A 144,179-nucleotide genomic window follows, 5' to 3' on the forward strand; every position below is an offset into this window, starting at 1 on the left:
CTGTTTGCCCAATGCCCCTTTGTCGTTATACTGCTCTGTGAATGATTGGGGCGGAGAAGATAGAGCCAGCTACGGAGGGTTCCGCAAGGCTAGATGATCAACCTGCTAGCTGGCCGGTGGCCTGTGATCTTCGGATCGCTCCTTGGTGGCCCCCTCAGTCAAGGCGAAGGCTATCTGCCTCCCGAGGTACTCTTCTCGGAAGGTGGTAAGGGTCCGACAGTTGTCGGTGTTATGTCCTCGTCCTGCGCCTTGTAGAGTGCACCAGGATTCCTCCTCGGAACACCGGTTCGGAGCGCAGCTTCGCTCCGGGAGGCCCCCGGGCCGTCCCTAGCCACTTCCCCTGGGGTGGTTTTGGTTTGGAGTCCCATGGCCTAGGCTGATGTTGTTGATGTATCGGCGTTGTCGCTGCTGCCCCCTTTGGGACCTAGAGGTATGAGCCTCCTCGAAGCCCCTCTTCGCTGGGGGAGAGGGGGCATGTGACGATCCCGCCTGTGAGAGTGACTCCTCGGGGTTGATACGGGAAGTCTAGGTAGCTCGCGAGCGCCTTCGGCGAAGTTTTTCCTCCTTTGCCCACGCATATTCCTCGAACTTGCTCATGACGACTTCCACCGTACGTATTGGACGCCAGTTCTGCTGGTCGTATAGGGGGCATTCGGCTAGGCCCTGGGTTGCGGCATCAATGACCGAAGAGTTCAAGATGCCCCTAATCTGGGCCTTGGTTCGGCAGAACCTTCGGAAGTAATCCCGGAGGGTTTCGTCCGGCTCCTGCCTGATAGTGAATAGGCTTTCGAAGGTTACTGGCTGGATGAAGGTGCCCTGGAAATTGCTGCAGAAGAGGTCATGGAGTTGGGACTAGGCGTGAATGGTGCGAAGGTCCAGTGCCCAGAACCAGTGTATGGCCACCCCTTCCAAGGCAAGAGTGAAGCACTTAGCCATGGTGGCTGGTGTGCCCCCGCTAGCCTCTATGGCGAGGGCGTAGGAACAGACGAACTCATCAGGGTCCGAATCACCCTTGAACTTAGGTAGCTTCGGGGTCCGAAAGCCCTCCAGGAAGGGCGTAGCCTATAGGTCGACCTGCAAGGAAGAGTTGTAGTCTTGCAGGGGATCCTTGCGACACCGGCTCCAAGGTTCCAGAGGCTGAACGTGCAGGTTCCTGGTGTCGACGAGTTCATCGGCCCGTAGAGCTCGGGTTGGAACAGCGCCGATCATCACGGGGGCGGCGATGGTCATGCGGGTAGCTTGCTGCTTGACCCGCAGGGTTGTTTGCAGTTCCTCCATATGGGCCAGGAGTGCCGCCAAGCGTGATTGACGCTTGGGTGGAATGATGTTTTCGGCGGTGGCGCCGGTCGCAGCCCCTAGGGGCGCAGCAGGGGCCTCTCCTTGCTGCTGCTGTTGCTACTGGGTCTCTGAGGTAGAGAACCCTTTAATATCGGCCACATCTACAGTCATGGCTGGGTCAGCAGTGGTCGTAAGGCCCTCGTCCCCCTTGGTTGGGGGCCATCGTCGGCGCAGTCTGTGTTTAGTCGCCTACACTGTCGCACATGCATGACCGGGGGGTCGGTCGTCGTCTCTGCGGCCTTGGTGGTCTTCTTCTTGGGTGGCATATTACCTCTCTTAGCACTTCTGTGCAGCAACTCCCTACAGACGGTGCGCTGTTGGAGCAAGAGATCGTCTTGCTCCAGCAAGTACGGCGATAGTTTCTTTTAAGGAGGAAACTCAAGTTTGGAGACGAAGTTTGAGATGAAGGAACACAATAAATGTATTGATAATAGAAAAATGGATCGGTGTAGGGGGTATCACAGCGTGACTTTGTGTTTATGCACTTATGTGCCCTGTGTGTTACCCTCTTCTCTCCCAGATGACTATGGCCTCCTATTTATAGGGTTATACGTAGTTTAGCGTATAAGTTGTCGCTATGTGCAAAATATCCAGGACCCAGCCAAGTTACATGGTCTTACCTGGATAACTACTTTTTACCCTACATAGAAGATAAATATCTATCATAGTAACTATTGTGGTGCCTGCACCCTGAGGGGTGAGCCGGTCGCTAATTGCAGCTCGGCGTCGCGCTATCAGGGGTGTCAGGATAACCTCTATTGTACTGGGGTGTCAGGACGGTGTCCACTAGCCTAAGTACTTATTACCGGTCACTTCCTTACATGTATAGGATGACCGGTGTTCCTCTTCTAACAGATCTTTCTTGAGGCTTGACGACTCACCCCGTAGCCTTTGGGAAGCCTGCCCGAGCCCTGGAGACGAGGGCCCCAGAGGCATGGCTCCGGAAGTGGCTCCGGAAGATAGAGGCTTCAGGAGATATAGCTCCAGGAGGAGGAGGCATGGCTCCGGAAGATGGAGGTTTCGGGAGATATGGCTCCGAGAGATGGAGGTTTCGGGAGGCATGGCTCCGGGAGATGATTACTTCGAAGACTGGAAGTCCGAAAACAGCCTTTGAAAGGCATGGATCTATAGGTATGGGCTAGCTAAGCTAAGGAGCCATTGGGGGTCCTTAACAACGACCCCCAACAATATCTCTATAAGGGCATATCTATACATCTACACCTTAAGTAAATCTATAAATACAGACCCTTGGCTATCACGCTAAAGGACCAATCTTTTTTACCATCAACATATTTAGTATTTTTTCATCTCTATTTTTTCTACAAGCTTCAGCCATTTCTACGAGTGAGCTCTCGTCGTACTTGCTCATGTCAGATATCTTCTTATACTAACAATCTATGTTATGATTGAGTGACGCGATCGTAAAATCTTTCGGTCTCCACAACCTCCTTCTCCTGGTCCGTGCGGGTTGTGGTGGCATGGAGAGAGAGACGGAGCCTGCTACGCCATGAGAGGTGAGAGGAGAGGAAAGGGAGCTGCGCATGGCGACATACAAGGAGGTCGCAATGGAGAAGGGGAGCTGCGCATGGCAACTGCCGGCGCCCATATGTCATAGTGGAGGGGGACTCCACTGCGGCATCTTGGGTTGTGTGAACGCTTGGGAGTTGTGCTCTTGTGGGTCAGGTGGCCAGAGCAGCATATGGGCGGCCTTGTTTTTTTTTAAGAGCCTCAGGTTCACAGAAAGCTGTATCTAGCATGGTGAACATAGAAACTATCTATTCATGAGTATCCATTGTGTTTTCTTTCATGAATAATGTAATTTTCTCCATCTTGTTTCACACAATAGAAAGCCATTCACATGAATTTACTGTTGTAGCCATTCACTCTCGTATTTTCAAGTTATTGACAGCACGCATGGCATGGTCATTTCCTATTACCTTACTCTTAGTTCTACGTAGTTTCTTTTTTGTGGAAAAAAGTTCTACATAGTTTCTCATCTTGTGCCCACTGAAAATATAGATTTTATTTTTAAATGGAGGGAGTAGTTGCGAGCACGTACCTGTTAAGCATCTCTTCAATAATGTTGGTAGGTATGCAACATCTCCCCGAATTGATCACAGTGGATGAGTCTCTCGTTGCATATATATATACACAGCAGCTTTGTGAACCCCTTTGTGAACCAAAGGTGCAGACCTCCCTCGTGACTTAGCTCATGAATTCTAGGTAGCATGGATGCTGTTCTCAAATAAACGAGAGGCTTGGTAGGCATCAGGATGAAAACGTCTTTGCTTAGCATTATCCTAGCAAGTATCATAAGGGATTTTTCTCTGGAGTCTCTGAAGACATGTCTTCACTTACCACTATAGTCATCATAGAAATTTGAGAGAGCGCAAGAGATGAGCACAAGATGTCTGAGAGGGTCATCAGGTTCATAACTTCATATGTACGGTCTTGCATCGTCGCTGCCAGATTGGTAGACATCGTCAGATGAAATCCCAGCAACACATGTAACTCTTTCAAACATTGATGACTCAGCTAGTTGTAAGACGAACTTGAGAATGTGAGAAGGATCCGAGTCCACAAAAGTGCTAGTGTCAAGTCGGATTGAAGTTAGGAGAAAAGTGCATGTGCTTCTGGTTGGGAACAAGTCACATCCTCAAGTGGAAGAAATTTATGCGGTTATAGAAAATTTGTACTTCATCGGTTCATAAATACATATCATTTAAAAAAATTAATTAAACTTTTATAATTTTAATTAACAATAATTTTTGAAATATTTAGTTTGAAAACTTTAAAATTATATGGGTATATTTGTCTTTAAAATATTTTAATAATATCACAAATTTAATAAATTTTATAACTATATTTTTAATAAAAAATAGTGATAAAGCTATATATTAAATTCTATATCTTATTAAAAAAACCATATATTTATGGTCTGAAGAGTATGCGAAAACTAGAATAGAACAGTTTGGCATTGATAGGTCTGGATAGGTGGTACGACCCATATTGATCAATCTCTAATTACGCGTTGATCCAATCCCACCCCTCGGCGACGCCACCCCGGCACCAAAAAAAAAACTTGCCAACTTCATCGCCGAGATCGCTGGATCCGCACCACAAACAAATCGCCAACTTCGTCGCAGAGATCGTCGGATCCGCACCACCGTCCCCTCCCCCTCGCGCGTCCTCGTTGCCGTCACTGCGCTCGTCCTCCGCATCCCTCTCCGTCACCGTGCTCACAGTCCACGTCCTCCTCTCGATCCCCGCATCCACTTCCCAGTCGTACCGCCGCTCCAATCTCCTTGCTTCCTGTGCCATTGCCGATCGGCGAAATGAAGGGGCCGCCCCGTCTAGGCATCCATAGAGCTACCCTCGTAATGTGATGCCCCTGATGGGAGGCTCTCTTGAGGCACTGGGAAAGATGCAGGCGTGGCGAGGATCCTCCTTACTGACCATCGCAGCAGTGGATAGGTGATTTCGAGCATCGCCGAATGAAGTGGAGCGGCAGATTTTTGTTGCATTGGGTTATTTGAAGAGTACGTTGATTCAGTTCTTCAGCACATTTGACCAGATCTGCTCATTGGTTGGGCAAAACAAGGTAAATGATCTTCTAAGTATATTGATATTTGAAGGAAAAACTCCATTTTAATCCGTTAAAGTTAGGAATGACCGTGGAGCACCAATGAATATCTATGAATATATTTTAGCACAACTTAATTAACTAGGTAGTTATTTTTATCTAATAAAAAACTAATTAAATGATTAATTTGAACTAAAGTTGATAGCCAGTCCTTAGCTAAAGTATATTGGAGTTCACATAACCTTTAAACTTTTTTATTATCGGCCCTCTTTACCCAGGACATTCTAGAGGCCAATTTAAAGAAGCGTGTATGCTCGGGATTCGAATCTTAGACCGGGTAGGACGCACCTACGCGTCCTAGCAATGAGCCGCTCATTCGCATGTATTAAACTTTCATTTGGTTTACTTAACCCTGGCTTCTTAAAATTGATTTACTATTCAACTTTCCTTGCTAACTAATTTTGGTTTTGGCTACGTGAACTAGGGATGGACGGTTTGGTTGACTGGGATGACCAGCCGTGTATCCGATGCGGATTGGAGACTCCCGTGGTGCATAAATTCCCCTCGCGACCCTTCTCGTTCCTTCCTAAAGCTAGGACATGGGCCGTGCTTCATCGTGCCTCATGCTATATCGTATCATGCTCACAAGACACGATCGACCTATCGTATCGTGTTGTATTGGCACGAGTTAATTTCAGAAAGACCTAAGCACAGTCCTCAATACGTCGTGTCATTGTCGTGCTGTGCCAGTCTAAGCATGGTCATGTTTCATGTCGCCTAACAATACTTATATATTTATTTTTTATCATCGCACACTTGTTTCTCTCGTACTCACACATCTCTCTCATGCTTCATATCGTCTGATAATACTTACATATTTACCTTTTATTATCTCATCCTTATATCTCTCATATTTATATATTTATATCTTACTATCTCTTACCAAATAAATAGAGCTTCAATATCTCATACTTTATATCAGAGAAATTAGATGATAAACAAGAAAAAAAATAATACAGATTGTATCGTGCTTTTTCGCCGTGCCGGCACTAGCACGATTTAAGCTCTTATGCCGTGCCGGCACGTCCACCGTATTAAAATCCTATACACGGCACGGCTCTCATTTTCATGCTATGCGATCCAAAATATTTCGTACCGTATTGTACTTTAAACCATATCAAAACGTCGTACCATAGACTGTCCAGGAATAGCAAAATTCAAGCCCCAGCTCTATTCCTTCCACTCGTCGGCTCCTCCGCTTTTGTTTCGTCTCTCTCTGCCTCTCCCGACGACGCATGAAGCAGGGGGATGATCACGGACAAGCAACGCTGAGGTGTGTTCCAATTCTCCTGTAACGGTAGATTTTTGTTTTAATCTTGGATATTTTGGGATAGGGTTTCTCTTGGAGGAATGCGCTCAGTGAAGTCGTACTTTTCCAGTTTTCTCCATACCATGCATAGTTACTAAGCATTTCTCTTTATGGTTGCAGCCTATTCTGCTATTCCAAAGCAGCATTAACACTGCAACCAAGAAGAAGAAAGAAATAACCAAAGCAAAAAGATCAAGGATTGTGAAGAAATGAAGTTCAGAAATGACAGTTTACATTAGCTATACACTTTCACTATTTTGAGTTTACTTTAGATATAAAGTTTCACTGTTTTGGGCCACGGCATGAGGCAATCATGTAATCTGGATGAACTAGTACATATTTTGGCTCCAGTGCATGAGGCACTCATGTAATCTGTATAAATTTTTGCTACCTTGTTTGTTAGGTCTGCTTATACTACATTCTGTATAAATTCGAATGTAATATGGATGCTTTCTGTTAGCACTAGGTTCATGTCAGATTGTTGGATGCTTCAGTTGACACTAAGTTAACACTTGCAATGAACTTCATTGTATCACATTTGAACCGATCAATTCATATAAAACAACTGCATAGTTTCATTCATGATAACTGATACCAAATTGTCATTGTGCTTTCATGCACTGACTACATCACGAAAATACACTCTTATACAACATCATGCGTCAGGTTCCTCTACTGCCAAACTGCAACTACATGACCAAACAAAAACATCACAATCTGTGCTGCCTTGAATTTAATCAGGTTCTTCCCCTTTCCCTGCTTGCTCGGTTTAGCTTACAGACCTGCATTATCTTCCTTCAAACCATACACCGAGTCACGCAATCCACAAAAAATTGCTTCAACAAAGGCCTCAACTCGAGACCATGCTAAGACCAGAACCATAGAATCGGGTCAGGATCGAAAAAATCAAACGAAATTGCTTAGGTTGGTGCAGAGCAAATCAAATCAATCCTTACCCGGGTTCCTACGGTCTTGGCTGCCATTGCAGTGGTCGCCGCTGCGTCATCCTCGGCCGGCGGCAGCAATGGCACGTCGTCGCTGGGACCTGCCGGAGAGCATGAAGGGGTACGTGCTTAACTCTGTCAGCACTTTCCAGCTGTACTTCCCACGCGATGCGGCTTCGCCGAGCCTGCTGTCGTTCCCGCTCCGCGACTTCTCCGAGCCCGCTGTCGTTCCTTACACGGGAGTAGGGCCTTTTTTGACCAAGGGCGCTCAGGCCACTTCAGATGTCGCACGTGGCAGTTTCAGGAAGCAAAACCGCTCATCCCTGCGTCCACCTAAGCAAAATCAGTTTCATTTAGCAACCAAAGGTGAATAATGAACTGGTTTAGCGAAGTGAGAGTTGAGTAAACCAAAAAAAGTTTATGGGATTTTGTGGACTCCATACATATTTTGGAGGAGTAAAGTTGACTTTTTTCATATTTGAATGCACGTCTGTTTCATCATTTGATTATTAAGGGCATGATTTGCTGGTCGATTTACTGCTCCTAGATGGTGCTCTGTTCCATTAGATGAGCATTTACCAGACAATCAGACTACAGAATAGGTGCAGCAATTCATGTCTGCCAATGAATATTATTCTTTATATACTACCTCCGTTCTTAAATACATATTATTTTAAAATTTTGATTTTGTTCTTAAATATAGATGTCGTTTTAGGTTTTTAAGGTGGCGTTTTATTAGAGTGTTCATATTAAAGTTTATTGAAAAGTGGAGTTTCAATTCAATGAGTGTGGTGGATTGGTGGCTTATATGTCATTAAATTGAATGTTGGAGAAATCGAGAGAGATAAGCATGTCATGTATGAAAAAATTATTGTTCTGTGTGCCGAAGGCTAAAACGACATCTAAAGGAGAACGAATGTAGTATCTTAATTGCCTCATGCAACCTTACGCTAGCATTTTGAATTTTGATTCGTCCGGATTTCCCAGAGGCATTTTTTCGGGCGACTCTAGCGTCAACCGTCTCCGACCTTGGTCTGCTGGCTAGCGTGCGTGCCTCACCACCGGCGCTCTGGGCCTTCCGTTCTGGATCGTCGCTAGCTTCTTCACGTGATGGATCTGGGGCACTAGTCGTTGTGGTGGTTCTTGAGTGCTGGGGGCACCGTCTGATGTTACCGATTCTTCCTCACCTCTTCGCTCTTCGGCTAACGGCTTGGTGCTATGAGGAATTGCCGGCTCACATTAGTGGTCACCCAGGATTCTGGAGTGACACCTTGCTCGTCGGCGTTGTGGAACCTTAGCGTAGATGGAGGATTCAACGTTCAAGGGGAACTTGAAGTTAAGTCACCACCGACGGACGATCTCGTCCTGGCCATGAACAGGACCATCGCTGGTCAACCCATCGCTTGTTTTCCTTTTCTCCTTCTATGTGACTCTTTGGATGAAACGGGCTGGTCGGAGGTTGGCTATGGATTCATGCTGATCTAGCATATTTGTCTGCAAGCTCAAAGAGCTCGGTGGTGCTCTAGACCTCTTTAGTGGCTAGCTTTTCGACCATCTTCTAGTCTCTGACCTCCCTCTGGAACATTATGATCACAGACTCGCACGTGATCTTTGGAATGGTATTCTGGCATTCGCTGAAACGCTAGATGTAGTCTCGTAGTGGCTCGACATGTCATTGCCTGACCTGATATAGGTCATCCTTGATCCCTGGTCGGGCGTAGGTCCTCTGAAAGTTGGCGACAAACTAGTCGCACAAGTCTTCTCAGGAACAAACCGACCCGCAGGTGATATTCATCTGCTAGGACCATGCTGAACCAGCCAGGGCGGTCGAGAAATAGTTTGATATGACCTTCTCATCACCTTCCGCAACTTGCACCATGATGGTGTAGATCTATCAAAACTACTCCGGGTTGGTTGAGCCGTTGTATTTTTTGGTTAGGACCAGCTAGAACTTGTCCGGCCAGCGCACCTCTCGAAGTCAAGCTGATAGAGCGTTGCACCCTGTTATGTCACAAGTAGCCGCTCGTTGCATGTGATCGGGGAGAAAGCTGACGGTCTCGCGGCCCAGGCGACGAGATGGAGGAGATCAATGCTTCCCTGCATGGGGAAGGCAAGTTGTAGGGCCACTTGCCCTTTTCCCACTCTTGGTGGACACGCTCCTCCTATTTCCGGGTGGTCTTTTGGCCCCGGATTACATCATGGACGTCACGGTGGCAGAGAAAGTTGCGCAGGTCAGCAGGTGGACTGCCCTGGCGTGGTGGGGGTTGCCACGTACTCCCTGCTACTAAGGGAGCGTGTGTTTCCTCCTATCGCGGAGCCCACGTGAACTCGGTTGGCCACCATCCTGATCGTTCCTTATGGAGGATGGGGCAGTTGCTACCATGGTCTGGCATCGGACGATCGCTACCAAGAGGGCGAGATCACGCAGCTACGGTGACACCAGCGAACCCTCCTGTACCACCATCGGCGGGTGGCTAAGAAGTACTTGCGTGATCTATAGGTTCTCCGTGGGGGTCATGGCCTTGTAGTCGAGCTGCTGACTATGGAGCAGTGAGACATCGCGTGGGGGAGAGGGGAGGGAGCTCCTGAAGATCATGTTCCTTGTGCGGCGTGACGACCTTGATGAGGATGCCGCCTCAATCTCCTCTTCATGCGAGTGCTCCTCCGAGCGGTGTTGCTATTTCTTGGGTAAGGTAGGACCTCCCCCATGCCTATTATCGAGCGGGTTTCCCTCCATGCCTGCGGCCTGGCGCTCGCCTCCGATTCCTGCAACATGAGCTTCACTGTTGCCCCCTACTGCATGGGTCGCCATAAAAACGTCCCACTCAGGCTCGGAATCCACGAACTCCAGTTCGGTGTCCCATGCTTGGAACACACTGGACTCATTTGGATCGTAGCCCATGACGAAGACCTCATGACGGTCGGGTCCTCGAAACAGGACTCTGCAGCAATCGGTCAACGGTAGAAGTCAAACGACGGTGCATCCGTTGTTCACGAGCATAGGACTCACTTATGGATACAAATGCTTAATGATGTTGAGATGGTTGGATGAGTGGTGAGTATGAGACAAGATGTGGGTGGTGTTAGGGGTGTTTTCTGCTCCGGAGGAGTTCCTTGAGGTAGTTCGGGAGAGGAACCCGGACACCGTAGACCACTTGCATCGTTTAAGTCCGTCCGTCGGTGCCGTTGGTTTTAGCACTTACCTTACTTACCATATGCCGATCTAATGGTAAGACGAGCTGAATAACTATGTAGCTGTGATCATTTGGGCCTGAACATCAATGGTGTGAGTGGGGGGGGGCTTGTAAGAAGTGCTAGTTTGCTCCGGGAGTAGTTCTAGTACCTCCGCGTCGAGCGATGTACGGTCCAAATGGTTGGAATTTATTGGGAAAGGTTGACATGAGTACCCCTTTGTATGGATTTGTGTGGTCATGCAAGACGTATGGTCCTCAAGTCGTGTGGGTCTAGGAGTATCCCTTGCAGGGTGTAAAAACATTTCAAAATGCCGCGCTCTCGGTCATAAGCATGTTATTGTTTCATCTGCATCGGTCGTAGAGTTTTCGTTTGTGGTTGATGGTTGGATATATGGGAGATGGTTGAGTTGGTCTTTGTTACATGTATGTTCATAATGGTTCCAATTACTTATGTTCAGTTGGTAGTTGCAGGGTAGTTTTCATATATTTTGGTTAAGTTTCAGTCGCTCACACATATGTCTAGGATGCTTAGTGCATATATTTTACTTAATCATGTGGTTTTTTCTTGCTAATGGCTCAATGCATAATCCTTGGAGTTGAGCTATGTATATGTGCTCTATATGGTTTAAGTCTTGCGAGTACTTTCGTACTCATGCCTGCGTTTTTAGGTGCTGCTGGTGAGGAAGAGCCGGTGTTTGCCTACTTCATGCCTGCCGGATGGCGGGCAAGAGTAGTGCATCTTACTCTCGGAGGTCGTGCTTTTGGGTGGAGCCTAAGGGCATGTGGCTCCACTCTCTTTTGTTATATAGGTTTATGTTTCCACTGCGTAGTTGTTGTTACCTTTTGCTGTAAATTGTTGGAAATAGTTGCATGCTTAAGAACTTGTAATATAATTTTAATTACTTTCTCTTTCTTAAGCTATGTTGTGATGCTAAATGTTGGAAGGCATTTGTTCCGATCTTGGGCACAAAAGAAGTGCCGAGACTACCGGAATGATGTTCTGTTTAATCATCGAGGTTGTGATTATGAATAATAATCCTCCTGGTGATTAATTAGAATATTATTTGGACGATTCCTCACACTCAGCTATAGTCTGCTAAGATAAAAGGCGTTTACCAACCAGCTTTACAAGATTATGCACCAATTCTAACAATGATTGGCCATGGAGCCAAATATCACACCAGAAAAGGGTTTGCTGCCCTTCTCCTACCACAAAAACAATAGAAAAGGAGAACGTGGCCTTAACATTGTGATATAACTATAGATCAAAGCGTGCCTAGGGCCTCATCAAATCCGTCTTCTTGAGCCACAACCATCTCATGCGGAGTGCCCAGCCCAAAATTTTGGTATTATGAATACCAAGGCATCCACAATCAATAGGACGGCACACTTTTGCCCATGCTACAACACAATGACCACCCTTAACATCAACCCTTCCTTTCTAGAGAAAAGCCCTTCAAATCTTGTCAATTGCTTTGATTACCCATTTTGGGATGTCAAGAGCCATAAGCTGATAGATAGGGATGGAAGTCAAACACAACTTTGACTAAAACAGTTCTCCTTGCCGGGTGTAAGAGGCCAGCTAACCAACCCAGCAATCTATCCGCCACATTATCAATCAGAGGTTGGAGCTGTGCTTTAGTGAGTATTTACTAAAATAGGCAGTCCTAAATAAGTGCACGACAATTTCTTAACAGCACAGGCTAGGGCAGCAAGCACCATATCGATGTCCCCCTGCTGACATTGAATGGGAGAGATTAAACTTTTTGTAATATTCGTCCTCAATCCCGACGCATCCCCAAAAAGCTCCAAAATGGATTTAATCATATGTAGATAAAATTCAATAGGCCGCAAGAAAAGAGCAACATCGTCCGCATATAGAGAAGCTCTATGGCCAAAACACCACTGAGAGAGAGGGTGCAAAAGGCCATCTTTGGAATCCCGGTTGACCAGAGCATTCAAACAATTCATAACCAAAATAAAAAGCATCAGAGAGAAAGGATCATCTCACTGAAACCCTCATTGATGTTTAATGGAGGCACCTGGTTCACCATTAACCAACACCCGAGTAGAAGTTGAAGCAAGCAATCCACATATCATGTTCTTCCACTTTGGCCGGAAACTCATATGAGAAAGAATATCCAAGAGAAATGGTCAAGTAATCGAGTCAAAAGCCTTGGATATATCTAATTTGAGGAACAGTCCCGAATCCTTTTGTTGGTGGAGGCACCCTTTATTGCACAAGGAGAAAATTATCATGAATACATCTACCTCAGACAAAAGCACTTTTATTATAAGAGACCAAAGAAGAGAGTCTTAGGGCTAGCCAATTAGCCAAAAGCTTTGCTAGCAACTTAGCGAAGCTATGCATAAGGCTAGTAGGACGAAAATCATGAACCTCAACCGTATCAACCTTCTTAGGAAGCAAAGGTAATAAAGGTCGAGTTGAGCAACCCAAATTTTCTGAAATCACCTCTATGGACAACTGAAAGTGCAACAAGTAGATCATCTTTAATTATTGACCATAAAATCTTATAAAACCTCCCCATGAACCCATCTGGTCCGGGAGCTTTGTCAGATAGTAGATGTCTCACTATATCCCAAACTGCCTCCTCCGAGAATGGAGCATAGAGGTCTACGAGATCATGGGATGATAACTGCAATTCATGAAGATCAAGGGTATGCAAACGGTCCTTTGAAGAGCCAATCAGCTGGTCATAGAAATCAAACACCACATGTTGCTTTTCGGCTTGGCTTGTAACCATCCTATCCTCCACTTGAAGCTTACCAATGAAATTGTTTTGCTTGCGGTGTTGGGCATGCAGGTGAAAGAAAGAGGTGTTAGAATCACCCTCTTTCATCCAAGCAATCCTAGAGCGAAGCCTAATGATGGTGCGCTCAAGAGAGGCTAACCCAAGACATCTTTGCTTAAGGCTTCTTCGTAGCCAAGCCTCAACATCCAAGAGAAGCCGGGAATCTTGGGTGATCTCCAAACGGTGGATGATTTCCTTTGCCATAAAGAGTTGCTGCTTTATGTTCCCAATTCTCTGGTGACCCCAGCTTTGCAATTTTCTGCTCAGCTGACTGAGTTTGATGGCTAAAACTTCGAGTGAACAAAGAGACGTCATAGGCTCCGACCAAGACTATTGTACCGTATCAAGAAACCTGTCGAATCGAGTCCAGTAGTTCACAAAGTGAAACCTCCATTTCCCTTTCAAAGCATCTCGCAGTCCAAGGTGTAGAGGATAATGATATGAAATACCAGCAGCCATACTCTGCAAAATGCAGTCAGGATACAGCTCCTCCCAATTGAGAGAACAAAAGACCTGATCCAATCTGACCAATGTTGGCGAAGATCTCTCATTAGACCAAGTAAATTTGCGACCAACCAAAGAAATTTCCTTGAGCTCCAACTCATTTATCAACTGCCGAAATGACCCATCATTGCTCAATCCATATTGGAATTGTTTTTATCCTCTGATTTGTAGATAAGATTGAAATCTCCAACAATAGCCCAAGGATTGACACAATGAGAATGGATTGTGCGTAGCTCAGACAATAAGAGGACCTTCTCCGCATCCGGTTGTGTTCCATACACCCCCGTGAGCCACCAACTTCGGCCCTCAGGCTCCTAAAATTGAACCGAGATCGAGATCTAAGGAGTCGGTGTGAGTAGAAACAGCATGACAAATCCGTCCCTTCCAAGCAATAAGAATGCCACCTCTAAAGCCGTCCAGCAGTAGATGATGTCATTCATTGAACTCCGTCCCAAAAAGTGATAACATCTTGAGTCTAGTTAGATTCGCCACCTTTGTTTCCTTAAAACATACAATATCCACCTTCATCGATCCCACTAACTCCCTAACTGAGTCCCTCCTTGCGACCTGGTTAAGACCACATACATTCCATATGAAGATGTTTGATAAATCCATATAAACAAGATGACGAACAACCCAAAGAGAAAATGAGACCCTATTTCTCCACCAAAAAAAAAAAAACTCATCATCTACCTGCATCCAGCAATTATCAAAGGCAGACTAGCCGAACAAGGTAGCTAGTGCCATCACATTTGAACATGAGAGTGGCACCTGAAATAGATTTGCATAGGCCTCCAATACATGCTGATTGATCAGCTCATTCTGTGAAATCAGCCCGAGCTATCGAATCACCAAGGATTCACCCGTGAAGGGGTTCGACTGCTTAGCAGCAAGTCGTTCGCTATGTCTTAGAATAGTCTCAGGTAGTGGCACACGCGGACATCATATATGAATCCTAAACTTCAGGAGAAAGCCTGTAGTCATTGCCGAAAGACTAGGGAAACAAGGCTATGGGAAACCAGTGGTTCACTGAAAGAATGGGACTATGGGAGAGGTGTGGATGAGATATAGAGATTTGATGTAACGGACCTTTCTCGAGCGAAACTAGACTATGGGAAACCAGGGATTTCTAGTACTGCTTATTGTTAGATCTTGAGATACATTATTTGCGCAATGCGAATTTTAGTTCTCATAACTATCAAGCAACGTGGCCACAACATAGAATTTTGAAGCAGTCGATGCTTTCACACTCTTTTCATATTCTGGTGATCTTTATCAGCATGAAGCTTGAATTGAAGAAAACTCAAATGTTATAGTAACACAATATCATATATCATTTTCCAGGGACATTAAACGTACATTATTGTCATAATGTTCTAAAACAAAATAGGAGAAAGCATACGGATTACCCAAAAGAACGCAAGCATTACGACTAATCGTCGTTGGTCCTTTAGTCCTTGCTTTGTCCAAGACGATTAAGTTAAAAGTGCCACATAGCTTAGACCACCGATGATTAAGATGGCACCGGAACTCATTGTTAACTGGTAATGCGTCTACTTGGGACTTAATGGAAGTTACCACACTAAGCAGATGCTTCTCTAGTTCAATAGCATTTTCTATTATTTTATATCGTAGTGAGATTATTGTATCCATGTAGGGGAGTCTCCTCCCACATGTATACCACCAATCTTTCCACGTTTATTTGATGATTTCTGCATATGAGCACAACACTGGCTAGTTAAAACTTTTTGGAAGCTAGTAGTAATTAGCTAGTACAAGTTTGCACGATGCACATGCTAACGCCTACTGAATGTGCACAAGGTGGATGTTACCTCGACATAGGCACATGATAAATACACGGCTTTGCTGGTTGATGGATCATATTGTCTCTCCTTGCGCTTGCGCCTACATGGCTGCACCCCTTCCATACGTGGTTCTCTTCTCCGTGGCTCCACGGCAGATGAGCACTAGAGTTTTCACACGAGGATGAGAATTGTTCCTAGGAGTGGGATGCAGTGGGAATATAAGTTCCAGTTCAAAATTCAATTGTTGTGGATAAATTGTCAGTACAAGGATGCCATCCTAAAATGCTCATCTCCTGGGGATGTCAATATCGTAAACGCATAATTGGGCATGTTCACCTAGCTATCTGGCCATCATTTGCTGAGAATATATCTGTAAGTGCGATGCGATGCATTGAAAATCTGGGTTGACGTTTGAAAGTAAGAAACGACCCATCAGATACATTTGCACCAGCAGTGAGTGGATGTAGTTTTCTTGTATGCTAGCTAGCTGAAGTGGGTTAGTAGGATCTCAAGTTGAAAATTTTGAAACTTATTACCGTGACTCTCTATTAGTATGGCAGCATTCCAACAGCACGCATTATCATACTAGCAAGAATTTACCTGTGTGCGGTGTCAAAGTGAACTCATTTCAGGCTGCCGCAAAAAGATACCGGAAAAATATTCATGCATGTGGCTGAACGTCAATCGACTTCTTGTCATGAACTCATGATCGAAGATCACCCTACGAAACTGAACTAATGTACATTTTTTATTTGTTAGAGAATAAAACTGGGGATGTACACCCTAGTGCCCTACACACACTAGATTATCTGTTAGAAACCAACCATAAATTTTTTGGAAGAATACGGATAACCATTGTACCATGCATCGATCGTAATTGAGAAAGCCATATGAGAATTAAACAACTTAAATAATTATTGGGCAGGTATTATTTTAAATGTAGAGACATATATGATTTTTCATAGGAAACAGTTCAGCTCTCATGAATTTTTGATAAATTTACCTAACATTATGTACGTATCTCATGAATTTCGTCAGATTTGCCAACATATATTATACAAATGATACCCACAACGGGGGCGCCGTTTGAGTTGTTTTATATTTCTCCGACACATATAGTAAAACAGAGGGTGTATTGTGTAGTGTACAACCACCAAATTATTACGTGTCATTCTTTAAATCTCTATGCAACCACCATGGTTGGTCATGGTCGAGTCACTTCAGAGACACACTGCCTGTTCGTCCATAAAACAAGTTGCCTTGTCTGCTCCACGACTCTATAAAGCTAGCAGAAGCACACGGCACATGAAAGACTGCAGTGCTAGAAACTTGCTCATCTCTTTACTTGCTATACTGCTAGTTTGGTGGATAATGGGAACAGAGGACTGGAGGAGGAGGAGGAGGAGGGTCACCAAGACATCGAGCGAAACCACCCAAAATGCTTGCACAGCCGCGCTAGCTAATGATCGATAATGCCTACTGGGAATGGGATGCATTGTGAATTGGGGCAAATCCATGAGGCACTGCTGTCGCGAGGTAGACACGTCACGTTTTTAAGGAAAAGAGAGCTTTATAAAGTACTAGAAAAAATTACATTCCCAACCAACTATTTGCTCGACATCTAGAGTTGAAGGTTTTTCATACATTTTTTTCACATCAAGATCAGAAAACCGGAAATATTAAAAGTACAGGATGTAGGTAGTAACCAATGGCACTGAGAAATCAAGTTAAAATATTCCCTGTTTTATTTATGATGAGTGATTGACATTGTTATTTATTTGGTTTGATGATATTTGGTTTTGTATGAACTTAGATGTGTTTTGAATTGATTTGGGATTTTATTTGAGTATATTGATTATAGACTAATTGAAATTAGAGTTGGAGATATGTGTTTGTTTGTCTTATAGTGTGCATGTAATAGATGCAACTTGGCGGTCGACGGAGGGATGATCGGGGCCAAGAAGAGTGCTTGGTACCAGACGTTCAAGGAGGCCGAGCGGAGTCAAATGTGATCCTAGCTGAACACGTGGAGCTCAAGCAAAGCATTGAAGGCAGATAGAGATGGCGTGTTGATAAAGTCAAGCAAAGGGGATGCCGGTGCAAGTGACAAGGCGGCCCGAGGGATCAGGAGCGGGAGAGACTTGCCGGCGGTCAGGATCGCATGACAAAGTATACGCATCGATATCGAAGCGCTTGCTTAAGGTGTAAGCAAGGTCGTGAGTCATGCTTTGACAAGCGTGCAAATGGTTTCGCAGTTTGGCCTCAAAACCGTGGGAGGACTTGAGGAGTACGTGGCACCATCGCGGAGCTTTCGTCGAGGCGAAGTTAAGTCGTGAAGGTGCTGCGGCCATCCGATGAATGGAGAAGAAAATGGACCAAAATGCCCTCAATGGTAGGTAGGAGTATACTACAAGAGAGGAGTATTTTGAAAAAAGCTAGGAAACTTAGTGGTCAAGTTTCCTAAACCTATAAATAGAAGGGTAGGGCTATAGAAGAGTTTGAACCAGCTATTTGAGTCCCTTGTGCCACTCATATGAGAGTCTTATGTTAGGATTTCAGTAGAGAAGAAAATGAGTGCTTAGCCTATGTATTATGTAAGAGTTTTGTGAGAAAAAATCTTTATAATTCATCTAAAATAGGGCTGACCTCTACTGCAATGAAGTTTATTTTTCTTCATGTTATTGTGCTCACCTCTTTCTAGTTTTCCTCTATTGATTCCCTTGCAAGTTTTCGGTGTTTATTTGTGATTTTCGTTTTGGTTTTTAAGCTGAATTTTTAGCACCTTAGGATGTTGCTCTTCTTGTTGCTAGAGGCATAAAAATTTACATATGAGTGTACACTCATGGGTCTTGAGTACCCTTGCCTCTAGATCATCAACTTGGAGAGGTTCCTTGTCCGGTGATCTTTTCTTTAAGCTGCAGTTTTTCACCTTAGCAGAGTTGTTCTTCTTAATGCTAGTGGCTTAAACACTCACATACTCATGTATTTGAGCGGGTATTGAGTCTCCTTGCCACTAAACTACTATTTTAGAGGATAACCTTATTCGATGACCATCTTTTCTAGTTTCTTTGAAAGTTGCGAGTTTTTGTATACAATGACACATGTAATTGTCTTGAATAGAACCTATGATTTATATTCTATCCGTGAAGTCATATTGCTATAGAACTAATCTTCTTGCTTTATCTCTCCGATTCTTTTACTTCCGCATGAACGTTTTGAGGTATATTGAGTGATAAATAGGAAAATACCATATATTTCAAAATAAATTTATTGAAACATCTATTTACCCTCTTCCAGTCATCATTCTCGATTCTACAAGTACACCGGCCAAATTTGCCATCTGAGGTTTCGAATTTGGGACCGGTAACTAGCCAGAATTGACCAGTGCTTACCGCTACGCTGTAAATTAAGCCCAATCATTATGTTGCGTATAAATATTACAAATACCTAAATATTGGTTCATGCATATATGTATTGCCGAGGACAAGTATTCGATACCACGCGACCCAACTCCCCACGGCGCATGCACGCCGCCAGCTTCACCTCACCGCAACGCCGGCCACCGACAACCTCCAGGCGCAGCCACACCTGCCTGCACGCGCGTCCGCACCTCCTTCCCCGGCATCGACGCGCACATCGAATCCGCCGCTGCACCTAAGCGCATGGCTCTCCCTGTCAGATTCCAGATTTTCACATAACGTGTCATAGATCATTCATACACATCATTGGGCATCATGTTTCAATTTTGGAGCAATGTTTGAATACTTTTGAAATTAAAATCAAAATTGGTGAATTTTGTTGAAAATGACTCATTGTGAAGCAACTGAAAATTTCTCTACACAACTTGGAGCTGCGACCAATTTAGAAATTCGAACATTGTTTAAGATTAATATTGTCGATTTTTACCAATTTTTGGAATTAATTTAGACCCTAATAAATTCACACATGATTCTAAAATAGCCATATTTCGGGAATTTAGTTTAAAATCTACAATGGAAAATTTTAATTTCCTTATCAAAATGGGTTGCATGTGATTTATCTTATCACTAGAAAATTTGGTATGATTTGTGGAATATTTGAGGAAGCCCAATTGATAGCCAAAAGAGAGGGAGGGGAAATTGATCCTGAATTCATCGCAGGACCCACTCTTTCGTGGTCTCCTCTTTCTTCTCCCTCATAAGGACCACATGCAGAATGGTGCTGCAGCATGGCCGCTGCTCCTGCCACGCCCCAACGGCCGTCCAACATCGTCACATCCCCTTCTTTACGCTCCTCGGCCCTACCTCTGTCGCCGTTGACGTCGTTGTCACTCCTGCTCCCAAAAACCTGCTCCCCTCCCCTCCACTGAGTTCACTCACTATCTCTCTCTCATTTCTTTCGTCTAGCATTGTGTGAATTTTTTAAATAAATAATGGGTACTTAATTTAGAAAATTATATCAGGCCACCATTAATTCCTGAAAAATAGTAGGATGCATATGATGACAATATGGATGCATTATTTTCTACTACTTTTTGCATTAATTCCTGAAGAAAAAACTTATGCACATTATTTTATATCTCGTAGATATGTCTGAGAAGAAAGAACTCACTGTGCTTGCCCCGCATGGCATGAACTTCCTAAAATGAAAAATGGATATCATTATATTTCTTGAAGAAAAAGATCTGCTAAAGACTATTGAACCCGAGCAGGGTCTCCAGAAGCCGCTAAAGAAGAAAAGGCTATGGCAGTTCATTACATTTGTTCTATTTAAGCTCACACTTAAGATCTTGATACAAGGCTTAAAAGAATCCAAAGACTTAATGGATTTGCTGAACGTGTAGTTCATAAACAAACACCTCGTACCAGTGGCGTTTCCAGAATTTTGGCCAAGGGTGGTCCAACTTAACATAATTTTTTTTAATATCACAAATATAATTTGCCAACATATAAGTATAAAATTTTACCAAAAGCACGATACAAGTCTGAAATTTTACCAACATACAAGTCTGAAATTTACGTTACAAAGCATACACACATACAATAGTTCAAAGAAGATTACAATACTAATTCTTGTTGGTCTTACATCTTCTAATGGACATGAAAGTCTCGATTATATCATCTTCATTCACTTTGAAGAAAATATCTCGCTCAATGAACGTGACTAGACAATCATCCAAAACACTATCACCCATCCTATTTCTCAACTTACTCTTGACTAAACTCATTGCAGAAAATACCCTTTCAACACTTGCCGTTGCCATCGGTAGAAGTAATACCAATTTGAGAAGCAAGTACACCAAATCATAAACTTTATCTTTCTTTGTTTCAACAAGCTTAATTGAGAGCTCAACAAGGTTGTCTATGCCTTTGAAGCTATCATCTCTCCTCATGTCATCAATATAGTTATCAAGTTGCATTTCAAGTCGTATCAAGTCGATGCTTGAAATATCATTAGGGTAAAACTCAGCAAGTCTACGTACCTTGTCTGCATCAAAAGAAACAAATGAGTCGGCAGGATTCAAAGCCGACATACAAGAAAGCAACTCCATATTAACCTCATCAAACCGACTGTCAAGCTCTTGATTAATTTGATCAATGACCCCAATATATACTTCTCTTCTAAAATGGTCATCATTTGTTTGGTTTCGAGCAAACCGTGTTGATCTTCCATAAGGCACATAATTACCCTCCATTGCAAGAACTTCGATGCCATGTTTGTTGCAAAACAAAGTGACCCTTTGAAGGAATGCATCCCACCCATCAGACCTCAATTGTTGCATTCTACTCTTTGCCAAACTAACAAGTGACATTGCATTAAGAATATCTTGATCTCTTCTTTGCAAACACTGGGACAAATCATTTGTGTATCCAAGAATAACAAGCATCAAGTGTGCACTGAAAATAAAGTCAAATGACTCAAACACTCCAACCATAGTATGTATTTTCGGCCAATCACCCCTTTGTGAAGTATCTTCTCCAAGAGTTATGAGTACCTCGCAGATTATGTGATACATAGCAATAATGTTAACAACAGTTTTGTAATGAGAGCCCCACCGAGTCTCACTAGGCCTAGCTAACCCCATTTCTTGATTTAATCCACTCCCAGTTTCTAGTTCACCACATTCAAGTGCTTTGAAGATATTCTGAAGTCTAACATTTCGAAGCATGCCATGACGCTTACAAGAAACTCCAATAATACTCAGCAAGAGAGATACTTGATCAAAAAACCACACACAATCATCATTTTCCTTGGCAACAGCAACAAGAACTAGTTGGAGTTGATGTGCAAAATAATGGACATAATAAGCAGAAGGTGACTCTTTCATGATCAATATTTTTAGCCCTTTAATCTCTCCTTTCATGTTGCTAGCTCCATCATAACCTTGACCACGGATTTGAGTTATAGTCAAATGGTGACTAACAAGTAAAGCTTGAATTGCTTCCTTAAGTGATAAAGAAGTAGTATCATCTACATGAACAACTCCAAGAAAGTGCTCACATGGCCTTCCCAGTCTATCAACATAACGCAAGCAAAGAGCTAGTTGTTCTTTATGTGATACATCACTAGACACATCAGCTAGAATAGCATAGTGCTCATCACCAAGTTCTTCAATAATTTGCTTTCTAGTTTCTATGGCACAACATTGAATAATTTGCTTTTATATCTCTGAGCAAGTTAAGGTGCAATTACCTGGAGCATTCTTCAAAACATACTTATTCACCTCTTCACCATTTGCTGCAAGCCATTTCAAAAGTTCAAGGAAGTTTTCTCTATTGCTAGACTCTTCATTTTCAGCATGTCCACGGAATACCAATCCTTGATGCAAAAGAAACTTCAAACATCTAAGTGAATAAGTCAATCTGATCTTGTAAAGATGTAGATCCTCATTATTTACCTTCACAATTTGATTATCAATTGCCGCACTAGGATTGACAAATAAGTTATATCTCTCTTGAGCTACATTGTGCACACTTGTTACACTACCCACATGTTTATCAAGTGCTTCTTCTCCTCTATTCCAATTTCTCCAACCACCTTTAATAAATGCATCAGTCCCCTTGCCTTTACTTTTTTTCCTTTTTGAACAAGTAGTATACAAAGCAAAATACAGATTCCTTCTTGATACTATATTCAAGCCAATGATATTTATGAAACCATAAAGAAGTGAATTGCCGATCTCTATTTCAAATTTTTCTTTTTGCAAAATCATGTGCATAAGGTTGGAATGGACCTTTAAGACAATATGCTCTTCAAATTGCATCTTGATCATTGACAGGATAACTTGTAATGGGCAATCTTTCTACAGGATCATGTGGAAGGCGATTAATATCATAAATCGGTGGCGGTGGTGAGACATCTTCAAGTGGAACCGAAGGTGGAGAAGATGGCATCAGATTCACAATTTCTTCAATTACTCTCTCTTGCTTTGACGTGCTTTCTTGTTCTTGAGTTTGCTCTTCCGCCACAGCCGCAACTGGAGAAGGAGACGAAGAAGAGGCAATCTTCTTTGCTGCATGTTTCCGAAAAAGAGATGCAATGTCTCCATTCCTCTTCATGTTTTAACAATTCTACAATAAAAATACTCAATGTTACCCAAACAAAAAAGAAAGAAAGCACAGCTCAAAAAAAAGAAAGAAAGAAAGCAAGCAGCGAACATTGCTGACTACTACACATAAAAAAAATAAAGAATCCTCTGCTGTCTCATACACTGATACACATAGCACAAAGCAAAGAAAATATTAAAAAAAGAGAAGAAGATAGCAACCTGCTTGCTGCCTTGCTGGTCTCTGGATGCGGATGGCGTTGCACACTGCAGTAGGCCAGTAGCACTGCTGCCGACTTGCCGAGCGGACGGGAGCAGGCCGCAGGGACTAGGGAGCGAACTGCGGACGGCGGACCTGCGGACGGGATGGGGAGCGGACGGGCGCCGAGGAGCGGATGGGAGCGGACAGGAGCTGCTGCCGAGATGCGAACAGGAGTTGCTGCCGAGATGGCCGAGCCTCCGAGTGCGAGCGGACGCCGGATGGGAGCCAGGGCCAGCGGCGCTTGACTGCTTGATGGACGGCAACGGCGAGCGGACGGGAGCCACCGAGCTAGGCCGGCAGCGCTGCAGTGAAGGTACGACCGAACAAATTACGCTGAGTTTTTTTTTTTTTACGGATCCGCCGATGGGCCTTGGGACGAAGCAAAATCTTAGGGTGGTCCATAGCCCACCCGTGCCACCCTTTGGATTGGATCCGCCCCTGCCTCGTACTAGCCTGGGAAGCTCAGTATTGCTAGAACAATTTGCAAGTCCATGAATACTCATATTTATCTAATGCTCTACTTCGGGATCAAGAAGAGACGAAGTTAGAGATATTAGATAGGATCATAAAAAAGCCAAGTTGACGATAATTATCGTAGGTGTCGCTTACCTGGTCACTGTTCAGGTATTTGCCTATCACCTAAACGCTTCATGATCGCTCTTGGAAGCTACATTTAAGAGTGTAAAATTGCAAGACAGAATTTGAAATCTACATAATTAAATGAGCTATTGGAAGACCTCTATGATGATCCTGAAGATGAAGCCATGGAGATTCTTGAAGATGAAATCATTGTAATCTCTTATGATGATTAATAAAGAAGATGTGCATGCATGGGGACTCAGCATAGTCTTCTGATTTGTATCTCGCTATCTAAGTAGTATGGTGGATGCTTAATAATAGTAGTTTTTGCATTAAATCTTTATTTCATGCATGAATGATTGTGGATCAGTGTTAGCTCATAAGTATTGTGCTTGGTTAGCTTAATGTTAATGGCTTGTAGACCCTTAATATATTCTTAGTTGTATTTGGATATGTTATATCTTAAAGCTTATCTTTGCCATCTTTGAATTAATGCATTGATTTATTATTGAACAAAGTGTTAGTACCTATGGCTACGAAAGCAGAAATATGTCTTGTAGATAGCACTACCACAAATACTATTTTTCGAGATAGTCATTATTTCCAAACTCTCAAAAAGAATGATAAAGATTTAATGACTATCGATGGAAGCAGCAAAGAAATTGTTGGCATTAGAAGAGCAACAATTATACTCCCTAATGGATCGGAACTAGTAATCCATGAAACATTACTTTATCCTGAATCAACCAGAATGTTGTTAAGCTTCAAAGATATCCATGCAAATGATTTCCATGTAGAAACAAATAATGATAATGACGCAGAACGTATCATGATCAATAAGCACGAAGATAGAAAGATTGTTGTTGAAAGCTATCCCTCCATCAAAAATAGTATGTACTACACATACATTACACACTTGAATGGTTATGTTGCAATGAAAACAATCTTTAGAAACCAAGAAGCATACAGAATATGGCATGATAGACTCAGGACATCCTGGAATCAGTATGTGAAGAGAATAGTAAACAATTCCAATGGCCATAACTTAAGAACCAAATAATTTCCTAAGCATGAAGATTTCTTGTGCATATCATGCACAAAAGGGAAGCTAATAACTAGAACCTCAAAGTTGAAAATTCAAGAAGAAATACCATCATTTCTGGACCGAATTCAAGGTGTTATATGTGGACCAATTAATTCCATGCCATGGCCTTTTCGGTACTTTATGCTATTAATAGATACATCTGGCATATGGAGCCATGTATGTCTACTTTCTACCAGAAATCAAGCTTCTGCATGTTTAATGTCCCAAATAATTCAATTAAAAACAAGTTTACTAGACTCTAGAATTAAATCCATCGGAATAGATAATGCTGAGGAATTCACATCGATGGTGTTTTAATGACTATTGCATTGCATTGGGAATTAAAATGGAACTATGTACCTCACGTACATACTTAGAATGGCATAGCAGAGTCACTCATTAAGAAAATCAAGTTAATAGCAAGGCCATTATATAAAACTACATGCAGTCTACCACTTGTCGGGGGCACAAAGTGTTACATTCATCATCACTCATATAACTTCAACTATCTACTTATAATGAAACATCTCCTATCCAAATAGTATGTTGTAGTGAACCTAACATTTCACATCTGCGGTAAATTCGGATGTGTTGTATACATCCTAATACCACCACATCAACGTACTGCGATGGAAGCCCAAATAAAATTGGGAATTCATATCAGGTCTGAGAGTCCATTGATTATAAAATACATAGAACCATTAACTGGGGATTTACATACAACTCACTACGCAGATTGTATATTCAAGCATTAGGGGGTGGAAAGTACCTCTCTAGGGATGAATACCGCGAAATATTAAGAAGCTACAGGAATACATGCACTAGATGCCCACACTAAGGAAACTAAACTAGAAGTTCAAAATATAATAGATTTACAAATAATTGCTAATCCACTACCTAAAGCCTTCACGAATTCAAAGGGAATTGTGAAATTTCATATACTTGCAGTAGATGCACCAGAATGAATTGAAATACCTTTTGAAAAGGATGAATTATTGGAATTCCAACTAGAATATGCTACCTCTACGAATAGGGATAGAATTCCAGATACAAAGGTTCCAAAAGAACCAAAGGCCAAAAGAATCTAAATTTCCAGGGGATGCCTCAAGAAACCTAAGCAAAGGCCGAACAATCCTGAAAAACTAGAAGGAGAAACAACCCCTGTAAGGGTGCCACTGAAGTGATAACACCATAAGTGAAGGTCCCTAAAGGACCTAACCAGTGAGAATGTGCACATTGAAACTCACAATGGGAAACTGGAAATTTCTATTATAAACGCATCAGGAAATGGCAATGATCTGGAATATGAAGAAAGTGAAAGAATCAATGAGATCTCAACAAAGTATATTGAAACAGGAGTAACCTATGATAAAAAGACTAGTAATATCGACATTTACTTTGCCGAAGATTGCAAAATTAGATCTGGATCCAGAGCCAAAATCTTTAGCAGAATACTGGAAGCGTTATGACTGGTCAAAATAGAAAGAAGTAATCACAGCAGAAGGGATACACCATGTAGGGTTTTTTTAAAGGAGATACACGTTGTAGGTCGCAAATAGGTTTTCATTTGAAAAAGAGATGAGAACAATAAAGTGGTACAATCTAAAGCAAAACTAGTAGCACAAGGGTTAATACAGAGACCCGGCATTGATTATGATGAAACTTACTCTCTTGTTATGGATAGAGTTACTTTCTGGTACTTAATAGCATTGGTAGTAAATATGAACTTAGAGATGAAATTGATGGATGTTGTGACCGCATACTTGTATAGGTCATTGGATACTAAAGTCTCTAAAGAAGAAGAACACAACATTTCTAGTGTGAAATTGCAAAGAGCACTCTATGGTTTGAAGCAATCTAGAAGAACGCGGTAGGATAGACTTAGTGATTCCCTCTTGCACGAGGATTTGATAAAAAATAAAGATTATCTATATGTGTTCATTACAAAATCAAATAAAGGGTTCTCCATAATCTCTGTCTATGTCGATGATATGAACAATATTGGAACCACAAAAGTTGTCGAGGAAGCTAATTCATACCTAAAGTCTAAATTCAAAATGAAGGATTTAAGTAAGTCTAAATATTCCTTAGGCTTGCAGAATGAGCATACCCTGAAAGGATACTAATACACTAGTCAGCATATACCAAGAAATTATTAGAGAAGTTTAACCATAAAAATAGGTCTCCAGTGAGGACTCCCATGGAAACGAGATCAGTAGATGTCGATAAAGAAATCTTTAGACCAAAGGAGGAGTATAAGAATATATTGGGACCTGAATATTCCTACTGAGTGCCATTGGAGCATTAATGTACCTCGAAAATGATACTAGGTCTGATATTGCCTTTGGTGTCAACCTATTGGCAAAGTTCAACTCAGCTTTAACCAAACAGCATTGGAATGGCATCAAATGTATTCTTAGATACATGAGTGGGAGTGAAGACATCATGTTGTTCTTCTAGGATATGCCAATACAGACTATATGTTTGATCCACATAAAGCATTGTCACAGACTGGCTATGCATTTCTCTGTGGTGGTATCGTTTTTTCCTATAAATTGACAAAGCAGATGCTCATAGTTACCTCGACAAACCACTTAGAGATTATTGCACTATATGAAGCAGTTAAGGAATGTATCTAGCTAAGACACGTTACTCAGCACATACAGAATACATGTAGAGTAAATATCGTGAATTCTCCAACTATTATCTATGAGGATAATCAAGCTTGTGTTGCACAAATACAAATGGGATATGTAAACTCAAATATCATGAAGCATATTTCACCAAAAGGTATCCTTAAGCCATGAACTGTAGAAGAAAGAAGAAAACATGATGACTCATATCAAGTCTTGTGATAATCTAGCAGACTTGTTCACTAAATCTTTACCACCACTAACTTTTGAAAGGCTTGTACGTGGTATTGGCATGAAATGACTTAGAGAAGTGCAAAGGTTAGGGGGAGAACTTCCCCAATAGCACAATCCCTATAACTTGGGTCCAAAAGACAAATAGTTCATTCTCAAAGAATGAATAATCAATCTAGAAGAATGAGAAAAGCATTGTACTCTTTTTCCTTCATGAGTTTTTTTCCTGGAGTTTTCTCATATGAGGTTTTTAATGAGGAAAAGTGTGCATAATAAGGACGATGTATATGTTTCTCCTTTTTTCCCACTGTGTTTTTGGATGAAGCATGTACGTCGTGGTAATTATCTCAAGGGGGAGTGCTTTGAAGTCGGCCCACGCAAGGGGAAGGTTGGCTCGATCAAGTAGGCCGGCCGATTCGGGTGTGGCTAGGGGGTGAGGCCTAGTGGGCACCCCCTATTCCATATCCCATCTGGTGTGGGCTTTTTACCAAACTTATCCCCAAAGTAAGAGGGTTTTCTCCACCCCTTTATATATGAATGGAGTTCTCCCATTGTGTATCAAGAAAAGAGAAAGAATAAAGAAGATAGCTCCCCCCCATATCCTATGTCCGTGTGTTCCTGATTAGATATGTGATTGTGTGTTCATCATGAGAAACAAAGAGAGTGAGGTCCTAACCACTAGCAACATTATTATATGACATGAACAACAATGGCTCTGACTCATGGGATATTCGGTTAGCTCTCCATTCTCGACAGTGGAAGTCCGGTGGGTTGCAACTATGACAATCAATGCCACCTATGGTCCATAAAAGGGACACATGGGATGAATCCGTTTTCTTCAACCTCAAGTGCCGGTAAACACAAGTGAGGCCTCGAGAAGCTCCAGCCGCGGCCGACCTCTAGCGATCACCAGAGCCAGCATCCTCATTAGGTCTTGGAATGGTCTTCTCAAGACATGTTTATGCTCATGTTACATGTTACCCGACACATGGGCTGCTTTGCTATTAGGTCATGTATAGTCTGGCCTTGAGCTAAGTTTTTTCTCTTGCCGCCATGCCACACAGAGTAAAGAAAGCTTCTTGGTGTGCAACGTGCTAGCTCCTCTTTTCTCTTTTACATGGGACCCACAAAGGTAGAGAAGAATTAAAAAGGGCTACATGTTGCATTGTCTTCAACAGAACAAACAAACCTATTCGATTTTTCTCTCTTGGCTACCTTTTCACCCTTTCTTTATTCACTTGGCTTCAGAGCTTGTACTTGCTTTGATCCTATAAAATGGTGGCTTAGCTTCCTGATGAGTATTGTATAAATACATAAGTACGGATACTACTAGAAATATGGTAGAAATCTAAGCATGATACATACACTTGACACATGTCATACGACTCTTCGGTGGGTTAACCAAACCGCTACGAATTAGGTCACCTTCTAGAAATACTATTTTTATGTACAGAAGGTACCCCTAAATAGGGAAAGATTACCCTGGCCATTATAGGAAGGAAAAAATAAAGTCGGTCATACTCAGGACTCCGAGTAGGATACGACTCCATCTCCTTGACTATATAAACCTAGGGAGGGGGCACAACTCAAGGGAACCCAATTGAAGCCAACTCAACTCTAGGAGATTCAAGCCCTCAAGACCAAAAAAAGAATTTGACTAGTTCAAAAAACTCATTGAATAGTTTAGAGCTTAGATATAGACACCTTATATTGCAATCCCTTCTTGAGTAAATACAAAGCTAAAGGCAACACACATGACATAGGGCTATTATCCTCCGAGAGGACTGAACTTTTCTACATCGTGTGTCCCTTATTTTTATCTACAATCGATAGCTACTGGCCAAGTGATCCCTACCCATACAAATATTGTATTGTCTTTTTCCTAAACCTCATCACTCCCTGCCTTGCAATAGCTTAGCTTCAGTTTGGAGTCTCTTATATCCTCTTTGGGGAAACTTGTTAGGGTTTTGTTGAGCCATTTGTTCATACCCTCTATTCCTCTATCTTTTTTTTAGTGCCACTCACAATGCATATTGAGGCTAGAGAGTAAGGACCTATTTATAGACTTCACTTCCAGGTGTTACAAGTATTACACCTAATTCCAAAAAACCATGAGACTCCTAAGCCATGTCACCAACTACGACCAGACAAGCTAGTTATGTGAGTCCAAAAATATAACAATCCGATATGAATTATATACATGAGATCAATTCTAATATGATCATGTGGGTTAACAGCCTGCATAGCCGATCCTGCAAAACAAACCTAGCTCTTCCACCTTGTGTTGTTCTCGGGTAAAACATGTATGTACGTATATAAAATTTCATTAGAGTTGATCTGAATTGATTCCTCGATTAATATATATTTTTTCAACTGGGAAAGGGTTTATATTAATAAAAAAAGCTGTACAACCCAACCCAGAAATACAAACAGATCCCTGAAGAACAAAACAATATAAACTAAACCATCTAGAACCTTCGTGCAACGGCTTGAACTCCGACAAACACCGCCGCTCTGCTCAAGCCGAGACCAAGAAGCAAGCTGCTCGCCCTGAGACCGTTGACGGACTCAAAGCATTGGAAGCGCCGCAACGAGAAGCACTCCGAACCACCGCCGAAGTACATCTAAGGCACTGAAAATATATTGACCATTCCGTCGCCGGCTCAAGCACAGGAGAACCAGATCCACCGCGACCACCTGCAACAAAGCTTGTGGCCCGGCAAACAAACCCGGCAACACCAGCTCACGCAACTGACCAATGTGACCTAATAATATATTAGTCTTAAAAGAAAAAATAATAATGTGACCTAGTTTGAAAGCCGACGTTCGATCACCTTCTTCCCGCCTGCTGCCTCTTGGGCTTCCAACTCAAACTCTCGGTGCATTTGGTTAGGGTTAACTGGTGATAGAAAATAGAAGTTTAGAGACAAGGACTTAAAATTCTTTTGTTTGTTTGGTGAGGGTGTGAGTTTTGATGGGATGAAAAATGAGAGTATATACGAATTCCCACCAATTTCTTATAAGGGGGGAGAGGTGGTAATTGAGTGAGAGTTATATATTTAATGAAAATGATTGTATCTGCATGTTCATCGTAACTTAAATTTCAACTTTCCACTCGTAAACTCACCTATCAAACAGTGAAAAAGTATTATCTCTTAAACTCTCTCTTAAGCCAAACAAAACAGAGGAGTTAAAATTCCAACTCCCACAGTCCCACCCAGTTTCCTTCTCCACCTCCCAGTTTCACCTACCATTCCCATTCCCATAACTTGCCAAACGCGTAACCTCTATCCCCGCGCGCTCGCATCTCCTCCACCCAAACCCTCCCATCGCCGTCTCAAGCGCACCGCTCTCCCCTTCGCAACGAACCCGAATGGCGGCGGTGGGGGCGCTCCCCAGTCGTCCTTTTGCGCCCCATCGCCTCTATCACCGCACAGCCCCGTCGCCTGCACTCGCAGCCGGTGCTGCTGCGACCACCTCCATCCCCGACGGCGCCCAACTCGTCTGCGGGAGGCAGCTCCGTTCGGCGCTGGTGCTTCCCTCGTCCTCCATTTCCCTGTCTCCTCCAGCGAGGCGGCAGTTCCTCCGCACAACGCCGGCCGCTGCCTCCTCGGGTTCCCCTGGGTGAGTGCCTCTCGCCTCCCGGTCGTCTCCGCGCACTTTACCTTGCAGCTTGCACTCCTCGAAGCAGCACGCTTGTTTGGTTTGCTACAAAGTTCTTGCTTAATTTATGTTCGTACAAGCTTCTGGAATTAATGTTCTGATAGAAAGAGAGCAAATTGCGCCGTTTGTTATGTGGTAGCCACTTTACTATAGCTTCTCTGCTTCAATAAAAAAAAAACTTGTAGCAGAGCACCGGTTTAACCCAATGCAGAATCTTACTTTAGCAAACGATAATCCGAAAATAGCGCCATACCATTTGTATATTGCAGAATGGTGGAGCTACAATGGAGCTAGGGTGTGCTGTTACACCCCTAAAATTTTCTGTAACTACAAGGAACACTTTCAATACTGGAAGCATGTCTAAAAAAATTCGGGCTACCTTATTAATTTTTTTTAGGGGAAGGACTATCTTATATTAATTTGCATTCTGTAATTTCTAAAAATTAAGATTTAACCACTACTACAGTTAATCAGAAGTACATGTTAAACATTCAAAGATGCATTGTGACCATCCGTAACTCTAATATATAAGTTCCTTAACAATAGATGATGTCAACTTGTACTGATGAAAATGTACATGTTCTAACAATAGAAAGTTGTACACTTGTACTGATGAAAATGGCTCTAAAATATTGAAATTGTAAATAAGCTTCCTAACAATAGAAGTTTTACCCAGGAAAATATATGTGCACATGCACGCTCTCTGTAACATTTGCTTATTCATTTCCTCACATGGCATGAGAGAAGAAGCATTATGTTTTGAGCTGAGATTGAATTCCTGTAGTAAAATTCGAAATAATCCATACTAGCTTCTGGACTTTCAACTTTTGTTAACACCTGTAGCACATCTTGTTGCAGTGACATAAAAATAAGTAGTTGTAATTACTAATGGGGATTTTCTGTTACAGAGAAGTGAAGCCCCAGGGATTTGCAGAGAGATATCCGGCTCTTGTCACCGGTTTCTTCTTCTTCCTGTGGTATGTTCACTCACCTGTATCACCAATCTTACAGCTTAAACTGACACGTGAAAATTACTTTCCATAGTAGTTTTAGTTTACACTTTGTGGTCGAACTTTGTAGGTATTTTCTTAATGTTATATTTAACATCCTCAACAAGAAGATCTTCGACTACTTCCCCTATCCATAGTATGTTTGCTGTCTCTACATGTTTTGTCTTTCATGCTAAGAGTAGATGCCGTAATGATCTATAAAACCTGTACCTATTATTATAGCTTTGTGTCGGTGAACCATCTTTTGGTAGGAGTGCTATACTGCCTTATTGGCTGGAGCTTCGGTCTCCCAAAGCGTGCGGTATTGTTGCTACCTCCCTGCTCTTTTGATTTTTTTTTTTATAAGGTAACTCACAGTTCATGGTTTTTAATGACATTAAACAAATTTGTTTTATTTCAACAGTATGTAACATTGTCTCATATTGCTTAATAATAGCCAGCTGCATATATAATCTTTCTGATTTGACAAACAATGTTGGTGCTGGAGGGATTATACACTGAACTTAAAACAGGTTTATTGACTCGAACATTTCGTAAACACAATCAAATGCGAGAAGCATAATATTTGTTCTGTGTCTTTACCTGTTTGTGTTCAATTATGGATGAATGCCCCTGATCTCTTACATGAGGTGCTTGAATATTGTGATTGTGTGCATGGCAGGAACTAAGGATCACTGATACGAATATCTAAAAAATTTTATGAAATCAAGCAAAATTATACAGAATGTAAATTTACCTGTGTGTTATCAAAATGTGGTATATCTATCAATCACTAGTTGTTTCGCATCCATAGATATTTTCAATGTTAGTGACATCTTTTCTGGAATGAACTGATAAACCCAGTATAAGTTGAATTTCTGTAGCCTATCAACTCAACACTTCTGAAGCAGCTGATTCCAGTTGCGGTTTGCCATGCCATCGGTCATGTAACGAGCACTGTATCCTTTGCTGCTGTAGCTGTCTCATTTGCCCACACTATTAAAGGTGCTTCTATCATATCCTGATTTTATTAATATTATCCTCTCCCCTCCTGTTCTTTGTGCTAACGTCTCTCCAGTTTTACAATTTGGAATGCAGCTCTGGAGCCATTCTTCAATGCTGCTGCTTCTCAGTTTATCCTTGGACAATCAGTTCCACTGACGCTCTGGTTGTCTCTTGTTCCAGTTGTGATTGGTAATTCTCATTACAATTTTTGCTTCAGTTCTGGTGATAGCTGTGCATATCTGCACACTACACTAAAACACCTCATCAGTACCGGTTTAAAATCATCATCAGCGATGGGTTTTGAATCGACACTGATTACTCAGCACTGACAGTTACTGATAATCAGTGTTGGGTATGAAACTAGCACTGAAAATCACTATCATTGTCGGGTGGTGGCTCCAACCGGCACTGATAGTCGGTCTCGATTCAACGTTTTTTGGGTCGAAAAAAGTCTCAATTTTTTTTTTCGCGACCAGAGGCTGTCCACCTGATCACGCCTAATATTCGCAAAGTCACGTGATATTTTCGCTCGCATGCGGCAACAAAGACTCGAACTCAAGACCTCACAGCCTGTGTGTACGCATGACCCCTCTAATCATCTTAGCTATCGTCCGTTCGTGAGTATAGTAGCAAAATAAATCTTTTTGAAATCTTCTAACTGAACGTTTGAATAGCTATTTGAATATCTCAATGATCTCAAATAAAAAAAATGATCAACTACAAAGTTATAGATCTCTTCGAGAGCTACAATTTTCATATAAAGTTTTTCTCCATCCGATTTCGTGTGAAAAAGTTATGAGTTTTTTAACGTGAGCTATCATCGACCACTGTTGCAACTTTATTATAATTATTCGGGCATTTAAATAACCTCAAATTAAAAAGTCTTCAACTACAAAGTTGTAGATCTCATCGAGAGTTATAATTTTCATATAAAGTTTTTTTCCATCCGACTTCGTGTGAAAATGTTATGAATTTTTTAAGATGAGCTGTGATAGTAACAATTATCAATGCCGGTTCGTGGCTAGAACTAGCATTGATGTATCAGTGCCGTTCGTGTCTAGAACTGGCACTGATACAGTCACTATCAGTATCGGTTCTTATTTCCTCAGCTGTTGTTCGCACACGGAAGTTTAAGAACCGGCATTGATACATTTTCAGTGTCGATTACTGTCGAACCACTACTGATAGGGCGCAACCATGAATCGACACTGATACGGTCACTATCAATGCTGGTTCGTATCTTCTCAGGTGTTGTTCGCGCGCGGGAGTTTAAGAACCGGCACTGATACGTATTCAATGCCGATTATGTCAAACCGGTACTGATAGGACACTACATATATGATGTTATGTAGTAGTGGCACTTGTAACATATTGCGACATCAATACTACATTTTTCAAGTCAAGATTCAGCTTGGCATTTTTGGTAGCTTTTTGATTCAGGAGATGAGGAAGTGGGCGTTGTAGAACATAAGGTGATCCTCGTGATGATCAAGTGCTGTGAAGTTTTTACGGGAGTTGCTTGTGGAGTATCCTTTATTTTGATTGAGGAGATGTCTATAGGTCAAATAAGGTGCGCTAATATTGCTACGATTGTAGGCAGGACGTTTCTGTGTTGACAGGATTGGGGTCACATTATAATGATAGGACCATACCTCGAAATCGTGATTCCGGATGTTACAAGATCTGGATCAGAAGACGGTTTTAAACTGATCTGGTTTCTTAATAGGATGTCTCTTCCACAACTTCCAGGCATTTGTACTTATCTCTATATTCTGTTTCAAAATGATCAGGTGTCTCAGTAGCATCCCTCACTGAACTCTCGTTCAATTGGACTGGTTTCATTAATGCCATGATCTCTAATATTTCCTTCACCTACCGAAGCATCTACTCGAAGAAGGCTATGGTTTGTGTGCTGGCTTTAACGTTTTACACTCATTTGTCCCTTTTACACTCATTTGTCCCTAACAGCTCCATTTCCTTACTTCTTTCATTATTGTTGTCCCTTGTCACAGACTGATATGGATAGTACCAACTTGTATGCGTACATATCAATAATTGCTCTCTTTGTCTGCATACCCCCTGCACTTATCGTAAGTCTACTTTTGGTTATTTAGTTTACATTTTAAATAATCTATATCTGCAATTTTTCTCTTTACTTTTTTTTTGCACAAAACTTTATCTTTTCTAAGAATGCTTAATTTTGCATTATTAAACTTCCATTCAGTCACAAGCACAGCGCGAGATCTTCAAATTGGATTTGGACAATACTGTAGTAGTACATTTAAAACAATTGAGAATATGATGAGGGAATGATAACAGATTCACAGCATCTTCCTAATTTGAACAATTGGATTTGCACCCTCGCTGCCAAAATATTCTGCAGTATCATGCTTGTTCCTTAGAGATGAACTTTCACGCCATTAGTCTGGTTTGCACCACCTGCAAATAATGGATAATGGCATAACTTGATTGTGTTTTTTGCCTGCACATGCCTAATTGCCTATGTTAATGGTATAATAATCAAGGGTATTATTGTAATCTCCTAGTCTAGGGTTTCCCTCTTGTACTCTATATATTACTCCTGTGGGGCTACTATTGAATACAAGTTGCTATTCTTAATATGGTATATAGAGCCAAAATCTAGGTTAGGGTTGCGTGTTGCAACTTCCACGTTGTTCCTCCCGTCTAGATCTATTTTCCCGTCCACCTGTCGGCTCTTCCCTCCCTCCCCGTTGGCTCCTTTGCCTGTTCACCCACCAAACCGCCCGCCTGTCCATGCGCGGCTCCACCTTCCCGTTGGCCTGAGCGCTGATTCACCCACCCATCGGCTATTCTCCCGCTTCATCGTGCTGCGCTGCCCATCCGCCCGACGTGCAGATGTCCTTGTGACACCGCCTCCAGAACCGGGCTGCCCATCACTCGATTCGGCTCCGCACGCAGCCGATTCGAGCCCGCTGGCCTGGTTGCTAGCTGCTTGCCTGATTGTCCTCCCGTGTCAGTGGTTTCTTTCGTGTCAGCAGCCACCGTTGCACAGGCAGCTTGCCCACCCCTTGCCCGTTTGACCGACACCCCGACCCTCCTCTGCACCGGCGGCCTGCCCACTAACCCGATCCGGGTTGGTTCCGGCTCACCAGCACCCTGGCCGCCACCCATGCTTGCCTCCAACCGTAACACCCTGATGGTGCTCGGCATCGCGCCTGTCCTCACGGCCGGCACGGTGATGCAGCTCCTCATTGGCTCCAGGTACTTGGCCCGATTCGGTGGCTCCCTGTTGGATCCGGCTCTCCAGGCTGCCCCACCCAGATTCCGTCGGCCACCTCCCGCCTCACGTGCTCGGTTGCTGTCGTCACTTCTAAGTTGTGTTGTCTTGGATCTCCGCCCACCACTTCGATCCGATCTCGGCTTGTCTTCCACCTAATTCGACGCTGCCCAATGTGGGCTTGTCTTTGCATCTGCATGCTCATCATGCTAGTGCTCGTCACTGTCAGCATTGTCTACGGCTGCAACTACACGCTGGACGGCCGCGCCCCGTGTGACCGCCCTCATGTGCGCTCGGGCGGCCGGCCTCTCGTGTGGCATTGCTCTCTGTGTTGTCTGGCGGCGCTCGTCGTCGCTTTCCTCTACCTCTGAATTGTTGCCCCGCCTGCGCTTCCTCAAATCTAGTAGCACAATAGTACTGCTAGTGGTGATAGTGTTCTAGATATGCGGGTTTGAGAGGTTTATCATGGGCTTTTGGTGTTGGGCTACTACTGGGGTGGTTGGTTTAGTCTTCCTGCTGCTTGTGTCTACTCTTGCTAGTCATGGAGCTTCCCCCATCATTTCTAGTTTGTGGTCTTTTGGAGTCTGCTGAGTGCCGCTGCTTGCTAGCTTTTGCTATCGTTATTGCTATTGTGCTAGCCGTTGTGTGGTGGTGTTGTCGTTAGGCTGTGCGTCTTAGTCTCGTATTAGAGTCTTTACTTTCCGCTAAGTCCACTTCCAAGTTCACTCATCTCTCTTTGAGTTCGTCTATACCGTGTGCGTCCACATAATCCTTTGTCAATTAGTCAACTTTTTTTTCCTATCATTCTTGATGCAATCATGCCATCTAGACATTCCTGTAGCTTTAGTGAAAACTTTGTTTGTTGTCTTGCTACTCGTCATCTTGATCTAGGGCATTCTTGTGTCATCTTAGCCTTTCAGTAGCTATAGTGACAACTTCTTTTGTTGTCTTGCTACTCATCCTCGCTTTGTTGCGATTCTTGACCAAGGATAGTCTTTGTTGTCATATCACTAGGGATGAAAATGGTCGGGAAAATCCCTTAATCGTTTTCATTTTCACATTTTTTTCAACCGGATGGAAACGAAAATGGGAAAGCTGAAACGAAAATGAACACGGGATTGCTGGTTATACAAAAATGAACCAATTCGAACGGAAATACATGGTATCGGATGGAAACCGGTGATTAAAATCGGAAAGACTAAATCTCACATTTCTTCTTGATACGGGCTTCTTCCATCAGTTGCGCATGATTGTATGCAAACAACAACCCCACAGAGGTCACCGCATTAGGATCAACCTTCGCGTTGGACATCTCCTTGAACAAGCCAAAAGCTTCGTTTAACTTTCCATGCATCTCGCATCCCATTATCATCGCATTGTAAGACACTACATCCCTCGTCCTCAAGCCTCTGAACAAGTCGAATGCCCCATCCATTTGCCTGATGTTGGTGTATAAATCAACTAGAGTGGTGAGCAGGTGATCATCCAGTTCAACCCCCACAGACCCCATAAAGGTCTTTACCCATAAGCCAAACCTCAAGTACCTCAACAGTGAGTAAGCCCAGATGAAAAACAAGGGAGTCTTCGTGTTGGGCACCACCCAAACATGCGGCTTCAGAATCCGGTTAAAAAGCAAAGTGCCTCCCGCGCACAGCCATTCTGTACATAGCACGCAATCATCGTGTTCCATGCATAAAGATCCTTGTTTTCCATCTGTTCGAACAAGTTGGCAGCGGCATGGACTTACCTGGCGTTAGCGTACAACTGTACAAGGGCACTCTAGGACTCGGCATTTCTCTCGGCCATTTGGCCGAACATCTCGATGGACCTGTCGAGGTGGCTGGCCCTAGTGAGGTCGGCGACGTGTTCCATGACACAGCGTTCCGCATAGTCATTCGGTTGAATAGGGCACGCGCGACGAGGATGTCCCCTGCACGAAGGAGCGAGGCTAGGTGAGAGTTCTACGCGATGAGCAGGGAGTGGAGCAGGGGCACTACGGCGGGCGCCCTGTCGAGCGGTTGGTGGCGCGTAGGGTGGAGGCGGGAGTAAAGGTGTGCAAGCGCGGCGTGCGGCTAAAGGTGAGAGAGTAGGCCAAGGAGGAGGAGGTGCGCGTGGAGGGAGGCGGCCGTGGGGATGGCGATGTGCACGGGGAGGCGGGGCACATACTTGAGGACACTGGCGAGTCTCACCCGTACCTCGGCCGCAAAAGCATCGCCATCGTCGGTCGCGTGAACTGTTCGGGCGGCTAAAGATGGGAAAATTCCAAATAAAAATAGGATTCTGTAAAAAAAACGGATGAGATGAGACCTCACCTGTTTTCGGCCCCATATTTGGACCTCACCACCCCGTTTTCGTCCTGTTCCCGTGTAAAAACCAGAAAAACGAAAATGGTCGGGAAAAACAGAAAATGGTTGTGGGACGGGATTTTCCTGTCCTGCATTCATCTCTAATCATCACGACTCTACTTATATGCTTCGTATAGCACTTCTTCGGTTTGATTCGACAGGATTACCAGACTCCACTCTACGACAGCTTTAAATAGATAGAGTTTTTGGATGTATTAGTCTAAGTTTATTACTTAGTGTTCTTTCAAATGCAACACTATTGCATATGCCTTGCATTTGAGAAGGGAGAGGGTGTCAATGGTATTATTGTTATCTCCTAGTCTAGGGTTTGCCTCTTGTACTCTACATATTACTCCTGTGGAGCTATCATTGAATACAAGTTGCTATTCCTAACATCCTATATGCTGTTTGTGTGAGTTTATGGCTAGCAGGCATGCATCGTTTACAACATTCTTTGATACAATCCCAATGTCCATGAATTTTGTTTAAAGTCACTTATGCAAATTGCAGATTGAAGGACCTCAGCTAGTGCAGCATGGATTTAAGTGCGATTTCTAAAGTTGGATTAACAAAGTTGGTTTCCAACTTTTTCTTGGTGGGCTTGTTCTATCACCTTTATAACCAGGTACATAACTTACATGGCATAAGAATTGGCTGTACTCTCTCGTGGTATTGACAAGTACAAAGACTCCAAAAAATGGAAAAAAAAAATAATAGAGTATACAAGGTTCAATATCATCTAACAACATTGGTCATAAAAGATCAAGGATATTGAATTACGATTGCCTATGTAGAGATGGCACGTGCTTCACATGTAGTAGTGCTGGTGGTGGTGGTGGTGGTGGTCTTGGGCTAATTCGATATCGGAAACCCAAAATGAGTAATCTCTGTCCACTGGAACGGAGAAAATCCATAGCTTACACATAGTGTCTATTGGAACAAAACATAGCAGCAATAGAATTAATTCTTTTGGGACAAGCTAGGATGGAAGCCCAAGCGAGTCGGTACACATGCATAGACCGTCCCCAGGCCCAGAGGTGGTTTTTTCAACTCTACGTAAACGCACAACGATATTCCCAAATATGCAGCATAGTTGTGTCATCTGTAACGAAAGTTTTCTCATTCTTTCATTCATCTGTCGTATGCTGACTAGAAAAAACTGCACATCCAGGTTGCTACAAACACATTGGAGCGGGTGGCCCCTCTCACACACGCCATCGGCAATGTGCTGAAACGTGTCTTCGTCATTGCCTTTTCCATCATTACTTTTGGTATTTAAATGAATTTTGATGTTTCTTAATTATCAATAATTCAATACCTATATCCATATTCTTGTTCTTGCCACTGTACAAAAAGTATAATGCTTTTGCATAACACTGTCTGAGCTTAATGCTGAGCAGGCAACAAGATCACCACACAAACTGGAATTGGTACTTGCATTGCGATTGCTGGTGTCGCTCTATACTCGTTTCTCAAGGCTAAGATTGAGCAGGAGAAAAGGGTATGTTTGTCGTCAGTTCGCACTAGATGTTCTATTGAGGAATATGTTGTACAGATTATATATCGCGACTAATATCTTTTAGATGATCACTGCAACTAAAAACAGGGTTACAATAGTACTTTCCTATACTATAAGATTAACCTGAAAATTATTACTCTTTGAAAGTTCAGGAAATTTTTCTCCAGATTCTAGAGGAACACTAATACTTAGATTGCTAGTTGATCATGGGACCTAAAATCCATTTTAGTTCGAAAGGATAAAACGTGGGTAACAAAAGTCTGCCTATGGCAAAACTCATGTTCTGGGTTTTATGAAAAACTATTCCTGTTGTTTTTTCACAAAACCAATTTCTCATGTCTACACCCACAACAGTTGAACAACTTATCCATACAAGGTGTACTATAGACTTGTCCTAATAGAGTAACAACCAAAACCAGTTTTCCTCTTAAGCCCTTCTTCACCCTTCTTTGGCTTCTCTCTACAGTATTTATCTACTTTGTTCATATTGTACAGGCTCATGTTATATCTTACAATTTCATATCCTATCTAGGACGGAAAATATAATTGGTGTCAGAGGTAACAATTATAATAAATACCAATATGCAAAAAGTACGCCATTGCCCAAATCTTAATGTTGATTGAGTAAAACCTGTATGAAACGACTTATATGTTGTCACCACCTTAGTTTGGTTACTGAGTATGTTTAGTGCAAGTTCATTATCCCGCTTTTATCTGGTTCATCTAATTATTGTGATTAAATGCAGCAAATAAAGAGTGCATAAGGTGCTGTCTGTTGGCTGATGTAAATGTGGTTGGGTCGCTCTTTTCATGGAGTTGCATTCTCTCGGTGAAGGAAAGAAACCTGTCAGATGGACAACAATGTTGGCATCTTCTACTTCTCATTCGATTGTTATTCCTATCTTGGTGTTGAGGTGGACATAAGTTGCTAGTGGTTAATTTGCTTATTTCAAGCAAATTTGAAAAAAACTCAAATATGTGTAGAATAAGAACTTTACATGAAGACCTTTTCATTACATTTTTTCTTTCTCATTTATCGTGACTACATGGTGCTCTTGCAAGCTTAAGCAGCAGTATATACCGTGGATTTTTGTTCCCTGAGCGAGATTTTGGAGTATTATTTGGACTTTGTTACCATTGAAAGCTGAGCGTGATGATGCAATAATGCAATTTATGTTGTCATATATCCTAATTACCTAATTCTATTAAAGTATATTTGTTCTGATTAGTTGTAACAACTTTAAACTAGATAGTGCAATCGTAATGCAAGGTGTGACATGATAGAGCTTGCTTTCTCTATATTGACTCTATATCCAGTTTGTTGATTGGATAATGTACAAGTCCTGGCATGCTCCATAATAAGTGCATATGAAGAGCGTGATAACGTGATCCCAACTTCATCTCAACCTCCTATTTGCTTTTCAGATATCAAACCATTTTTGGTTTCTTTGAGTTCATCACTTGGTTGAAAGTGCGGTTCTGAAATAGGACTAAGTCGTATTGTTTCCCATCAACCAGAAAAGCGGTTCTGCAATTCAGTGAAGAATGCGTTGGAATGATTGGTTGTTGCCCATTCTGCAGTAGGATGAGACAATTAGTCCTGATCTCCTCTGGGCTCTCACTGCAAGGCTAGCCGCCGAGAGGAGCCTATGACAATTCGGTACAAATAGCTCTTTTCTCATTTCTTTTCGGCAAACAACATAACTACGTAGCAAAGGATTCACATCAAAAGAGTTCATTGACAATCAGTGACCAACATAATGTCTGTAACATCTGAAGTCCCCGGCAAGGAAAACAGAGGAGTCCCTTCGACGATTCACGGATTTGACGGAACCGAGTTATTCATCTAGATTCCTCAATTAAAAAATATTTGCTTCTCGCATACTTTAGCATGAGCAATTAATACAAATTAGAGGATTTTGTTGGGAAAAGAAGTAACCCAATGAAAGACATGTTGGAGCAGCTCGACAATAGATCCCCCCCCCCCCCCAACCTCCTGATGAATGATGTCATGGTTCGTCCTCGGTTAGTGGAACTACAGCAGCAGTGCCTCTACGTTAACCAGACATTTCAAGATGGGATGTTTAACGTCAGGCTAACTAACCCACTCACACTATGCTTCCGAGGAACTAAGCCAACTAATGACGCTTAGCCAACCAACCAACTTGTACAATGTCTAGCATAATCGTGCTTTAATTCAATTACTTTGTCAACCAAGATATTTTCCATACGGGCGTTCAGTTCTCAGTCCATCATTTCAATAGTACCTACTTATGTCATCTATCACACGTGGAAACACAAAATCTGCGCCCAAGCAACTCAATACAACTACCCACGATAGCAATATCAGCTTCACCTAAGAGTGTGCCATGCGTGATAAGAGTTGATGGAAAGGAGTTGAAGGGAGGGTAAAGTTGTATCTTGCATGAGATACAGCTTTGGGCAGAGGGCTGCCGAACTAACTGGTTCTTGGAGGCAGCTTTTGGGGGAGTGATCCGGGTTCGAGTCCCTGTGCTCCCTCCGAAGACGCTCGTGCAGCTATGTAATTGTGGACCTCCTCTTTGAAAAAAAAAACAGCTTGGGCATGCAAATCAGGACCAAAGATACAATGATGTATTGCATTAGAGAGGAGAGGATTATATCTTACACATGTTTTGATGATAAAGGACAATAAGTGGGCTTGGCGCGATAAATTTGTAATGCGATATGTGTGGTTGTGATCAGTGCTAAGATACAAAGTTTGGAGTTGTTGCATCTAATAATGTTGATTGATGATGTAGGGATATATTACGTTCCCAGTTGCTCAACTCCGAATCAATCACAAGAACACAAATTCACATCAAGTTTAGAGAGTGTTTTTACTACCAACCAAAGTCAATCACAGAAATGGGGATACAACATGGGGAAGGAATAGAAGCATAGAGCGGGAGAAGCAGTCTAGGCTGGGTAGGAGGAAGAGGACTGGGAATGGAGAAATAGCACGAGGAAGGTTCAGAGCTGGAGGTAGAAGGTGTATGTTCTCTGTTCTTCTATGCCCCTTGTGCTGGGCGGTGTCCTGCTCATATACGGCTGCTCCCAAGCCGAGTGGGCCAACTTGTCATGCTCCTTTGCAGTCCGCCCCGAATAGCCCAGGTCCAGGGCCCAGTCCATGACATTCCTCCGTGAGACTCAGCTTGTCCTCAAGCCGACACCATGAACGGAAAATGACTGAACTCCTGTTGTTGAGCTTCAGTCCACCAGGTCCCTATAGTCCTCGCAACTTCCCAAGCTCAGATACCAATCTCAAGGCCAGACAGCTGGGCTTAATCCGCTTCCATGCTAAGATTACCATTAGCCACAGAGCATTGGTGTATGTCCTCACTGAAACTTGCCATGTCGTCAGGTCAATTTGACTTGCTATAGCAAGTACAAATCCCACCATGCTTGTGCTGTCCAAATTTCCATGCCAATTAGGCCAAGGCTTCAGCTTTATAATGCCAACAATTGCTGATTGTCTCACACAATTGGTATGATGAGACGACCCCCATGATATCTCCAGAGAAACTAGTTCATCAATGCCTGTACTAGCCTCTCCTGCGCCAAAGAACAAGATTGTGTGGTTAGCAAGAGTTCTACCAACAGACTTCAGAGCAGCAATAGGTCCTACAAGTACAACCGTAGCCGTTCCCTGAATGTCATCAGTAAAGACAAGATGGTTTGCCCTGTACTTCTTGAGAAGTGTAAATGCCTTGTGGTTTGCAGAGTCCTCAAACTGGACAAGATCCTTCTGTCCATAGTTCTACATAACTGCAGCCATGAACTCATCCAGAAATTAGAGTAGAATTCATCCTTTAGTAAATCTTTATTGTTTATTCCCACATCAATGGTGATAGGCAAGCAAGCGGTCGTACACCTCCAAGAGCATAATACAATGCTAGCTTCCCCACAAGAATGATGAGAAATAAGTTAAAATGCGCCTTGATTTATATGTGATGATTGATTGACAAGTTTGTTGATTTGATTTTAATGAATTTTGTGATTGTATGAGCATGTTTGTATACTATAATTATGATAATAACTAACTAAATGTGCAAAGAAAATGGAGTTATTGTGTCTCTGAGTCCAGAAAAATTTGCTTAACCGGATGGTCCGGCGTCCGGTGAAATGAACACGTCGGATGGTCCGGCATTCAGGAAGATTTCACGTCGTAGGGTTTTGACTCAGTAGAGAAAATCCATTGATACACCAGATGGGCAGCACAACACGCTGGACTAATTTTTTCAGAGAGGTTGCAAAGCGTGTCTGGTGTTATTCTATACGCTGGATGGTCCAATAACGAAGGATGTGCATGCCGGACTAATTTTTTCAGAAATGATGCAAAGCTTGTCTGGTAAGGATATACACACCGGATAGTCCGGCGATTGAAGATGTGCACACTGAGGGTTTTCCAGGAGTGTGTCAGTGAAGGAAGTATTGCATATGCCGGATGATCCGGTGATCAGAGGGCAATACACGCCAGATCATCCGGTGTTCATGATTTTTTTTTTATGATGTGCTTTCAACTGAGAATATTGATTTTGACTAATTTATAATGAAGTTAGAGATACGTGTTTGCTTATCTTATGATGTGTAGGTAATGGATGCAACTTGGTGGTCGACGGCAGGATGATCAAGGCTAAGAGGGGTGCTTGGTGCCGGACGATCAAGGAGGCCTGGCAGAGTAAAGGGTGATCCTAACTGTACACGTGGAGATCAAGCAAAGCATGAGAAAGCGAATGAAGACGGTATGTTAACAAAGTCAAGCAAAAGGGGTGCCGGTGCAAGTGACAAGGTGGCTCGAGGGATCGGGAGCGGCAAAGACTTGCCGATGATTAAGATCGCAAGACGGAGTACACATGTCGACATCATAAGGCTTCCTTAAGGTGTAAGCAAGTGGTGGTGAGTCATGCTTTGAGAAGCGTATAAGGCGGTTTCGCGGTTTGGCTTCAAAATCGTGGGAAGGAGGAGTGCATATGGCATCATTGTGAAGCTTACGTCGAGACAAAGCTAAGTCATAAAGGCGCAATGGCCGTCCGATGGACGAAGAAAAAAATGGATGAAAATACCCTCGGTGGTAGGTAGGAGTGTATTGGAAGAGAGAAATATTTTGGAAACAACATAGAAAACTTAGGGCTCAAAGAACGTAGACTATAAATAGAGGGGGAGGGCTGGTTGAGCCTTTTGAGTCAGCCATTTGAGAGTTATGTGGTAGAATTTTAGGAGAGAGAGGAGTGCTTAGCCTATGTATTAGTTGAGAGCTTTTTGTATGCAAAATAATTTATAATCTGCCAAAAATAGGGCCGTCCTTTGCAAGTAATGAAGTTCATGTTGCCTTTGATGCTTGTGTTCATCTCCTTCGAGTTCTCCTTTATTGGCTCCCTTGTTTCGTTGCAAGTTTTTCAGTTTTCATTGTGATTTCCATTTTGGTTTGAGAGCTGAAATTTTTCACCATGTTAAAGTGGTTCTTCTTGTTGCTAGAGGCATAAAATTCATATTCATAATTGGTCTTAAATTCCCTTGCCTCTAAATCATCAACTTGAAGAGCTTCTTCACCCGGTGACTATCTCCTTGGATGTAAGTGTTTCTTTCTCAAATTGAAAGCTTTTGTGTGCGATGACACATGGATTGATTTTCAATAGAACTTTGTATTCAATTACTTCTATGAGAGCCATGCTTTTTTAGAGGATCTTTTGGTGCAACGCGTTTCTCTTGAGTTTTGCTTGCGCATGTTGTTTTGAGGCGTGTTGGGTGAAAGATTAGGAAAAGGTCATCCAAGAAGTTGGTAAAGCGTCTATTCATCCTCCTCTAGTCGGCACTCTCAATGCTACAATTGGTATCAGAGCCATATGGGCGGTTGTAGACTGCAACTATGAGATTCTTATCGTTCGCACTTCTTAGGCCCAGATTGCACAATATGAAGCCAACAACATGGTTAGAAATATAATGTTCACCAGACTGAGTCATAATGAGTTTGATATAGTTTAGCACCTTCACATAGCTAGGGAGATTTGATCCACTCTTAGTGTCTTTTATGAGGGCACTAACCAAATCAAGGCTAGGCGTCAGAGCACATACAATCAAGAATATCAGATGTTTATGCGAGGACTTAGAGAGTCTTTGGATGCTATATTTGTAAGATTTGATGAAATTGTTAGCAACCTTAGATCAACTGGGGTTTTTTCTTATTCTATCCACGAGAGGGCTATCAAGCTTCTCTATGCTCTTGACAGTAGAATATGGGAAGTAAAAATCTCTAGCATTAAGGAGTCATGCAGTTATGATGCATTAGCTTGTGATGAACTCTTCAGTAAGCTAAAATCCACAGAAATAGCCAATGCAGCTAGAATAGATCTAGGAAACCCCCTGTCTCAGAACATGGCATTGCTTTCAGGACCTAGCAGTGGTAGTCAGGCTAGAGTTGATCGTTCTTGTGCTAACCCCTCAACTGGTGGATTTGCTTTGTCTTTCTTGGTCTATTACACAGGAGTAGATGAATGTGCTTGATGATGAGGATCTTATCTTGATCATTAAGAAATTCACTCGCTTCTACAACAACTGACAAGATTGGAGAGAGGTGATTCTTGTGCTTGTTTTGTGTGTGGTGACACCACTCACTTCAAGGTGGACTACCCCAAGCTCAAAAGAAGGAAGACCGCAACCACGTCCACGGCAAGCACAAGAAGAACACAAAACCCTTTTTTAGGAACCGCAACAAGATGACCAAGAAGGTAGCCAAGATGGCATCACAGGCTTTTGTGGTGGCTCTCAATGACATCGACACTTCCTTAAGCGAGGATGAGAGCTCGGAGGAGGAGCCCGTGAAGAACAAGAAGAAGGACAAGGACTTTACTAGCCTTTGCTTCATGGTGAACGAAAACGACAGTGACTCCGAGCTTGATCCATGTGAGGTATTACCTTCCTACGACCAACTTTATGCTCAGATTGATACCTTGAATGATGCTCTTGCTAGCCACGATAGGTTACTTACGAAAGTGATTCGTGAGTTGAAGGAGCTTAGGCCTAGGTATGAGTCTGTGTCGACTGAGGTTGCTTTGCTTAGGTCTAGGGCAAAAGATGAGGAGTGTGAGAGTTGTTTGGTTTTCATGACTAAACTTGCTGAGATTCATAATTTGCATGCTTAAGTTATCAGTCGGCTTGAGATTGCTGAGAAGAAACTCCTTGAGGAGGAGTCTAGACCTACTCTTTTAGGAGCTTGCAAGAATTGCCCTTTACTCACAAAGGATGTTGAAGTGAAAGGCAAGCGCATTCAAGAGCTATAGTGCGAAGTGTTCTAAGGATGTGTAGCCGAACTATTCCACCTGCATAGTCTTTAAGGACAAACTCAGCTGGTTAAGATGGCAAATTCAGAAGCTCATGGTTGAGAATGAGTATCTCCTTTCTCTTATGGAGAAGTGCTAAGAAGGCAAGGTAAAATGGTTTTGATCTTGGCCAAGACCAAGATTTGTACGAATAAGGCAAGATTGGCTCTAGTGTTGAGTTTTGAGAGAGTACAATGGGCCAAGTAAGACTGTGTTTATCACACCGACCACCCTAGAGTATGAACAATCCATTATAAATGCCACACCCCCTATGCTAGAAAAGAAAAATCCCACACCACAAATCAAGAAGAGAGAGCTTCGAAAGACACAACCCAAGAGAGCTCCTTAGCCTAAGATGAAAACTCCTACAACAAAACCTAGAGTGATCAACAGGCCAGTCCCTGAGAGATGCTATGTGTGCGCCTACTGCCAGAGAGAGAGAGAGTCACCTATTTTAGCTCTGTTTTCGATGTAGGAGAGATGAGAGGCGTGATTAGGAGTGGAGTTCTAGGGACATCTATCGCCCCAGTTTTGTTATACATGAACCTTTTACTCGCTCTCGCTCATGAGTTTTCAATGCTTCTCAACTCACTTCTAGAGGCGGTGTCTAGCGTAGACCATACCATGATTCATATGGTTTCGGTCTATGTGTAAGAGGCTTTGAGTCATAGCACTTTAGCGGACCACGTTTTCCTCACTATGATGTTCACCCCTAGCATGCTAGGATTGATTTACATACACCTATTTTCACCCCTTCTCCTCGAGCGATTCGATGCTAGATTCTCAAGAAGTTTCTTACTTACCCCATGTTGGAACAAGAGTTCATCTTGTCCTAGCAAGTACGGTGAGAGTTTCTTCTAAGGAGGAGACTCAAGCTTGGAGACGAAGTTTGAGAGGAAGGAACACAATGAATGTATTGATAGTAAAAATATGGACTGCGCTAGGGGGAGTATCACATGAAGATTTTGTGATTATGCTCCTCCGTGCTGTGTTGAGCGGGCTCCTTCTGACCTCTTCCTTCCGGGTGACCACGACCCCCTATTTATAAGGTAGTACGTAGCTTAGTGTACACGTTATCATGATGTACAAATATCTAGGGCCTAGCCGAATTACTGGGCCTTATCCTGGATTGTCACACCCGGTTTTAACGGCCAAAACCAGATGCGGCTTATGTGTGCCCAGGATGTTCAACACACATAAGGACGTCACAGGTGAAGTAACAAAAGCAATACTTTTATAGAATAAACATCAAACTCTTACATCAATTGACATATATTATCTTCTATGAAGATATCTGCAGCGGAACAGAAGCACTGGTGCTCGACAACACCGCAGGCAACCGACCGGAAGACACGCGCCTAGAACGTTACAACCTCTTCTTGATAGTCTTCAACATCTTCACTCACTGAGCAGTAGCACACATGTCGTATGGTATAGGAAAAATAGCAAGTGTGAGCACATGACGCGCTTAGCAAGTGTGGGAAAGATAATAATATGCAGGTTTATATCAAGAATAGGCTAACACATGGTATATTTCCGTAAATGCGAGTAATGAAAACATATTTGGACTCAAAAGAATTAAGCAATTATTAAGTGAATGTAGCCCATACAGTCCAACACGCAGCATACAAGGCTCCCACCTTGCATACCATAACCGTCTAGTACTCCTTGTACTACAACCAAAACCACAACCATCTAGTACTCCCTGTACCAGAACCATAACCACAACCAAACTCATAACCACAACCCGTTAATCATGTGAGGATCCAAGTCTCCCATAACCGCGGGCACGGCTGTTATAACAGTTTTTACACTCTGCAGAGGTTGTCCAGCTTTCCCCACGAGTCAGTAAATTCCATGTTGCCGTGTTCGCGAAAAACTTAACACACGCTAGTGGTGTGCCGCCAAGAATCACTGAATGACATTTTCCACTAACTAGAGACCAATCCATTATGTGTCTGCCCACTAGGTTTCACCGTCAGGCTTTACGCAAGATAAACTCCTACCTAGAAGCCCCCTTTTGTGCTAACACAACACACACTAGATAGACTCTAACTAATATATCACGCCTTACCATATCAGCCTCGTAGTTGGTACGTTACTTCTTGGGTTGTCGCTCCATGAACAGGTCCTTACTTAGGTTACTTGAGCAAACACTAAACCAACCAACATTATAACCATGACAACCATCAGAACAACTTTGCTCAAGGTCTAATGTTTCATGTTGCTAGACCATTAACACATTAACGACCATTGTTGCATATGTTCATTAGTCAAGATTATGACACTTCTCAACATTCCAAAATCATGGCTAAGCAATCTACCCATAAAAGACACCTAACCATAAACCATCTAGGTTCCAAGGGATGATAAGGGAAAATCTAGGGAAAACCCTAACATAGGTGACTACGCATCATATTGACACTGCATGCAATTTTATAAAACAAAACATTTAAAAAAACATAGGTTCAAGATGATCAAGGACACTTTCCTTTTACCCAATGCTGCTCAGTGTTGTCGAAATCTTGGTCTTGAAGTCCCTCGAACTACTCTGGAACGTTATCGACTAATCGTGAGAACTACCGACAAACAACACAAAGGAAAACACTAATAACAACATACCAAACATCATTAAAACACTTTAAATACACTATGGTTGGATAGGGATGATTTTAGAAACATTTAGATGTAAGAATAGCCTAAATAGGAGTTAAGATGAAAAGAGAACAGCTTTCGAGAGATGGATTAGACTGAAAAGGAAATGCTAATTTTTTAGAACTATCTTCCTATGAGAAAGGCTTTATCGCACAATCACTGTGTCAGGCTTGACAACATTATTGCGCAAGATTCAAGAAGTGTAGGGCAGACCAGACTTCACTGACTAGGCTAAGGAGAATGATGTGGCGGCTACTTGGCATGCTATGCAAGTACCATCTTGGACTAAAGAAGTGATACGCGGAGATCTAGTATCGACCACCTATGATGGATCAAAAAAGCCGAAGGTTGTGCTTCTAAGTTAAGGATACTACTGGTAACTCTATGTAACGGTGGTGGTTCGGGTTTCATCGAAGATGGCGATCGGGCGTGTGGCCACAGACATTGATGTTGGCTTCGGTGGTGTTTCAGTGAAACAAGGGAAGCATAGCGTAGAATGTGGAAAGACTAACTCAGCGGTATGGTTGGTTTTGGGAGAGGTCATCCGAGGTAGCAGCAAAACAACGATGACTGCTTCTAGGTTTGGTGGTGACCGCAAACATGATGCAGGAACGAAGACACTCACGTTCCAGGAGATTGGCTATTAAATTTGAGAAACCGTTTGAACAGAGATGTTCATATATCTCAGGAACACAATGCTACGACACAGTTTTTGGTAGATCATCCACTGAGATGAAGAACGATCAACGCAGATGAGATGGGTGATGGCTGCGACGTGTTGTGGTTGGCAATGGCGTCCTGGTCGTGTCGCTGCACAAACGGGGATGGGCTCCTAGGGTCACGTAGAAGACTCCATGGGACACGCCGTGACGTGGTTGGTGCATCCATACGGCTTTCAGATTGACAGGGAACGCGGATGCAGAATCCGGTGTGAGCGCAGAACGCGTCCAGAAACCGGACAGCGGGTATGTTGACATTGATTACGGTAGTTTGGCTGCTCTACTGGCCGAACCGAATGGTGAGGGTGTGGGGAATATCATGGGACATGCAACGGTGAAAGGGCTTGGAGATTTGACCTCTGGTCGGTCGGGAACATCGATGTCAATTGGCGACAGCGTGGCTGTCAGCGACGGCGACGACCGTGGGGGCGTAGATCGGGCTTTGGCCGAGGCTAGAGCTTGGCTAGGGACTTAGTATGATGCTAAAACAGTATTAAGGGAGGAGAAGAATGGGTACTCACCTTGCTTTGATGGTCCAGGAATGAGGATTCGTGGAGAAGACGACGTAGCGCATCACGGGTGGCGGCGACGGTGGCTCCGGCGAACGGCGGCGCTCCGGCGACGCACGGATATGGCAGCAGCGACTCCTAGGGCTTGGGGTATGGAATAGGGGTAGAGAGGGCGTTCAACTCATATTTATAGGGCTAGGGGTGGCTGGATGAGGTGGAGTTCAAACCGAACACGAATCGGATTCGAGTTCGAGTCGGTTACGATTTCCTTTTTCGTAGCTCTCTATTCCGAGGATGATATCTCCATCATCCGGACTCCAAATTGGACATTTCTTGATTTTAAATTGTATTACTCGAAAAGATATACAACTATGGTAGTCATTGGAATTTCTGAAAAAACCATCTTGATTTTGAAAAATGCAGCACAAGATAAACTGTTTGAATTCGGACTTATCTGCGCAGCACTAATTTTGGGGGCCATAACCCCTAACTCTATTATCCAAAAGGGGACTTCCATAGATTCAAATCGAAGCTCTCGACGAGACCTACAACTTTGGTATTGTAGAGATTTGCATTTGAGCCTTTTGTACTCCGAAACTTCATGAGAAGGTGAGACTGTCCAGGACTCCGTGAAAATTTACAGATTTCGTGGATCCTTTGTGTTGGGCTTTTAGATAACTTGGCTAAGGGTTTGGACTTGAGCAAGATTGAGCCTAAATACACTTTAGGTATATATAGGGTTTAGAAAAGAAACTTTTGCAGAGAAATTTGAATAGGGTTTGAATTTGAATTGAGTCTAGAGTGAATTTAAGATAGACGAAAAATAAGGTTGAACAAGAATAGCAGTAGATAAGGAATTTGAATTTGGATTTGGGTAGAATTTAAGAAAGAGAAGAGATTGACTTTGAACAAGAATTTGGATAATATTTGAATTGAACTGGAGAAGGATCAGGTATAATCAAGAATTGAATATATGATGAATTCAAAGATTTTGAATTCTAACCATTAAGATCCTTAACTTATTCACTACTGAGTTTTGTAAAAACCTTTTTAAAATCTTTTTCACTCGAAACACCAAAGAGAAAGAAAAGAAAAACAACTCTAATGCATTTACCTGGCTCCTAACAAAACTCAGCATGTAATGAACAAGAAATTTTAAACCTATTCTACTCGTGAAGCTATTCAATAATCTCGAAAATTTTAGAAATTTGAGAAATCTGAAAATCAGGGTGTTACATGGATAATTACCTTTTAACCTACATAGAAGATAAATATCTATCATGGTAACTATTGTGGTGTCTACCCCCTGAGGGGTGAGCCGGTTGCCAATTGCGGCCCGGCGCCGTTCTGCCGGGGGCGTCAGGATGACTTGTATCATGTTGGGGTGTCAGGGTAAGCATCACTTGCACCGGCATTAATTGCCCATCACCTCGCATCAGGTTGGCTGCAGGAGGGTGTCCTTTGTTCCCTGATATTATCTTTGGAGGTCAGCTACGTCTTTAGGCTTCGGACGGCCGCATGGGCAGCGGAGGGGTGGCCCGAAGGGGTCCATAGCCTCCAGGAATAAGGCATCCTACTGAGTCCGAAGGCTTTGGAGGGACTTGCTGTAGCTTAGAGTCTTCGAAAGGCCACGTACGTGTCGGAGAGGTGGCCTGAAGGGGTTCGCAGCCTCTAGGGATAAGGCCTTCTACTGAGTCCGGAGGCCGAAGGCTCTGGAGGAACCTTTGGTAGTGATCGTCAACCATTATCCTCATGATGGTCTATTTTCCCCCAACAGTACCCCCTCATTCTCTGGCCTTGATGTTTGGAGGGGTGAGAGGATGTAGAGGAAAACCAACTCTAGCCTGGGTTTGTAACAAGAATGCCTGAAGGCCATTCCCGTCCCTAAGGAATTTTTTGGTAGGAACTGCGGGCGTTGATGGTGAAGCTCAAGGCTGATGGTGCATTGGTGATGGCGGCACACCCTGGGGTTATGCTAAGGTCGGAGGTGCAGCCGGCGTCGAAGTCGGAGTCGAAGACCGAAGACGTATTAGCAGAGGAGGTGCGTTCTGGAGCTTGTTGGAGTTGGAGTATGCAGTATCGGGACCCAAGGCCGGAGGGGCGTCGGTGAAGGTGATGCGCTCCGGGGTCCGTGCCAAGGCTGATTTAGATTCTTTGGACTTTTTTTTGTGATGGGTCTTCGCGCCATTTGAATTTGTCAGAGTGGGCAATTACGTGTGGGATCGGGGAATCCCCGTGTTTGCTAGTTTGAGGATGGTGGGATGGGATGTGTTACTAGTGTGTTTCTAACTGGATAATGCATGGGTTCATTTATGGTCTTGTGCCCACACCCCTGGCAGGCGCCGAAAGGAGTCTAGGTCATTAATGTGACGGGACGTTCGTGCAAGAAAATGAGGCGTTGCCGTGGGATGTTGCCATGTGTTGGTGGAATGACTGGGATATGCCCACGGGCCCCCAAAGATTAATGAGGGATGCCATGGAGCGACGCCACGTTGATTCCGCTTCTCTTCCTAGACGTACGTGACTGCCCGGCCTGGGCATAAAGCTAGGGTCATCCAGCTGGATCACTGCCCCACGAGCGAGCACTCAACTTGACTTTGAATATGGCATCGTCTTCCTCCTCATCCTTGTTGGAAACATCGATGATCTGGACTGCTTCTACTGGGGCTAGGCTGTTTCGGCTACCGACGGTGGAACGGGTGGCCATCCGGCTTCTGTCCCTGTGGGGTGGACAGCTGCCTGTCGCTCCTGCCCAACTCCCGGGTTAGGAGGCCATGCCTGTCGAGATCATCAAAATTTCCAATGACGATGAGGAGATAGACCAGGATCTCCTGCGGAGGGAGAGTGACAAAAAGGAGCGGGCTTCGGCGGTGAGGGCCAGGAAGAAGCGGGAGGACGCCCCAACGGTGGCTCCTTTGGTTTCTTCTTCGTCTTCCAACAGCTCAGGGGCTGGCTACTGCATCAGCTTCCGCGCCGGTAGGCCGCGGATGAGATGCATACACCGCTCCATGCACAGCCCATGCTGGGATCCGTAGGAGGCGAAGGTGGCCTTCGAGGGTGCTTCGTGGACATCCCTATTTTGCCGTTCGACTATGGCCCTGCCACGGGCCATAGTTGTCTTTTGCCACCTTGTACTCTTTCTCCCCCTTGTTTGCTCTCTCGGAGTTTGTCTCCTCTGTAGCGGCCTTTGTACAGTTGGCTTTTTTGTACGCGTCCTCCGGATGTAAGGTTTATTTAATAATATAATTTGGACCTTCTGGGGGTGATTGTATCTCTTTTTGGGCCGAAGTGTAAGGGGATCCTTTGAGCAGGGGACCGCATGTCTGTGTGCCTTCGTGCCTTTGAGCTATGCTTCTTCGTCCCCTTCATAGACAATGGCTAGTTTTTTGGATGATCGAGGTACCAAGCCTTCGCATAGATCATTGTCAGTTTCGTTCCTTCTGTGGGAGAGGTGGTCTTGGGAATCTAGTGGTGGTAATATGTAGGGTAACTAAGGAGGGCTAGGTGAAGCAGTGGTGACCTCGTCATTCTCAGTTATTGTGTACTCCTCGGGCTCAGTGCTGGTAGGGCCTTCTTCCAAATTTGTTCTAGATTTCCGACCCAACGAAGTCCATTCGGAACCTTTGGAGACAAGCTCCAGAGGTGGTCCTCGACCCTTTGGGTTCTTAGCCACTGCCCAGCTTTGGAGGCGATCTATTTAAAGCGTGGCGATAGCGTGTTGAATGCGAAGTCAAAGGCCAAATGGGAGAGGTGTTCCTCAACCCCCTCGGCCCTTAGCCGCTACCTGGCTCCGGAGGTAATCGGCCCAGAGCCTGGCGACAGCGTGTTAGAGGCAAAGCCGAAGGCTAGGCGGGAGAGGTGGTCCTCGACCTCCTCCGCCCTTAGCCGCTGCTCGGCTCCGAAGGTAATCTGCCCGGAGCCTGGCAATGGCGTGTCGGAGGTGAAGCTGAAGTCCAGATGGGAGAGGTGGTACTCGACCTCCTCGACCCTTAGCCGCTGCCTGGGTCCTGAGGTAATCCGCCCGAAGCCTGACGACGGCGTGTCTGAGGTGAAGCCGAAGGCTAGATGAGAGAGGTGGTCCTCGACCTCCTCGGCTCTTATCTACTACCCAGCTTCGAAGGTAATCCGCTCAGAGCCTGGTGACGGCGTGTCGGAGGCGAAGCGGAAGGCCAGATGGGAGAGGTGGTCCTCAACCTCCTCGGCCCTTAGTCGCTACCCGACTCAGGAGGTAATCCGCCTGGAGCCTAGCGACGGCATGTCGGAGGTGAAGCCGAAGGCTAGGCGAAAGAGGTGGTCCTTGACCTCCTCGGCCCTTAGCCGCTTCCCAGCTTCGGAGGTAATCCGCCCAGAGCCTGGCAACAGCGTGTCGGAGGTGAAGCCGAAGGACAGATGGGAGAGGTGGTCCTCGGCCCTATCGTTCCTTAGCTGCTACCCGGCTCCGGAGGTAATCTGCCCAGAGCCTGGCTACGGCATATCAGAGGTGAAGCCGAAGGCCAGATGGGAGAGGTGGTCCTCGACCCCCTCAGCCCTTAGCTGCTGCCCGGCTCCTCTTCCTGCAGGAAGGGGGATTTATACCCCTTTGGTCTGTTGGCTGTGCTTGTCGGGGGCTAATGGGCTTTGCACCCCTCTGGTACGGAGGCGCTTGGCTTTAAGATGCCGAGGGATTTTGTCCGATAGATTGTTTAGAACCTCTCCATCCGGCGGAGGTTTTTGGAAGACATTCCCGCTTGTGGGGGTTTTCGGAAGTCTCTCTGTCTTGCGGAGGTTTTGGGAGTCTCTCCGTTTTTGCGGAGGTTTTGCAAGACTATCCGTTGTTGGCGGAGGTTTTTGTAAGACACCGCGCCTCGCGGAGGTTTTTTGGAAGTCTCTCCATTTTTGTCGGAGGCTATGTAAGTTTCTCCGTTTTTGCCGAAGCTTTCGCAGGGCTTTCCATTTTTGTCGGAGGTTTGGTAGGACTCTCTGTTTTTGCTGGAGGTTTTGTAAGTTCCTCTGTTTTTGCTGGAGGTTTTGTAGGACTCTCCGTTTTTGGCAGAGGTTTTGTAGGACTCTCCGTTTTTGCTGGAGGTTTTGTAAGTTTCTCCGTTTTTGCCAGAGGTGTTGCAGGACACTCCGTTTTCGCTGGAGGTTTTGTAGGACTCTCCTTTTATGCCTGAGATTTTGGAGGACTGTCCCATTTTGCCGGAGGTTTTGGAGGACTCTCCGTTTTTGTTGGAAATTTTGGAGGACTCTCCATTTTTTTCGAAGGTTCAGTAAAATTCTCCGTTTTTGCCGGAGGTTTTGTAGGACTCTCCGTTTTAGCCAGAGGTTTTGGAGAACTCTCCGTTTATGTCAGAGTTTTTGTATCCCTTTCGGCATATATTAATGCCGAAGGCTCTACACACTATCGGAGCTACGCAATACCTTCCAGGAAACCCAGGCAGTCTTACCTTCTGGGTGACCTAGGCATGCTACACTTGTGGTGTGTAGACTTGTCGTACTCCCGAGGAAACGCCCCGGGTGCACCGCAACACTGTTCACCAAGGGTGTGCCCAAGCGCGTGGCATTTATACGACTGAAGCTATGCAATACCTTCCAGGAAACATAGGCTTGATGCCCTCGCGGTGACCTAGGCATGCTGCGCTCACGGTATATAAGCATGTCGTGCAATGAGGATTCCTTGCGATAGCATTCCTCAAAGCACCGCATCCTCACATCAAGGTCATTCCTTGATATGCGGCGTCCACACTACCGATGCTATGCAATGCCTTTCAGGAATCCCTGTCATAATCTGCCCTCTAGGTGACCTAGGCATGATGTGCTGTTGTAGGTGTGTGGGCTCCACTACCTACCAGAGCAAAGCCTACCCTCCGGGAAACCTTTTCAGGTGACTTTTGGTTTAGGCAAGCAATGCTTACAAGTGCGTGGGCATGTCATGCCTCCCGAAGAAATCCTTCAGGGGCGCCACAGCTACATTACCAAGGAAGTTTATTGATAACCGGCATCTAAACACTATCGAGGCTATGCAACGCCGTCCAGGAAACCAAGGCTTGATGCCTCCACGGTGACCTAGGCCTGTCGTGCCCGCGGTGTGTAGGCATGTCGTGCAACGAGGATTCCTTGTGATAGCATTCCTCAGAGCAGCGCATCACCACCTCCAAGGACATCCCCCAGGGCGTGGCTTCGACACTGCTAAGGCTATGCAATGCCTTCCAGGACACCCTGGCAAAATTTGCCCTCTGGATGACCTAGGAATGCGGTGCAGCTGCAGGCGTGGGTTTTCCATGGTTACGTACTAGTTAAGTTTTGCAGTCTACTATTGGCAATAAGCAGCTAATTGCAGTATAAGATATAGCTAGGTTAGACGATTATTCATAACTCATATTAAATGAAGATGTAACTTAAGTTCTACTACTTACTGCTAAACAGGGGTGTAATCTAGATTTACCATTTCTACCTAATGGCTATATGCTGTAAAAACTTCTAGCAGTAAGGTTGGAGGCCTCCAACATATTTTTATCGTACTGTACGAAAGATAAACTAGCTGGGTAAACTATCTATAGGTAATAGTGGGCATACCTTTGCTAGAATAAGGCCTCTATTATGAGGCTTGAAGGCCTTGAAGCCTACAGCTAGGCTGGGAGAGGTGGTCCTCAACCCCCTCGGCCCTTAGCCGTTGCCCGGCTCCGGGGGTAACCCGTCCAGAGCCTGGCGACAGCATGTGTCAAAGGTGGAGCCGAAGGCTAGTCGGGAGAGGTGGTCCTCGACCCCCTCGGCCCTTAGCCATTGCCCAGCTCCGGAGGTAATCCGCCCGGAGCCTGGCGATGATGTTCTCCGACTCAGTCCTCATCGCTGGGATATTGCACCATCAATAGCGGAGTTGGTGGCGACAGAGTGGGGTCAGAGGGCCAGGGATCTACCTGGGAGTTTGCCCCAGGCTTCTGACCCCTGTGCTATCCTTTGCCGGTTCCCTCTGTGGCCAGGCATCCTACTTGTCTTTCGAGGTATTCTTCCCGGAAGGTCGTGAGGGTTCGACAGTCATTGGTGTTGTGGCTGATCCCTGGTCCGTGCAGGATACACCCGTATGCCTCCGAGGGTACTGGAGCTTGTGGTTGACGTTGAGGTTGCTGCTGGGGGTTGTGTGCCCTGGAGCCTGTGGTTTCCCCAGGGCCTCCGTTCCTTTGGGGAGACTGTCGGGGTCGTCTAGTGAACCAGTTTTCGGAGCCAGAGTGGCTCCAACTGCACCTCCCTAGACGAGGTGGACTTGGGGTTCCCCCGCATGGTTGGTGTCACGAGGGCTGCGTCGGAGGTGCTGGCGGGGTCTGTGCACTCCAGAGAATTGTGCCTCTTAGGAACCTTCTTTCGCCGGGGGGGGGGGCAAGGAGGATGCTTGGTGGATAGATTCTCCGAAGGTGTTGGCTCGGCTGGGGCATCCCAGGTGCTGTCGAAGGAGATATCTTGGGACCAAGTCCAGGCGGGAACATTCCGAGGCTCGACTGCCCAGAACCACTGGAAGGCAGCCTGCTTGGATGTAACCTCGGCCGCGACCTCTTCTGGTGCAGCGAGGTCTTCGCCATGTCGAGGCTGGAAGGGCTCCGTGCCGTCTGGAGTTTCCGTACCAACCCAAGGTTCTGAGTCGGTCAAGGCCGGAGAAATGTCGTCCCATACAGCAGCGGGGCTGGAGGGTATACGTGATGTGCACGGCTGAGACAGCCACGCATATGGTTGCATGGTTGCAACGGTGGATATGGCGGCTAGCGTGTTGTTGTTTTTTCTGGTGGATTCCTACCTCTTTTTGGCACTTCTGTGTTTGGGTCCCCACGGACGGCACCACTATTGGAATAAGAGTTTGTCTTGTCCCAGCAAGTACGGTGAGAGTTTCTTCTAAGGAGGAGACTCAAGCTTGGAGACGAAGTTTGAGAGGAAGGAACATCACGAATGTATTGATAGTAAAAATATGGACTGGGCTAGGAGGAGTATCACATGAAGACTTTGTGATTATGCTCCTCCATGCTGTGTTGAGGGGCTCCTTCTTACCTCCTCCTTCCGGGTGACCACGACCCCCTATTTATAAGATAGTACGTAGCTTAGTGTACAAGTTATTATGAGGTACAAATATCTAGGGCCTGGCCGAATGACTGGACCTTATCCTGGATAACTACCTTTTACCCTACAAAGAAGATAAATATCTACTGTGGTAACTATTGTGGTGCCTGCCCCTAAGGGGTGAGCTGGTTGCCAATTGCAGCCTGGCGTCGCCCTGCCGGGGATGTCAGGACGACTTGCATCGTGCTGGGGTGTCAGGGTAAGCACCACTTGCATCGGTATTAATTGCATGTCATCTCGCGTCAGGTCGGCTGCAGGGGTGTCCTTTCTTTCCTGATATTATCTCCGGAGGCCGGTTGCTTCTTTAGGCTTTGGAAGGTCGCATGGGTACCGGAGGGGTGGCCCGAAGGGGTCCACAACCTCCGGGGATAAGGCCTCCTACTAAGTCCAGAGGCCGAAGGCTCTGGAGGGACTTGCTATAGCTTCGAGTCTTCAGAATGCCACATACATGCCGGAGAGGTGGCCCGAAGGGGTTCGCAGCCTCTAGTGATAAGGCCTTCTGCTGAGTCTAGAGGCCAAAGGCTCTGGAGGGACCTTTGATAGCGATCGTCAACCATTATCCTTAGGCTGGTCTATTTTCCCCCAACACCCCAGCACTGAGTACTCGAGCTCTTCTTCAATGATGTAGGTGGCAGGTGGAGGCCTGGAAAACAAGTGGCTCATCGACTCCGGTTGTTTGTGCCATATGACCAGAGATGCATCATGGTTCTCCAGCCTCACCCTGACGAAGCGACATGAGTACATCACTTTCGGGGATGACAGAAAAGGTAAAGTGAAGGTTAAAGGTATTGTAAAAGTGATTGAGAGCTCTCATACATGTGGCTTTGGTAGAGCATCTAGGATATAATTTGCTTTATGCATCTCAATTGTTGGATGAGAACTTGGAAGTGCATTTCAAACATGATGCTTCTCGAGTTCTTGATTTCTCAGGCGCTTTGGTTTGTCGGATTTCTCAAGTTGGGAGAATCTTTGGAGCTGATTTTTTTTTTTGAGTTTCATAGTTCTTCCTTGGTGTTTAATTACACAACCTTCTTCTGAGCTTTGGATGTGGTATAGGAGGCTAGGGCACATGAGCTTTGATTTACTTTCTCATTTGAGTGTCATAATCTTGATCTGAGGATTGCCCAAGCTCAAGTTTGAGAAGAACCTTATTTGTGCTCCTTGTTAGTATGGAAATATGGTTGTCGCCTCTCACCTACCAGTCAATCTGATGATGACTGAATGACCAGGAGAACTTCTCCATATGGGCATTGTTGGTCCTTTTCGAGTTCGTTCGACGGGTGGGAAGTGGTATGTACTTGTCATCGTTGATGACTACTGTCACTACTCCTGGGTATTCTTTCTTGTGAGAAAGGATGAAGTGTTCTCAAACTTTCAGAGCTTAGCTTTGAGATTATTCAAGGAACTCTCTGATGCATTGAAAGCAATTCGCAATGATAATGGCACTGAGTTCAAGAACTATCTCTTTGATGCTTTCTATCTTGAATATGGAATTGAGCATCAATTTTTTACCCCATGCGTTCCTCAATAGAATGGTGTGGTTGAAAGGAAGAATTGACCTTTGATTGAGATGTCTAGGATGATGCTTGATGAGCATAGAACTCCTAGAAAGTTTTAGGCAGAGGCTATTAGCACAACTTGCTATATCTCCTATTGGATTTTCTTACGCTCGATTTTGAATGTGACTTCTTATGAGTTACGCTTTAGAAGAAAGCCGAAGGTTTCTCACTTGAGAATATTTGGTTGTCGTTGCTTCATCCTAAAGCATAGAATATTGACAAGTTCGAGTCATGTTCTTCCGATGAATTTTTCTTAGGGCATTCTCTTCATGGTCATTCTTACAGGGTTTATAATCTTGACACTAAAACCATCATGGAGTTCTATGATGTGATATTTGATGAATCAACTCCTTCTACTAGCCCTGTTCTTGAGTGTGCAGGTGATCAAGAGATGAATGAAATCATATTTGTAGATGGTGACCTTCCAGCTCTTAGTGATGATGAGGATGATCGACTACTTCTTGCTATCACACCTGCTCCTGAGTTGGCCCATGCGTCTTCAACATCGGCAGGGGATCCTGCAGCCTCTACTTCCACTTCAGTTGCTTTCGATCCTGCACTAGCAATGTTTGAGGGGAGATCATGTCACAATGCAAGACTCCTCAACACATTCAGCAAAAACATCCCCCACAACTGATGATCGACGACCTTGGCGAAAGGGTAACAAGGTCCAAATCTGCTCAATATGCTTATTTCACTGACTGCATTTGTTGCTTCTTTTGAGCCCCATGGTGTTGGACACACTCTTTCTAATTCAAATTGGGTCAATTCCATGCAAGAAGAACTAGAAAACTTTGAGAGATACCATGTTTGGGTTCTTGTACATCCACCTCCAAATATTCATACCATAGGCACAAAATGGGTCTTTAAAAACAAACAGGGAGAGGATGGGTCTGTAATTAGAAACAAAGCTATACTTGTAACCCAAGGTTTCACTCAAATAGAGGAGATAGACTTTGGAGAGACATTTGCACCAGTAGCTAGATTAGAAGCCATTAGGATCTTCCTTGCATTTTTGGCATCTTAGAGTTTCAAGTTGTATCAAATGGATGTCAAAAATACTTTCCTAAATGGTTTTATAGAAGAAGAGGTCTATGTCAAGCAACCCCTAGTTTTGAGCACCCCAAATACCCATATACATTATATAAGCTTTAGAAGGCTTTGTATGGGCTTAAGCAGGCACCTAGGGATTGGTATGATAGGCTTAAGTCCTTCTTGTTAGAGCATGGGTATGTAATGGGGATGGTCAATAAAACATTATTCACCTTTAGGCACAGCAATGATTTCCTACTTGTTTAGATTTATGTGGATGATATCATTTTGGTGGCTCCTTTCATGCTCTTATGGTCAAGTTTGCAGAAACTATGAGCAGGGAATTTGATATGTCAATGATGAGCGAACTCAACTTCTTCCTTGGGCTTCAAATCAAGCAATACATGCATCCACCAGATGAAGTACACCAAGGATCTGCTGAGGAAGTTTGACATGAGTGATGTGAAGCCTTTGATGACACCGATGACTACCTGAACCACGCTTGATCCGGATGAAGATGGTGAGGCAGAAGACCACCAGGAGTACATGAGCATGATTGACTCCCTCCTATACCTGACGGTGACAAGACCCTACATCCACTTCGCCGTTTATTTGTGTGCTCGCTTCCAAGCATCACCAAGGACCTCTCACCGCCAAGCGGAGAAGCACATCTTGAGGTATCTCAAACATAGCCTTGAGTATGGTCTTTAGTTTTCTGCATCTTCTTCGCTTTCCCTTCGAGGTTGATGCCGACTTTGCTGGTTGTAGAATTGATAGGAAGAATACCTCTGGTACTTGTCATTTCTTGGGTACCTCTCTTGTTTATTGGTTTTCTTGCAAGCAGTCTAGTATTGCGCAGTCTACTGCTGAAGCTAAATATGTTACTGACACTAGCTATTGTTCTCAAATTTTGTGGATGGTTGCTACAGTGAGAGATTTTGGGTTCGACTTCAAGAGTATGCCACTTTTGTGTCACAACATCAGTGCCATAAGATTAGCTAATAACCCAGTCTAAAACTCTAGAACCAAACACATAGATGTGAGATTCCACTTTTTGCGATACCACAATAAGAAGGGAGATATTGACTTGAGATACATAGATACCCAACACCAGTTTATCGATATCTTTACCAAGCCTCTAGATGCAACAAGGTTTTCTTTTCTAAAGGGAGAGCTTGGAGTGTGTCATCCCTATAGTATTGTGTGAGGGGGAGTTACAGTTGTACATACTCTATTATATTTGTATTGCATAGCATCATGTGAGATAATCATAGTAGTTGAGCTTTAACTTGTTTATCTTTAGCATTTTCAGTACTAGTCTTGAATTCGAACTAAGTTAAGTAGTTGTGCGGAGCAATATTTTAAACTTAGGCTCCTCTTGATGCTTTGATACGAAACATTTCAAGCAAGCTAGTTTTCCTAAAAATGATATTTTGCAATTTTATAAATCATGTAGACTATTAAATGCTACATTTTTTATCACCATAATCGTAATTTCTTTGTCTTGGTCAATACTTGTGTTAAGGCTAGTTTGTAGAATATCTCGCTCTAAGCTTCTTGGTTTAAGACAGTGGATTGGGGAATATTGCACTATATTTTCTATCTTTGTCAAATGTTTAGCTCATGATAGAACTTTGAGGAAATATGTGTTCCTAGCATCGTAAAGACACTACTTGATATATTGTGCCAATTCAATAATCTTGAATAATTAAGTTTCTTGTGCTAAGATGTGATCCTATACAGTTGTTTTGAAGTCTCCAGGTGTTTGTCGTACCTAGTCATGCGACACTTCCCTTGGGTAAGAGACAACTTGAGGATAAAATAAATTACAAAGAAATGTGCCTAAATGTTCCATTTTTAATCACTTGATATAACTAAGTCTTGGTTTCATATGTGAGCGTTTGCAAAGCCTACTATCATGAATAATTGTTTGCCTAGTTCGCGATTGCAGTTTGCTAGTTCTTAATGCTTGTATTGCCTCGGCACAAGTGGATGCTTATGTGGTGATCACTTTTAATATGATTCAGCTATGTGAACTTAAATCCGCCAATAATTCTTGAGGATTAGCTTGTATAGCTTCATGCTCTTATGACACTATATTTTTTTTAGCTTTTGTGCAATTGTGAGCTCCTCATTCTACTCTCTATAACCCTTTAATGTTTTTAGCTTTTGCAAATGCTTTGTGGTATACTTGTGAAAGCTCATTAGGTTTACATATTCATGCATTACATGATATTTTTGTCCTTGATGTTTGCATTGCCAAAGGGGGAAAAAATTTGTACTAAGTTTTTGGGGAGAAAATATGCACCAAGCCACAAAGAATAATTTTGCATAATGAAAAGAGAAATTGTGCCCGCATCAAGGGGGGCATTTGTTCTTGTGCATTTGAGCCTTTGCTTTTTTTTGCTTGCCTTTGCTTCTCTTCGGGCTTTTGCGATCTTTCTTATGTCAAGTGATCCTTTTTGCTCTTTCCTTTAGTTTTTGGTCTTTGGATGAGCTTCTCTTGTTGAGTTTCTTCAAACCAAAATTATTTGTGCTTTGAGAGTTGTCAATGCACTCAAGGGGGAGATTGAGCAATAAAGTTGAAATGTGCCTTGGTTTATATGTGATGAGTGATTGACAAGATTGTTGATTTGGTTTGATGATTTTTAGGATTGCATGAGCATATCTATGTATTGCAATTATGATTATGACTAACTAAAGGTGCAGATAAAATAGAGTTGATATTTTTGTCTCTAAGTCTAAGAAAATTTCCCTCATCGAATGGTCCAACGTCCAATGAAATGAACACGCTGGATAGTCCAATGCTCAGGAAGATTTCACGCCGGAGAGTTTTTGACCCAGTAGAGAAAATCCATTGAAATACCGGATGGTCCAGCAATGAGCAGCACAGCACATCGGACTAATTTTTCTAGAGAGATTGTAAAGTGTGTCTGGTGTTATTCTATACGCCAGATGGTCTGGCGATGGAGGATGTGCAAGCTGTACTATTTTTTCTAGAGAGGATGCAAAGCTTATTTGGTGAGGATGTACACACCAAATGGTCTGGCGATTGAAGGTGTGCACACCGGAGGATTTTCCAGGAGTGTGTCAGTGAAGGAAGTATCGCACACGTCGGATGGTCCGGTGATCAGATGGCAATACAAATTGGATCATCCAGTGTTCATAATTTTTTTTGATGTGCTTTCAACTGAGGATTTTGATTTTGACTAATCTATAATGGAGTTGAAGATACGTGTTTGCTTGTCTTATGATGTGTAGGTAATGGATGTAATTTGGCAGTCAACGGCAGGATGATGGGGGCTAAGCAGGGTGCGTGGTGCTGGACGATTAAAGGGGTCGGTGGAATCTAAGGTGATCCTAACTGTACACGTGAAGATCAAGCAAAGCGTGAGAAGACGGATGAAGATGGCATGTTAACAAAGTCAAGTGAATGAGATGCCGCTGGAAGTGACATGGCGGCCCGAAGGATCAGGGACAGAAGAGACTTACCGGCAGTCAAGATCGCAAGACAGAGTACATGTGTTGACATCACGAGCCTTGCTTAAGGTGTAAGCAAGTGGTGGTAAGTTATGCTTTGAGAAGCGTGAAAGACGGTTTCACAGTTTTGCCTCAAAACTGTAGGGAGGAGTATACGTGGAATCATCATGAACCTTGTATCGAGATGAAACTAAGTCATGAAGGTGTCACGACCGTCCGATGGACGAAGAAGAAGATGGTTGAAAATACCCTCAGTGGTAGGTATAAGTATATTAGAAGAGAGTGCTATTTTGGAAACAACCTAGGAAACTTAGGGGTTAAAGAACCTTGGCTATAAATAGAGGGGAGGGCAAGTTGAGCCCTTTGAGCCAGCCATTTGAGAGTTATGTAGTAGGATTTTAGGAGAGATTGAGGAGTGCTTATCCTTATGTATTAGATGAGAGCTTTTTGTATGCACAATACTTTGTAATCTACCGAAAATAGTACTGACCTTTGCAGCTAATGAAGGTCATGTTGTCTCTTATGCTTGTGTTCATCTTCTTCTAGTTTCTCTCTATTGGCTCCCTTGTTTTGTTGTGAGTTTTTTAGTTTTCATTGCGATTTCCATTTTTGAGAGCTGAATTTTTTTAACCATGTCACATTCAAAATTGATCTTAAATTCCCTTGCCTCTAAATCATCAACTTGAAGAGCTTCTTCACCCGGTGACTATCTCCTTGGATTTAAATGTTTCTTTCGCAAATTGAAAGTTTTTGTGTGCGATAAGGAATGGATTGGTTTTCAATGGAACCTAGTATCCAATTCATCCATTAGAGTCGTGCTTTCTTAGATGATCTTTTGGTGCAACTTGTTTCGCTTGAGTTTTTTCTTCCACATGTTGTTTTAAGGCGCGTTAGGTGAAAGATTAGAAAAAAATCATCCAAAAAATTAGTAAGATATCTATTCACCCTCTTTAATTGTCACTTTCGGTCCTATAAATTTCCATGCCCTGACAGCCGAGATCTCCCTGGCCTAAAATGCGCTCACCATCGGTAACCACAATAACCTGAATACTCTTCTCTGGCCAATTCCTCAGTACCTCTAGTATCCTCCCCTTCTCTTTGAGGCTGACATATAAACCCTGCTGTCGTCTGAAGATAGACCCGTACTTCTGGCAAGCTTCCCCCACTGTTGGTATGTACACAATAGGAAGCAATTCCTCAATATTGTCGATCAGGAGCTTGTAGAAAAGCCTCTTGTTTCTCTCCTGAAGGTCCATAAGGGCCATGTAGCACTGTAACGGAACCCAGAACTGCCGAACATTCTGTAGCAGGTCGGCGCGGCAGAACCCAGACATCTCGGCGTCCTGGTACGCTGTGTTGTAGAACACGTCGAGGCTGTGTGCATGTTCCAGCCCAATCGGCGCGGGAAGTTGGAGATCTTGAACTCGTTGTGCCATCTACTGTCCTTGAGGGAGAAGTCCACAAGCGTCACGTCGTTGTCCTTGGACACGATGTTAAACCTCCCACTACTCTTCTCCTGACCCTGCTTCAGCACCATCGCGTTCTCCTGGCAGTTCTCCATGATGTTCTTGTAACCCTCAAAGCAAAAACGTTTCGGCTGGTTGTAATGTGCAACGACTTGGCTAAAACCTTTGGAGAAGTTGAGGGTGAATGCGGGCTGGTAAGCGCCAAGGTAGTTGATGTGGAAGATGAGCTCCTCCGGCAGATCCTCCTTGGTTCTCCAGATGCACCACCTGATGCCAGCGTAGACGAGGCCGTACTTGTGCCCGCCGACATTGATGCTCTTCACCAGCGGCCACTGGAAGTTCCACTCCCGCTCCGGGTACAGGAACGGTGCGATAAATCCACTGCTCACCGCGTTGACGTGGATCGGCGTGTTCCAGCCTGTCCGGGCATTCTTCTCGGTGAGCAGGTCGTTGAGCAGCTTCAGATCCTCGAACTCGTCGTTCAGCGTGGAGCCGAGGGTGTCCGCGACGTAGATGGTGTTCTCGTCGACCAGGTCCACGACGTTCTTCGGGTCCATGACGTAGTAGCCGTTGCTCAGCTTCACTTCCTTCAGCTCCAACTCGAAGCATCGCGCGAACTTCTCCCAGCAAACCATCGAATACTTGGCCGTGCACTGAAACAGTCATTCAAGCCAGATTATTAGTATCGGCTAGGATAGAATTGGTATTGATGAAGTATTAGTGTGGTTCATAAATTCCGCGCTCAGTCAACAATTGAACCAGGTTGAACCGATATTGATACTCAATATTAGTACCAACTCTTGGAACAAACTATCACTGATACAATGAGCCGACATTGATATTGAGTATTAGTGCTGGTTCGTATTACAGATCGACACTAATAAATGTACAGTATATAAAAGAAGTCTTCTCCTCCCCCAAGCGTGAATAGGATAGAGAGAAGCTCTATTCTGCATGCTCGGCTCCCGTCATTTATGCCCAACCTTACGCTTAGAGACTTCAAATTTAGAGGAATCTACATAACCAAGGTTCTCCAAGGTTAGTGAGATGATATACATTTCATTTTTGCTTAGATTTACTTGCTAGATTACTCTAGGTTTGAAAAATATGCGATTGCTCCATAGTGATAATTTTGAGAGGTCCTAGAGCTCTAATTGAGTAAGAATTACAATTTTCTTATTACAGGGCATATAGAGATTGTCTACTTTTCATTTGTGTCTAGATTTATTTGCTCGATTGTTCTAGATTTGAAAGTATGTGATTATGCCATGGTTATCTAGATCTCTAATTTTCTAGTAGTGATTTAAGGAAAATAAATTAAAATCACCTTTAAATAAATTAAAACCTAGTTTTAATTTTCTAGTAGTGAATTAGTAACAAAGATTAAAATCACATCTAAATAGATGAACATATTGAATATGAATATTGTGCTATAGGGATAGTATATCCACCCGCTAGTCGCAAGCGGACGTGGCAATATTTAGAAGGTGGGTCCTCCGACCCGGACCAAGTGTCGGAAAGTGATGGGTCATCTAACACGGAGCAATAAAGATGTAAGGTAATGCAATAAATTACATGTGCATTTTGAAATATTGTATGGTTATCAGTTCAATGGTTTTTTGAATGATTGCTAAAACGTATGATAATCATAAATTAGCAGATGGACCGGATATAGATGTACAAGTTTGACTGTCACTGCTTAGAGTTCTTTCATGACATGGATGCTTTTTTTAGGGCTGTCGCGACGTACAGGAAGCCAAAAAACAAGCATGATGATCACTATATATGATGTTCGTGCTTTGATTGCAAGAATGAGAAGTAGTTCTCAGGCATAGAGTAGATACGTGCACACTTGTTTCGCAGGGGTTTCAAGCTTAGCTATATTCGTTGGACTGAGCACGCTGAACATGAGGAGGTTGTGCATGAAGAGCAGCCTACAGTAAAGGAAGACAGAGGCAACGATATGATATCTGACGAAGACATTGATATGTCGGCGTTCGAAGATACTTTTGTCGGTAATGATGATGATGACCTAGACGGAATGTTGCTCAATGTGGAGGAAGACTGCACCAGTGATAGGCAACACAAAAAGTTCCAGCACATGGTAGAGGACTATAAATTACTAGTGTTCCCGGGCTATAAGAAAGAGCACAACAAGCTGCATGTTGCGCTGATATTGCTGCAAATGAAGACTAGCAATGATTGGTCTGATAAGGGCTTCAATGAGCTATTACGATTCTTGAGGGACTTACTTTAAGAGGGCAAAAACACGTACCACACCAAGAAAATTGTCTGCCCGTTGGGGTTGGAAGTAGAGAAAATACATGCATCTCGAAATGACACATGTTGTATCGCAACAGGGATGCAGACTTGGAAGCGTGTCACGTTTGCGGTGCATCATGGTACAAGCGCAATGTTGACGATATTGATAGCGCTGATGTGGGGGAGAAGAGTAAGGATAAAAGACCCCCGCTAAGATGGTTTGGTATTTCCCTATAATCTTCCGTCTGAAGGGATTATTTGCTAACAAAGCGAATACCGAGTTGATACGATGGTACGTCGAAGGGCGCAAGAAAGATATAATTCTTAGACACCATGCTGATGGAATGCAATGGAGGAACATCAATACAAAATACAAGTAATTCAAAGCTAAAGTGAGGAATATAAAGTTCAGGTTGAGTATGGATGGGATGAATTATTTTGGCAACATGAGCAATAGTCATAGCACTTGGCTCATGACTCTCTATATCTACAACCTTCCATCTTAGTTATGTATGAAGCAGAAGTTCCTTATGATGCCTTTGCTGATCAGTGGGCCAAATCAACTTGGCAACAATATTGATGTGTATCTCCAACTATTGCTGGAAGATCTCCTTGTACTATGGAAAGATGGCATGCGGGTGTGGGATGAATACAAACGTGAGCATTTTACCCTACGCGCAATGATGTTCGTAACGATCCAAGATTGACCTACTCTTGTTAACCTATCGGGACAGACTTTAAAAAACTACAATGAATTTGTATGGTGCTTGGATGAAATGGGGGGGGAGGGGGGTTGTGGCTCAAGAACTGTAAGAAAATAGTCTACATGAGTCATCATAGGTTTCTACGTCCAAATCACATATACCACAGGAAGAAAAGAGCTTTTAATGGGAAAATGGAGACTTGTCGAGCTCTGAAGGTTCACACTGGGGAACAAGTATATAAGATGGTAAAGAATCTTAGAGTTATCCTTAAAAAGGGGGAATACAATACAAAATTTCTAGCTGGAAAACTCACTCCTATGTTTAAAAGATATCAATTTTTTGGAACCTACCTTATTGGAAGCACTTGATGGTCGTGACACACAATCAACATCATGCACGTGGAGAAAAATATGTTTGATAGCTTGATTGATACCTTACTAGACATACCTGGTAAAATAAAAGATACACTCAATGCACAGTTGGACCTGAAAAATATGAAGCTAAGAAAATTTTCCTCCTAAAATTCTAGGCAACGGGGCAAACGAACTTCTCACGGCTTGCTACACTATAAGCAAGGAAGAAGATCAGCATGTGCAGTTGCTTGTATGGAATCAAAGTTCGGACCAGTTACTCCTCCAACATAAAGAGATTAGTGAACATGAAAACTTTGAAGTTAGTTGGCATGAAGTCCCATGATTGTCACATGATGATGATATAGTTACTTGTTGTTACAATTAGATGTATTATGCCGAATAAGGTTCGAGACCCAATCATAAAGTTTTGTTCATTTTTTAACACAATTTCACAGAAGGTCATCGATCCGAGCAAACTAACAAAACTACAAGAAGACGTGGTCCATACTATATGCTAGCTTGAGAGTATTTTCCCTCCATCTTTTTTTTTTTGACATAATGCCCAATCTCGTTGTTCACATCGTGCATGAGATAAAGTACCATGACAGCACATTTCTGCCTTAGATGTATCCTTTCCAAAGGTTCATGTTAGTTCTAAAGAAATATGTTCATAATCGAGGTTGGCCGAAAGGTTGCATGGCCCAAGGCTGGGGAACAGAGGAGGTCGTTGAGTTCGCCATCAACTACATGGATCTAAAAGCAATTGGTAAGCTTGTATCTCAGCATGAGGGAAGGCTAAAGGGGAAAGGGACACTAGGTCATAATACAGTCCATTCCAACGATTATGTTTCATTCACCCAAGCACATTTCACAATTTTGCAACAATCAAATGTAGTGGGCCCATATATCAATATGCACGTGCAAATGCTACGATCTACAAATCCAACAAAGTCAAAGGATTGGATTGCAAGAGAGCACATAGATAATTGCAGTAGTTGGTTACGTAGACACATGATGGATAAAGATAAGGATGATGCACTATTGGAAATGCTGGTTAATGGGCCATCAACTATGATTCATGCATACAAAAGATACGACATTAACGGCTATACATTTTATACAAGAGCAAGATAACCAGAGTACTAACCAAAATAGCGGTGTCCGTATTGATGCCTATGATTGAGCTGGCAACAGGAAGACCTACTATGGATTCATAGTGGAGATTTGAGAGCTTCAATATGGAGAACAGTTAAAGATCTCCCCGTTCTGGTTCCAATGGGTCAGACTCTCAGGTGGAGTGAATATCGACAAGTAAGGTATGACTACTGTCAACCTCAAACTCGTCAGATACAGGGAAGAATCATTCATGCTTGCCAAAGATGTTACTCAAGTCTTCTATGTATAGGACATGGACCCAGTTAACAAGGAGGAGTGCCATGTGGTTTTCAAGGAAAAAGAAAGATTATCGATGTTGAGCATGTCGTCGATGAAGAAGACTACAATCAATTCGACAACATGCATTCTTTCGAAGAGAATGTTGACCTACCAACATACACCGTGATTATAACAAAGGTATAATCGTTAAATGAAAGCAGCTATGATGTGACTACAATCAATTCATGATTTGTTGTAATTTGTATCAAAGACATGTATTAAGTAAGAATATAATTTATTTTATATTAAGTAAATTTTTTACAGATATCATTTATGCTTTAATTAGTACAAACAAAGCTATTGTATGATAGTTATAGATCTAATTCATATCTACTAAGAATACACCTTTATTTCTATTAAGTAAAAAGCTTTAATTTTTACTAAACATGTATATTGCCTTATGTAACGAAGATGTACTAAACAGATTATAAACCTAATATAAAATGAATTGCCTAATATACAATAAATTACAATCCTAAATATACAATAAATAAATTACAGACCTAGATATACAATAAAATATTTTATCAAAAAAGGAAAGCATTACCAGTACCAGTTATAGAAAACAACCAGCGTTAATAGTCCCAGAATCAGTACCGACTATGGTCTATAGCCGGCACTTATGCTGGTATTAGTGCCGATTCTATACCACAGAGCCTCCCCGATGCCGCATCAGTGCCATCTGGGTTTTACAATCGGCACTGATACACCAAGCATCAGTGCCAGCTGGGGTTTACAACTGGCACTAATACTGATATCAATGCCAGTTCTACACCACAACCGGCACTGATACGGTAACCCTATAAATATCAGGACTTAGCCACAACCTCTCCACTTAGTTGCAGTGTCTCCACTCCTCCCTTGCGTGCTGCCAATTCCACTGCCTCCCCGATGCCGCCATATTATCCCCAACGCCACTGTCCTGTCCCCGACGCTGCCATCCCGTCCTCGACACCGTTGTCCCTGACACTACCATCCCCAAGTGGGAGAAGATGGAAGATGGCATAACTAAAAGTGGTGTCACACCTGTGACGACTGAGTAGATTCCACGAGCGAAAAACTACTTGTATGGGAGAGGGGTGACTTTTGTGACTGATGGAAGCTTATGCTTCAAAAGCGAATGAGAACTGGAAGTCATGCAGAAGATTAGAGCTGCCACGTACAGTGTTCCCAGGGCTCTTTCCAGTAAGATAGAGAGCGATAAGTAACCTTGACACTGGGAAACAAGGAGCACACTAGTCGCACACGAGGCAAGGGTCTGAGGCCTTGGAAGGTCGGATTCGAACAAAATGACGACACTTACAAGAAACGAAGAAAAGAAAATATGTCAGAAATGATGGCCATTCTAAAAGAAGAACTTGCAAAGGAGAGATGGATGACAGACTCCAAAATAGAAGCAGCTATGTAGCAAGCCAGGCATGAGTAGTTAGTCGTCACAGAAAATGCTTTGTTGACGAGCCTTGGTGATACCGGAGCAACTGCGCGTCCACGGGGCTTCCAGGAGAAGCCTTAATCCATCACCCCGTGGACGACATAACAAAAATCATACCATGCAAGCTTGTCATGCTCACCTTGGGTGTTCCCACCATGGTGGCTAGGGGTTTGGCTGAGCAATGAGTGGAAGGGACTCTCTTCAACGGTCGTACGATATTACAGGGATACGCCAAGGTACACGTGGATAGTGTAATACATGCGTACCATAAAAGCAAGCTAGATTACCCTGGAGAGGCAGGGGAAACGAGGCTCTCAAAAAACTTAGGCCATTACGTCCTATGGTGCAAGCGTGACATATTGTTTGGCGAAGACACATACGAGTTTGGGTCTAGTTCAAAGTCGTTGGACCCCACCAGAAGATCTCTACCTCCTCTGTCGTCGCCTCCACAGCCACCCAGAAGATCTTCACCTCCTCCGACGTCGCTTCCACAGCCACCCAGAAGATCTCCACCTCCACCATCGCCTCCACAGCTACCAAGAAGATCTCCAACCCATTCATCGCCACCACCTATCCCGCTTCAGAAGCTGGTAGCACCTACACAATCTCAGAAGTCGATGGCATCGCAGAAATCGACTTCGTCATAGCTACGAGCAGCAGCTAAGAAGCGACAGGCAACATCTAAGAAGCTGACATCTCCTCTGCCTTATGATAAAACTAATGAGGAAATCAGAAGGAAAGTGAACACCAAGGTCACTGCACACTTCAAACGTACTGAGCCAGAGAAGAGTGCTATCGATCTAGCAACGGTGGACAAGTTTCTTAAGAATTTGGCAAGACCTGTGGACCGCTGCTAAAATCTAACTACACGCGCATCATGGTTAAAAAAATAGTTGAGGAAGGTGTTGTGCGAGAAGGTAAAAAAATAAATAGCGCTAGAACAACAGGAAGAATTAGAAAGAAACTTTCTAATTGATGCCGGAATGATAAAACAAGCACTTGATGACGAGTCCAAGGTTGAAAAAGCAAAAAATAGATGGTAATTTAAGCTTGGCGAACCACGGGTCGAGTCCCTGTCGGAGCTAACAACCCAAATATGGAGATTCTATACGTGGTTCATTCAACAGTCGAAGGTTGATATATAAATGTTCATGTTCAAATACAATCATAGTGATTTCCTCCACATGGACAGCGAAGTCTGGATTCATTTTGATGAAATGTATCAATTGTACTAGATAGAAGTCCTTGATGTTCAACTCATAAATTTGTGGACTCTGTAAGTGTCTTATATGTATAATTCACAGTATATATTCTTGTACTATTAGACTGAATGTCTTAACTTCTTGTGTGTAGAATGGAGATACATACATGCGATCGAAAGGGCATCATTGAAATAAGGTTCCTCAACCTAATGAAAATAAATCAGACGATGGTCGCCACCAAGCCATAAGAAACTGAGGACTATGCACTTGATTTTATTCTTATGTACCAATTAAAGTGATACATACTTTTACCTTACAACTTTAGGTACATGTTCAAATTACCTACTTGTTTGTTCTACTTTTTTTTAGCATCACGACGTTATGACTTAGGACTAATTACCTATAGTGATAGATGTGTAGTTTTCACTGGACCCTCTTTGTCATCCATATTGACTTTAGCAGCATCGTTGTCCTTGACGTAAGAAGAAATCCAGTAGCTGAATACCAACCCATCATAGACTTGCTACAAAGGTAAACTAATCATTTTATTAGTGCTACGTCAAGAGGAATGGACGTCACTTTCTGTACCGGAAGGAATGGAAAGTCGTAACCAACTTTCCTTATAGGTTTCTGACCCAGGGTAACAATGTATGTGACTACTATGTATGTGACTTCATGCATGGATTCACCAAAAATAATTATAGTACCATTACCAATGCTGAGGTAAGTGGTATACATATTGATGATTAATTTTTAGATCCTACTCATGTTCAAATAGATTTATTTATTCAATTCTAGTAATTGCAAGACCTTGAGCTGGAAATGGGTATCTTCATGCCGTAGAGAATCAACACACTTTAGGAACAAATCTACGGGTTCAATAATGATAAAATCATTCTAGAGTCCAGTCAGTATCATGTATTCAAATGATGTTGTTCGAACGCCATCCCTTCACCTAGCCTGTGGAGTTCATTATTGATTCTTCAAAAGGCAAAAATCATAGTTCAAGGTCTTCGGTTAACAAAAATAATTGAATGACATCACTTCTTTCCCTTTTGTTGCATACTTCTGTTAATTATGAACTTTTGTTGTAAATTTGTATTAGTTATGATCTCTAGTCAATGACATGTGAAATAACATGGTTACTTATGCATGAATGAGATAAGATATGAATGAATTGTGTATGTGTGTGATACTATATGTACTGAGATGATTATATGTGCATGTGAAACTTGAATGCATGTTTACCTTGTTGTATGTGACATTATTTGTGATGTTGTCGGCAACGGTTAGATTTTGTACAAGGAGGGGCCATCAGTGCCGACTCATGACAAAAAACCGACATTGATATGAGACTATTAGAGCCGACTTGTACTATAAACCGGTATTGATAGTCTTAGTATCAGTGTCAGTTCCTTGTTGTGGACCGACCCTGATAGTCTGAGTATCAGTGTCGTATCCTTGTTATGGACCGGCACAGATATTAGTGTTCAAAAACCACCACTGATGGCGTTTTTAAGTCGGCACTGATGACCATTTCTGTAGTAGTGGCGTCTATTGGAGGTGCTTGGTAGGGTCAATGAGGATATCGTCGAGCTGGATGAAGGTGAGGCACGGCACATCACGCTCGGCAACGAAGACATTGATCAAGTCCTAGGGTATGGCGTCCGAGAAAGGTAGCAAGATTCCATCAGCGATGATGATTGAGATGCAGCCGAAGACGATGACCTCCACTAGGCGTGGGCTCCATGGCACATCCCAGCGGGCACATGCAGAAGATGGCGCACTACATGTCCTCGTAGTACGCCAGTGTATGCTCTGTCGAGATGTCGAATAGTGAGTTGTCTTTAAAGTTCTCCCACATCGACACATGCTGGTGGAAGTCGAGGAGGATGGTGCGGTCGTCTTCACCGAAGACGAGGCAGATTCTCTTGATGTCGGAGATGCCGGGCTGGTCGGGGTGTGCACGGTAGGTGAGGTGCATGGCGTTACCGGTGGGAGCGTCGTGTTGTGGCGGTGTCATCGTTCTGGCAGTTGGCTTGTCGACGGTTGGAGGAGGCGCCTCCTCCGATGCGAAACACTCCAGCTCCGCTCGGGGCTAGAGTGGCACCTAGAAGGCCAGATCCGCCGCGGTGATGCAGGACAGAGGTGGTGAGGGTGCTTGGGTGGATCGAGCAGTGTGGGATCCTTCATCGCCATCTTCAACCACTTTACCGACTCGAACAATTGGTTAGTGAGCAATACCTGCACAACAATCTTCTCCCGCAACACGACAAACCGATCTTTGAACGTTCTCATTTCTCAACTCCAAATCAATCACAGGAATATAAATTCACATCAAGTTTAGAGTCTTTTTACGCCAACCAAACTAAATAACATAAACGGGGATACAAGTTAGGGAAGGAATAGAAGCATAGAGCGGGGGAAGAAGTCTAGGCTGGGTAGGAGGAAGAGGACGGGGAATTGAGAACTACCACGAGGTTCAAAACTGGGGGTAGAAAAGGTGTATGTTCTTTGTTCTTCTATGCCCCTTCTGCTAGGCGGTGCCCTGCTCATATACGGCTGCTCTCCACCCGAGTGGGCCAACTTGTCATGCTCCTTTGCAGTCCGCAACGAACAGCCCGTGTCCAGGGCCCATTCCATAACAGGATGGCATTCGTTTATGATGTTATGGGGCTCTTTATTCATTGGAAGTTAATTGGACAAACAAATTGATGTCTAAAAACCATAAGTAAGGCCATAACACCATCTTGGTTTCTTTAAACAAGGTACAATGATACAAGTCTACGCACATGAATTAAACAAGAATGTGGAAAGATCGCATATTCGGCCCATTCGATTGTCAACCTTAAACTGCTACAAGGAACAAGTTGTACGGACAAGCCACCATCGTAGACCAGAGAAATATCTTTCATAGAGATTAATGTGCTAATATGTCACTATCAATTGCTGGATTGTTCAAAGTTCCAACAGCCAGACGGCAATTGTTTGCTGGAACTGCCAGTGAATATTTCATAAACAAAGATTCAATGCCTTTCAGTTCAGTCCATATGACTCAGAAAACGCTTGGGTTGGCTCGGGATTAGTAAGTGTGAAGTACTCGAAAGCAACATTTTTTTTTAAGAAAAAAGAGGTTTCGTCTCTTTAGAACATCTTTGGTACTTCCAGAGTATACCTACTCCAAAGATGATACACTATCAACTGAAAGAACACATGATAACTTCTGAATTTTAGAAAAATATTTATATAGGATACAATGGACATTGATTTCTTGAACCTAAGTTCATTTACATCCACTATATTTGGGTAGATGAACTTGCACACCTCAAAACACTCCAAAAAATTGAACATTTACATCATACAAAATCATGCAGACATGCAAAATGTTGTGCAAATATATGTTTATTTGTGCAATGTACAAAAACAAGAGATCAGGTTATCTTTTTTTTCAAATCATGACTTATCTGTTGTTTTTCTTGCACAATGCATGAACATATTTTCTCATAAATTTTGGAGGCGTGCATGATTCGGCATGGCGACATGTACAGTTTTTTGAGAATTTTTAAAAATGTATTCCCTGATACAAACATTACTTTTCTGACTTTTTTAAGAATTTTTGTGCAGATACATGTACAAATTTATGCTCATATGAATTCCATGATACACTCGTTACTTTCCTGGCTTCAGAACTAACAGCCTTAAGAATATAGATTTTCTCACAAGACATTATAACTAAAACCGTCATCCGTGCTGGATTATCAGTGCCGGTTAAACCAGAACTGATACTGATAAAGTAACCGTACTGGTTCATAACAAAAATAGGCAAACACTCATCCACTCAGGTAAAAGCTGGCACTAATAATACTGACACTGATAAGTATTATCAGTGTTGGTTTATAACAAAAACCGGCAATGAAGAGGAGAGCCGGAACCAAAATTTTTATTGCCTTCATTTAATATTTCACGGCTCACATCTGTGGCTCCATCTCCATCCCCCCCCCCCCCCTCTCTAACAACTCTTCCTCACAACACTCATCTCTCACACTCACTCTCCCTCTCTCGCCGAGCTCGCCGGCTTCCCCCTCTCCTCCACCTCGGTCGAGCTCGCTGGCCTCCCGTTCTCCACCTTCCATGGCTGCGCACTCCAGCATCCCCTTCTCCTCCACCCTTGGCCTCCCCTTCTCCTCCCCCTTCACCGCTCTCCTCGCCAGCCTCCTCGCCCCCTCGGCCGAGCTCGCCGGCCTCCCCCTCCCCCCCCCCCTCGACCAAGCTCACCGGTCTCCAGGTCTCCACCTCCCACAGTCGCTCTCTCCGGCCTCCCCCCATCCTCCCTCCTCAGCGCCTCCTCATCTCCTCCCCCCTCGGCCTCCTCGCCAGCCTCCTCGTGTGGGGTGGCAGGATCCGTGGCCCGAGGGCGGTGGAATCCACGGGAACACGGGAACGACGAGATCGCTAGTGGCCTCCTCGACAACCTCCCACCCTCCTTGCTGGCCTCTTTGCATGGGGGCGGCAGGATCCAGCGTGAGGGCGGGGGGATCCGGTGCGGACGACCTCTCCGACGAAGGTGTCGTGGCAGTGGCCACCACGCGGCCCTCCGACCGCCTCGACCAGCAGCAGATTTGCCAACAAGGACAAGAGCTTGAGCACGATGGCGGTGACAGCTTCGATGAGGCGATGGGCTCAGATGTGGGGCCAGTGGTGGGCTGCGATGTGGGGTCGGCAGTGAGCTCCGAATCGATGGATCAAGCCGACTCGTTTTCTAGCCTTTTTCTTTTTTTTCTTTTTTTGTTTTTGGAAAACATAACAGTGCCAGTTGTTAAACCGACATAGATAGTTGGAGACTATCAGTGCCTCTTATGGAGTGCCAGTTGTAAAACTGGCATTGATGAAATTTTGGAACTGGTACTATTGGCCTATTTTGGTGGAGTGAGAAGAAATAGACAAGAGATGCATTCACGGATAGGGAATATGAGAACAGGCAAATCTGGGGGAGCAATAGATAGTAAACATGTAATCTAATCTCAAGCTCCATCTCAAAACGCTGTGATGAAAAATTACATACTTTACAGAGCTAGGTACCTCTAAAGCCCTCGGTGGTCAATCAACCCATCAAACCGGCGGCCCCAGCTGGCCGGCGGCGGGCACGACGACGGCGCGGCAGATCGGGCACGTCGAGTGAGAGCGCAGCCACATGTCGATGCACTCCACGTGGAACAGATGCTTGCACGCCGGCAGCCGCCGGACCATCTCGCCGACCTGCACCATGCCCAGGCATATCACGCACTGCGCCCACCCTGTCGCGCCACCACCGTCGTCAGCACCACCGCCAACGACGCCCTCCCGCTTGTACGCGAACGCCGGGATTGACACAACGGCATCGATGGCGTCCGACCCGCCACCGCTCCACGCCGCACGCAGGGCGGCTCCAAGCCTGGCGTGCCGGCGGGCCTTGAGGTAGCAGAAAGAGAGCGCGACCGCGCAGGCGGTGACGGCGGAGGCCCAAATGACGCCAGCGACGAGGTAGAGGAGGATGAAGGAGAAGAAGATGCCGAAGGTGAGCAGCACCACGACGTTGTGGTCCCCGTTGTCCTGCGACGCAGCAGCGTCGGGAGCACCTTGCTGGTGGTGCTCGTACGAGAACCAGGAGAAGAACATGCTTATCAATCAGATAGGTGTCGTTGATCTTGCGAAGTGTGAGATGTTCTTACGCTCCAAAGGAAGCAGCGTTTGTCTTTTTGAATGTCGTACTGCATGGTAGTGTGCTGCCAGAAGCAAAGACATTGTTAATTCACAGGATAGAAATTTGGTCCTGAACAAGCAATGAGAGCCATAAATTAGACTAGTCCAGAGGTTGAGCACCTGGCCAATGAGATGGACTACGAGTTGGGCAGTTAGGTTTGACTTTGTTGTTCTAGTTGAAAGCCAAAGTTGCACCAATGAAGTCTGACATCCTTGGATTGATCTTGGGTTAGTATTTAATTGTTGGAGACAAATGCGACGATTACGTTAGGACCAATTCAGTCGAATCATCATCCATGAAGTTAAGTTGATCATTGTTAATATATATTGGTTTTTTGTTGCTGTTGTACTTGTCATGAAGCAATATATACTGACATACATGCAACAAATATTTTTGTGCTCATATTCTTATAACCATATAAAGGCTGTGGGGAAAATTTTCCATGCGTATTTGTCGGTGTATCAGGAATCAGGGGTCCCCGAATTCCGAGGCCAGGTCAGCCATCCGCCACATGGTGCCATCCCGCGAGGTATCTCCTGTAGGATGAGAAAAGGTCAAGTCCCGGGAGAAGGTGCTCGGGGCCACGGTCGGTGGCCCCCCGAGTACCCCAGTTCCCCGATGATCCACGAAATCCAAGTACTGGGAAGAAAGTGCTCGGGGAGGTGTACGGTCACCCCTGAGCATCCTAGTCCCCCGACGATCAGAAGAGCTAAGTTTCGAGAGAGAGTGCTCGGGGCTGCATGCGGCAGCTCCCGAGCACTCGGTTCCCTAGGATCCGTGCAAGAGTGCTCAGGAGAAAGTGCTCGGGGAGGTGAACAGTACTCCCGAGCACCCGGCACCCCGAGGATAAGGATAGGCATTCTCGGGAGAGAGTGCTCGGGGATGTGAATAGTACCCCCGAGCACTCGGTACCCCGACGACCCAGAAAGACCCCCGAGGGGCCTGCTAATGAGGTGTCAATCAGTCAAAGGTCCGAGGCCGCATTTAATGAGCGTGCGTGGCCTGACGCCTCTAACTGCTCCCGCCGCGCTCAGCGTCAGTTCCTGCCATGTTTTGGCAGAGAGGCGTGGGGTCATTAATTGCACGGGTCCAGTCTCGTGCCATCCGACTTGTTTCGGGATAACGTCGTAAGGATCAAGGCGTTCCGTCTGCCGCGCTGCTGTGGCAGGGGAACAAGACAGGATGAGCACGCCGGGTTGCTCTGCGGCTGCCCAGTGGACCCTCTCCACAGCGCCCGTTGCCAGGGCATTTATGGTGACGGGTGACCGGGCGTGCGACGCATTTTTCACCCCCGGTCACTTCGCCTAGAGGAAATGATGACGCCCTTTCCATTTATGGCATCTCGGAACTCGAGCCCCCCTCCTTCCGTTCGGGGCATGTCACGGCCAGCGAGTACTTAAAACAGCCGGCGGCACAGAAGCAGAGACGACGGGAAAAAGGGCGAGAGAACAAGAGACAAAGAATAGCAAAACAGATATCAAGAGCAGACACGAAGAACACAACGCAAGAGAACACTGTGAGGAAGGCTGAGTTCCAGCCGAAGAACAAGGAGCTCCAAGCTCTTAGATAGGCCAATATTCGTGTAACCAGCAACATCCTCGAGGGACTTCCTCAGGACAGTTATAGCATCCATACAGGAGTAGGGTATTACGCCCCCGTGCGGCCCGAACCTGTCTAAATTTCGGTGCATTTACTTCTTCTTGCACTAGGTCAACACCCCCACCACCGGCCGTTGCATTCATTCACATTTATTTCTCCGACGAACTTATTCAGGATCATTCCTCCGGCCGAATCTCTAAAAAGAGGTCTCTCGAGATCCCTACGACAGGAGTTAATCCTCCAACAGTATTCCATGACAAAAAAAAAATCCCCATAGGTCAGCAAGGACAAGGCTCCTTTGCCATCACTACTTGATTTGCTGCATTCCTTCTGTGCCCCTTCAAGAACTGATTTGCACATCTTATTTTGTTAGACCTCATTGAAATATAACAAGGTCGGATACTTTCCATAATAGCCTAGACCTGTTTTAGATGGATCAGTTCGTGCAACATGCTCTACACGTATCACGAGTTCAAAAATGACCATCACAATTGAGAAAAAGACAAATTCTCGTAGTTGAAGTTGAAGGTTAACCTTTGGGTCAGGATGTTACCAGTTAGGAGGGATGCAAGTGTGTTGACCCGGACCGACCCATCGACTCTGTTGACTCGTTCCAACCAAATGAACTAAGCAAAATGAGTCAAAAGTTTCAATTGCAACCTCAAATGTCTGAAAAGTGCATCTAAGCAATAACACCGTAACAATATATATTTCCATCAAAATACTAAGCTCTAAGCTTGTCAAAAGTTTCAATTGCAATCTCAAATGTCTGAAACAGCAGGAGGCAGTAAATGCAAGACCATAGGGAATATGACTAGAGGGATGGTGGAGCTAGAAAATGAGCAGTGGATGTGTACAAGCATAACAATATTACTGACCACATATAATTAGACTAATACTATATAAATTTATATATAATATTAAACTATTCACTGGTGACATCTAGAATTTTTAGGGGTGCCCGGGCATACCCGGAACACCCCCTAGCTCCGCCAATGCTACCCATACCTTATAATATTAATATTTGAGTTAAAAGAGTTTGTGATTTTTCTTAATTGAAAAGCTGCCGAATTCAAGTTGAAAGCTGCAAGGAAGTTTTGAGTTGAAAGTTCCTGATTTAAGTTCGAAGTTTTTAATTCTTTGTTAGAAGTTCAAGCATTTTCTTTAATAGAAGTTGTTAAATTTGAGTAGAATGGGGAGAGGGGAGACATGAGAAATCGGAGATGTGATCGAAAGGTCATATGAGTGCACATATCTTGATACAAAATGTAATGGTGGGTGCCGGATGGGTGGTGGCGACCTTGGTAGAATATCCACACATATGGCAAACAAATTCTTTTTCCAAAAAAAAAGTATGGCAAATAAAATCTATATGTGGCATACTTATCGCACACCACATGGTTTGATGGGGGTGGGCGAAACAAATTGCACCAAGTTTGCTCCAAACTTGGAGGAAAAAGAAGGTAGATGTTGCATTCCAGGATGGAAGGTGGATGGTGTGGCGCCTCATGACGCCAGATGTGCTAACGGAGTTCCTCATATTCTGTGAAATGGTTCAACGAGTGGAAATGTGGAATCTGGAAAACAACAAGAAAAAACAAGTCCAAGGCTAACTGCAGGAGGGTGGCCGCACAATGAATAATTGATGTATGCAGATTATGCGACAGAGACTAGAACAAAGACAAAGTCATGACCTGACTGGCCATGAGATTAACACTTATTTGCAGACCCGGTAGATTGCCAGGATGTGCAGAGGTGCATCAGCGGTGATGTTTCTTCAGATAGAACCCCCCCCCCCCCCCCCCCAAAAAAAACTGTCCAGCTGTAGCATTTACTATTTATTCTTTGTAATATTTTTTCGTCATCCGTTATCATCTTCTTCTTATAAGATGATAAAAGAGCTCCTGTAGATTGTTTCAAAAGAAAATTTATATACGACAGAACATGACAAACTTATGACAGAGGCGAAGAGCTTCATCCAATCTATCAAAGATGACCAAGACAGGTTTACAACGGAACAAAATGAGCAGTACTAATTCGACAAATGGCAAATTGACACAATGACAAGGAGCATACAACGTATCAATGGTGAGCAAACGATGCTGTCAAAGAAAGTGAGGAACAAAGAATCAAGTAAAAGTTGATAGAACAAACTTACAGAGGAACTGAGGAGCATTCCCAGTCTAGAACAAACCTACAGAGGAACTGAGCAGCATTCCCAGTCTATCAAACATGAGAAAGTAGCTCTCACATTGTTCGACAATGAAATCAAGTCAGTCATAGAGCAAAGTAGCCAGTTCAGTAAACACATCAAGTCTTCACAGTCGCTAAAAGCTCCATCTCCTGAATTTCCTATCAAAGATCTCAAAACCATGGAGACTGAACGAGACAAGATAAATAAAGCATGCATGTTTTTTTCCCCACTTGATATCTTCTCTGTTAAAACTATGTGAAGCTGTACGGAACTTGGTGAAGCAAATGAGCCATATCAAAAGTACTCGTATCAAACAAGTGTACTTAACCACTAGCATCATTGCAAGATAATCCAGACTATACAAAAAAAAGTACGGTGAAGTGATGGAAAAACAAGAGATCTGAAAGAAGAGGAAAATGGATTGTCATCTAAGCACAGTAATAAGGAACAGTGCTTAGGGCAGCAGCAGTGCTACGGGGAACCACCTATACTCACACTTGTGGTAATCCCTACATACATTTTGGATAGATAAGTACATGCAAGACAGGATCCCAATCATATACTTTACATACTTTTCTTGCTCAGCAGTTAAGCTGGATTAAATATGTACAGAACAAGATGCTGATTTGTTAAAAACGTGTTTTGAATTTTTTTAGCTTCTGCACAAACAAAGATAACAGTTTAAGTGGACCTTACGTACCATATTTCTCACCACCTCATAATTCATTTTCTTCTCGCTCCTAACAATTTGGACATAAACAGTGGAAATTTTCATTTTTTTCAGCAATCTGAATCACATTTTTCATGACAGAATATGATAGTCTACACAGATAGTACTGAGAAGTAAGCAGATGCATTAATAAAGTCAAACAAAACATATATACAACAGGGATTGCAGTTAGTAGAGACAAATGTATGCATATTATGAATGTTATTGATCAGACAAATCTACGCATATTATGAATGATATTTATCGGACAAATCTATGAATAATAATAAACATTGGTATGGACTACGAGCATTCATCAAGTTTGGCGAAATATCTTGTTAAAAACCATAGTAAGGGGTAAACCTGCATCATACATGAGCTTCAAAAAATTAAATGACAAACAGCAGAATTTTGAGTGGTCATGTACATCCTTGCAAAATTTTACAGTACTGACAGAACATTTAGGAGAACGGGACAAAGATCATCATCAACAGCTTTTTTCTTTAGTTCTTCCAAAAAAAAATCGAAATAAAAAAATGCAGGATGTAGAGAATTATTATCTGTAACCTTTTGCTGTTTTACAATACTCAAATCACATTTAAGAGAATGAATAAAATTTAGCATCAATAATTATGAGGTTCTTCTCTATATGCATTTTTCTCTGACAAGATTTGAGAACTCCAACAGTTTTGCATGAGCTCACATAGAAATAGGCTGCACCACACATGCTAGTATTAAGTTTAGTTCAAGTGCCTTCAAAGAATCAATACAACACAAACTTCTTCAACTCCACACTAGGAACATCAAGTTTACAGTCAATATATTGGCTATTACATTAACATACCTACTGATCCGAGGAAACAGGAAAATTAAGGATTACATCAGGTCATTTACTGCCTTTAGAACTATGATCCCAAATAAGAAATTGTGGGTCAACATCACACATCAACCTATACTAAATAGCAATCAGTGAGTTCTCCGGTTAAAGTGCCATGCAAACTGATCAACGGCCACCATTGCTTGTGAAGCTGAAGCAAGAGAACCATCATACCTATGCATTAAGATACTTGTGTAAATTAAATAGATTTTTTTTTGGAAGAACGCAGTTTAATATTAACAATATGTTAAGAAAAATATGATAACCGATCTCCATGAAACAAAAGTAGAAAAAGAAGGTACATACATAGAGACTAACAAGTAAGCTCCAATCTGCATAACAATAACTCCTTCACCTCCTGGCTTTGTGGTGTTAACGCAACGAGCACAAAACCAGTGTTCGTGGATTGAGGTGACCAAATCTACAAATCATAACTTTCAATCACAACTTGCTGGCCGTAACACCATGATATTATTCGTTTCCCAACTTTTCTAAAAGCAGTAAAATTCAGTATGTGAGACACTCACATTGGTTTGGCCCGATAGAGAAGAATTCGGTCTGCAGATTACCCCGGATAACAAAGTCCAGAAACGGTTGCATATCAACAGCTGTAACTTGTGTTCCCTCTTGCTCTGCTCTGGATAGAGTGAAAAAAAGGGCCGTAAATTTTCAGCTAGATGAACTTCAGCATTCAAGGATCATAACAAACAGTATATTTCATTTCTTTCGCAACAAAGGTATGGCATTGAGGTCTCCTTCAAATATCGGATTCGTTCATAGCACCGACTCGACATCAAACAAAATAATCCTAAATTTAGTTACAGAAGATTTTATCCAAATTCTATGTTGAATCTTCCCAAGTAAATATATGACCATTAGGAACATCTACAACAATAAAAAAATATCTTATCGTTCGTAGCTTTTCGGGACAAGATTAAAAATGATGCAAGCATAAAGCCTATTGATATCTAACTATTCGAGAATTGAAATACCTATCCGTATCCACCAATCCAACCGCCTGTCATAGATACTACATTTCCAACAACTCGCTACTGAAAACAACAGAGTAAAAGTAACGACTGTATCGTATTGGTAGGCAGACCACGAAAATGGTCAAAAATAATAATAATATCGGAGAATGGGAAAAGACTCACACAACGGGGAGGAGCCGAGATGGCCCGGACGGGTCGAAGTTGAGCAGAAGCGCCGCTTTCAGCGGCTTCCCTGCGAGATCACGGCGGTCCGTTAGAGGGGGGGGGGGGAGAGCTCCAAGAAGCGCAGAGGGAAGGGAGAGGAGAGACCGGAGGGGCCGACGTGCTTCGCGGTCCACTTCTCCCATGCTCGGCGCGCCCACGACCAGTCCGCCGCCATGGGGTCTGTATCGCCTGTGGCTGCGGGGAGGGTGGGGGAGGGGTGGGGGAAGGTGGCGTAGGCGGCGCCGGCGGGGTAGTCCCGGTGTCCGGGTCGTGGGTTTTGGACTTGGGGCCCCTTGGGCCGTTTTGTTGTGCTGATATATCTCGCCCCGCTAGCCAGAAACCCTATTCTATGCGCGCGCGTGAGCGCGCTCGCTCGCGCACGAGGCGGGGGTCCAGGTACTACTGTCCCCGTGATGGCCCACGAGCGAGCCGGCCACACCAGCACGTGACGGCCCACGACAGCCCATAGCAGTTCAAATTGTGTGTAATTTTTTCCTCAAAGGTTTTGGGCTAAATTTTTTCCAAAAACTTTTTTCTCAAAAGTTTAAGCTAAACTTTTTCTCAAAAGTTTTGGTAGAAGTTTTTTATAAAAATTTCCGAAATAGAAAGTCATAGAGGAATTTTTTTCCAAAATAGAAAAGGCGAAGTCTAGTCGGAAAAGTGTGTGAGGAGTCAACTCGTGCGCGTGAGAATTAGCTACCCCCCACCCCCGGCTAGCCCCTATTTGGCACGCCTTATCTCCCAACTGTCTGCATCCCAAGGGAGGCACAAATCGCCTTGCCAGAGCAGCAACGGCTTTACCTAACGGCTGTTGTGTTTTGGTTTCTTATACCCTCCTGACATTGCCGTTGTACCTTTGATTATTTTTTAGACTTAATAGAGTTCTGCTCCGTAAAAAAAGATTATTTTTGAAAATTAATAAAGTTCTACGTGGTCTCAAAAAAGAAGAAAACTACATCTCTAAGGGTTTGTTTGTTTCAACTTCGAATCGTGGCTTTCAGCTTTTACAATCCGAAGCTAAAATAAACAGACAACTTTTAGTTATAGCTTTTTAAAATCTGTTGGTTGTATTATGAGAATCTGAGAAACTAGTTTTTCTCAGTTTTTGATAGATTGTGAAAGTCCATTTTACTAAACTGTCCATCAAAATTTTTTAGAATCTACAATCTAAAGGTTTTTCATAATTCAGCTTTTTACAATCCAACTTTTCACAATCCAATTTCTATAAACTATTTTTTAAAATCTCTAGCTGAAACAAACAGGTGCTAAATCTAGACGAAGCCTTCCAAACACTTCAACTGTGGTGGATAAGGCCCTTGCATAATTTTTTGGAGCAGCTAAAAAAGTTTCCTTGAGAGCTTACGTTACCGTACCACCACCCAAAAATCCATATACGCGCGTGTCCGTGCGCCCGTCACTAGCTCACCACGAGTGGGCCCGCAGCAAACAACGCTTCCACGTGGTCGTTTGGTCGCTCCCTGTTTTTACGCGTTTGCCTTATAAAAAATTATTTTCAGAAACAGACGGTAACATGTTTTTACAAACTTTAACGTATTTGCTCGTGATAAAAATATATGAAAATAAACGATCTTTATAGGCATAAAAGGGATAGTATGTAATGATCTATTATCATAAGCGGTTCACTTAAGATATCACCTGTGAAAATAAGTTTTCACAAGCGATTCGCTATAGTCCCCGAATTGATATTTTCTTTTGAAAAAAGCAACTTTTTTTGACGGACCAAGCACCCCCACGACTGCGACATCCTAAGTCACAAGTCATAAGTTTTTCGAACAAAATACATGCACGTGCAATTCTTGACACTCAAACTCAAAACCTCTTAGCTCGTACGAACTCTCCTTACCATCGCACCATAGAACTACTACTGATCATAATAGCATATACATTCCTTTTAATATCTTCTATCTGAATCCTCAAATGATTATTTGAGCATCTAAATGATTTTAAATTAAAAAGTTTCAGCTATAAAATTGTAGATCTCATCAAGAGCTACAATTTTTATATAAAATTTATCCTCATCCGATTTTGTACGAAAAAGTTATAAATTTTTTAAGATAAACTTTTTCATTTGAAGTTATTTAGATATCGAAATAATTATTTGAAATTTTAAACATAAGATATCGATCAAAAGTAGTATATATGCTATTGTTACCACTAGTATTTCTATAAGCAAGCCTGGTTGTTAGTAGTAGAGATCTTTAATCTTCTTTTTATTGATTTTTTTGGAGATGTGAGAGTTGATAATATTCTTTTTTTCTATTTGTTCTTGAGTTTACTTGTATTAATAGGATTTACGATAACAATAACATATAAAACTTTAACTGATTATTTGGACACCTAAATAACTTCAAATAAAAAAAAATTTAACTACATAGTTGTAGATCTTGTTGTGGGTTATAATTTTCATATAAAGTTTGTCCCCATCCAAATTAGTATGAAAAAATTATAAAGTTTTTAAGATAGCCTCTTATCTATTTTTAGAGGTAGTTTCTTACGTGAACCGTCTTTAAAAATGACTCTTTATTTCTACAGGTGGTTCACATAAGAATCTACATCTAAAAATAACAATTATCACAGGTGATATGAACCACCTGTGCTAATCATCTTATTTTTAGAGATGGTTCACATAAATAACCGTCTCTGAAAATAACCATTTTCACATACTGTTCCTTACGTGAACCGTCTATGGTAATAGTACGATTACTACAGACAATTTACGTAAAGAATCACCTATAAAATGACATTTACACAGACGACTTCTTCTATCATTTTATCTCTAAAAATTGCTCAAGAGGTTTGCCATATAATTCGCATGTGAAAAGATATCCGGAATGTTTTAAACAATACTCCCTCCGTTTCGCAATATTTGTCCATGGCCTCGGAGTATCTGTCTCAAATTATTTATCCATTGCGGTAACCAAGGATACTTTATGGTTCATTTTACTGCTATACCCTTGAGTGCATACATGTATTTATTCCAACGCTGGTGAGTTAATGGCTCTCATCCTTACATTGATTAGGGGTAGCATAGTTATCTCAGTGTATTTTTTCACTCGATTTCAGTATTCCTTGGTTTGTACGTAACGATGGGTGTGGACAAACATTGCGAAACGGACTTGGTGAAGTTTGGGAAACTGCTCACATGTGGTCCCACTCCCACGTGCCTCTTTTTGACCATCACACATGCGGTGTGAAACTATAAATGATGGTAAATAATCAACATGAAGCTTGGTAAAAATAAGCTAGTATCATCAGAGGCAGCTTCAGTGGTTAGAGCTACTATCTTTTTTTTTCTTCTTTACCCAAAAATTTAGGTGAAAATTATTCTAATTTATTTTGCAAATTTTTATTGATGTTTTCAGAAAGAAAAAAAGGAAGCTTAGTGAAAGCAAAGCTCTATCTCATTCGCTCTCTCCCTTTCTTCTTTTTCCCCAGTATTAGGTGTAAATTTAGCGCACCGTTTCTAGAAAAAATATTTGTGAAAAAAGTTTAGTGTAATATCTTCGTAAAAGAATTTATGAAAAAGTTTTCGTGCAATGTTTTCGAAAAAGATTTGTGACAAAATTGTTTTGCAAAGTTTACAACAAAAGTACTAAAACTTTGTACACAAAAGTTTTAATACTTTTGCTATAAATTTTTGTTTAAACTTGTTCCGTAGAGTTATACACGAAAGTTGTTCACAATATCTTTTTTTTACGTTAAGAACCTAAGTTTTAGATAAACTTTTAATAGAAACTTTTTGTTTACTTAATATTGTTGGCTAAAAGTTTTCTACTGTACAAGAATTGAATGGAGGTCCTTCTTCGTGCCGCTACGGAGGTCCTTCTTTGCGCTGCGATGGCCGTTGGTCCTGTGGCTCCTTGATTGGGTTGGGGTTTGCTACACTTGGCCTTGGTGGAGACCAAGTATTTCGACAAGGTTTGCTAGCTTTTGTTGTTGTGTCCCTGCATTAAGTTCGACTGTTGCGCATTGGGATGAGCGTGGCCGTGTGGATTCAGAGCTATTGCGTTGACGGGGTATGATAGGGCTCGATAACAATGACACAAGGTTGTGCTCACTCTTACAGGCTCAGTAGATCGCGGTGGGGACATGAAGAGAACAAGACAACAGTTGTGGTCTATGTGTGGAAGTTAGAGCTGTTGCGCCATAGTGTCAGTTCCATAAAGTTGTTTGTTGGGTCAATCATGATCCAAAAGTTGTCCGATTGTTCTTGTTTGGGTTTTTCATTGGTTTATCTTCAAATAAACCGCACACTTGTGAGTTTTTTGGCCTAGTTTCCCTAATAAACTAGATCAATTCTTTTCTTCTATGAAAAAATCGGTAATATTCTTATTGTCCTTTAAAAAAAATTGAATGATCTTTTTTTGCCAAATTATTCTAAAAAGTTATTCATGAAAGTTTTATAGATATAACTTTTTTACAAAACTACTCACAAAGTTTGTTCACATAACTTCTCGTTGGCTAAAATTTTTCTTCTATTTTTTTCGAAAATGTTTATAATATAACTTTTTAATCTTAGTTTTCATAGCATTAGTTTTATTTTTTTTTCAAGTATTACATTACTTTTCGTATTGTTTTACAGGTTTTCAGTTCACAAGATATTTTCAACATTCTTACAAGTGTGTGAGATAATTTTGCTTATTTTTGTACTCATATAAAGGGAAAAGGAGATGCGCACAGAGACGCAACTATTTAGTATTCTCTCTGATTATAAATATAGGTCGTTTTAGCCTCTCAACTATCCTCTAAATATAAGTTATTCTCAAACTTCTATGTATTTTTTCTCTTTTGTTCCATTCTTACTTTTCTTTAATAAATATTATCACTCTCATAAATAAATGAGTTATTTTTTTAATGCAGAATAAATAAAGAGTAACAAGATAATTTGATCTACTTTCTTAATTCTTATGCACAAATTTAAAACGACTTACATTTACAATTAAAGGGAGTAGAACCGAAGCAGCAAAAGGAAATAGGGGTGGAGGGACCAACTTGCCATAAAGGGTTTGTCTGGTTGTTATCGGGGAGATGCGTGCAGAGCCCTGCGAGCGCTCGTGCTTGAATTAGTCGTGTCCACCACCACCCTTTGGTAATATATGCCCCCACTTCTTCTCGGCTTGGTGTCCTCCTGTAGCTTACAGGGGAGATATCCCAAGGCACCGCTAATCTACTGACAATTTAGATCCATAATGGATCTGCCCCATTTACCATATATACACTCCTATATGACTCATTAATTATGGAAAATTTAGAATATCATCAACATCAATCTGATTTGATCTGACAGTCCACATGTAAAGTTAGACTCTGTTTTTATTCTAAAATAACATCAATCACCATTTAATCGCCTGCCATAATATCAATTACTCATTAAACGCTCCAATCTTTCCATCCCGCACGCCACTCCCGACCCTCCCGTGACCAGTCTGTTCCTGCCGTCGCTCCCGGTTCTCAGCGCACCGCACGACCACGCTCCGTCGTCACCCGGGTTGTCCATGACGCCGAGCCTCGCAGTGTTGCAGCAAGTGCAGGGACGAGATCGTCGAGCCACGCCACCTGGGAGCGCAAGCGCATACCTCCGCGCAAGACGCCCCCCCCCCCCCACCACACACACAACGCCTGGTTGCGGCGATCGTCTATCTGCGTCGCCGTCAATCGTATTTGTGCACCGCCGTGGCAGAGGGCCCTGAAGCCCTACGTCACCGCCGGATTGTACCTGCACCACGAGTACTTCTCCGAGGATCCCATTGCCACGCTCGTCTCTGTCGACGCGCTCGTTGTTCACATCCCCCGTGGCTACGATCAGTGAGCCTCCAGTCAATGCCCTATCGTCGCACGACAACACCGCCGTCACCGCGCGCTCGTCGTCAACGTCATCCCCCGCCGCATCGAATTGGATTGACGGTCGCGACCGGCGAGCAGCGCGTTATCATTGCCGTCAATGCCCGTGTCGTCCCCGTGCTCCACACGCCGCGTCCGATTGGATCAGCTGCAGTTGCCGGCGAGCCATGCGAGGCTGCCGTCCCGTCGGTCCCCTAGTGCAGATTCGCCTCTGTGCTGCCCTATCGCAAGAGCGCACCGAAGCCAAACATCCTCAAATGCTTCCATGTGAGTATGCTACACCATTCTTTTGAGCAGGTTGATCTTTCCATCCCTTTTCTTTTTAATTAACAGTTATTCTCAAGTTGAAATTGCTTTGAAAATTGTTTCATGCCCTTGGCCAACAGTCTTTGCAATGATTCAGATAATGATAATGTACAAAAACTTTCGATTTACAAATAATGGTTAGTCAGGATAATGAGTGGGGCATAGTGCATCATCTTGAAATGCAATTTGGACGCAGCACAATGACTATTATGCATGACAATAAAGAAAGATGCTTTGAAAGTAACAGGTGTTATCATTCACTTCATTTGGTTCTCAAAATAACTGTTATGCTTTGAAAGTAACAGGTGTTATCAGATTGTGGTGGCAATTGAGGCTACCAGACAGAATTTTGCCAGTTGAGAGAACCAAACGTTGTGATCTATTCACATTTCCTTATTGTACTCATTGCAAGATTGTTTGTTGTAATTGTTAAAAAACAAAAGAAATAAAAACTATTTTTTATAAGGGAAATAAAAACTTTTGCAAAGTCAAATAAACCCTAAATATATATACATGCATAAATGTTTCTATACATACATATGAAGGTATCTATATACATGTAAAAGTGTATATATATGTGTTGGAATGTGGCCCATTTAAAGCCCATTCATAAGAATGCAAAGCAAGAAGGTTTAGTCCCGTATTGCCAGGTAAGGGGATGTAGACTAACTTAAATACTTGAGTTATCTGGCCTCTTTGAAATAGAGAAAATGAGAAAGAGAGAGTATACTTTGCTATATTCACACGCACGCGCACGCGTATTCACGTATTTTTCGCGTGAATATCCGCGTGACTTTGACTGCGACGCGCGGCCGTGGCGTGGCATGGCAGCACAAAATTGCAAGCCCTTTTGCTGCTCGCCCTTTTTAATTGTGATCAATGCCATAATCAGCCGTTTTAATCGCGATCAATGTCTTAATTCTGAGGGTAATTGGTCAGTTATGGAGGCAGCAATTGTGGGCATTTATGAGAGAAAATGGCTCCAAGAGGGCAGCCATTTCCCTATAAATCCTGGAGACGTCCAGGGTTTTGAGAACATCTCTCTGCTCCACATTTTCTTCTCCACCCATCCAGATCACTGTCTTGTGTGCTGTGCTGCCGGATCTCGCCGGCCCTTCTCCTTGCCGTGCACAAGGTTGGAGGGTGAGCGGTATCTCCGAGCCTCTGCTGTCGTGAAGCTTGCACGAGGGACGACAATAAGGTTTCTGGGCAGCGCACCTGCGCGACCGCTCTACACTGCTTCATCTACGATCTGTACGGCAGCGAATCGACACATCATCAACTTCATCCCTTCATCAACCCGACTGTGAGTTCTTGATGAAACTGAATGATTTTTGGTACTGTTGCTTGCTGCTAGGGTTAGAAGTATGTTCATATGTTATAAATTGTGAAATATGCCTTTGTATAGAATCTGGAATTAGATTTTTGCGCATATTACCAACATTCCAGAAACCTTATCGCGCTAATTCTTATTCAGCAATGGCTGGTGCTTCGGATGCAATGAAACCTGAGAGGTTTACTGGTGGCATGAACTTCCGTAGATGGCAGACTAGAGTCAAGTTTTGGCTCATGTCGTTGGGACTGTGGTGGGTAATCCATCCACAGATGCCATTCAAGGTTGATCAGAATACCAATTTTGGGAGTGCAAGAGACACTGCACTCGGTTGCATCTTGACCTTGTTATCAGATCAGTTGTACGATGTGTATATGAATTACACAAACCCCACAGAGTTGTGGGATGCACTTGAGCGCAAATTTGCGGTCTCCGAATCTGGTCGCTTGCTTTATACCTGTGAGCAATTCTATGACTACAGCATGGATGCTGTGAAGTTGATAGTTGCACAGGCGCATGAGTTACAGCTTCTAGTTGGGGAGATCGTAAGTTTGGGTTGTGTCCTGCCTGATAGGTTTGTGGCATCGGGTATTATTGCCAAACTTCTTGCATCGTGGAGGGATTTTGCCACTAGCCTGAAACACAAGAGGGAAGAGATCTCCACCGAGGATCTTATTATAGCCCTTGATGTGGAGGAAAAGGCAAGAGCAAAGGACATGCCGATTACATCCGCGGCAGCGGAAAATGGTGCTAATGCAAACATCATAGAGAAAAAATTGTACAACAAGAACAAGGGCAAGATGCAAGATGGTGGAAAGCCAAAGAGAACCACTAACTTCAAAAGGAAGAACACTGAGAAGAAATTGAAGGACAAAGCATGTTTTGTGTGTGGCAAAGATGGGCACTTTGCAAAGAACTGCCGCTACCACAAAACTAGAGAAGATGGACAGCCAAACAAGAAGGCTGTGAATGTTACTATTGGCAACAACTGCAATGAGGCCGGATCTTCTGGGTATGGTAATCTACCAGTTGTATTTTCAGTATTACAATCAACAAATTGGTGGGTTGATACTGGTGCCAATATACACGTGTGTTCTGATATTTCCTTATTTTCCTCTTACCAGGGAGCGCGGTCTTCCTCCGTCCTGATGGGAAACGGATCTGCTGCTTCTGTTCTTGGTGTTGGTACGGTCGAACTGAAGCTCACTTTAAGGAAGATTGTCCATTTGAAGAACGTGCAGCATGCTCCAACAATAAACAGGAACCTTATTAGTGGTTCTTTGCTTTGTCGGGATGGTTATAAGTTAGTGTTCGAGTCCAATAAAGTTGTCATGTCTAAATTCGGGAACTTTGTTGGTAAAGGCTATGAGAGCGGAGGCTTGTTCCGCCTAAGTACTATTGAGTCTAATTATAATTTGAATTTTGCATCCATGAATAATATTTGCGAGATCAGCTCTTGGCACTCTCGTTTTTGTCATATTGGTTTTGACACCATTGCTCGAATGTCCAGATTAGAGTTAATTCCAAAATTTGATTTTGTCAAAGGATCAAAGTGCCAATCGTGTGTTCAAGCTAAACAACCTCGAAAACCTTTTTAAAGGATTAGAGGAAAAGAGGAATTTGGCACCTCTAGATCTTATCCATTCTGATTTGTATGAGATGAATGGATTGTTGACTAAATGAGGCAAGAGATATTTCATGACCTTAATAGATGATGCAACATGCTATTGCTATGTTTATTTACTAAAAACAAAAGACGAAGCTCTAAACTACTTTAAATTTTATAAGGCCGAGGTTGAGAACCAACTTGAGAGGAAAATTAAGCGATTATGTGATGATCGCGGAGGAGAGTATATCTCAAATGAATTATCTCAATTTTGTGCTGATCATGGAATTATCCATGAAGTTACACCACCATATTCACCCCAGTCGAATGGGATAGCTGAGAGGAAAAACCGGACACTTACAGACTTGGTGAATGCCATGTTAGAGAGTGCCGGTATGCCTTACGAATGGTGGGGGGAAGCTATTTTGACAGCCACTTTCGTCCTAAATAAAGTTGTGACAAAGAATAGAGATGTCACTCTGTATGAGGGATGGAAAGGGAGAAAACCCAATGTCAATTTTCTGCGTTCTTGGGGTGTTTGGCAAAAGTCAATATACCTACGCCGAAAAAGAGAAAGCTAGGACCCAAAACAGTTGATGCGTGTTTTTGGGTTATGCTCAAAATAGCACGGCCTATAGATTTTTAGTAGTGAGATCTGATACTCCAGAAATTTGTGTTAATACAATCATGGAGTCTAGAGATGCTTCATTCTTTGAGAATATTTATCCCATGAGAGCAGCATGCAGTTCTAACTATAATGAGTATAATGAAACTCATGTAGATACTCTTGAAACCGTTATACCACCTGAATCAAATAATGAGATATCTGACAAGGATGACAATATAGTTGATGAGGCTCCTAGGAGGAGCAAAAGACCAAGGATTGCAAAATCCTTTGGTGATGATTTTATTGTATATCTTGTCGATGATGTGCCAAAAACTCTTTCGGAGGCTTTTGCATCTCCTGATGCAGAGTATTGGAAAGAGGCGGTCCATAGCGAGATGGACTCTATCATGTCTAATGGGACTTGGGAGATTACTGATATTTCAAGTGGGTGTAAACTAGTTGGGTGTAAGTGGGTCTTTAAAAAGAAATTAAGGCCCAATGGTACTGTTGAAAAGTACAAGGCTAGGCTTGTGGCCAAGGGTTATACCCAAAAAAAGGAAGAGGATTTCTTTGATACTTATTCTCCTGTCACAAGAATTACTACCATCAGAGTGCTTCTTGTTTTAGCGGCTTCCTATGGTTTTCATGTTCATCAAATGGATGTAAAAACAGCTTTCCTTTATGGAGAGTTGGAGGAAGAAATTTATATGGAGCAACCAGATGGTTTTCAGATTTCTGGGCAGGAAAATAAGGTGTGCAAATTGTTAAAATTCCTGTATGGCCTTAAACAAGCACCTAAACAATGGCACAAAAAATTTGATAACACATTAACATCTGCTGGATTCAGTGTCAATGAGGCAGACAAGTGTGTATACTATCGCTTTGGTGGGGGTCAAGGAGTAATAACTAGTTTTTAAGTACAAATATAATTATGAAAATAGGAATAATTTGAAAAATAATTTTAATAATGTTTTAATGGTTTTATTTAATTCTATTTAAATTTATATAGTTTTATGATTCAAATAAATGCTAGAAAATTCAAAAAAATTGCTAGAAAATCTTAGATGATTTCAAAAAAATTCTAGAAAATTCCTAGCAATATAATTTGATCTGTAGATAATCTTTTTGCTGTTTTAATCATTAGGAAGCCGTAACTTGTTAACCGTAGCTCTGATTTGACCAGTTCTTTCACCAGATTGTCCAGAATAATATGATCTTGTGTGTTATGTTGTTTGTTGTGTGATTTTTGGTTCTTTTTGGATCTTGGTGTCTCTATGTTGCCTTTTCTCTTATGTTTGTGAGTAGACGCTAACATTCCAAAGGAGCTAGAAGGACTGTAGGATCAAGAATTTGAAGACCCAACTCAGTAAAGTGAAGGCAAATTGTGTTCTTGAACATATTTATCTTAGATTTTAAAATGTTTTGTTTCATGAACATGTATGCTAATAATTTTGTTGGGAATCCCAAAAGTTAGGCTTTACCCTAGCTTTCTCTTGTCATCCTTGTCACCATGGTTTGGTTATGGTTTAAGGTTCTGGAAGAGTAAATGATGCTTAGTTTTGCTTTGGGATGGTGATCATGATAATTGCTCTACAAAATTTGATAATGGTCATATGCAATGATGATAAAATATGATGGCATAAATTTTTGTAGCAATATGGTATAGAGATTTGAGCAATGATTTGATTAGACTTGTACATGTTGTATAGTTAGGATGTGGTATTCTTGCTCAAATCTAAGGACTGGCTTGTGGAGTGGTATTTCTGAGTAAATAGTACAACCATAAGCCTGGAATGCGACAAGCCTAGCCTGTTAATTTGCATACTCTCAGCCTTGTGTTGGCCATCCGATGGTGTGGAATGGAAGGGTATACTTCCAGGGTATTCCATTGGCTCAGGATGGGGACTTCCGTTGATGAGGTATATTCATGCGGCGGTGAAACCTTAGTGAGTATGCACGTGCTGAGAGGGGCACTATAAAAGCTTTGAAGTGGTCAACTCGGTGCACACCTAGGAAGCATGTAAGGTGCGGACGGGTACCAGAAAAAGAGTATGATCATGATTTATGGGTAAAGTGTACGACCTCTATAGAGTAAAAAATTGGTTAATCTACTGTACTCACGGTTATGAGTGGCAAGGAAAATCTCACATTATTAGAACTTGATGGTTTGGTTGGTTGGTCAATCATAGTGATTGGGACTATGGTTCAGGTGTTGTTCAACCTTGGTGGTGGGAACCTTGGTTGAGGTGTTAGAAGGTTGGTTACGTTAGGAAGGTTGGAATCTTGAGGCGGTTGGTTATTTATAGTTATTCACTTAATTATTAATTCTTTTCAAATGTTCTATACTTAAATGCTGGTTTTTGCAAAAGAGTCATATTGCCCTATTGTTGTCAAGCCTTCGTATGCATATTATTTCCACACAACTTGCTGAGTAACTCTTGCTGTCACCAAACACTTAATTGGAGAAGGAATTGAAGAGTTCGTTGAGGATGGATCATTCCAAGATGCATTCTACGTTGATCATGTCTATGGAGATGTCGTGAAGGATTAGAGTCTATGTTGCTACATTGTAGTTTTGTTTGGATCTTGGTTTTTAAAGGTCAGTTTTATAAGATGTTTAATGATGATTTTTTCTTCTTGAATACACATGAGAGCTGCATATCATTTCATTAAAGAAGAAGAGTAACAAATACAACACTAGACCCAAACCTTACAAGCTTAACATTCGTGCCACAGACTAAAAGAACAAACCGACCAGGAAATGGAAAACTAAGGCCACAAAAGCACCTAGTTGATCCCAAAGAACAATCCCCGAAGCTGCTTGGCCCCTGTAGCACACAACAATGTGTTTTCTTCTTCAACTGTCTGCACTATGCTATTTACATCCGAAGAGGCTGAATTGAAAACACATTCATTGTGGTGCTTCCAAAGCTCCCAAGCAACAAGAATGATCAACAAGTTAAGGCCTTTTCTTTGTTGCTTGTTTACCTGCTTGAGCGAACGACTCTTGTTGAAGATTAATTCCTGACAATGTATCTGTAAATAGACTGGGTACCTTTGAGTGCAGGGTTTAATCATGAGATGGGACAATCGATGTATACAGGTTCAGACCTCCGATTGGAGTAATACCCTATGTCCTATGGGGGTGTTGCTGCTATACATTAATGATCTCGAGTACAAGCAATAGGGCTAAATCTATTACAGAGAGTATATCAGATCTGATCTAACCTAAAGCTAAGGTCGCTGAGTACCTTCTCTGCTAGGGTCTTAATGCTTGCCTTAAGTTCTCTCTTCCTATGTTTTCCTTGTGTGTTGTTCTCATGTCCTCCTCTCTCCTTCCCCCAGCCTTATATAGGGGTGGGAGTATTGACTCCTATCTAGCCGTGGTTGATAGGGAGTTGTTTTCCTTGAAGTACTAACTGCATCGAGTTAGGTAACTAATCGAAACCTTCTTGATATGTACTTTCGTGATTCCAGGTGTATCAGGTACCGCTGATTCGGTTTCGTGATATCTAAAACTTCTTAATACATGTTGTACATACCCTATTCATATATGATATATTCCTTATGTGCATATACCCCATAATTAGATATTCGATAGTAGCCCCCTAACTCTACTCAGGAGGAGAAGTTTCCATAAGCGCCCACTCGAGTACCGCCAAGTTTAAGCTTGGTCGAGTAAAGTGGATTAGTCTCATGGTCGAAGGAATCAAGCATAGGCGGGTCCTTCCTCGAGTATCGAGTGGAAGCTCAGTCGGGTCAAGCGCCCTGTAGCTAACCACACTCGAGACTTGAAGGAAAAGACTAAAGAACTCAACTAATTGACACCCGACTCCGAGTAGAGTTAAAAAACCTTTCGAAATTTGAAACGACGGGTGTAGGCCCATTTAATGCAGGCAGAAGGGCGTGCAGAGATTTGCACGTCGTCATCATACCGCTTTTCATGCAGTCAAAGCATGGTAAAAACGGGTGTTGTTGTCGAAGAGACGGTAAATCTTCCTTTTCCAAAGCGAAAACGTCTTCCGTGTCATACCTGGAGGCAGGGCCTATTTATCTGAGTAGAAAGCTCTATTGTCCTACTCTTGTGACATCCATTGCAGCCCTGCCCTTCGATCTCATCCACCAATGTTCACGTTCTACTCGGAGAACTTCATCTTTTCCCTTTAAATCTCATGGCCGAGACTTTTGATTGGGCAGCTCTTCCCTTGGGAGTGCTCGACATCATCTCCAATAAGCTGGTTCATCTGGGGGATTTTGCCTTCTTTCGCTGTGTCTGCACTTCTTGGCGTGAAGTGCACTGGGTGGCAGAGTTTGCGCCATGGATCTTGAAGGGCCATTTGTGCACAATGATGGCTTGATCATGGTGCATCGGCTGGGGAGTGAAGCAGTTATCGACCTTTGTTTCCGAGGCCTGGTCGGCGACAGCTGGGAGATAGTCAGGGCTCAAGTGAGCTCTTGATCGTCATCGAGCGAGGGCGCCAGATCAAGGGTAGAGCGATCAATCCAGTGATAGGATGGTTCTCCGACCTTCTGCCACTTTCTTATGATGGATATTGGGTAAGTCTAGAGGGATGTGTGGTGTGAAAAGACGGGAAACTATTCGTCATTGTTTGCCCAAGGATGCTATGTTTCCATCTTCAGATGACAAGGGGTGTGCATGTGTTTCTTGTCGATGGTCCATTGTGCTGGTTCCAAATATCCAGTAGCAAATTCTGGTGGCGCATTGTTGATTTCCTAGATGGGATTGCTTCAGGGGATCCATTTGGAGTCATTGCAGCATTGGAAAAGTCGATACCGAAGTTCGAGCTCCGGCAGCCTGGTCTGGAGGGCACTCAACTTATCTTGGATGAGAATTGGGTGTTTTTCTTGAAATCTTGGGGCGACCAAATTGATGATCCTGCTGAATACAATGCTCAAACGCCAATTTCCATTCATGCTTTTAATGATGACATTTGGGAGCCTCTCGACTGGAAAGCTATCCCTTGGATGAAGGACAAAACAGTTTTGTTGGGCTTGACTTCTGAGGTCGTCCCTTCGGTACCAGGAATTACCAACCCTGGTCGAACTCTAGGCTTCCGTCGGACAAGTCCAGCTTATGACCGAGATGAATACTTGGTGCCCGAGATTTCGCACCTCGACGTTGTTTCCAGGACGGTCAAATCCCTTGAAGAGAATTTTAAGTGGCGTTCTTGTAGGTGGATATCTCCTAAGCTTTTCCCTTAAATATGTAATAGACTTCTTCTTGTTTGATAATTGTACTAGAGGCACTGCTGATATTTTGCCTGCCTAATATGCTGCCACTACTATTTCCTTGTCTATGAAATAGAGTTTAGCATGAATAGATGCAAAATCGATCAGTGCGTGCTATCATTATTCTCGAGATTGATCAATGGTATATCTGTGATACCTAAAATCATAGCTAGATGAGCTATTAGATGCACGACACTCGAGTATTCGAGAAAACCGTAATAGCAAGGAAAAAAGACTAATAAAGAGCTTAGAGCATATCAGATTTTCTACGAACTTTTATCAACTTGTGCATTCAATCAGCACATAAACATGAACTTGACAGAGAGCACACGCGAGGGAGACTAGGACTTCAGAACCCTTTTGGCCATTAGGCGTGAGATGTCTGACAATCTCCGTGCCGTTATGCCTCCTAAGGTATAATCGTTTGTCATTGACCCAACACATGTCTCCGTTGGTTCTATTCAATGTGATCGATACAGAGCCAGATAAAATTTTGCAAAAAACATGGTATTATGATGTAGCCCCCGACTCTGTGGTCGAGGAAGAAATTACTTGATCGGAGAGTAAAAAAGGACATACCTGTACTATTGGTCGATAATATAGTCGAACAAAGAGTAAAATTCCATCATTGCAGGTATGCAATGTAGCCCTCGACTCTCTGTTTGTTGTAGCAATCAAGACAGAGAGTAGAGCATATGCATCGACACACCATCCTCGACTGAATACTCAAGAGTGAAAGCCCCCGAGCACTATTGTTTTAACTGCAATGTGAATATCGAGTAAGCTCAAACCGTCGGGCAGGTGGGCATTAAAAACCCACTCCTGTTTGTGCTCGTTTTCACTGCAATCTTGATTTGACGCACCATAATGACCGCCCATCCCTCTTTGTAGAGACGAGACAAGCCATAAAGACGTCTTGATTTCACCAAATGCGCTACACACCCGAGGCGATGCCATCAGTTTGGATCCTGATGACTACGTTTATACAGTAAGACCCGTTCCCCCTGCTATAAATAGAGGGGACTCAAAGCCGTCTATCTTTCATATTGCCCCCTTTGTTCCTTTGCCCATTGCCTTCTTGGATTTGTAGAGTTTGAAGCCATGGCCTCCACTCCATCTCCTCCTCGTCAACTAATCCCAGAAGTCCTTTCCCCTAGGCCTCTCGTCATGGTCCCTCATGAGATCATCATTGTTTCCTTCGAGAATGAGGACTCGAGTGATAGGCCTAAGAAAAAGAGGGAAGAAGTACCCACCGCAGATAATCGCAGCCCCCCTCCCCCATTCAGCATGTTCACCATTACATCAAGGCTTACGCTTCAAGCCAGACAGCGCAGCACTCCGCATGGGGGAGGATTGAGGATGGTGGTGATCTCGACCGGATCATCGACCAAACCACCATCGAGGTCTTCAGCAGTGGAGCCTTCAGGTCACCACCAGCTAGGGAGGCGCGGTCGTCTTCTCCGTCGACAACCGCCATATCGCCCTTGCACCAGGCAGAAGACCACTTGGCATCACCGGCGTCGGTCATCAGCTCCAGCAGGGCCTTCGTCTCGATCACTTTTCCTGGCCCTTATGGTAGTCGGCGGACGATTCCTGGGGTGATCAGCTGCCGCCCGAGGGAGGAGTATAAAAGGTTCCTCAACTTGTTCAAGGGCAAATAAGGTTTTTTGAAAGATCTAAACTGATCCTTTCTGTAAATTTTGCACTAGCCATATGGATTAGCGTGAACGAGAAAAACTATGTAATCGAGTAGCCAACCGAATCGAATGTAATCGACTTACCTGTAACCTATCTTTTTCATGAATAAAACTTTCAAAGTTGGTCGATGTTCCACGAGTGCTCGAGTATCTCACTGTTTGGAGTAGATAGCCTTATCGACCCAGGTCGAGTGACCTCGACTACTATGTAAGGTTGTCGGAGGGTGAACTACTGTCGCAAGGATCCCAAGAGACCCCTTTTTAAAGATTCGGCCGGGGGGATGATCCTGAACGAGCTCGTCGGGGAAATAAATGTAAACGGAAATAAATGCAACGACTGGTGGTGGGAGATGATCGACCTAGTGCAAAAAAGAGATAGATGCACCGGGGTTTAGACAGGTTCGGGCCGCACGGGGGCGTAACACCCTACTCCTGTGCGAGTGCAATATCTTTCCTTGAAGGGAATTCTTCAAGGATGTGTCTGGTTACAAGGGTGTATTGCCTACAGAGAGCTTGAGGCTCCCGTGTTCTAGCTCTGCTCGAGCTGGTTTGTGATGTTCTTCGTCTCTTGATCTGGGATTCTGATGATCCCTTTTTGGCTTAGGACTGGACTTAACTTCGTTCCTTGTCGAACTTGGTTTTTTGCCCTCTTCTTCATGTGTTCTCCATCCTTTCCTTTTATACACACACCGACCTTGACTTATCCTGAATGGGAAAGAGGGGGCGCGAGTGCTAAGGCGCCACGGAGAAAGGCGTCATCATTCCGTCTTGGCGAAGTGACAGGGACGGTGGAAAAATGCGGCGCGCATCCGACCACCCGCCACTGTGGACGTCCTCCGGTGCCATTGAGAGGGCCCACCGGGCAGCCACAGAGACGCCCGGTGCGCCCACTCTGTCTTGTTCTTATGTCAGGGCAGGGTGGCAGGCGGAGCTCTTCGATCCTGGCAACGTTATCCCGAGGCACCCGGATGATATGAGACGGGACCCGTGCATTTAATGGACCCACGCCCCCCTGCCAAAGCATGGCAGGGTCTGACACTAGGGCGTGGGCAGCTGAGAATGTCAGGATGTCAGGATGTCAGGCCGCGCGTGCCTATTAAATGCGGCATTGGACCTTTGACTGGCTGACACCCCGCCGATGGAACCCTTTGGGTCGTCGGGCGATCCTGCGTGAACCTTCGGGGAACCAAGTGCTCGGGGGCTGCCACGTGCAGCCCTGAGCACTCTCTCCCGAGCACTCCTGTAGGACCCTTCGGGGAACCGAGTCCTCGGGGGCTGCCACGTGCAGCCCCGAGCACCCTCTCCCGAGCACTTTGGTAGGACCTTCGGGGAACTGAGTCCTCGGGGGCTGCCACGTGCAGCCCCGAGCACTCTCTCCCGAGCACTTTGGTAGGACCTTCGGGGAACTGAGTCCTCGGGGGCTGCCACGTGCAGCCCCGAGCACTCTCTCCCGAGCACTTGGCTGTTTAGATCATCGGGGGACTATGGTACTCGGGGGTGAGTGGGAACCCCTTGGAGCACTTTCTTCCTGGTACTTGGACTCTGCGGGTCATCGGGGAACTGGGGTGCTCGGGAACCAGAGGCTGCGGCCCCGAGCACCTTCTCCCGGAACTTAGATTCTTCTTATCCGGCAGGGGGGACCTCGCGGGATGGTGACACGTGGCGGTCGACCGGCCTGGTCTCGGGACTCAGGGACCCCGGGTTCCCGATACACTGACAGTAGCCCCCGGGCCCATTGGTAGGCGATGGCACGGAGACTGCGGATGGGCCCTTCGTTGCGGCCGAGGCCGAGGCTGGTGTCGACGCCACATGGCAGGCTTTCGAGAGGTGGCCCTTGCGGACCCAGACCTCAGGCACGACCCAGCGGGAAAATGAGTGGACGCGTGTCGACACAACTTCCGAAGGGTATGACGACCGTACGGGCGGCACGCGCTGCCACCGCGCAGATTGAGGAAAATACGCCTGGCAGCCGCTGACGCTGCACGATCGGCGGGAGATTCGCCTGGTGGTTGCGTCGATCGAGGCGACGCTTCGCCGAGCGAACCGTTGGGCGGCAATTTTTGAACTTTGAGATATAAAAGGGGGAAAGGATCGGTCCGTCCCCCTCTTTACGCCTTCTTGCACTCCTGCTCTTGCTTTCTTCGTGCTCCGAAGCCCTTAGGAAATTCTCAGGCGACCGGAGCACCCTTTCTTCCCTTCCTCCACCACCAAAACACCTCCACTCTTGCCGAGATGACGAGGGTCGGAGGAGGCCGCCGGGACAAGGCTTCGGACAGCATCTTGCCGGAGTCTCGTCTGTGGAACGAGGAGGCGGCGGACAAGATCAGGAAGTTGCTGGTGCCCGAGGGGCAAGAGGGAGCTGTGGTTGTGACGCCGGCGAGCCTGACGCCGTTGACGACTGTCCCCGGGCGGATCGTTCTCTTCACGTCTTTCGTGGCGGCGGGGCTAGTGCTGCCGTTCTCCACCTTCTTCTTGCAAGTGCTGGAGACCTACGGCATCCAATTGGTGCACCTGAGTCCCAACTCCGTCGTGGTGTTGGCGATCTTCGCGCACCTCTGCGAGATGTTCGTGGGGGTGGTGCCTTCAGCGACGCTGCTTCGACATTTCTTCGTCCTTCGGCCGGTGGGGAAGAAGAGGGGGCACTCCACGGCGGATGTCGCGGGGTGCTGCAACCTTTAGCTTCGGGACGGCCTAGGGGATCACTACATCCCCCAGGTACTGCGCAGCAAGTGGGAGGAGTGGCGACGGGACTGGTTCTTCGTCGACGTCGACCCCCACGAGCGCCTCGAACTGCCAGAGACGGCGGCGGAACCTCGGAGGTCGACATGGGAGGCGTCGCCGCCAGAAGACGCGAGGCTGAAGCCGGTGCTGGAGCGCATCTGGGATCTGCGCGAGTCCGGGCTGACTTCCATCATGGTGGTGGTGGATTTTCTGTGCCGTCGGCTGGTGCCTCTGCGAGAGCGGGCCCGGCCGAGTTGGTTCTACACCGGGCCGGAGGACATCACCCGGACCCAGATCAGCGCAAGCTGGGACCTGGGCCCGGGGGAGTTGAGGGGCATGACGCGGGTGATCACCGGGGTAGAAGACATGGGCCGGGCGGAACTCCCGTGGCCGGAGATGGCGCTCTGCGCCAATCCCGACCGGGTGGCAATCATGGCGTAGCTGCCGGAGTTCGACGCCCAGGGGCCTGTGGACCAGCCGAGGAGCCGGAGCCCCGAGGCCTCTGAGCTCCCCGGTTTGGACGAGCTGCTCGTTGAGGAGGCCACAAACAGCTCGGCGCGGGCTGACGATGGGGCCGCTGCAGGCAGCAACCGTTGCGCCAGAGAGGAGGGCGTCTCCGATACCACCGTGGAGGTGGCGCTGGGGAACCGGGGAAAGCGTCCCCGAGCCCTCATCCTGGTGCCGGATTCTCCGCCGTCGCCGCCGGCAGCGGCAGTATTCCTGGTGCTGGAGCCGCGGCTTGTGCGGATGGAGCCTGCGCAGGCGCCTGAGACTCGCGCAGCGGCCCTGCCGAGCCCCTAGCGGAAGAGGCTGCGGGAGGACTCCGGGCCAGCGCCGCCGGACCCGGACTTCAGGCTTCCAGCGGCCAAATGGTAGTACCGGTAAGTTTCTTTCCTTGCTCTTTCTTGGGTGTTTCTTGCCCGAACTGAGCCTTGACATTGATCTTCATCTATCTCCCGTAGGCCGGCCGCGGGCGCCACCGCGACTGAAGGGGCGCGGGCGCCGAGGCCAGAGCCGAGTCCGTCGGCCGCGTTGACGCAGGCGGACACAGGAACGGCGGAGGCGCCAATAGTCGTGGTGGACACCGGGAGAGAGGCGGAGGCGGCGGCCGAGAGGAGGACAGAGCAGCTGTCCGAGTCCTCGGCGCCGGCGGAACCTACCCCGGGCGTGCAGAGCCCGGGGCAGACGATGGTGGAGGTAGAAGTCTTGCCGGGGCCGGCGGACGTGGCGGCCGATGCGGGAACGCGGCCGCCGTCCGAGTCTTCGGCGCCGGCGGAGCCTACCCCGGGCAGGCAGAGCCCGGGGCGGATGGTGGTGCGGGGCCCTGCGGAGACCTCGGACCCCCCGGAGGCAATCTGCGGGGAGGCCTGGGCCTCACCGGCGCCCGGCCAGCCCGGCGACCCCTTCCTGGACGCAATCAAAGGCGTCGAGGTGGCGGTCTGGCGGCTGGGCGCGGCGGTGGATGCCAAGGAGGAGGAGTTTGAGGCCGAGCATGCCCGCCTGGCCTCGGAGAAGGCGCGGCTGGCGGGCGCCCAGGAGGAGGCCCGCGCGGCGGCCGCGCGGGAACAGAAGCTCCTAGAAGACACCCGCGCGGAGGTCGCGCGGGAGCAGGAAATTTTGAAGGCCGCGCGGGCAGAAACCGCGCGGGAACGAGAAGACGCCGCCCGCCTGGCTGAGGTGTCGAGGCAGCAGGCTGCCGAGGCCCTTGCCAGGATGGGGCAGGCGCAGGAGAGGGAGGCGACAGTCGCAACTCGCGAGAAGGCGGCGGAGGAGCTACGGGCCGAGCTAACCCGTCGGGAGGGTGTGGCCGAGAAGACGCGCGCCGACCTCCAACATTGGGAAGACGACCTCCGGAAAACCAGAGAAGACATCTGCCGCTGGGAGGAGAACATCTCCCTTCGGGAGGTGGATAATGAGTTGTCAGCGGCAGATCTTGGTGCCCGGGAGGATTCGGTGACCCAACAGGAGGACGCGCTGGCCCAGCGGGTGGGTGAGCTGAGTCGTCGAGAAGGCGAGACTGCTGCGGCGGCAGCGACCGCTGCTACCAGGGCGGAGGAGAACGCAAAGCACGAGGCGGAATTAACCGCCCGTGAACGCGCCTTGTCCGAGATGGTGGCCAAGACGAAGCAGGCTGCCAGCCCCGCAGCCGTTGGCGGTTCTTCTGGTCCGGCCAGGGACCAGGGACTTGAGGAGCAGCTGCGGGCTGCCAAGGAGAAGCTTGAGACCGCATTTGTCTTGCGGGTCAATCTGCAGCACATGCTGGAGGATATACTCCGACGGATGCGGCGGGCCGTGGAGAAGGGTGGTCTCGGGCGGCTCATTGAAGACCAGAAGAGTGACAGCCCTGCACGACAAGTGTTAGGGCTTCAGCAGGTTTGCGAGCGCCTTGAGGCCCTGCCTTGGGTTGTCCAAGAACTTGCCGCCCGGGAGGGACATGGCTTGGCACATGCAGTGGCCGAGCACGTCCTGGCCTACTACCGAAGTAGAGACCCAAACTTCCCGCTGGAGCCGGCGCGGGAGGGAGTGGTTGAAGCTGAGGGAGAGGCCGCCCGGGAAGCGGTCCGGAGGCGGGAGGTGCCGCCGCCACCAGCCCCCGGGGATGACTCAGAAGACTCAGCTGCTGGTTCCGCTGTCGACTAGACCTTTTGTAGTTGTTTCTTTCTTTTGTTGTCTTGATGGATGTAAATATGGGAGTGATCCCTCAGAAATGCTTGTATATGCCCTATGAATATAATGGCAGCTTTTCTTTGGGCTCGCAACTCCAGTTTCCTTTAGTGCTTGATGTTCCTTCTGATATTTTGCCTTGAAGTCCCGGGGAGTACTCAGTCGGACCGTTCCCGACCTTCCCATCCCTGAGAACAAAGTTGTCCCGATTGCGGACAGCTGTCGGCCTTCCGGCCAACCGATCCAGGAGGGGTGTGCTTCCAAGCTCGAGGTGCCCGGGGACTTGGTTCCTTCAGCGGAGTTCCCGAGCGCCCAGAGGCACACGAGGATCCCGGGGTCAGGTGATCTCGACCACTCATGCCTAAGTGGTAGGACCACCCGAGGACCCTTGGGGCCGACCAGAGACCGGGGCATTGAAGCCCTCGTGGTCGAGCTGCTCTTGGCTGTTGGCCTGTGACTTAAGAGAGAATAGGGAATTTCTTTGCCTGGTGCGCTCTGTTAGTGCGGTACTTGTCACAGACTGCTCTCGTTTTCGACCCGAGACCTCTTGAATGCCCCAAGTCGGTGGACGAGAGCGGACAGAGGTATAACCCAGAGGTCCTATGGTTCGGTGGCGCCCGGGTATGACAGACCAGACCGAGCACCGACAGCCCGCTCTGGGGGCCTGAGCTCCGGATTACTCAAGCAGCTCGAGCGATAGGATTACCCAGGGCGCCCCGGAACTCGGTAGTGCCCGAGAGCCTGCCACGACACCGAACACCATAGCCTACCATGCCGGACGTAAGTCAGCGGCAACTGCCCGCGTGCATACCGATTGGGATTCTTTTATCAGCGGGGAAAAAGAGAGAGCGAACTTTTTCTCGCACAACCGAGCACCTCACCAGACAGATTAAACATACGGAATCCAGGAAAATAATTTGACGTAGCGATTGCCTATTGAGATGCATTAAATGTACAATGTTTACAAGGTTGGGCGACGGCGACTTACCCAATGGGTGGAGCCCTCGGTCTGCTTGGGCGGGGGGAAGCCCCCGGCCTGGTTGACTTGAGCCGTGAGCACGGCCAGCTACGGGAAGAACCTGCGGAGGTGCTCGATGTTCCACGGGTTCGGGAGTGGCTGCCCTTCCTCTGTCGCCAACCTGAAAGAACCTTCTCGTGGGACCCCGATCACGGTGAAGGGACCTTCCCACATAGGGGATAGCTTATTCATTCCTTCGCGCGACTGGACGCGTCGGAGAACTAGGTCCCCCATCTCGAGATGTCAGGCCCGGACATGGCGCAGATGATATCGCCGCGGACTCTGCTGGTACCGAGCCGCCCGGACGGCGGCACGCCGCCGGCGCTCTTCCAGGTAGTCAACGTCGTCGCGCCTTTGCTGCTCCTACTCACCCTCAGAATATGCATGCACCCGAGGGGATTCCAGAGTGAGCTCGGAGGGGAGGACTGCCTCGGCGCCGAAGACGAGGAAGAATGGAGTCTCCCCGGTGGCGCGGCTAGGCGTAGTCCGATTAGCCCATAGCACGGCTGGCAGCTCGTCCACCCATCCCTTCCCGTGCTTGGCGAGCACGTTATAGGTCCGGGTTTTGAGGCCCTTCAGTATCTCCGCGTTGGCGCGCTCGACTTGCCCGTTACTCCGAGGATGAGCGACGGAGGCGAAGCAGAGCTTGATGCCGAGGTCTTCGCAATAGTCCCCGAACAGGGCACTCGTGAACTGGGTGCCGTTGTTGGTGATGATCCGGTTCGGGACGCCAAAGCGACTGGTGATGCCGCGGATAAACTGGAGCGCCGTGTTTTTAGTCACCTTGATGACTGGGACCGCCTCCGGCCACTTGGTGAATTTGTCGATGGCGACATATAGGTATGCATAGCCCCCGATTGCTCGGGGGAATGGACCCAGAATGTCCAACCCCCAGACCGCGAAAGACCATGACAGGGGGATGGTATGAAGAGCCTGAGCTGGCTGGTGAATCTGCGTTGCATGGAACTGGCACGCCCTGCAGCGCCGAACCAGCTCGGAAGCATCCTGCAGAGCTGTAGGCCAGTAGAAACCTTGCCGGAAGGCCTTCCCGACCAGCGTGCGGAACGATGAATGGCCACCGCACTCGCCCTCGTGGACCTCAACGAGAAGATCGCCGCCTTCTGCCCGGGAGATGCATTTCAGGAGGACACCTCCTGCGCTACGCCAGTAGAGATCCCCATCTACTATGGCATAGCGTCTGGACTGCCGAGCAACTCTTTCGGCAGACGCCTCATCCCCGGGTAGGAACTTTTCTTTCAAGTACCCTCGGATGTCAGACATCCACGAGGCATCTTGAGAACATTCAGCGAGCGCAGCGCACTCGCCGGACGGCGACGCCCTGACGGGGCTTCCCACTGAGGGTACCGCCGGGGTCCCCTGAATTGAGTTCGAGGTTTCCCCTTCATCTTGTTCGGCAGGCAGGACGGAAGGCCGTGCGAGTCTTTCTTCAAAGACTCTGACAGGGATGCGCGCACGGGAGGAGGCCAGGCGGGAGAGCTTGTCGGCCAGGGTGTTGTCGCGGCGAGGGATGTGCCGCAGCTCCAGGCCATCGAAGCGCCTCTCCAGCTTCCTGACCGCAGCCACGTACGCCGCCATTTGAGGATCCGTGCACTAGTACTCCTTGGACACCTGGTTGACGACCAGTTGGGAGTCCCCTCTGACCAGGAGGCGACGAATCCCGAGCCCCACCGCAGCCCGGAGGCCGGCGATGAGACCTTCATATTCCGCCATGTTGTTGGATGCGCGGAACTGCAACTGCACGACGTACCGGAGCTCTTCACCCGTTAGGGAGGTGAAAACCACTCTGGCCCCTGTGCCTTTTAGCGAGAGGGAGCCGTCGAAGTGCATGACCCAGTACCCGGGCGCGTCGTGCCCGGGATAGGCAGAGATCTCTTCTAGGACGATGTAGGGGACGGGTGTCCACTCTGCCACGAAGTCGGAGAGCGCCTGGCTTTTGATCGCCTGGCGATTGACGAAGTGCAGGTCGAATTCCGCCAGCTCCACTGCCCACTTGACAACTCGCCCGGTGCCTTCCCGGTTTCGGAGAATGGGTCCCAGTGGATATGTGGTAACCACCGAGATCTTGTGCGCCTGGAAGTAGTGGCGCAGCTTCCAGGAATCGATGAGCACGGCATAGAGCAGCTTCTGAGCCTAGGGATATCTTGTCTTGGCTTCCCGGAGGACTTCACTGACGAAGTACACCGGTCGCTGTACCCGGCATGCCCGGACAGCGGCTCTACCCGGGGGGCTGCTGCAGCCCCCAGGCTCGGCGGCATGGTCAGGGCTGGCCGGGCACTCGGGCTCGACTCCCTGGTTGGGAGGAGCAGCGTGCTCGGGCTCGACCCCTTGCCCAGGAGGAGCTGCGAGGACAGGTGGGTGCTCGGGGGCCTTTGGGAGCTGGGACCCAGCACCTGGCCCTGAACACTCGTCGTGCTCCACCACCAGCACCATGCTCACGGCCTGAGGAGTGGCCGAAATGTAGAGCAGTAGGGGCTCACCTTGAGAGGGAGCCACCAGCATGGGTGGCGAAGTGAGGTACTTCTTTAGATCGCGGAAGGCCTGCTCGGCCTCCGGCGTCCAGTCGAAATGACCGGACTTCTTCAGAAGCTTGAAGAGGGGGAGCCCTCGTTCCCCGAGCTTGGAGATGAAATGCCCGAGGGCTGCCATGTGGCCAGCGAGACGCTGGACCTCCTTGAGTCGAGCCGGGGGTCGCATCTGCTCGATGGCCCAGATCTTCTCTGGATTGACCTCGATTCCTCGACCAGAAACAAAGAAACCAAGGAGCTTGCCCGCCGGCACCCCGAAGACACACTTCTCCAGGTTGAGCTTGAGGCGGGTGGAGCGGAGACTGTTGAAAGTCTCGGCAAGGTCCTCGAGCAGGGTGGCGCGGTCTCGGGTTTTGACCACGAGATCGTCGATGTAAGCTTCGACATTGCGACCAACCTGCAAGTCAAGGGTAATACGAATAGCACGCTGGAAGGAGGATCCAGCGTTGCGCAGGCCAAAAGGCATTGACATGTAGTAATAAGTCCCCACCGGAGTGGTAAAAGCAGTTTTTTCCTCGTCCCCTACAGCCATGCGAATCTGGTGGTACCCAGAGTTTGCATCTAAAAAGCATAAAAGATCGCATCCCGCAGTTGCATCTACAATTTGATCAATGCGAGGTAAGGGGAAGGGATCTTTAGGGCAAGCCTTATTCAGGTCGGTGTAGTCCACGCACATGCGGAGCTTACCGTTGGCCTTCGGGACGATGACCGGGTTTGCCAGCCAGTCGGGGTGAAGGACTTCTCGGATAAATCCGGCGTCGAGGAGCTTGCTGACCTGCTCGCGGATAAACTCCTGGCGCTCAGGCGCCTGCCGCCGGACCTTCTGCTTCACCGGGCGGGCGTCCGGACGCACCGCCAAGTGATGCTCGATCACCTCCCTAGGGATCCCGGGCATGTCGGACGGTTGCCAGGCAAACACGTCTGCGTTAGCCCGGAGGAAGGCGACGAGGGCGCTTTCCTATTTGCTACCCAGGTCACCGCCGATCCGGACGACCTGGGTAGCGCCTTCGCCCACCACGACCTCCTTCGTTGGAACAGAGGCGTCGGTAGCGACTCGGGGTTTGGATGAAGAGGGTCCCGGGCCCCCTGTAGAGCCATCGACCTCGGCCTGCGCTGAGACCAGAGCCATGTATGACTGCTCAGTGCAGGAGACGGCACCGTCGGAGTCGGTGATCACGGAGATGGGGCCCGCGGGGCCCGGCATCTTAACCGTGAGGTATGCGTAGTGCACGACCATCATGAACTTGGCGAGCGCTGGACGCCCGAGGATGGTGTTGTAGGGGAGAGGGAGCTTCGCGACGTCGAAGAGGACGCACTCCGTGCGGAAGTTGTCCCGGCTCCCGAACGTTACGGGCAACTCAACCTGCCCGAGGGGCAGGGAGTGCCCGGGGGTCACTCCGCAGAAGGGGAGCGACGGCTTTAGGCGCCTGGAGGACACCAGCAGCTTCTCAAAAGCCTCCTTGGAGAGGAGGTTGAGGCCTGCACCACCGTCGATCAGCACTCTGCCGACCTTAACATTGCAGACAGTGGGGGACACTACCAAGGGTAGTCGCCCCACGGCTGCAGTACTTGCGGGGTGATCAGCCATACTGAATGTGATCAGAACGTTCGACCACCTCAGGGGCCTAGCGGCCTCCTCGCTCGGGGTTGCCGAGCACACCTCGCGTCACATGACCTTGATGCCACGGCGCGAGGAAGGCGTGTATGCGCCTCCGTCGATGAAGGCGACGGCGTGCTCGGGCTCCTGGAAACCGAGCTCGGTGTTGTCAGGGGCGACCTCAGCATCGCCTCCTCCGTGGGACTCGTCGCGCTCCCTCTGGCGCTGCTCCACGAGTCCTTTGACCGTATGAGACTCTGTGAGGTCGTGCCATCTGGTCTGGTGTATGGGACACCATTTGCCTGGCTCGGGCCTCGCGGGAGCGGGGGCCCTCGCTGGAGCAGGAGCCCCGCCGGGGGCCGGGGCTCTTGCGGGAGCCGGTGCCCTAGCTGGTGCCGGGGCCCTCGTGGGCACGGGGGCCCGAGGAGGGGCCCTAGCAGGGGCCCTTGCGGGACGTCGGTCGACGCCCGGCTGGCGTTCTTGCCGGCGGTCGGGCTCTTGCGGCGCCCAATGGGCGGGACCCTGGGTCGGCTCGACAGGGAGCGGCCTCGCGCTTCCTTCTCTTCTTCTTTTCCTGCTTGTCGGAGCGGGAAGAACTTGGCTGGTCGGTGGCGGGGCGAGGAGCATGCCACGCCCTGGCCTCCGCAGCCTTGGCGCACTTATCGGCCAGTGCAAAGAGCTCCGCAGTGGTCTCGATCTCGTGCGTACCTAGCTTTTTGAGCATCCGCTCGTCGCGGACGCCCTGCCGGAAAGCAACAATAACAGCATGGGGGGCCAATCGCGAAATAGTGTTGTGAACCTGGCTGAAACGCTGAATAAAGCGCCGCAGCATCTCCCCTTCCTGCTGTTGGACGGCGTGGAGGTCGCACTCCAAGCCGGGGCGCGTAAATGTGCCCTGAAAGTTGGCCACAAACTGGTGGCAAAGGTCATCCCAGGAGCTAATAGACCCTGGGGGTAAGTTCATAAGCCAAGAGCGGGCAGAGCCCCTCAAGGCAACATGAAAGTAATTTGCCATCACCTTTTCGCTGCCTCCGGCCGTTTGAACGACCGTTGTGTAGATCTGGAGGAACTCGACGGGGTCGATGGACCTGTCGTACTTCTCCGGCAGCTCAAGGCAGAACTTGGAAGGCCACCTGACCCGACGGAGCTCAGCGGTGAAGGCACGGCAACCGGTGCCGTACCCCGCAGCGCGAGCGAGGGTCCTCGGTGGCGAGTGGCGGCGAGCCGGGGATTCTCGACGATCGTGGGCCGGGAGAGAGGAAGCCTGATCCTCTGCCCCGACCTCCTGCCGGGTCTCCCGCTGGCGCTCGAGAGTAACCCGGGCGTCCTCGTGGCCCCTCCGCTCGTCAAGTCGCAAGCGGAGGTCCCGGGCTTCGGACACAGCCAGGGGGATGGCACTCCGCCTGGAGGCCCCTCGGCCCGTGCGGACGTTGCCCGTTGAGGAGCCGGCTCTGGCGGTGCCACGCTGAGGGGTGGTGCGAGGACTCCTAGCCTGCACCTGGTGGCGAGCAGTGCCAACCAAAGCGACGACATCTTGGATCCACCGGCCTTCCGGAGTGTTCGGCGTGGCCTGAACGGGTGGGTGCCTAAGGAGAGCATGCGCTGCAAGCAGCGTGCTCCCCGGGCCGGCCTCGCTGAACGCGAGTCTGCGCCGAAGCGGCACCCGACGCTGTCCAGAGGTGGACCTAGCGGCCGGGGTCCCGACCTCCTGCTGGGGGTCGGAAAGTGCATCAGCAGCGGCGGCGGCGGCCCTGCTGGGCCCAGCGCCTTGATCCCCTTGGGAGGGAAAAACCGCGCGCGTGGACAGCGGCTGCTGCTGGAACATCAGCTGTCGGAGGGTGAACTCCTGTCGCAGGGATCCCGAGAGACCCCTTTTTAAAGATTCGGCCGGGGGGATGATCCTGAACGAGCTCGTCGGGGAAATAAATGTAAACGAAAATAAATGCAACGGTTGGTGGTGGGAGATGATCGACCTAGTGCAAAAAAGAGATAGATGCACCGGGGTTTAGACAGGTTCGGGCCGCACGGAGGCGTAACACCCTACTCCTGTGCGAGTGCAATATCTTTCCTTGAAGGGAATTCTTCAAGGATGTGTCTGGTTACAAGGGTGTATTGCCTACAGAGAGCTTGAGGCTCCCGTGTTCTAGCTCTGCTCGAGCTGGTTTGTGATGTTCTTCGTCTCTTGATCTGGGCTTCTGATGATCCCTTTTTGGCTTGGGACTGGACTTAACTTCGTTCCTTGTCGAACTTGGTTTTTTGCCCTCTTCTTCATGTGTTCTCCATCCTTTCCTTTTATACACACACCGACCTCGACTTATCCTGAATGGGAAAGAGGGGGAGCGAGTGCTAAGGCGCCACGGAGAAAGGCGTCATCATTCCGTCTTGGCGAAGTGACAGGGGCGGTGGAAAAATGCGGCGCGCATCCGACCACCCGCCACTGTGGACGTCCTCCGGTGCCATTGAGAGGGCCCACCGGGCAGCCACAGAGACGCTCGGTGCACCCACTCTGTCTTGTTCTTCTGTCAGGGCAGGGTGGCAGGCGGAGCTCTTCGATCCTGGCAACGTTATCCCGAGGCACCCGGATGATATGGGACGGGACCCGTGCATTTAATGGACCCATGCCCCCCTGCCAAAGCATGGCAGGGTCTGACACTAGGGCGTGGGCAGCTGAGAATGTCAGGATGTCAGGATGTCAGGCCGCGCGTGCCTATTAAATGCGGCATTGGACCTTTGACTGGCTGACACCCCGCCGATGGGACCCTTCGGGTCGTCGGGCGATCCTGCGTGAACCTTCGGGGAACCAAGTGCTCGGGGGCTGCCACGTGCAGCCCTGAGCACTCTCTCCCGAGCACTCCTGTAGGACCCTTCGGGGAACCGAGTCCTCGTGGGCTGCCACGTGCAGCCCCGAGCACCCTCTCTCGAGCACTTTGGTAGGACCTTCGGGGAACTGAGTCCTCGGGGGCTGCCACGTGCAGCCCCGAGCACTCTCTCCCGAGCACTTTGGTAGGACCTTCGGGGAACTGAGTCCTCGGGGGCTGCCACGTGCAGCCCCGAGCACTCTCTTCCGAGCACTTGGCTGTTTGGATCATCGGGGGACTATGGTACTCGGGGGTGAGTGGGAACCCCTTGGAGCACTTTCTTCCCGGTACTTGGACTCTGCGGGTCATCGGGGAACTGGGGTGCTCGGGAACCAGAGGCTGTGGCCCCGAGCACCTTCTCCCGGAACTTAGATTCTTCTCATCCGGCAGGGGGGACCTCGCGGGATGGTGACACGTGGTGGTCGACCGGCCTGGTCTCGGGACTCAGGGACCCCGGGTTCCCGATACACCGACAAAGGTCCTTCCCACTTAGGCGATAACTTATGGCGCTGGGCCTATTTCTGCACCTTCCGTAGGAAGAGGTGCCTAGCAGCGAGTTGCCTGGGTTGAATTTTCTGGCCTTAATATCTACGCAATGCCTGCTGATACTTGGCCGCTCGAATAGATGCTCGATCTCGGTACTCCTCGAGTAGATTTATGTCATCCGCTGCTCCTGCCCTTCTTCAGAGTAATTTATCACTCGAGGTGATCCAAACTACAACTCAGTCAGGAGCATCACTTCCGCTCCATAAACCAAGAAGAAAGGAGTTTTACCGGTGGCCCTATTAGTCGATGTACGAATGGCCCATAGTACCGAGGGAAGCTCTTTTACCCAGCGTTTCGAGTAAGCCTTTAGCCTGTCGAAGACCCGAGTTTTGATACCCTGCAAGACTATACCATTAGCATGCTCAACTTGACCATTACTCTGCGGGTGAGCTACTGAGGCGAAACAAGTCTTAATGCCGAATTCTTCACAGGATGCAATAAAGGTTTCGCTTCTGAACTGGCTACCATTATCTATAATTATTCAATGCGGAATGCTGAATCGAGTAATTATGCTCCGCATGAATTTCTTGGCTACTTCTGTGGTTATTTTTTTCTATGGGTTTGGCCTCTATCCACTTGGTGAACGTGTCAATAGCCACGAATAGGAACTTATAACCACCTTAGGCCCTTGGGAACGGTCCCAGGATATCCAAACCCCAGATGGAGAAAGGCCAAGAAAGAGGGATTGTTTATAGAGCTTGGGTTGGTCGAGTGGTCTGCCTTGCGAAAAATTGGCAGCTTTCGCACTTTTTGATCAGTTCGGAAGCATCCTAGAGGGTAGTTAGCCAACAGAATCTCTGGTGGAAAATTTTTCTGACCAAGGCGTGAGAAGACACATGATTACCACACGTGCCTCTATGGATATCGAGCAATATTTTATTGCCCTCTTCCTGAGTGATGCACTTCATCAAGATTCCATTACTCCCCTTTTGGTAGAGCTTGCCGTCTACAAAAATGTAGAGCTTGAATTTACGAGCAATTTTCTCTGTAGACGCATCATCATCAGGGAGTCATCCAAGTCGGGTTGCGTTCAAGTAGTGCATCATTCGTGTTTGCGGGTTCTGCCTCACTGACCTGACTAGACTGCTGGTCGGGTTGGGCAGCATCCGTTCGCCGAACTATGGGGACATATGGTTTAAGGAGTTTCTCAACGAAGACCCCTATGGGTACTGGTGCTCTAGAAGAAGCGAGTCTAGCAAGTTCATCCGCACCAAAGTTATCACTCCTTCTGATGTGCGTGACTTTTGCTCAAGCTTTCGCACCTCGAGTAAGTAAGCTGCCATGTTGACGTCCAAGCACTTATACTCCTTTTGAACTTGGTTTACGACTAGCTGTGAGTCCCCTTTCACAAGAAGTCGTTTGATCCCAAGTAATGTAGCTATGTGGAGCCCGTTTACCAGTCCTTCATATTCTGCAACATTATTAGAGACTTTAAAGTCTAGCTGAACAATGTACATGAGTTCGTCACCCGTTGGAGATTTGAGCACAATGCTAGCCCCTAAGCCCTAGAGTGTGAGCGATCCATCGAAAAAGAGCGTCCAGTGATCTTCGACCATGTTTGGCCTTTTTTCCCCAACGCTTGTCCATTCAGTGATGAAATCTGCGAACACTCTGGATTTCACGCTTGTGAGTGGTGCGTAGCATACGTCGAACTCATTTAGTTCTACTGCCCATTGCGTAATTCGTCTAGTAGCTTCCCGATTGTGTATTACATCCTTCAGCGGATACGTTGTTAAGACCGTGATCCTGTGCGCTTGGAAGTAGTGCTGTAATTTCTGGGAAGACATCAAGACTGTATATATCAGCTTCTGTACTTGTGGGTATCATAGCTTAGCATCGTGTAGAACCTCGCTCACGTAATAAACAGGTTTTTGGACCTTGGCTTTTTTCTCGGGGCATTCCCGTTCTACCACCAGTACCGTGCTTACGACTTGTGGGATAGCTGCAATATACAAAAAGAGCTCCTCTTTCTCGATAGGCAGTGTGAATTCACGTCCTTGGGGATGATAGCCACTCGACCGAAGCGCTCGACTATATCCAGACTTTTATTGTCACATTTGTCTGCTGTGCGCTGATCCCCTTTAAATATAGGACCCGGGATCTTGATCATTTGGTAAGTATAGTGAACCACAGTCATGAACTTGCCCAACATTGGGCAGCCTAGAATCACATTGTACACCGTCTCGAAGTCCGTGACATCAAATATTAGCTTTTCTTTGAGGAAATTATCGGGCGTTTCAAACATGACCGGCAGCTCGATCTGGCCATGAGGCATGGTCGATGAGTTGGGAGTTATGCCATGGAAAGGCTCGACTCCTGTTTGAACCTGTGATCTTTGAATTCCCATCTTGTCCAAGGTTTTGGAGAAAATGAGGTTGAGTGAACTACCACCATCGACCAGAGTTCTGGGAACTTTGATGTTGAGTATGGCCACCTGAACCACAATCAGGTATCAACCAAGATGTGGTATTGCGACCGGATGATCGGTTTGACCAAAGGTGATCGACTGTTCTGACCACCTGAGATACCGAGTGGGCCCAGTTAGGGCCAAGTTGACTTCTCGCTCGACCGCCTTGTACTTCCTTTTGGATTCATACGTGACGGATCCTCTGAAGATGTGCGCCAAGCTGTGGTCTGCCTCATGGAACTGGGCCTCACTACCCTCAACATTCGACTTAGCCTGCTTATTGCCATGTTCAGCGTTCGCCTTGATCTTTTCGTCAAGCTTTTTCTTGAACACATAGCACTTGTTGAATGTTGGTTGCTCCGATAGATGGGACACCACTTCCCGCCACCTAGACTGAGGCCTTTGTTGTCCCCGGTGTTGCGCGATTTGCTCTTGTCGACTGCAGCTATAGTTGTATCGAGTCCCTTACGCTTGTCACTGGGTTTGGTTTTCTTTCCTCCACTCTTTGAGGACTCAAGTTTGTCCTGGCTAGATTGAAGGTTTTTAGCGCACACCTACGCTTCTGCTTGTTTTCTGCACTTGTCGGCTAACTCGAAAAGCTCTTTGACTGTTCGAATCTTCTGAGTAGCCATGTTTCCACTTAAATCTGTGTTCGGAACACCTCGTTTGAAGGCGATGATTACTGACTCGTCAGAGATGTCTGGGATCATGTTATGCTTGTCGCCGAACCGGCGAATAAAATCTCAAAGAGATTCACTATCGCCTTGGTGTAGCTGGTGGAGATCGTTCTCCGTTCTTGGTCACTTGAATGTGTCTTGGAAATTGGCCATGAACTGAGCCTTGAGTTCTGTCCATGAACTAATCGAGTTGGGCGGCAAGTTTAGCAACCAGGACCTTGTGGGTCCATCGAGGGTGGTTAATAGGTAATATGATTCCTTAGGTCTTCCTGATTTCCACGCCTATGGACGGGGCAGTTACAGTTTGGCCCACATTGTCGTGTTCGGGCTCGACCACCTGAGCTTCCCGTCTGAGATTCCCCTACTTGAGAGCGTTCCCGCCCGTGGCTCCTCGAGCCGGGACCGTATCGATTGGGGGGGGGGGGGCTGAAATTGCTGGGATTATTTGCTCGAGCAATTTGGATCTGAGCTGCATCGAGTAAGGTCTTGACTTGATTGACCATAGGGGTTAGCGGATTTGCCGAATCTAACTCTGAAAGGGATTGGAGGATCAGATGCGCTCCTTGTATGTTAGTGTTGGAGCAAGAGTTCATCTTGTCCCAGCAAGTATGGCGAGAGTTTCTTCTAAGGAGGAGACTCAAGCTTGGAGACGAAGTTTTAGAGGAAGGAACACCACGAATGTATTGATGGTAGAAAAAATAGATCAATCTGGGAGGAGTATCACAGCGTGACTTGGTGTGTTTTCACCTCTGTGTGTTTTTGCTGTCTAGCTCATCTGTTTTTCCCAAGCGACCATGGCCCCCTATTTATAGGGCTGTGCGTAGCTTGGCGTACAAGTTATCATAATGTATAAATATTTGGGACCTGACCGGATTACTGTGCCTTATCCCGGATAACTACTTTCTACCCTATCTGGGAGACAAATATCTACCGCAAGGTCAAAGATTAATTCCTGACAATGTGTCCGTAAATAGACTGGGTACCTTCAAGCGCAGGGATTAATCACGAGACTGGACAATTGATGTATACAGGTTCGGGTCTCCGATTGGAGTAATACCCTACATCCTGTGGGGGTGTTGCTGCTGTATATTGATGATCTCGAGTACAATCAATGGGGCTAAATCTATAACAGAGAGTATATCAGATCTGATCTAACCTAAAGCTAAGGTCGCCGAGTACCTTCTCTGCTAGGGTCTTGATGCTTGCCTCGAGTTCTCTCTTCCTATGTTTTCCTTGTGTGTTGTTCTCATGTCCTCTTCTCTCCTCCCCCAGCCTTATATAGGGGTGGGAGTATCGACTCCTATCCAGCCATGGTCGATAGGGGGTTGTTTTTCTTGACGTCCAAATAGATAGATCTATTTTGGGTACTAACCGCATCGAGTTAGGTAACTAATCGAAACCTTCCTGATATGTACTTCCGTGATTCCGGGTGTATCAGGTACCGCTGATTCGGTTTTGACGCGCTCCCCAGATCACGCCACCCCTTTTTCCCAACTCACCGACTCGAGTTCGACATCGTAGCACCTTCTCTGAAACCCGCCGCCGCACGTCGCCAGATTGCTCTGGTGCTCTACCACCCCTACCAACACCGTGCCTGAGTCACCCAAGCTCCCTTAATCCTGTTCCGCCGCTCACCATCGAAGATACAGATCCGCAATGTGATTCTGGCCGTTCTCTGATGAGTCGCCATGGCCTGGAAAGCAACCGCCGCCACTCGGTTCGCTCGAGAGAAGAAGAATCCGATGAGCCGTCGGATCTTGAGCATGTGGTCCAGATTAGATCTATAACTTACCCCTTCGGTAGCCAATTAGAAGCTGCCACATGTCGCTCGATAATATAGTTAGCGTCTACATGTGCACCACAGCGGTGCCATGTGTGCGCCACGCAAGCCAACCAAGCCTAGTTAGCCTTAGTTTTGAAAATAGGTCCCTCGCTAGTTTAAATAATTAGATCTAGGTCCTAAATTTTGCAATAAGCATCCTAGACTTATAAATAATTAAGTTTGGGCCCTATCTTTTTACAAGAAAACTCCCTAGACTTTAATAAATTTGTTTTAGCCCTGACTTTTTTTGCAAAAAAGCCCCTATTTAGTAAAAAGCTCATAACCTTTTTTTTGTTCTAGCTCCTTTTTTAGCGATTCTTGAGCCGTTGGATTTGTTTTTCAGAGCTCTATCTTCCTTGATAGGTTTTATCTTATTGTTCTTTTGTTTTGTGTACTGTTCTTAGTGTGTTTGTTTGTATGCTTTGTCGGTAATTGTGCAATTAGACAACAACACCTCGGATTAGTTTGAGGAACATCAAGACCAAGAGCTAGAGTACACTGAGTAGTAGCAAGGAGAAGGCAAGTGTCCTTGATCATCTTGAACCTATTTTTTAAATGTTTTGTTTTACAAAGTTGCATGCAAATGTCAATTTGATTGGTAGTCACTTATGTTAGGGTTTGCCCTAGATCTTCCTTTACATTCCTTGAAGTCTAAGTGGCGGTTGCTATGAGTGTTTGGGTAGATTTGCTTAGCCATGTTGTTGGGATATTGGGAAGTATAATATACTTGACTAATGAATATATAACAATGATGGTTAATATGATGGTGAATTTGATATAGCAACATGGAACCTTAGGCCTTGAGAAAATAGGTGGTTGTGAAGATAATCATTGATATGTTGTTGGTTTAGTCTTTGCTCAAGTAACCTAAGTAAGGACCCGTTCATGGAGCGACAACCCAAGAAGTACAGTACAAACATAAGACTAATATGGGTAAGCTTAGCCGATTAATTAGAGTTCTCCTAGTGTTGTGTGGGCCAGATTAGAGACATAGATAAGGAAAGATAATTCATAGAATCCACAAGGCATAAGAGGGGCCTTATGCGTAGGAGTTAGACTTGCGTAAACCCTTGCGGTGAAATCTGTAGTGATGGTGACACATACTGGAAGAATTCTTTATAAAGGTTTCATAGTGATCTCCTGGCAACACACCTCGTAAGTGTGTAAAGTGCTTGGCCAGCACTGCAACATAGAGACTTCAGTCACCTGCTTGCAGGTGATGAAATCATGACTCATGGGAAAGTTATACAAACTCTGTAGAGTGTAAAATCTGATATATTAGTCATGCTCACGGTCTTGAGAGACTTGGATCCTCACATGATTAGGTGGTTTTGGTTATGGTTTGGTGGTACTAAGTGGTTATGGGTTGCAAGGTGGTTAGCTTTGGATGGTGGTTATTGGGTCTTTTGGGTTACATTCATTTAATAATTGCTTAATGCTTTTGAATCACATACCATTTCTTTACTCGCATTTACACAAATATATCATGTGTTAACCTATTCTTGTTGAAAACCTACATATCATTATTTTCCCACACTTGATGAGTACTCATATACTCGCCCTTGCTATCTCCCATAATACATATGTTCTTCAGTGGAGGACTTTGAAGATCTATAAGATGATGACTTGGTGATCTAGGAGTGTGTCTTTCAGTTGGTGCTTGTGGAGTTGCTTGGTCATCGAGGCTTTCATTCCGCTACCATCGATTAGTTCGCCATCGTTTAGGTAATAAAGTTGTTTAGTTTAAGTCTTTAATGTAAAAGTTGAACGGTTGTAAGTTAAAATTTGCTTTTGTTACTTCAACTATGATGTCCTTATGTGTGTTAAACTTCCTGAGCACACATAAGTCATACTTAGTTTTATCCGTTAAAATCAGGTGTGACACTGACCTCACCGGCAAGCTCAAGATTATCAAGCTCCCCTCCAGATCTGTAGGAGCAGGAGAGCCGGACCGCCCCCTCCTACCTTCCTCGTCGGAGTGCACCATGGGCAAGCGAGCCCCTCCACATATCTACTCGCACCACTCACCGTCGACATGGATTTCACTCACCTGCACCGCTGCAGCACCGGCCCGCTACAGCACCACCTCGTCTCCTCGCTGCAGTGGCACTATGGCCTACGCGCACTCCACAGTCAGCCGTGTTGCCACTGTGGCCTCCACATGTTTTTAATATTCTATTTGACCTCCATGATACTTTCATATTTTGCCTATCCTTTTATAATGTTCTCATCCAACGTAGGTTCCACTTCCATAGACAATGCCTCTGTGTATGTGACAAACCCTAGGTTAAATCACTAGAATTCTTCACATAAGGCCAATTGAGCTTCTTGTAACCCAGACATGTTGCAGTAGGCTTTCCAGCTTCACGCATCTGCAATTACGTTTGCTTTTCCAAGGTGGTAATGAACTTTCACATCGTAACCCTTGATTAGCTCTAACCATCTATGTTGTCTCAAGTTGAGATCCGTTTGCATGAATATACACTTCAAGCTCTTATGATCCATATATATCTCACATATTTTACCGATGAGGTAATATCTCAATATTTTCAAAGCATGCACTACGGTTGCTAACTCTAGGTCATTGGTTGGGTACTTCTTCTCATGAGTCCTTACCTGTCTTGAAGCATAAGCTATGACTTATACTTCTTGCATCAAAACACATCCAAGAACTTGTCGAGATGTGTCACAATATATGTCAAAGTTCTTCTAGATATCAGGAAACACTAGCATAGGGGTTGTGGTCAGTTTCTTCTTAAGCTCCTTAAAACTTGCCTAATAAGTGGTAGTCCATACATACTTCTTTTCTTTCTTGAGTAACTCTATAAGTGGCTTGGCTATTTTCGAGAACCCTTCTATGAAGCGATGATGGTATCCAGCTAGACCACGGAAACTTCGTACTTTTGTGACACTAGTAAGTGATTTCCAATTCAGCACATCTTTCACCTTACTTGGGTCTACTGCGAACCCTCCGGTAGATATGATATGCGCAAGGAATGACACTTCCTTTAGCCAAAACTCACACTTGTTGAACTTAGCATACAACTGATGTTTTCTAAGTTTTCCCAAAACTTTCCTTAGGTGATCCTGATGTTCTTTTTCACACTTAGAGTAAACCAGTATGTCATCGATAAACACTACCATGAAATTTATTCACAAGGTATATGAAGTAATTTAGGGCATTAGTAAAACCGAACAACATAACCGTAAACTCATATAATCCATATCGGGTAACAAAGGTCATCTTAGGTATATCCAATTCCCGAATCTTTAACTGGTGATATCCTGGCCTTAAGTCTATCTTCGAGGAAACAAGAGTTCCGGTAAGTTGATCAAATAGATCTTTGATCCTGGGTATAGGGTAGTTGTTCTTTACAGTGACATCATTGAGCGCTCTGTAGTCTAAGCACATCTTTTGACTTCCTTCTTTCTTCTGCATGAAAAGCACGGGTGCTCCCCAAGGCGAGGAACTAGGGTGAACATAACCCTTCTCTAACAACTCTTGAATCTGCTTCTTTAGTTCAGCTAGGTCATTAGCAGGCATCATATAGGGCCTTTTAGCTATAGGTGCAATTCCAGGCACAATATCAATAACAAACTCGATGTCTCGATCCGGTGGCATACTTGACAATTCATCCAAAAAAACATCTAGGGGATCGATAACTATATGAATCTGATCTACTATGTGCTTAGTGTAGTCCTGGGAAACAAGGAGCACAATGGTCACACACGAGGTGTTGGTGTGATGGGTTGGAAATATGGATTTCCATGTGTCATCAATAATTACAAGAGTCAAAAGAGATCCCAAGCAGCGCAAGATATAGAACGAGAGGCAGAACAAGCTAGGATGATGAACATGCTAAACTTGCGCTACAACGTGAGAGGGAACAGACATATTTAAAAATAACATAAACATTACAGGAAGCCATTAGGCGTGAATGGGGCACCATTGGGAGCAAACAGGAACAACCGGTAGCGTCTCCTAATGTTGTGTGCTCCAGCCCCGATGGTTGTCAGAGTAGATGTGCGTCTATGGGAGTTTCAGGAGCTAACTCCATCACTTATTCCGTGGACCATATCACAACATGCACACCGTGTGAACTACACACTGGTGCTAAGAATATTACGATCAAGGTGGCTTCCGATGTGGCTTATCCCAGCGGAACCCATGAACTTTTGCATAGACGTCCGATACCGGAGGGCTACACCATGGTCGAAGTAGACAAGGCAATTGACCATTACCATAATGTTGAGGTGGACTACCCCGCAGAGGAGAGGATGAACACTATAGGAGAGAACGAGCACACATTCATCACATGGGAGAAGACCTACATAGTGTTTCTATCAGGGACAACTCCTGAGAACCTCTACTCTCCAGGATACCCTGGGCCATCATCGCCTCGTAGATCTCCCTCTCCTTAGTAATCTCCTAGAAGAAGTCCACCTCCTCAGCCATCGCCTTAAAGAAGTCCACTACTTAAGAAGCTAGAACCAACAAGAAGCCAACCATCATCTCGAAAAACACAATTAAGTTCCGTAGCATCCAAGAATACAACATGATCTAAGAAGTCAGTGCCATTTAAGAATTTGGAGGAACCCAAGGATATCTATTCACATAATCCTGAGCAAACAAAAAAGATTGTGGATGCCAGTGTAACAGCTCATTTCCATCCTCCAGCACCTCCACCGAAGCCTGTTGTGCTTGAAGATAGCATGAAATTTTTCATAAATATAGCCAAAGTTAAAAGATGGGGTGGCTTCAAGTAAGCCACCAACTAACTACGAGCATATCAGCAAGAAGCAGACTAAGAACAAATTAGGTCCAATTATTTAGGATGCTCTAATTATTTTGGACTTCCTGGCTAATTCTAGATTAACAGCAGAGCAACTAGCATAACTTGTTGCGGGAGCGGAAATCTCAAAGTTGGATATTAGATGGCCGTTTGAGTTAGGAAAACCTTTGGTCAAACCAGATATAGAAAATAACCTTACAACTCAAATGCATCGATTACATATGTGGTACATGGAGCAGTCCAGGCAGGGTACAGAGGTGTTCCCCATAAGATACAGAGATGAATATTTTCTCAACAGGGACAACTCCTTCTGGGTGAAATTCAAGTACTTGTATGAATTGTACCAGGAAGATGGCCACGACGTGTCCATAATCAGACTGTGGATTCTGTAAGTGACTTATGTATATAATTCACGTTATATGATCTTGTACCTTGAAATTGCATAGCTAACTTATCTCTTTCCTAGAATGGAGATACACACATGCATACAAGAATTAGATAATAAAGTAGGATTCATTGATCCTGGGTTTGTCAATGAGGAACTTGTACGGATGAATCCAGACTTCCCCGAGGACTATTTATTGAAGTGTCTGCTTCACCACCAAAACAAGACCTTCGTACTCTTAACCTATAGCTTTGAGTATGTGTTTGCATTCTAGAGTGTTCTACTTTTATGGGAAACTCGATTCTAGTACTAATTTGCTATTGTAACATATTTCTGCAGTTTTCATTGGATCCTTCTTGTCATCCACCTAGACTTGAGCAAGATTATTGTCTTGGACTCACAAAAGAGAGATAAGTCAACATACCAAGTCCTCATCCATAAGCTAAATAGGTAAACTCGATCATTTAATGTTCATGTTGATTGCATCTAAGTTTAATTGGTATTCATATTCACGTACAGGGCATACACAAGATACTGCAAAAAGAGTGTTATCTACTTTCCATACAAGAAGCAGTATGATGTAAAAACTAACTTTTCGATACGCGGGGAATATTCATGTCTTGCATTTCCTACTAAATAAAAAGGTTTAATTCTGAGAAATCAAGTTGAGATGTGTCTTGGTTTATATGTGATGAGTGATTGAGTGAAAATCGGATCATCCGACGTTCACAATTTTTCTGGGATATGTCTTAAGCTGAGAATTTTGATTTGAAACTAACTGGAGATGGTTTGGAGATATGTGTGTGCTTGTCTCATGATGTGCACAGGTGATGGATGCATCTTGTCGATTGATGGAGGGATGATCGGGGCCAAGTGGGGTGCTCAGTGTCGGATGATCAAGGAGGCCAGGAGGAGTCAAGGGTGGTGATCCTAGAGATGCACATGGAGGCCAGGCAAAATATGCGAAGATGGATCAAGACAACGTGTTGACAAAGTCAAACGAAGGGGATGCCCGTGCAAGTCACAAGGCAACCCGAGGGATTGGGAGCAAGAGAGACTTGCTAGTGGTCAAGATCGTAAGACAGAGTACACACATCGATATCGGAGCATTTGCTTGAGGTGAAAGCAAGTGGTAGTGAGTCACACTTTGAGAAGCGTGCGAGGTGGTTTCATAGTTTGGCCTCAAAACCGTGAAAGGATGGAGTGCACGTGGCATCATCGCGAAGCTAGCATCGAGGTGAGGCTAAGTTGTGAAAGACGTCATGGCCGTTCGATGAACAGAGCGAAAAATAGACCAAAATGCCCCGGTAGTTGGTAGGAGACTATTGGAAGAGAGGTGTATTTTGAGAACAATAAAACTTAAGGGCTAAGCTACCTCCTTAGACCTATAAATAGAGGGGTAGGGCTATATGGATAGCTGGAGCCAGCCACTTCTGTTTGTGTGCTAGGGTTCTAGAGGAAAGAAGGGAGGAGAGTTCAGCCGTTGTTATAGATGAGAGCTTTTGTGAGGAAATTCTCTTGTAATTTGCCTAAAATAGGGCTGAGCTCTTTAAAAAATGAAGTGTTTGTTTCATCCGATGCTTGTGTTCATCTCCTTCTAGTTTCCTTCTATTGGCTCCCTTAACTTGTTGTGAGTTTTTCCTTTTCTGTTGCGATTTTTGTTTTCTGTTGAAGGCTGAAATTTTCTCACCTTAAGAAGATGTTCTCTTGTTGCTAGAGGCATAAAATTCACTTACGAATATATACAAGTGAGTCTTTTTCTGGTGTTATCTTATTTGGTTCTAAGTTTTTCTTACATCAAAGTTGCTATCTTTTGTGGTGGTGACGCATGGGATGGGTGCAAATGGAATCTAGTGTTCATCTACACCCATGAGAGCAATGTTCTTTCTTGGAAACTTTCATAGCAACTAAGTATATCTCTCTGTTTTGCTTCCACTTGAGTTTTGAGATGCATTGCATAATCTAAATAGGAGAAGGCCATCAATTTTGAAAGAAATTTTGTGAGGCACCTATTCACCCCCTTTAGTCGTCATTCTCGGTCCTACAATTGGTATTAAAGCCGGTTTGATCACCAGTTGACCTTAACCAGCTTTATGAACCGTAGGCAACAATGGAGAGATATGGAAAGATTCCTCTCTTTGAAGGTCATGAATTTTCATACTGGAAGGTGCGTATTGAGGCTTATCTCCTAAGCCAAGGAAGTGCAATATGGGAGATTGTGACTCCCACTATGAGATTATTATCGCTCGCACCACTCAGGCTCAAATTGAACTATATGAAGCCAACAACAAGGCTAGAAACATCCTATTCATGATCCTAAGTCGTAATGAGTTTGACAGAGTTTAGCACCTATGTACTACCCGTGAGATCTGGTCTACTCTAAGTATCTTTCATGAGGGCACTAATTAGATTAAGGCTAGATGCCAAAGCACATATAATCAAGAATATCAAATGTTTGTGTAAGGACCCGGAGAATCTTTGGATGATATATTTGCTAGATTTGATGGAATTGTTAGCAACCTTAGAGCCACCGGTGTTTTGCCCTACTTTGATCATGAGAGGGTGGTGAAACTTCTCTATAATCTTGATCGTAGAATATGGGAAGTGAAGATCTCGAGCATTGAAGAGTCATCCAGTTATGACATATTGACTTATCATGAACTCTTTAGCAAGCTAAAATCCACCGAGATAGCCAAGGGGGCTAGAATAGGCTTCGGAAACCCCCTGTCTTAGAACATGGTGTTGGTTTCAGAACCCAGTGGTGGTAGTCTTATTGGAGTTGGCTTTTCTTGTTCTAACCCTTCACCCAATGGCTTTGCTTTGTCTTCCTTAGTTTCTATCACAGAGGAGTAGGTGAACACACTTGATAATGAGGATCTTGCTTTGATCATGAAGAAGTTCACCCACTTCTATGACAACAGAAGAGACTGGAGGAGAGATGGCTCTCGGGCCTGTTCTGAGTGTGGTGATACCATTCATTTCAAGGTTGATTGCCCAAAACTCAAGAAAAAGGAAGATCACAGCCACGACCATGACAAGTACAAAAGAACAAGAAGCCATCCTTCAAGTATTGTGACAAGCTGGCTAAGAAGGTGACCAAGGTGTCATCTCGAGCTTTTGTGGTAGCGCTCAGGGACATCGACACTTCCTCAAGCAAGGAGGAGACCTCGGAGGAGGAGGAGCTATCCATGAATAATAAAGAGAAGAACAAAGGACTTCACTGACCTTTGCTTCATGGCAGATGACAATGATAGTGACCTCGAGCTTGACTCTTTCGAGATATCTCCTTCCTATGACCAGTTTTCTATTTAGTTCGATACCTTGAATGATGCACTTGCTAGCCATGATAGGTTGCTCAAGAAGGCAGTTAGGGAGGTTAAAGAACTCAAGTCTAGCCTAGAGTGTTCATCTTCTGAGTTTAAGTTGCTTAAATTTAGGGCCAATCATAAGGAGTGTGTTAGTTGCCTTGTGGTCATAAGTGAGCTTGCCGAGCTTTAGACTTTGCATGCTCAAGTTGCCAGTTGGCTTGAGACTACCGAGAAGAAGCTCCTTGAGGAGGAGTCTAGACCTACTCTCTAGGCGCTTGCAAGAACTGCCCTTTGCTCTCAAAAGATGTTGATGTGAAAGCTAAGGGCATAAAAGATCTAGAGTTTAGATTGGAGAGTGCTGAGAGTTCTAAGGATGTGTAGCCAAACTGTCCCATTTGCATAATCCTTAAGGACAAGCTCAGTTGGGTTAGAGGATAGGTTCAGAAGCTCATGGCCGAGAATGAGTATCTCATTTCTCTTGTGGAGAAGTGCTCAGAAGGCAAGGGCAAAATGGATTTGATCTTAGCCAAGACCAACATGTGTGCTGATAAGATGGGTTTAGCCTTGGGTTTGGGTTTTGAGAGGGTGGCTTACAATGAGATTGGTAAGACTGTTTTCATCTCACCTACTAGCCTAGAAGCCGAGAAGTCCAAAATCAATGCCACACCACAACCTATAAGAAACCCACAAAGAAGAAAGCCACACCACAACCCTAGAGAGCTCCACAGCCCAAGATGAGAGCCTCTATGAGAGAGCCTAGAGTGACCGGTAGTCGAATTCCCAAGAGATGCTACCATTACACCTACTGCCAGAGAGAGGGTCATCTTGTTAGGTTTTACTTTCGCCGTAGGAGAGATGAGTGGCGTGAGTGGAAGTGGAGTACTCAGGACATGTACCGCCCCTCTTTTGGTGTACATGAGCCTTTTTCTCGCTCTCGCCCACGAGTATCTGACGCTCTTCAGTTCTCCTATAGAGTTGTTGCCCAGCGTTGATCTTACCATGATTCATATGGTTTTGGTTCACTTGTAAGAGACTTTGAGTTGCAGCACTTTGGTGGACCATGTTTTCCCTATCGTGGCACTCATCCTCAGTGCACTAGTGTTGATTTGCATGTATACTTTTACTTGATTCCCAAGAGGTTTTTCTCTAACCCTAGTATTGAGTTATCCACCTATTATTCTTCTCATATGTAGGTGGTAGGCGGAGGCCTGGGGAACAAGTGGTTCATCGACTCTGGTTGTTCGCGCTATATGACCGAAGATGCATCATGGTTCTTCAGCCTCACCCCGATGAAGCAACGTGAATACATCACACTAGGGGATGATAGAAAAGGTAAAGTGAAGGCCAAAAGTATGGTAAGAGTAAGTGAGAGTTTCACTCTTAAGGATGTAGCTTTGGTGGAGCACTTGGGATATAATTTACTTTCTCTATCTCAGTTGTTGGATGAGAACTTGGAAGTGCATTTCAAGTGCAATGCTTTTCTAGTTCTTGATTCCTCGGGTGCTTTGATTTGTCGATTTCTAGAGTTTGCAGAGTTTTTGGAGCTGATTTTTTTTTAGTCCTTTGGTTCTTCTCGATGTTTGATTGCTCAACTCTTTTCTGAGCTTTGGATGTGGCATAGGAGACTAGGGCACATGAGTTTTGATTTGCTCACTCGTTTGAGTTCCCTAGGCTTGATCTGCGCTCCTTGTCAGGATTGAGCCCCAATTTTGTATCTTGATCATGGCATTGAGTATCAATTTTCTGCTCCACGTGTTCCTGAGCAGAATGGCGTGGCTGAAAGGAAGAATCAAACTTTGGTTGAGATGGTTAGGATGATGCTTGATGAGCATAAGACTCCTAATAAGTTTTGAGCAGAGGCTATTAGCAATGCTATATCTCTAATCGGATTTTCTTGCGCTCGATTTTGAATGTGAATTCTTATGAGTTGCGCTTTGGGAGGAAGCTGAAAGTATCTCATTTGAGAGTTTTTGGATGTCTTTGCTTCATCCTAAAGCATGGAAATCCTGATAAGTTCGAGTCACGTTCTTTTGATGGAATTTTCTTGGGTTATTCGCCTTATGGTCATTCTTACAGGGTCTTTAATCTTGATACTAACACTATCACTATCATGAAATCCTGTGATGTGAATTTTGATGAATCAACCCCTTGTGCTAGCCCTATTCTTGAGTGTGCATGTGATCAAGAGATGAGTGAAAGCATCTTTGTAGATGGTGACCTTCCAGCTCTCGGTGACGATGAGGATGATCCACTACTTCCTACCATCATACCTGCTCCCAAGCTGGCTTCTGCTTCTTCTACACCGGCAGAGGGTCCTGCAGCCTCTACTTGCACTTAAACTGCTTTCGAGCCTGCACCAGCTACATTTGAGGGGGAGGTGGTCTCACAGCGCGAGGCTCCACGATACATTTAGTGGATTCATCTCCCTCAATAGATGATCGGTGACCTTAATGAAAGTGTAACAAGATCAAAATCTACTTCTCATGCTTATTTTACTGATTTTGCATTTGTTGCTTTTTTGAGCCTCATGATATTGGACACGCTTTTTCTGATTCAAATTGGATTAATGCTATGCATGAAAAATTATAAAATTTTGAGAGAAATCAAATTTGGGTCCTTGTAGAGCCACCCCCAAATGATCACACCATAGCCACCAAATAGGTTTTCAAAAACAAACATGGTGAGGATGGGTCTGTAGTGAGAAACAAGGCTAGACTGGTGGCTCAAGGTTTTACTCAAATAGAGGGGATAGACTTTGGAGAGACCTTTGCACTAGTAGCTAGACTAGAAGCTATCAGATCCTCCTTTTATTTTTGGCATCCCAAGGTTTAAAGTTATACCAAATAGATGTCAAATGTCTATTCCCAAATGGGTTCATAGAGGAAGAGGTCTATGTCAAGCGACCCCTCGGCTTTTAGCACCTCAAATACCCACATGAAGTATACAAGCTTCAGAAAGCTTTGTATGGGTTTAAGCAGGCACCTAGGGCTTGTATGATAGGCCTAAGTCCTTCTTATTAGAGCATGGGTATATGATGGGATCCCTTGATAAAACTTTGTTCACATTCAGGCATAGCAATGACTTCCTACTTGTTCAGATATACATGGATAATATCATTTTTTGTGGCTCTTCTCATACTCTTGTGGCTAAGTTAGCAAAAACTATGAGTAGAGAATTTGAGATGTTGACGCTGGGCGAGCTCAAATTCTTCCTTGGACTGCAAATCAAGCAATGCAAGCAAGGTATATTCATCCACGAGACGAAGTACACCAAGGATTTGCTGAAAAAGTTCGACATGAGTGACGCAAAGCCCCTGTAACACCCTAATTTTCATTTTTTGCCAATACATGAAAGTTTGCTAGATTTTATTTTGAGTTAAACTATTTTGAAAAGGCTGAATCTATTTTCTAAAAGAAAATCCAAATGGACATAGGAAATATTTGAATATGTGCATCCATGCTGTCCTTAGGCATGTAGGATTTTTCTTTGTGTGGTGTAGTCCTTGTTTGAGTTGAATTTGCTTAAAGTTCAAACTTCAAATGAATTTAGAAAATCAAAACAAAAAGAAAAAGGTTAAACCTCCTCTTGGGTCGCCTCCTCTCCCTTTTGGCCCGTTGTCCCACACCAGCCCGCCTACGCCAGCCCGCTCTCCCTGCCCCGTCGCTCTACTGGGCCGTGCCCTCACGCCGAGCCGGCCCGTGAGCTGCGGGCCGTGCCCACCGCTCCCATGAAGACGCCTACTGGGTTGACGCTTTCACTTGAGTCGTTGACAGGTGGGACCCACTCGTCAGACTCGTCGTCTCCGAAGAGGACTCCGCCGCTGCCGCGCCATCCGAGTCCGATTCCACCGTGTTTCTCAAGTCATAGGCTTCCCCGAGACCTCCCGAGCCCCTATATAGGTAGCCCACCTCTCCTCGATCAGATCCCATCCAGAAGTCACTGAGTTCCCCACGAATTGCCGCCGCTCTGTTGCCTTCACCATCACGCCGCTCCAGTGCCACTAAACCCCAACTGAAGCCTCCTTCCGAAGCACCTGGCGCCGCTGAAGCTTTTCTGCCGCTCGCCGACGCCATTTAGTCACCGGAGACTCTGCTACGATGAGTTCCCGTGCCCTCCGCCGCTCCTCACCATTGCTAGCCCTCTTCCCGCACCGCCCTGCCCGAGGTAAGGCCTCCATCGTGTTCCCCGTGCACATGTGGTTCTATTCCGCCGCTCGCCATCGAGACCCGACACCGATGACGAGGTTCCAGCTCTGCTCCGGTGACTACACCGCCGTGAAACCTTCGGCGTCTTCATGAAACCTTCGACGCCGCTGCTTCCTTTCTTTCCTGGTCGCCTGATCACCGTGCACCGTTAGATCTGAAATCGGCGAACCAGATTAGATCGCATATATACCCCTTCGGTGTCCAATCCAGTGCTACCACGCGTCATCCCATAATCCCAGTTAGCCCCAGCCACCTCAGCCACCCAGCACACGTGTCAGCCATGTGTTGCACAGTCAGCCGCCACGCAATAATCCAAGAATTTTTAATACAAAAAATAAATATGATAATTCCCAGAAATTCATAATTTTGTAATTTAGCCCTTGAACTTTTCTGTAATTACAAAAAGAGACATGTCTTTTTACACTTAGGTCCCTAAACTTTTACAAAATTACATATAGGTCCTTCTATTTTTACATAAAAGGTCTCTGAACTTTTTTTAATTACAAATAAGTCATTTTCTTTTTCAAAATAAACCCTAATCTTGTTTTTAGCATATCTTTTTTCATCGTAGCTCCGTTTTAAGCGATTTTTGCGCCGTTAGATTCGTTTATCTGAGCTCTATCTTTCTAGGTAGGTTTTATCTTGTTGTTCTTTTGTTTTGTGTTTTGTTCTTAGTTTATTTTGTTGGTGTGCTTTACCAGTAATTGTGTGATTAGTCGACAACGCTCCCGATCAGTTTGAGGAATGTCAAGACCAGGAGCAAGAGTGCACTGAGCAGCAGCAAGGAGAAGGCAAGTGTACTTGATCATCTTGAACCTATGATTTAAACTGTTTTATCTTACAAAATTGCATGCAGTGTCTGTCAATATGATGGGTAGTCACCTATATTAGGGTTTTCTCTAGATTCTCCCTTATCATCCCTTGGAACCTAGATGGTTTATGGTTAGGTATTTTTGGTGGGTAGATTGCTTAATCATGCTTCTGGGATACTGGGAAGTGTCATAATCTTGACTAATGAACTTATGCAACAATGGTTGTTAAATTGTTAATGGTCTAGCAACATGGAACCTTAGGTCTTAAGCAAAGTGGTTTTGATGGTTATCATGGTTATGATGTTTGTTTAGTGTTTGCTCAAGTAACCTACGTAAGGACCGGTTCGTGGAGCGACAACCCAAAAAGTAACGTACCAACCACGAGGCTGATATGGGTAAGGCGTGACATACTAGTTAGAATCTATCTAGTGTGTGTTGTGTCAGCATAAATGGGGGCTTCTGGGTAGGAGTTGGACTTGTGTAAATCCTGGCGGTGAAACCTAGTGGGCAGATGCATATTGGATTGGTTTTTAGATAGTGAAAAATATCATTTAGTGATTTTTTGGTGGCACACCACTGGCGTGTGTTAAGTATCTTGCAAATACGGCAACATGGAATTCACTGACTCGTGGGAAAAGCTGGACAATCTCTGCAGAGTATAAAAACTGTTATAACAGCCGTGCCCATGATTATGGGAGATTTGGATCCTCACATGATTAGTTAGTTATGGATGTGGGTTTGGTTTTGGTTTTGGTTATAGTACTGGGAGTACTAGACAGTTATGGTGTGCAAGGTGGACAGCTTTGTATGCTGGGTGTTGGTCTGTATGGGTTATATTCACTTAATAATTGTTTAATATTTTTTGAGTCCAAATATCTTTTCATTACTCGCATTTATGCAAGTATACCCTGTGTTAGTCTATTCTTGTTGTAAGCCTACATATCATTATTCTCCCGCACTTGCTGAGTACTCCATGTGCTCACCCTTGCTATCTCCCACAATACATATGCTGCTCAGTGGAAGACTTCGAAGAATTCCAAGATGACGACCTAGTGTTCTAGGAGCGTGTCTTCCGGTCGGTGCCTGTGAAGTGCTTGGTCGCCGATGCTTTCGTCCCGCTGTCGTCATTTAGCTAATAAAGCTGTCATGAAGTCTTTTTGTAAGAAGTAAACGATTCTAAGTTAAAGTGTTGCTTTTGTTACTTCACCTATGACGTCCTTATATGTATTAAACTTTCTGGGCACACATAAGCCGTACTTGGTTTTGTTCGTTAAAACCGGGTGTGACAGCCCCTAGCGACACTAATGGCTACCTCAACAGTATTTAATCCAGATGAAGATGGAGAGGAGGTAGACCAGCGGGGGTACAAGAGCATGATTGGCTCCCTACTGTACCTGACAGTGATTAGACTCGACATCCACTTTATCGTATGCTTGTGTGGCCATTTCCAAGCATCACCAAGGATATCTTATCGCCAAGTGGTGAAGCGCATATTGAGGTATCTCAAACACACCCTTAAGTATGGTCTTTGATTTTTTGCATTTTCTTCTCACTCTCTTCATGGTTTTTTGAATACGAATTTTCCTAGTTGTAAAATTGACAGGAAGAGTACCTCTGGTACTTATCATTTCTTGGGTACTTCTCTTATGTATTGGTCTTCTCGCAAATAGTCTAGTGTTCCGCAGTCAACTATTGAAGCTGAATATGTTGCTGCCATTAGTTGTTGTTCTCAGATTTTATGGATGGTTGCTACCTTAAGGGATTTTGGGTTAGACTTGAAGAGTATGCCACTTTTGTGTGACAACACCAGTGCTATCAGCTTAGCCAATAAACCAGTCCAACACTCCAGAATGAAATACATAGATGTGAGATTCTACTTCTTGCGAGACCACAATAAGAAGGGAAATATTGACTTGAGATATATAGATACCCAACACTAGCTTGCCAATATCTTTACCAAACCTCTAGATGCAACAAAATTTTCCTATTTGAGGGGAGAACTTGGGGTGTGCCACCCCTATAGCATTATGTGAGGGGGAGTTGCAGCTTACTTTTGTTGCATTTGCATTGCATTTCATCTTGTAAGGTAATCATTGTAGTTAAGCTTTGATTTGTGTATGTCTTTCGCATTTTCAATTGCTAGATTTGAATTTGGAATAAGTTGAGAAGTTATGTGGACCATTATTTTAAACTTAGGCTCCTCTTGATGCCTTAACATGAATTATTTCAATCAAGCTAGCTTTCCTAAAGATAAAACTTTGCAATTTTATGAATCATATAGATTATGAAATGCTACATTCTTGATCATCATATTCGTAATTGCTTTGGCTTAGTTAATGCTTGTGTTAAGACTAGTTTAATGAATATTTTGCTCTAGGTTTCTTTGTTGAAGATAGTGGATTGGAGAACATTGCACTATATTTTCTGTCTTTGTCAAATGTTTAGCTCATGATAGAACCTTGGGGAACTTGCGTTCCTTATGTCGCAAAGACACTACTTGACCTGATCTAAGTGAAAACTTTATAATTTGTGCAATTTGAGTTCTTTTGAGCAATCAAGTTTCTTGTACTAAAATATAATCCAATACGGTTGTCTTAGTGCTTCATGTGGTTTGCTAAAGAAGTGAACCCATGGTTGCTAAAGTCAACTTGAGGATAACAAGAATCACAAAGAAATGTGCCTAAATGATCAATTTTGTTTTAGTCACTTACTCTAACTAAGTCTTGGTTTCATATGTGAGCGTTTGTAAAGCCTACTGTCATGAATACTTGATTGCCTAGTTTGAGATTGAAGTTTGCTAGTTCTTAATACTTGTATTGCCTCCGCTCGAGTAGATGCTTATATGGTGATCACTTTAACATGATTTGGCTATATGAACTTAAATGCGCCAATAATTCTTCAGGATTAGCTTGTCAAAACTTCATGTTCTTATGTCACTATCTCTTTTTGAGCCTTTATACGATTGTGAGCTCCACATTTTGATGTTTCTAACTTGTAGAAATGCTTTGTGGTATAGTTGTGAAAGCTCATTAGGTCTGTATATTCATGCATTTCATGGCATTTTTGGTCCTTGATGTTTGCATTACTAAAGGAGGAGAACTTATGCACTAAATCACAGACAAGAAGAATCATGAACTCTGTACGTTCATCAAGGGGGAGTTTTTGCATTTGGCTTGTCCCTGCTTCTATTCGAGCTTTTGCAATCCTTCTTATGCCAAGTGTCATTTTTGTTTTTTCTTGAGTTTTTGGTCACTTGGATGCGCTTTTCTTGTTGGATTTCTTCAAACTAAAATTTTTGTACTTTGACAGTTGTAAATGCACTCATCAAGGGAGAGATTGAGAAACCAAGTTGAGACGTATCTTGGTTTATATGTGATAAGTGATTGACAATATTGCTATTTTGATTTGTTGATTTGTAGGATTTCATAAGCATGTATATGTGTTGCAATTACGATCATGTCTAACCAAAGTTGCAGAGAGAAATGGAGTTGGCGTGTTTTTCTTTGTGTACAGGAAAATTGCATATACTGGATGGTCCGGCGCTGGACAATTTGTACACGCCGGATGATCCGGTGCACAAGAAGACTTCACGCCAGAGCATTTTAGCTTAGAAGCAAAAGTTGAAAGTACACGTCGGATGATCTGGCGATGAAGTGAAGAGAACACCAGACTATTTCTTGTAGAGAGATTACAAAATGGGCTCTGGCAAGAAGGTACACGCCGGATGGTCAGGCAATGGGCAAATGTACATGCTAGAGCATTTCATCCTAGAGGCAAAGATTGAAGTGTACAATGGGTGGTCCAGTGATTGAGTGAAGTGAATGCTGGAGCTTTTCTTACAGAGAGGCTGCAAACTGGCTCTGGTGGACTTGTACTTGTCAGATGGTCCCGCATTCAAAGGGATGAACGCCAAATGCTTTGCCTGTGCATTTCTTGCAGAAAGGTTGTAAGATGGCTGATCCAAAAAATAAATACACGCCAGATGGTTCGCTGCTCAGAAGTTATGAACACCGGATCATCCAGCATTCACGATTTTTTTGGGATATGTCTTAGACTGAGGATTTCGATTTGGAACTAATTGAAGATGGTTTGGAGATATGTGTGTGCCTGTCTCATGATGTGCAGGTGATTGATGCAACTTATCGATCGACGGTAGGATGATCGGTGCCAAATGAGGTGCTCAGTGCCAGATGATCAAGGAGGTTGGGCAGAGTCAAGGGTGATCCTGGCGGTGCACATGGAGGTCAGACAAATCATGAGAAAATGGATGAAGATGACATGTTGACAAAGTCTAGTGAAGGGGATGCTGGTGGAAGTGACAAGGCAGCCCGATGGATCGGGAGAGACTTGCAGGTGGTCAAGATCGCAAGACGGAGTACACGCGTTGATATCAGAGTACTTGCTTTAGGTGAAAACAAGTGGCAGTGACTCATGCTTTGAGTCAGCTAAAGCCTTGAGCTGATAGTGATAAACTCTTTCACTGTCGGTTCCCCAGGCCGGTAGTGATAGCTAGTCAGGAACTATCATATATTTGCCTGTTATCCACTGTCGACTAGAAAACTGGCAATAAAGAGGGTTTACTAGCCAGTAATGATAGGGTTTTCTGTAGTAGTGTATAGGCGTGGCTATCCGTCTATGCATCTTTCTTCTATGTTGGTATATATAAATATGAGCTTTGTGAAGTACTAGTATTGTGAGGCATGACACTTGCAAGTATGCATGCACGCATGATAGTTTTAGTTTTAATATATCTACACAGTGCTAAATGTTTGTCATGGGAATGGGATGCAGCAGGAAAAGGAAATCCAGTTGCAACACGAAAAGGTGAAAATGCTTGGATACCTTGCTGATCTGGAGGACCATGGCAGCTCCATCACCAATCGCGGTCGGTGTATTCGCTGTGAAAGACCACCCTTCACAGCTGCTGGGGGTGGTGAGGTGTGCCCATCACGAAGGCAGACCACAAGATGACCAATCCGTGTATAATTTCGCAGTTTGGTTGTGTTAATTCCATGTGACATGTGATCACAAATCTGGAAGTCCAGACAAAGTCATATGTGTTCACAGCATGCGAACAATATTGATAGATAAACTCAGCTGACCAACATTTCTTTTTCCGTCTCTTATATATGAAGACTAATTCACCAATAATATGATTCTGTCTTTATTTTGGTTGGCTGTGAGATATAATAGTTTTGGTAATCTATTCATCACCCAGAGCTTGTGAGAGCAGTCATAGTTACAACAGTGATCTTTTGCTGTATGGCCACCCTCATGGCATAAACCTGGGCATTCAAGATGGGATAATGAGCTATTCTGGATAACAATTATAGCAGGGGGAAAATGGATTCAAAACTTGTGTGTGGAGTAGAATTTCTGATCGATCGTTGCTGGTAATTAGCATAATTTTTAAAGCGCGAAATTGTTGAATTCCGACTTAAAATTTTAATATATTGTATATTGAGATTTTTTTATCTATGGACCTGAATTTTAGTGCATCTGAAAAATTCTTCTACGTGGAGTCATCATTTCCCCTTATGATATATACTGCAATCTCCAAAGTTTGCCGGAATGTACCGAGAAGTAGGCATTGCTACTTCTTGACATATCTATCTATACTCTATAAAATGGATGAGTTGTTGTAGATTTGAACAATTTCTATCGTACATCTTACACGATCAAATAATCCATAATTAAAGTTGGTCTCCCATCTCATTTCCTTCTGCCCAGCTTCTTTCCTTCTCCCTCCATCAAATTAATTAGCAACTAATTTGAAAACCTCAATCAATATATATATATATATACACACACATATATCTATATATGCTAATTTAGAAAGTCGTATCAATTTGGAAGCGCCTCTTACGCTACAATAAATTTCCTCAACTCGTCTCTTACGTAATATTATTGATTTTACGTTTGTGTATTACTAGTTGGTTTGAAGTGTGTAGTACTGGGGCTAATGTTGATCTTAGTTGTAATATGGTCCCAAAGAAAACTAATCAAACCATTAATCAAATCATATTGTGCGGTTATACACGAGACCAGCTTACGTTCTCATTTCCTCCTTCCTCTCTTTATTCTCTTAGCTCTACGCATACCTCATCAGTCACCCATGTTGTCCTCTCGGCCATTTCATCCGTCATAGAACACTCATGAAATGGCTCCATGACCTCGAAACGTTTGGTTCTGTGGCACCCAAAAATTGGCAAATAAGATAATGAAGCCTGTGGTATTTAGTGAAGTATATATATTTTTTGGTGGTATATAGCGCTGATATTTTTGCTTATGTAGACCTTGTAGTTTTCATCAAAATAATCTGCTACGGTTTTGCTGCATGACTTATCAATAGTCATTGAGGATTTCAATTTTTTCAGAGAAAACTTGAGGTCGATCTATATGGCCTACAATAGTGTCACCAGTGGACTTCACAGATTTGTTTATGATACATTGTGAGTTATATACATAACTACCCCTCAATATACATATAAGTCGATAAATGTATTAGACATATAAGTCGATAAATGCATCTAGCATCTCAGATCTCAAAGCCACGAAGAAATCTCGCGTACAGAGGCATCGTAGTCCATGTGTCTATTCGCAATGTTGCATGACGGGTTCCATAAGCTCATAGGAGGCAGTTCATCGTGGATCGGCGCCACATGGAGTGACATGACATGTATGGACAGCTTTTCTATAGGTGGTTTACCTTACACTACTCTTTTGATCTCAATAATATCTTGGCTGTCTTCTCCCAGTCTCTTTTTTAGAATCAGGCCCTCTTATCCGGAGTTTTCTTTGGAGGCTAGATAGAGGTGTGCGACACCCGGGGATCGAATCTGACGGGCTCGACTGCTCTGTGTGGCTTTGCCAATCGAGCTCCATACTCGTTCTTGTTCTCCTACAGTCCTAGCTAGGTACAAAGTGGCACTAGCCTAGACAATGCGACTTGGCTTATGTAATACGATAAGAATGGCATTGAGAACAAAACAATTAGTCTTGAGTTCTTTTAGATATGTTTTTATTTGTTTATTTTGAACTACTAGGCATAAGGTTTGTTTTGCAAATATTTTCTTTGACCTTGGGTTCCCAAAGGCTCCAAATCCACTTTTGCAAATATGTATGAATGTATCACAATACGACCCTCACACGCCCCTGCAATTACTGGCCATTTGGTTGCGTATGCTCATGAGCTACTCATACTCTGTATTTTCTTAGTATTTTAGGCATAAACACACTTTTTTGTATGTACCATACGCTGCTTCCTTCGCCTTTCCCTCCCTATCAACCCATGAACTTGCCCTCTTGCCTCCACTTCCTTGCTAGCAGGCACCCAAGCCACCGCATGTTCCTCGCCTCGCCTGCTGATGGTTTCCTTAATGAAAATGTATATGAGAACAGAGGAAGTACAATGAAATTAATAAAGAGTTTTCCACTCTAAAACATCAAATACGAAAAAGAAACGAGTAATTAATAACATGTGTACGCTTGATTGGTAGGTGAGACACTTGTATTCGTGTCAGAATCAGTGTGCTTGTATACATCCTGCTTCCGCATTGATCTATTAACATCAGCTGTGTTGCTGTATCTATAGGATTTTTCAAGGTCCTTCAAGTTTGTGTGGAGCGTCCATTGCGAGTAGATCCTATTGGTTGGTTATCCTATTACCTTATGGGAGGTAAGAGTCATCACAATTGATTCTCATATTGTAAACACGGAAAGAAATATTTTTTGACACCTACTATTAAAAGTATGAATGTAAATATGGTAAACACTTCTTGAAAGAAATTCATCTGCTATATCTTCCTTCCATTAAGAATTTTAAGTTTGAAATACAGAAGAAAATCAAATTCTAGATAAATATTCGAATTCAATTTGAAATTTTAATATTCAGACCGCAAACAAATATATTCCAGGTTTTCATAGAATTCTGTGAACATAGTAGATTTTTGGATTGCTGAATTTCATTATGCT

General features: G+C 44.9%; 3 protein-coding genes and 2 pseudogenes across 3 annotated transcripts; 1 reads left to right on the plus strand and 4 right to left on the minus strand.

Annotated features, from left to right (window-relative positions):
- Positions 1-20,594: 20,594 nt before the first annotated feature.
- Positions 20,595-23,088, minus strand: LOC133884000 (uncharacterized). The gene is made up of 4 exons (XM_062323408.1): positions 22,815-23,088; positions 22,223-22,348; positions 21,610-22,162; positions 20,595-21,426 (listed from the first exon to the last, which is right to left on the minus strand). The coding sequence occupies exons 1-4, from the start codon at positions 23,086-23,088 to the stop codon at positions 20,595-20,597; spliced, it is 1,785 nt and encodes a 594-aa protein (XP_062179392.1).
- An 8,020-nt stretch (positions 23,089-31,108) lies between these two features.
- Positions 31,109-41,787, plus strand: LOC133884539 (triose phosphate/phosphate translocator TPT, chloroplastic-like; annotated as a pseudogene).
- A 2,101-nt stretch (positions 41,788-43,888) lies between these two features.
- Positions 43,889-68,118, minus strand: LOC133884001 (uncharacterized; annotated as a pseudogene).
- Positions 68,119-79,866: 11,748 nt separating this feature from the next.
- LOC133885540 (E3 ubiquitin-protein ligase EL5-like) lies at positions 79,867-80,656 on the minus strand. The gene has a single exon (XM_062325269.1). It carries the CDS (start codon positions 80,523-80,525, stop codon positions 79,980-79,982), a length of 546 nt encoding a protein of 181 aa, XP_062181253.1. The 5' UTR covers positions 80,526-80,656; the 3' UTR covers positions 79,867-79,979.
- A 5,166-nt stretch (positions 80,657-85,822) lies between these two features.
- Positions 85,823-87,467, minus strand: LOC133885178 (uncharacterized). The gene is made up of 5 exons (XM_062324843.1): positions 87,291-87,467; positions 87,144-87,213; positions 86,517-86,626; positions 86,296-86,410; positions 85,823-86,163 (listed from the first exon to the last, which is right to left on the minus strand). The coding sequence occupies exons 1-5, from the start codon at positions 87,358-87,360 to the stop codon at positions 86,079-86,081; spliced, it is 450 nt and encodes a 149-aa protein (XP_062180827.1). The 5' UTR covers positions 87,361-87,467; the 3' UTR covers positions 85,823-86,078.
- Between the last annotated feature and the right edge of the window lie 56,712 nt (positions 87,468-144,179).

This window comes from Phragmites australis, chromosome 11, assembly GCF_958298935.1.
Source record: "Phragmites australis chromosome 11, lpPhrAust1.1, whole genome shotgun sequence".
Lineage (NCBI taxonomy): Eukaryota > Viridiplantae > Streptophyta > Magnoliopsida > Poales > Poaceae > Phragmites > Phragmites australis.

Coding starts and splice junctions, on each gene's coding strand:
- LOC133884000 (XM_062323408.1), bottom strand. CDS start 23,088: ATGAAGAGGAATGGAGACATTGCATCTCTTTTTCGGAAACATGCAGCA. Junction 22,163..22,222: donor TGTTTTGAAGAATGCTCCAG/GTAATTGCACCT, acceptor GTTGTGCCATAG/AAACTAGAAAGCAAATTATT. Junction 21,427..21,609: donor GGATTAAATCAAGAAATGGG/GTTAGCTAGGCC, acceptor CTTTATTTTCAG/TGCACACTTGATGCTTGTTA.
- LOC133885540 (XM_062325269.1), bottom strand. CDS start 80,525: ATGTTCTTCTCCTGGTTCTCGTACGAGCACCACCAGCAAGGTGCTCCC.
- LOC133885178 (XM_062324843.1), bottom strand. CDS start 87,360: ATGGCGGCGGACTGGTCGTGGGCGCGCCGAGCATGGGAGAAGTGGACC. Junction 86,627..87,143: donor TCTCGGCTCCTCCCCGTTGT/GTGAGTCTTTTC, acceptor CACTCTATCCAG/AGCAGAGCAAGAGGGAACAC. Junction 86,411..86,516: donor CTCTATCGGGCCAAACCAAT/GTGAGTGTCTCA, acceptor TATGATTTGTAG/ATTTGGTCACCTCAATCCAC.